The 116,383-nt window shown below is 43.2% G+C and overlaps 2 protein-coding genes across 23 annotated transcripts; one reads left to right on the forward strand and one right to left on the reverse strand.

The window, feature by feature from the left end:
• Nucleotides 1-2,188: 2,188 nt before the first annotated feature.
• Nucleotides 2,189-70,268, reverse strand: ARHGEF37 (Rho guanine nucleotide exchange factor 37). 8 transcript variants are annotated; one of them, XM_058677645.1, is made up of 15 exons: nucleotides 70,187-70,268; nucleotides 51,507-51,703; nucleotides 45,533-45,702; nucleotides 33,428-33,624; nucleotides 30,728-30,848; nucleotides 25,421-25,568; nucleotides 17,570-17,769; nucleotides 16,208-16,338; nucleotides 15,538-15,642; nucleotides 14,037-14,147; nucleotides 12,900-13,229; nucleotides 11,145-11,273; nucleotides 6,135-6,330; nucleotides 3,747-3,904; nucleotides 2,189-2,454 (listed from the first exon to the last, which is right to left on the reverse strand). In XM_058677645.1, exons 4-15 carry the CDS (start codon nucleotides 33,611-33,613, stop codon nucleotides 2,245-2,247), a joined length of 2,025 nt encoding a protein of 674 aa, XP_058533628.1. In that variant the 5' UTR covers nucleotides 33,614-33,624; nucleotides 45,533-45,702; nucleotides 51,507-51,703; nucleotides 70,187-70,268; the 3' UTR covers nucleotides 2,189-2,244. The 8 variants fall into 8 exon arrangements, with proteins under 8 accessions (XP_058533628.1, XP_058533629.1, XP_058533626.1 ...); XM_058677646.1 differs by lacking the exon at nucleotides 70,187-70,268 and adding an exon at nucleotides 68,340-68,728; XM_058677643.1 differs by lacking the exons at nucleotides 51,507-51,703; nucleotides 70,187-70,268 and adding an exon at nucleotides 45,936-46,136.
• On the forward strand, nucleotides 68,870-114,369 carry CSNK1A1 (casein kinase 1 alpha 1). Of its 15 annotated transcripts, none has more exons than XM_058677649.1 (13): nucleotides 68,870-69,587; nucleotides 70,246-70,352; nucleotides 86,247-86,373; nucleotides 91,616-91,714; nucleotides 94,116-94,199; nucleotides 97,670-97,809; nucleotides 98,876-98,954; nucleotides 99,762-99,836; nucleotides 103,076-103,182; nucleotides 103,924-104,072; nucleotides 105,786-105,815; nucleotides 110,695-110,765; nucleotides 111,802-114,369. In XM_058677649.1, the coding sequence occupies exons 1-12, from the start codon at nucleotides 69,465-69,467 to the stop codon at nucleotides 110,709-110,711; spliced, it is 1,137 nt and encodes a 378-aa protein (XP_058533632.1). In that variant the 5' UTR covers nucleotides 68,870-69,464; the 3' UTR covers nucleotides 110,712-110,765; nucleotides 111,802-114,369. The 15 variants fall into 15 exon arrangements, with proteins under 15 accessions (XP_058533632.1, XP_058533639.1, XP_058533640.1 ...); XM_058677656.1 differs by having other exon boundaries at nucleotides 103,924-104,036; nucleotides 105,786-105,898; XM_058677657.1 differs by having other exon boundaries at nucleotides 103,924-104,036; nucleotides 105,786-105,819.
• The last annotated feature ends 2,014 nt before the right edge of the window (nucleotides 114,370-116,383 follow it).

The following is a 116,383-nucleotide window of genomic DNA, read 5'->3' on the forward strand; positions in this document are numbered from 1 at the left end:
GATCTCTTAGCCAGTTTAGTATGTGACAGCTCAGCAGTGAAATAAATAACAGTGCAATGGTTCTAGGCAGCCAGGGCAGAGGGCGGGGGAGGAGGAGCAAGGCACATCACACAGTCCCCGAAGACAACACAGAGCACATCCCAGCTTCCTAATACGCATTTTCTTACCCTTCAGTGAATTTTTATCTTATTCCCGGGTCTACAAGAACCATAACCTACATGCTACTGACGACATCTTTATTTTCCCGCCACAAGATAGACTTGACTCCAAGTGCTATTCCAATTTCCTCCTTAAGCTTATAAGAACATCCGATTCTGCTCAGGTCCCTTTTAATGGCCCTAACAGAACAGGCTGTCCTCTCTCCAACTGCCTCTGGCGCTGCCCTGTTTGGAAGAGCCAGGACGAGGTGCACATGGAACCCAGCCTGCCTGACAGCAACCAGCCACTGCTGACCCAGGGCTGTGTGTCCCCAAGCCTGGCTTACACCTTGGAGGTGCCTGGGGAGATCCCTGCGTTCCCAGGGCCTGGACTGCCCCCCCTGGTCAGTGAGATGAGACCCTGGCGGGGATGCTGGCTGCCCTCGTTGCCTCCAGCTGTCCAGTGAGCAATCACAGTGGGGATCCCTGAGCCCAGCTCACAATGTGCTCCCAGCAAGCCCTGGGGAATCTGCAAGTAGATTTCCCATTTTATTACCTGTTCCTCTATGGTAACTATTTTATCAGAAATGAGAACGACAATGAGTCAAGAGCATCCTGTAAAAGGTATGTGGTGCTGGGGCAGGCTCTGTGACAACTCAGTTTGTCTTGCATTGTACAGCCTCCGAGCTCCGAGGTGTTGAGCTGTGGACTGCCCCAGACATCAAACAAAAGCCCTTCAAAAAGCAGGGCTAGCAGCTAGGCACTCCAGTTATGCTGCAGAGGTGTTCTCAGCAGAGTCTGAATCACCATGCTTCACACACACACTGACCCAGGTTGCTTGAGAAGCTTCCAAGCCGTGCAAGGATCACAATGCACGCTTTTTCCTTTTCCTGTGAATCCTGCCATGTATCCCAGCCCATGGCAATGGCCTAGAGGTGATGTGGCAGCTGTGACCATGGCCATCACAGCCTCCAGGGTCTTGGAAGCAGAACTGTTTATGGGGTAGCTGGGGGATGATTCACATTCCAAGTTCAAGGGATTGGCTACCCTGAATGCAGTATCGAGAAAACCCCAGATAGATTCTGGGACAATAGCAAAGGACACCGTGTTGGTGCCAATGCCTGCTGCCCCAGGGAGGGCGTGGGGCGGGATGATGGGGCACTCCTACTCACTAGCCTGGCCAGCTGGGGCCTCTGACATCGGTGTTACACTTCACAGGTGGCCAAGGCCTCCATGTCCTTAGCTTCACTTTATTCTCACCAGCACCCTGTGAGTCAGGGCTTCCCAGAGGGGAAACACTGGCTGTGGCCGTGCCAAAGCCAGCTGACATCACATCACTGCTGCCTCTGTGCCCTTGGAGGCAACCTGAAACCACGGCGCAGCCCCCTGGCTCCCCTTGTTGCCAGAAACAGGGAAACAAGGCATGACTCGACTTCCCCCACCCACCACAGCTTATTTCAGGCTTTCATGTCCCTTTGTCCCCTGGCGCACCTGACACTCCGTGAAAAGTCCCCTCTTCCTGGGAACCACCTCTGAATTTGCCCACGTACATTCCAGAACTGTGACTTGGTCACACCCACTCATGGCTCAGTGCAGAGTTCTCCTGGGAACTCCTCACTGCACGGATGAACCCACAGTGTCCTGGATCAGAAAGGCTCCCCATGGTTCTCTGTCCAGAACCCCAAGGCTCAAGTCAAGGAGTCAGTGACCACCACCAGCCAGAGTGTGTTTTGATGCCATATACAGGCAGTGAACTGTGAAGCGGGGCAGTTCTGTAAACATATAGCACACAGGTAACATTCACCTGGGTAGCCTACTCCCACTGGCAGGCTTTGATGGAGGTGCCAACGAGACTGGTCAATCAGCTGCAACCTGCTTTCCAGGGTGTGTGGCCCCAGCATGGGGTGAAGCTTCCCTGTGCAGACCAAATGAGGGGTCCTGCCTTAAGCCTCTGTGACCCACCCCCCTGTTCTGTCTGCTTTCCAGTGCCCTTCCCCCACGCCGGCCTGGGCTTCCCTTCCACTCTTGCTCTTTCTTCGCCTCTCTTCCTCCAGGGTCACAGCCTCTATTCTCCTCTTTAGGCAACAAAGGCTCCAAGGAGAACGTGCTAAGAGGGGAGACTCCAGCCCCATGACGCTGGGCTTGGGACCTGGGCCAGGAAGCTGGAGGGCACATATCCCCTCTGTCCGTTCACCTCCACCAGGCTCCACTCCGGATTCCCCTTCTTGTCCTGAGCCTCCAGGACGGTCACAGGCTGGCCGGCCTGCAGGCTCACTTCATGGTGGCTCCTGGCCACAAAGGGGTACACCGCCACCACCTGAAACACACGGGAGGGACACACAAGGGAGGACAGAGACTTGGTTCTGAGAGGCCGTTCATGCTGTTCCACCCAACGCTGATGCTGCTGACTGTGAGAGCAGCCTCTGTGCCCACTGCAGTCCAGGGGCTCACCCTGGCTTTCCCAGGTCACCCCATCTCTACAAGGACCCCCACCCCTGCAAAGACAAATCTGCAATGGCTTCCTACCCACCTTTCTTTTTCTGAGCTATAATTCACAAACCACACTATTCAACCTTTTAAAATATGCAATGCCGTGTTTGCAGCACGTTTGCAAGGTTACATGATGATCACTAATTTCACATTTTCATCATCCCAAAAGACAGATCCATAGTGTTAGTACACACCCTGTGTCACTCCCAGACCCTGCCCACCACTGACGAACTCTGTCTTTATTACTGGCCGACTCGACACATTTCTGCCAGGGGCATCATGCATGGTCTCTTGCCACTGGCTTCTCTCATTTGGCATTCTGTATTCAAGCCACCCACACCATTCCTGTTTATAACTGAATATATTCCATTGCCTAGATTCTCATGTTTTGTCTACTCACTGGTGCTGACAGGCATTTGAATTGTCTGTTTTCCAGTTCCCATGAATCAAGCTGCCATGAACACACACATGCATGTTTCCCACTGACTTTGCGACAAAGACTGATACCTTTACCAGGATGCCAAGGCCCTGCTGGCGTGGCCCCGCCTACATCTCCAGCAGTTTCTCTCTCCACCCTGCCTACATGGGCCTCATTCTCTTCCTCACACACCCTCTGTCCTCCCTTGCCACTGGACTTTCGCAGTGCTGTGCACACTTTCTGCTCCTCCCATCTGTACACCACTATACACCCTTATCTGATCGATTCTACTCATTCCTGGCTGAGAAAGACAGCATCTTCTTGGAGAAACCTTTCCTGAGCCTCTGCACACTCGACACTGCATCACCTTTAGGGTTATTCACACTGTCCCTTTACTCCTCACAGTTCTCCCCTGAGAGCATGGCTCTGGGTGTGGAAAGAACACATAATGCATAAATGCATAAATCCCATTTGCTCTTTGGTAGGGAGAGGATGAGGGTGGGGTCAGCTTTCTAGTGTTTATGTGGCAGGAGTGGGAGGGCCTTTTTTCTGGGTCTCTCCCTGACCTGGACGCTTGATGTGGCCACTGTTCAAGACCCCAACCTCACAGGATGGTAGTCCCCTCAGACAGGCAGAGCCAACTCCAGCCCCAGGCTAGGTGGCTGAGGGGAGGCCAGCACCCAGGCCTTCCCAAGACTTACCTGGGTCACAGCAGGAACAGAGGGGGAAGGGGCTGGGGTGGGCAGCAGTGTCGGCTGCTGGGAGTCCACATGTGGGCCCACCTGCCCTCTGGGCTCCTTATTATTTGGAACAATGTGATATAGCTGCAGTTTCCCAGCTGGCACGTACCCCCGATGGCCTAGTGGACAAGCAGAAGGTCATTATCCATCTATGGGCTGTCTTCCCAGCCCTTGTGGCACACATGTCAACAGATATGAGTGTCCCCAATGTAGCTTCCCAGGACGCCACGCCCCAGTGGACCCCCACAAGGTCATCTAGGAAACATACCCCATAGCAACAGGAGCTCACTCTCCACCCAGCTGTGAATAGCTCAAATGAATCCACAAGTTGTTATTTGGACTGATAGTGAACACTGCTTTTCAGATGCTAACACCACTGTCCCAAGCTCCTCTGGGGGCAGCCCAGAGTTGGACTGCTGCCTCTCACCAGGACTGACTTTCCCGTGGGTAGACACTGCCTTGTACCCTGCAGGCAGCCCCAGCACCTTCTCACACTGTTCTGGTTGTGATGGCTACGATGGTTATCACTCCCCAAGGTGCCAGCTCCAGCACTGGATCACACACCAGCTCCTAAGGTCAGCAGGTGAAATGCTTAACTCTATTTCATGCTGAGCTCCCTGGGCTAAAAGCAGCTTGGCTTGCCCGAGATCAAGCAGTTGGCTCAGAAGCAGAGCTGGGATCCCAACCCAGCCTTCCTGCCCCATGGGCCTTGCTACAATGCCTAGTCCATTATTTCCTGAGTCCCAAGGGTGCCCTTTTGTGCTAGATGCCTGACGCCCACCACTTTTTTAAACTGGCTCTTTTTAAAACTTGATCTAGCACTATATAACCACAATGTACAACAGCAGGCTTAGGGACTTGTCCTATTTTTTCTGATTCAGATTAATGCACTTAAGAGGCAATTATAATAAGCTGTCTAACAGTAGAAAAAGCCATCACAGTAGGGGCAGGTGTTGTGGTCTAGCAGTTTAGCTATGACTCTGCTTCTGAATCAGTTCCCCATTAATGTGACTGGAAAGATAGCTGCTGATGGCCCAAGTACTTCCTGCCACCCATGGGAAGACCCAGATGAAGCCAGGAATCTTGCCCAGCCTGGCTATTGAGGCCAATTGTCTCTCTCTCATCCATTTTATATTCCAAATAAATATATCTTTCTGTTGTTGTTGTTGTTGTTTTGGAAAGTCAGAATTACTGGCAGAAGGAGAGACAGAGAGAAGGATCTTCCATTCGCTGGTTCATTTCCCAAAGGGCCACAACAGCCAGAGCTGAGCTGATCGGAAGCTGTGAGCTAGGAGCCAGGAGCTTCTTCTGGGTCTCCCATGTGAGTGCAAGGTCTGAAGGCTTTGGGCCGTCCTCTACTGCTTTCCCAGGACACAAGCAGGGAGCTAAATGTGAAGTGGAGCAGTTGGGATTAGAACCAACACCCGTATGGGATCCCAGTGCATGCAAGGTGAGGACTTTAGCCACCAGGCTCCCACAACAGGCTAAGTCTTAAAAAATAAAAAACTTCACAGGGATATTGGTGCTATGTTGCATTAAGTAAAGCTGCCAACTACAATGCAGGTATCTCATACGGGAGCCGGTTTGAGTGCCAGCTGTTCTACTTACAACTTCGTTTCCTGCTAATGCACCTGGGAAAGCAGCAGAAATGGCCCCTGCTTGGGCCCCTACAGCCATGTGGGAGACCTGAATAACGCAGCTGGCTCTTGGATTCCGTCTGAACCAGTCCTGGCTGTGGCAGTCATTTGGGGAGTAAAGTAGCAGACAGATCTCTGTCTCTTCCTTTCTCTAACTCTGCCTTTCAAACAAATAAAATAAAAGTCTTAAAAAATAAGTCCATGGGTTTCCTAACAGGAATGTTGTGTAACCCTTAGTTTGTGGGTCTCCCCACGCCCCTCCGGAAAGTTGTACTGGATGAATTACCTTCAGATGATAGTGCCACTCCAGCCTGGCTACACTGGGGCACCCAGAACTGAATAACAACCGAAGGCCAGGACAGCCAGTGAGGAAGGGAAGGGACAGTCATTTCCTCATCCCATACATCAGCCTTCAATCAAGTACCTGGGACCCCCAGCGGTGCTGAAGTTCTCTCCTGTGTCTCTATCTACCCCAAGGCTAGGCCCTTTTCTTAGGACCCCGCACAACCTGATGACACACACTACAATGAAAGACTGAATTCCTCCTCATGTTGTGCACCACTGGGTCACACTAAGCTGTGTCCCTCATCCTGCATGTCACCTGTGCTCATTCCTGTGACAGCCAGACATGGCCACAAGAGTGCCTCTGTCATCCCATGGCTCCTGTTCAAGTCTCGTCCCAGGAAAGAAGCGATGACAAAGATCCACGTACCCCCGGTGTCCACCAGCCAGCGGCCACTGTTGCCTTTGGTGTCCTTGTTCTGAAGCAGGGCCACGATCTGGCCCTGCGGCAGGGTCAGGTCCAGGGTCCCTGGCCCACTGATGTTGCTTGTCACCTGGTACAGCTTCCCAGGGCCATACTTGCTCAGGAGAGCTTGCACCTGGCGTTCAGATCCCGGCAGCAGTGGCTGTGGGGGAGAGGGAGAGAATCAGGCACAGGTACATGAACATTTCCCCGTGTTTTGAAAGCTTTGTCCAGCCCCACCCTCCTCCTCCTGCTGATCAGGGTACCACAGGGTTGGCTCTTAGCATGCAGAAGCAATTTTTTTAAAAGCCCAGTTCCTGGGATCCTATAAAATCATAATTCAAATTCTGAAATTTCTGGCCCTAAATCCAGTCCAAAATGGCCAGCTGAGTTACACCCCAGGAAAATGCTTTGTACAGGTCTTCCAGCTCTGTGAGACTGTACGTTTCATACAGTCCCCAAACCCTAGGCACCTGGCCCTGCAGCCTGCGTGGGGCATACATGGCAACCCTCACACATTCACAACTTTGTGAGTTTTCAGCCCACAAGGACTCACCAAGCACCCAACAAGCAAAGCGCCACTGGTGAGCTTTGTGAATGGCGTAGAGAAACACAGGAGGGTGTCTGCCTGGATGGAAACTCACAGCTTGTCCCTGACTCTCTTGGCATTTCTTTAGTTCTCCCACTCACTGCCTCCAGCCAAGTGTCAACAAGAAAGGACTTAGGCATAAGGGTCTACTGTTGGTAAAACCAGTAGGGAAGTAAACAGGCTAAATGTGTATCGACTGCATTTTGTTTGTGCAGGTATTTAGATAAACTCACACACACACACACACACACACACACACACACATGCACAAATATGTTCACCATGATGTACAAGGTTACTTTTAGGGGGAGAAGTTAAGTGTGGGGAGGTAAGCAGAGGTGCCATTTGGGGACATTCAGGCACAGTCTCTGCCATATCCCAACCCCACTGGAAATACTGGGTCAGGATTAAGAACCAGAGAGCCTAATGTCTCTAAACAGACCTTTACATAGAATGGTGGAGAGTGGTGGATAATGTGAGTATAAAAGCCAGAATGAGGGGCCTGGCCCTTTGGCCTAGTGGCTAAATCCTCGCCTTCAACTGCTAGGATCCCATAGGGCACCGGTTTGTATCCCAGCTGCTCCACTTCCCGTCCAGCTCCTTGCTTGTGGTCTGGGGAAGCAGTGGAGGATGGCCCTGAACCTTAGGACCCTGCACCCATGTGGGAGACCTGGAAGAAGCTCCAGTCTCCTGACTTTGGATCAGCTTAGCTCTGGCCATTGCGGCTATTCGGGGAGTGAACCAGCAGATAGCAGATCTTTCTGTATCTCCTTTTTTGTGTATCTGCCTTTCAAAAAAAAATAAATAAATCATAAAAAAGCCAGCATAAGGTGTGGTCAGGGAGTGAAAACATTAAAGGACCAGCCTTATGGTGCAACAGGCTAATTCATCACTTGCAAGGCCAACATCCTACATTAGAGTGCCAGTTTGGGTTGTGGCTACTTCTCTTCTAATCCAGCTCCTTGTCAGTGTGCCTAGAAAGGTGGCTCAAGAACTTAGGTTCCTGTAACTCATGTGGGAGACCCTGATGGAGTTCCTAACCCCTGGTTTGGGTCTGGCCCAGCTCTGGCTGCTGTAGCCATTTGAGGAATGAACCTATTGAAAATCTCATCTCTCTCACTTGCTTTTTCTGTCACTCCACTTCAAGCTGATGCAAATAAACTTTTAAAAATATTATTATTATTAAGTCAGTGGTATAGTAAACATTTGCCTCCTTAAATTTGATGCCCCAGATCCGTACTGAGAACAGCAGCACCGTTGGCAGTCCCTCAGGGAAGGACATATAAAGCTGTCATCAGGACTGCTCCTGTCCTTAAGTCACAGCATTTCCGCTGGGTTCTGGACCCTTACCCAAGTAAGTCAAGAGGTGAAGGGAGGTTTGATGTCTATGGCAAATGGGGGAGAGGAAACGGGGTGTCTCTGGAATCACAGATGGTTTCACCTGTTTATTCTGCTTTTGTTTCTACATTTTCTCAGTTTCCTAAAATGTTTGCTCTCCCAGTAAGAAAAGTGTCATTCTAACTGGTTTTAAGTACAGAGAGGAGATTCCCACCACAAATTTGAGGGGCTTCAGTTCTTTCTTTTTTAAGAGATTTACTTATTTTTATTATAAAGTCAGATAAACAGATAGGAGGAGAGACAGAGAGGAAGTCCTTCCATTCGATGATTCACTCCCTAAGTGACCGCAACAGCTGGAACTGAGCTAATCCGAAGCCAGGAGCCAGGAACTTCCTCCAGGTCTCCCACACAGGTGCAGGATCCCAAGGCATTGGGCCATCCTTGACTGCTTTCCCAGGCCACAAGCAGGGAGCTGGATGCGAAGCAGGGCTGCCGTAACAAGAACCGGTACCCATATGGGATTTCAGTGTGTTCAAGGAGAGGACTTAAGCCGCTAGGCTATGCCACCAGGCCCAGTTCTTTCTTTTTAAATTTATTTTTAAATATGTATTTACTTGAAAGGCAGAGTTACAGAGAGAGAGAGAGAAAGAGAGAGAGATGGATCTTCTATTTACTGATTCACTCCCAAGATGGCCACAAGACTTTGCACTGGGCCAGGCAGAAGCCAGGAGATTCCCATCTGAGTCTCCCATGTGACTAAGCAGGATTCTAAACACTTGAGCCATCATCTGCTGCTTTCCCAGGCACATAAGTAAGGAACTTGTTAGGAAGTGGAGCTGCCGGGACTTTAATTGGCAGCCATATGGAATGCCAACCTTGCAGGCAGTGGCTTAACTTGCAATACCACAGAGCTGGCACCTGTAAGTCTTTATTTGGTACATTTCCCCTTGCCCTGATGTATAGGGTTCATGGTTTAGCCCTGAGGGGGGGTAGAGTGCAGGGCAGGAAGGGAACAGCTATGGCCCAAGGAGTCTGCTATGACTCCCATGGAACAGACATGAGTCCCTGCTGGTCCTGGACAGTCTTGGCATCGTGGCCAGGGCTGAAGGTCACTCTATCTGTCCAGCTCTGCTAGGCCCCTTCCCTGTCTCTCTGTGTTCCTCGGAACTGTCTGGTGACCTCTTACTCCAAATCTATTGTGCCACCAAACACGCACTTTTGTTTTCTCCAGCCTGGGTTTTACCACATTCTGGGTAAAAGCTCAGAAAAAGCCTCTTGCTAAAGCTGCTGCAATTGCTTGTGAAACGCAGACTGCCAGCTGTGCTCTCCAAGTGACTGGAACAGTTTGCTTCCTTCCATTGTAGAGAAAAAAAAAATGCTTTAAAAAAAGCATTTGTGGGGCCCGGCACGGTGGCCTAGCAGCTAAAGTCCTCGCCTTGAAAGCCCCGGGATCCCATATGGGCGCTGGTCCTAATCCCGGCAGCTCCACTTCCCATCCAGCTCCCTGCTTGTGGCCTGGGAAAGCAGTCGAGGACGGCCCAATGCATTGGGACACTGCACCCGCGGGGGAGACCTGGAAGAGGTTCCTGGTTCCAGGCTTCGGATCGGTGCAGTACCAGCTGTTGCGGTCACTTGGGGAGTGAATCATCGGATGAAAGATCTTCCTCTCTGTCTCTCCTCCTCTTTGTATATCTGACTTTGTAATAAGTAAATCTTAAAAAAAAAAATTGCCCAGCCAAAGCTTTAGAAATCATTATACAGTTTATATAGTTCCCTTTGTTATTAAAAATGCCATAGTATAGGGCTGGTACAGTGGTGTAGCAAATCCTTCTTCTGCTTGTGGTGCCAGCATCCCATACAGGCAGTGGTTCATGGCCTAGCTGCTCCACTTCTGATCCAGCCCCCTGCTTATGGCTGGGAAGGCAGCAAAAGATGGCCCAGGCCCGCAGGCCCCTGCACCCACATGGAAGACCAGGAAGAGGCTCATCCCTGGCCATTATGGCCATCTGGGGAGTGAGTGAACCAGCAGATTGAGGATTGCTCTCTCTCCCTTTCTCTCTGTAATTCTGACTTTCGAATAAAATAAATAAATTTTAGCTTAAATACATATTAAAAACACCACAGCAAAAAATAAAATGTAAATGACTTCTTACACGTACTTTTTGTTCATCTTCAATGCCGGTATGGAAGCTGGTATTAGAAAGTGGTAAGGAGGACCCGGCACGGTAGCTCAGCAGCTAAAGTCCTCGCCTTGCATACGCCTGAGACCCCATATGAGCACCAGTTCTAATCCCAGTGGCCCTGCTTCCCGTCCGGCTCCCTGCTTGTGACCTGGGAAAGCAGTTGAGGATGGCCAATAGTCTTAGGACCCTGTGTTCTTTTTTTAAGGTTTTATTTATTGTCTGAAAGGCAGAGTTATATAGAGAAAGAAATCTTCCAAGTGCTGGTTCATTCCCCAAACGGCTGCAATGGCAAGAGCTAGACCAGGCCAAAGCCAGGAATTCCACCCAGGTCTTCCTCCACATGAGTGGCAGAGACCCAAGTACAGATACTGTTTTCCTGAGCACATTTGCAGGGAGCCAGACCGGAAGCTTAGCAGCCAGGCTTGCACCAGCACCAAAAGGGGATGTCAGTGCTGCGGGCTGTGGCTCAACCTGATATGCTACAAGGCTGGTACCAAGGCTGGATTTTGAGCCTAGACACTCTGATATGGGCCTCTTCATGACTAGACCAAAAGGCCAGCCCCCAAATTCCCATGCTTTTGATGATAATGCCATTTGCCCATGCTTATGACTAACTCCACTTAATCTTCAAGTGTTAGGGTATTCTTACTCTGGACCCAAGAGTTCCATTCGGCTCTTCAGCTTACTGTGTATGTGGGTATGCACTCCACCCAGCCTAACCACCCCCAATCCCACCCAGGGTATGTGCCCATGGATAATACAACAGCAAGAAGAAACAAAGGGAAGGGAGGGGGGCATTGAGCCTCACTGGGGGCACATGGAAACCTGGGCAGACTGTGGGGTGCGGGGAGAGGCAGGGTCACTTACTTGCACGGTGGGAGGTGGCAGCACCTTCTCAAAGTCCTTTTGGAAGGAGTGAAGCCGGACACTGGTTTGGCCTAGGGTGTCCTCCACCAGCTTCCTGAAGGCAGGTTCTGAGAGGTGGCGGTGGGGCAGCTATGGGGAAGGGAGTGGGACAGATGGGGTCTTCATCAGGAGACAAGAGACAAGGAGACTGGCTGCCCACACCCTAGTCAACGGAGGGCCACGAGGGGTCTTCCCTTCCCAGACAGCTGTGGGTGCTGGCTGCCCACTCATCCCCTCTCTTCTAAGGATGCATCTCTCCATGGGGTCCAGGGGTGCTACCCACCAGGATGTTCTGCCTGAGGGTCTGGCAGCCATGGCATCCCTTCCTCTCACCCACAGGGCCAGGTACAAGCTGACAATGGACCCACGCCAGGCAGGGGAGCCCTTCGTGCAGGCTGAGACAAGAGCGTTGCTCTGCCTCAGGGGCGTGTGAGGCACTCCTTGCTGCCAGTTCTCCCAGCATGTACCTGGCTCTGCCTGGGAGTAAAGCCAGTCGAGGGAGGGAAGCAGAGTCAGGGGGCAGAGCAAAGCTCAGGGCCCTACCAACATTACTTTTTCTGCACCGGGCCATGCCTCAGGCCTGATCCTCTCTGGCCCTCCAGGCCCCCACATCAGTACCTTCTCTTCATATTCAATCCAGTCTGGTTCAGATTTGTGGTACTTGCAGCCAAAGGAACTGTTGGTCTGGCTGTGCCCTGATAAAGGCCTGCCCAGGAGAAGAGCCTCCTGCACACTCATGTGACCACTGGGAGTAAGTGGGGAAGACCCTACGGCTCACAGAGACATATCCAGCTCATGGGCCTGTCACCAGACTCACTTCACAAAAACAGAGATAGGGGTTCTGCTCTGCAGGCCTTCCCTGGGCTCCACAGGGATGAAGTCGAGACAGGATGGTGGCAGGTGCTGCCCTAAGATTCTACAGTGCATAACAGGGTGGGAAACAGCCTGGCTTCCTGCCACTATCAACTTGACCTCCAGAAAGTCTCTGAGACAAAACTCTGCAGAATGCTCTAAGGGCTGGGAGGAAGCTAAGTCCTTCCCCATCCCACAGGCAGAGGCACTGAGGAAGGGACTCTGGCCAGTGCTTAGCAGAAGCAGGCTTTTGAGTCCTATGGTCCAGGGCCCAGTCAGCCAGTGTCCAAAGTCTGCTATTTACTGTGTAGCCTCAGACTAACTACAGAACCTCTCTGGGCCTCGGCTCCTTCAATCTTTTTAAAGGAGGAGAAAAATAATAAAATTGACAGTGCAGAAGTGCTGCAAGGGTTTAAAGAGAAAATACATAATGCTCCATGGGAAGTTCTCGAAGTAGGTAGCTTTTACCTACTTGAGGAGGTAGCTAGTGTGTGCAGGAGCGCAAACAATGCCAGCCTGAGATATTTACCCCTGCCTGCACAGAAGGGCCTTCTGTCCCTCTCACCACCTGTGCCAGCACTCCAGGGATGGGTGCCAGTCTCCTATCTGACCAGCAGAGCCTTGTCAACTTCAGAGCCCAAATCTGGAAATGGCCTGAATTCTGGTCCTACCCTTGTTTTCAGTGTCTGACTCCACCAACGGAGGGAGACCTAGAATGTCCCATTGCCCACTTCTAAGAACCTGCTGACTTGTTGGGAAGACCCCATCTCACTTCATTCCAGCCCCTGCCAACAGCCAGCTGAAGGGAGCTGCCAGGCCTGACCTGACTACTCTCCAGAGGTGCCACAGTCCCTGTGGCCTTACCTGGGCCATGCTGCTCTCTGCCCTCTGCAGCACCTGCTTTGCCAGGTCGCTCTGGAGGGCCACGAACGTGCACAGGAGCTGGCCCAGCCACTGTACAGCCAGCTGGTTAAACTGCGGGAGCTCGGCCACCAGCAGGGCATTAAGCGCTTGATACGTGTGCCGGGCTGCCTCCTCCTCATAGGTCACACTGCCTGCCTCCAGAAGCTTCTCTTCCACCCGTTCAAAGTCCAGCAGCTTGTCCAGGCGCTTCTTGATTAGGTTCTGAGGGCCAGCCAGGGCTTTGGCCAGGCTGCACAGCGGCTGCCACACCAGGCCTTCCAGCCGCTGCTTCTGTGGAGAAGAGGTGAGCCTGAGAGTGAGGAGAAGTGGCAGGGGCAGGGGTGCTGGGAGAAGGGGCTTTGGAGCAGGAAAGCCTGGGCACCAGTAGCCTGAGCACCCCCACAGACTAACTGGGACCCATCGCAGGTCATTGAACCCCTCCCGACTTTAGTCTGCCCCTCTATAAACCGGAGTCAATGCATGTAGAGTGCTTAACAGAGTGCATAGCACATTCCACATTTCTTCATATTGTTATTATGAAAAGATCTTGAAAAAGATTTTGAATAGAGTATCAGTCAAGGGCATACCCCATGGCACTCAGATCTCAGCTTGCCTCAGTTTATCTAGATAAACAACAGGGGAGGGCATCCTTCTGAGCCTCAAACTCCCATTTGTAGAATGGGGCTGTTAATAGCGTCCCTTCCAGAAGCCGTATGGTGTGAATGAAAGGAGGAAGAGAACATAGGAGACTCAGCACACTTCTAGTAGAGGGGTTCAACACATACAGCTGGGGTCATTTTGCTCATAAAATGCACTACTAGGGGTCAATGTTGTGGCATAGCAAGTCAAGCTGCTGCCTGTGAAGCCAGTATCTTATATGGTGCTAGTTCAAGTCCCATCCAACTCCCTCCTAATGAGCCTGGGAAAGCAGAGGAGAGCAAATGTGTTTGGGACACTGCATCCATATGGGAGACCCAGAATGTACTACTGGTGCTTCTTAGCAGCCAACATGGACACCAGACTCTTGTAAAGCAACTGCCATATAAATATTCCTGTAACCTCTGCCCCGGCCAGAGAGGAGAAAGCAGCTGCACTCACAAACTCCAGGAAGGCCTCACATTGCAGATCCCTGGCCAGGCTGCGGTAGTGTGCCATGGGTCCCTCGGACACGTCCAGATCGTAGTCATGCGGCCTGAAGCGAAGAAAAGCCTGGGCCAGCGGGAGACACACAGTCATGACCTATGGGGGCTGCCTCACGCCTCACTGCCTTTTTCATATAACCTCCCACAGAGGCCATCCAGACCCTGGACACACCCCCAGAGTCAAGGACACTCCAGCTTACTCTCACTTCACACCACTTAGGCCATCAGAGAGTACCTCCTTGGAACAAACTAACATCTGTTTCCCTGTCTTATCGGGTGTCTTCCGACCATTTCTGTGATTTTTCTTCCCAAGTCCATATTACATGTGCTCTATTAGTATTTTTCTTTAAATCAACCAACTGTTCCTATCAATGCATTGGAGCTGGCATGTGGCATAATGGGTTAAGCCGCCTCCTACAATGCCAGCATCCCATGTGGGGGCTGGTTCTAGTCCTGGCAGCTGAGAGGAGGGGAGCCCTGTCTCCTGGGGGAGATTCCACCTTAACACTGTGTCTAGTGTGTAGGTCCTGTGTCCACAGAAATGCAGCACCAGAAGCTCCAAATCTTCATCTGGCGTGAAGAAGCCAGACTTCCCCTGCTTTGTTCTTCCCAAGGCCAGCAGCTACAGGCTCTTCCCTCCAGCTCAGGGCAGCTCAGAGCAGCTTCCCTTCCAGCACTTGGTGCTGTGCCAGGACACCCTGGAGGCCCAGTGTGGAACACAAACCATTGGAGAATCACACCCTCCCAGGAAGCTCCCTTCATACAAAACACCTTGTGATTATCGCTGCCTGAACTGGTTTGTGCAAATGGACGTGACTGAGAACAAAACCATGTAAAGGGGGCATAATAGATAAACTGAGCCAGCCTGGATGACAAGGCTGGAGGACAGTGCTGTGCAGGATGGGCAGGCAAACTGGCAGCCCTGTGGCTGAAATTAGTTTGAAGAGATCTATTTTCTTAGGCCTGCCCGGCAGTGAGATTTTTATCAAATAAATGGCTCAGGTTGCCACATCAGGAGATGTCGCCTCAAAATCCGAGTTTCTAGAGTTTCTTTGCTCAAAACCAGAAGACCAGGACACCCTCAACCCCCATCCCCAGCCAGCAGCAGCACCCCCAGTACTGAGTGACAGCTGCCTCCTCAGACTCATTCATTCATTCAGCTAGTCAAAAGCCAAATATTATTTTATCATTTAAGTCTGCTGGAAAAATCTATTTAAGCAGTTGGCTTGATATTAGATTCCTATTGCATGCTGGTGTCACTCCACAGTATTACCTGCCTGGCCCCTTTAGAAACCTGAGTTTGTCTCTCTCCTGTTCTAAGTGCTGGCCCAGCCACGTCCCCCTGGAGTTTCCCCTTGCTGTGATCCCGCCCAACAAGAACCCCAGCAAGCTTCAGACTACCCCCAGGCTAACGACCCAGCCCAGACCTACTTGAAATCAACTGTGTGGGGCCTCACCTCCAGATGATCCACGTAAGCAGCCACGTTGCTCTTTAGCTCAGTCACACACACTGACACCCACTGGAACCTCTCTTCTAAGTCCTCAAACTCCTTGTCTTCCGTCTGGTGGTAAATATGCAGTGAGTGCTGTGGAGATCCGCCAGGGAGCAGTGCACACTGTGCCCCAAGACTTTACTGAGCACGCTCTTTCCACAGACCAGTCCCAAAGTGGAGAATGAAACTGCTAAGAGGCAGTGCAGCTTGGTGCTTTTCTATTCAGACCACGTAATCACACATGCACACTCCCTGACTCTGTGATCCCCAGCAAGTGTTTGGCTGTCTCTTGGAGTCTGTGGTCTCACCCATAAAGTGGAGACAGTATGAACACCTAGTGCATTGAGTGGATGCAACAACCCCTGGCTTGGAGCCAGCACTCAATCCACCTGAGTAGCTCCTAGCAGCCCCAGAGACTCTCTCTCCTGTCTGTGGGAAGACGGCCCAGAAAAGGAGCAGCACCAGGCGCAGCAGAGAAAGCCCCACACTGGCTCTTTGGGGGCAGGACGGATGCCTATCTTGTCACCTCTCAGCACCTCTCCCTTAGCTCTAGCTGCCCCAGCTTCCCACCCCTGCTACTATGCACAGCCCGGACGTGACTAGGGGGTGACCTCCCTCCCAGGCCCACACTCACCCTGGGCACCAGCCCTGCCTCCTGCTTCAGCAGCTGGCTCAGTCGGGTGGTCTTCTTGGAGAGGGTGTGTGTGTTGATGCGGGCCAGCCGCTCCCGGAGGGTCAGCTGTTCCACCCTGGTGTACTTGGAAGCTGTGCCAACAGAGAAGATGGGGCATGGCTTGGGTGACCCAGACTGCTCCAGGAAAGCAAGGGTTTTGACTCATCTGGTTGGGTCCCCTCTCCATCAGGATGGCACCTTTCAGAAGCATGAGTGGTGGGCACAGGCCAGCACAAGGTGCAGGGCTGCTCCTGGGGGCTTCACTTTCCTCATCTGGAAGGGGAGGTCAGCCAGCTTGTAGGATTGCCAGATCTGGAAAAACTTCCTGAAGAAGAACCCAGCAGCCAACCACTAGTCCGGGGTCCCTCAGACAGGCTTGGCCAGGTCAGCGGGAAGCCCTATTTCCCACCCTTTGGCAGGCAGGCTCTCATTCTGGAGGAAGAAGTGAGCCAGGGAGCTGGACAAAGCCACTAGATATGGTATGGTATGGTGAGAAAGAGCACATGCCTGAGTTTGTACCTGGCTCTCTCCCTCACACCTCTGGGACCAGGAGCAAGTGGCACGAACTGTAGTTTACCAGGCTATCACAGGGTCAAGGGGCAAGGAAGACAACAAAGGGGAGGATGTGTCCAGTTGGCCCCGGGCAACACTGGCTAAACATCCACTATGACGCTGACTCAGCTGCAAGGCCAAATGTCTCCATTCTCAGACCCTGCTCCATCATCTACACTTTCCTATGGGGAAGCAAGGGGTCCTCCAGGTTCTGGGTCTTTGCAGACAGCTCTTGAGCCATCCAACATTCTCCCCTCCTCCACAGTGTGGCAGTCTGTGGCTAGCTAGGGATCCTCAGAATCCCAAGCCTTGGCAACAGTGTCTGGTTCAAAGAAGAGCACACAGCTCTAGCCCAAGCCAATCCACTCATGATATTCTCCCAACCGTGGTGATGTGTTCAAAGTGAGCATGTGACCAACTGAGTCTTATCCAAGAGTTCTCATTTGTTTATGCTTATGGGGAGGAAAAGTCCTATCTTGAAACTTAGTGGGTGTAGAGTGCAGATATGAGTCTTAGAACAGCACAGCCACTTACCATCATGAGGGAAACTAACCTGAAGATGAAGCTGACTCACAGTAATGAGTGGCAACAAAGAGAGTTACCAGGAAATGGAGTCAGCATCTTGATCAAACTCTACCTGAAGCCCACATTGTTTCTGCATTAGCAGTTACATGAGCAATCACACTCTTTGTTGGTAAAGCCAGTGAGACAAGATTTCAGCCACTGGAAGCAGTCTCATGGATGAGTCTTCTAAACACCCCATATCCTTACCCACTTCCTTGCGCATCTTGTACTCATTGATGTTGGCATTGACGTCCCGGAGGGCAGAGGCGGCCCTCTGGAGGACAGAGTAAGCCCGGGCGTTGGGAAGTGTGTTCTCCAGAATTTTCTGCAGCAGCAATGGATACTTGGTAATCCTCTGTAGAGGGATTACCAGCAAGAAACTGAGGCCTGAACGTCCGGCTTGGGGCCTGAGGGAGAAGGCTTGTGTTAGCCAGGTACATCCCACCCTGTTGGTACTGGGGGCCCTGGGCTGCAGTGCCAACCCTGTCATTTAGTCCACTGAGTGAACTCAGGCAAGTCGCCCTCCCCCCATGGACCTCAGCTCTCCCTGAGTGATCTGTGAGGTCTAGACAAGACAGGCAGTGACAATCTTGGGCCTGCGTCTGAGTCTGTAGCAAATGATAATGCTGGGGGTGGGGGGTGGCACCTGGCACAGCAGCTAACATGCTGCTAGGGATGCCTGTAGCTCACATCACAGTGTGTGTTTCCAGTCCCAGTGCCTCCACTTCCAATCCAGGTCTCTACTAACGCTCGTAACTTTGGAGGCACATTCAATCACCCACTTGGCATCTCCACTCAGATGTATCCCAAGCATCACTCTACACATTGAGAATCTACATATTTTACTTCATGAGATGGATGGCTATGTAAAATAAGTTCTAAATTCACAGAATCTTAATTTTTTAGAAATTCACTTAAAATATTCAGAGGTTAAAAGGACATAATATCTGTAATTTCCTTCAAACATCATAGTTTAAAATAGGGAAATTAAATGGCAAAATGTTAACATTTGCTCATTTTAGGTGATAGAACTGTATTTACTACATTAGCTTATTTTCTATATCTCTGAAATATTTTTTAAAGGAGAGGGGCTAGCATTGTTACAAAGCACATTAAGATGCTGTTTATAGCAATGCCAACATCCCCTATGGATGCTGGATTGTATCCTGGCTACTGTACTTCCAATCCAACTCCCTGATAATGATGGGAAAACAGTGAAGAATGACCCATGTTGGAGCTATGGATGAAGCTCCTGGTTCCTGGTTTTTGGCTGCAGCCATTTGGGGAATAAACCTGTGGAGAGAAGATTGATTTTCATTTATCTGTCCCTTTCTCCCCTTCTGTAATTGTGCTTTTCAAATTATACACACACACACACACACACACACACACACACATTTTAGACATTCCATAGGTGATTATTCCTGGTCCCCTTCTTGCCACTGTCTAGAATTTTATCAAGAATCCTCCAATTTGAGGGAATCTGGAAAAAGACTCCAACATTTCCTTAACTATGGCCATCTGGCCTTAGTCCCGCTTCTGAAGAACCCACAAGGGATTCAAACCGTCCACTCTCCAAGCATGCCTCCTCAAGACTCACAAACTCAGCTCAGGACCAGTCCCAGTCCCTCCGGCTGGTACTCTTGTTTCTCCTTCTTAAGGACAAACCTATAGACCAAATGTCCAGGGAAGATCAGCCGCCAGGCTAAGAATAGGCAGAGCACGTGGGAGCCGCTAAGGAACCACAGTGAGAGGGCAGGCAGGGATGGCATGAGCCCCAAGCCAGCCATCTGCTCTCCCAAGGGCTCCGACTGAGTGTGCAGCCAGGCAAGAAGGAAGCAGTCGCCAGGTATTTGCACAACACCATGCTCTGGGCTCACTTTGTGTGACAAAGAGCAAGCTGCCCGCCAGGAACAAGCGTTGCCTTCCACAGCAGAGGGCAGGATCCTTACAGAGATGGCTACAGCCTTTCACAAGCACCAAGGAGCCAACCACCACAGAATGACAGTGGCCTCTCACATGTGGGACTTCTCTAAAGTAATGCAGAGGAAACTGTTTCTGCAGCTTTTTAGATAGGCAAAGAAAGAAGGAAGGAAGAAGAGGAGGGAAGGAGGGAGGAAGGCAGGAAGGAAGGAGAGAAAAGAAAGAAAGAAAGAAAGAAAGAAAGAAAGAAAGAAAGAAAGAAAGAAAGAAAGAAAGAAAGAAAGAAAGAAAGAGAGAAAGAGAGAGAGAAGGAAGAGAGAGAAGGAAGAACAAGAAAGACAAGAAGAAAGACATACCCAGAGCCAGGTGGGGTGTGAAGAAGGCCTCTCCACATTCTCCTAGTGGGTATGTCAATCACCAAGATCTCCTGGGAGAGAGTTGGCAATGTGAGAAATGTGCAAATCCTTTGCTCTATCAGACCCCCATCCACAAAAGTTATTTGGCAATCGTATTGTGATCACAAAAAGTTGCAAACAGTCATTAGTAGAACTAGGGTTAAATAAAGCACAGTCTGAGCTGTCCCAGAAAGGAATTCCACACAACCCTTAATAAGACAATGGCAGGGCCTGGCATGGTAGCCTAGTGGCTAAAGTCCTTGCCTTGCATGGGCCAGGATCCCATATGGGCGCTGGTTTACATCCCAGCGGCCCGCTTCCCATCCAGCTCCCTGCTTGTGGCCTGGGAAAACAGTCAGCCTAGAGTCTTGGGACCCTGCATCCGTGTGGCAGACCCTGAAGAAGCTCCTGGCTTCAGATAGGCTCAGCTCCGGCCATCGCGGTCACTTAGGGAGTGAACCATCAGATGGTCCTTTCTCTTTGTCTCTCCTTCCCTCTGTATATCTGACTTTCCAATAAAAATAAATACATTTTAAAAATATATAAAAATAAAAAATAATAATGGTAGAACTATTCCCACTGCTGTGAAGATAGCCCTGACCATGATTATGTAGAAAAGTAAGTTCTAGAACAACATGTAGAATAGGATCCCCTTAGACAATTTTATCTGTTGTCTGACAGATCAATCGGCCTGTCCTCCTGTAAATAAACGAAGAGAATACAGACGGGAATGTTAACTTAGGGGCAGGGACAGAGAACAGGAGACCACTGGGGGATGAACTTTCTTTTCTGTACTTGCATAATGTTTGAATCTTGTTTCCGGTAAGAACATTATTATTTAAATATTGCAAACAAACCTGATTAGCAAACAAAGGAAAACAAGGAATGTTATTTGCCTTCTTCAAACCCTGCTGCCTTGGGCATCATTCAGCAACTGCTAGTACTTAGTGCAGGGCCGATTCATCTCTGCCAGGTGGGCTCCGCCACCCTGCACATCATGGCATTCTGGCTTCCTACCTAAGACAGAGCTTGCTGCAGGCGGCAAACGTAAGTTGTGGATCCTCTTGGCTTTTGGGTGGGAAGTTCTGCCTTGCAAGACTGCAAACACTGAACACCCCACCCTCTCACTCATTTAAACAAAGAGTGGAGGACAGCATGCATTTTAGAATCTCTAAGAGTCTACTGCAAGACTGAGAAGGAACCATTTACAGCCGTGAGACAATTCTAGCTGGCCACGCTCTGGGAGGTTGCCTGTCTGTGATCATAGGCACAGGGAAACCAAAAGATTGTTTCTCAAGGGGAGAGATCAGAAGTGATGCAGGCAGGGAAAAGGCCACTCCTGGAGTGGCCCTAGACCAGGCATTCTCACTGAGGGCATCTGGGAAATTTATAAGTTCCCAGGAGGCAGGATTGAGGGGACACTTAGCTACGGTGAGTGAAACTGCCACTTTGGATGCTCATATCCTATACCTGAGTGCTTGGGATTGAGTCCTGCCTCTGCCTTCAATTCAGCTTTCCGCTTAATGTGCCTGGAGGTGGAAAATCATGACTCGGGCCCGGCGGCGTGGCCTAGCGGCTAAAGTCCTCACCTTGAAAGCCCCGGGATCCCATATGGGCACCGGTTCTAATCCCGGCAGCTCCACTTCCCATCCAGCTCCCTGCTTGTGGTCTGGGAAAGCAGTTGAGGACGGCCCAAAGCTTTGGGACACTGCACCCTTATGGGAGACCTGGAAGAGGTTCCTGGTTCCTGGCATCGGATCGGCGCGCATCGGCCCGTTGCGGCTCACTTGGGGAGTGAATCATCGGATGGAAAATCTTCCTCTCTGTCTCTCCTCCTCTCTGTACATCTGGCTGTAATAAAATGAATAAATCTTTAAAAAAAAAAAAAGAAAATCATGACTCAAGTATTTGTGTTCCTGCCATTTATGTAGGAGACCCAGTTGGAGTTCTTAGACCTAGCTTTGGCTTTGGCCCAGTCCTAGTTGTTACTGCTAGTAAACCCATAGATGGAAGACTTCTCTCTCTGAGTCTGTCAAATAAATACATAAATAAATCCTTTAAAAATATCTACCAACTGTCATTTGTGTGCAATGAGTCTCTGCTCCAGAAGGTGTGACTATTACTCCCTCCCTACACATAAGGAAACAAGGTTGTGCAATGGGAAACAGCGGTCCCATGCCAAGGAAGGGGCAGAGTCAGATCTGCCACCACAGAGCCCGGCTCCAGAGTCCACGAGAAAGCCCAGGCTGGCCTGGCCAAGAGAGGCCAGAGGGCAAAGGATTGACACAAGCAGCCCAGGTGCCTACCAGGGCTCCTCTCTGGTGTCCCAACATGTCTGCCAGCTTCTCTTGAAAAACCAGAGGCTCTGGCCAGGGTAAACTCACATTCCTGCATGACAACTCTGAGGCAGGTGGTTTCCAAGACTAAAAGAGAATTGTGGTCACAATTCCTTCTCTCCGTGCTTTCCACGACCCTTTGAATGCCATTCTGAAGCTCCTACAACCAAAAAGCTAAATCTATTTCCCTACCTGTTGAGTCTGGGCTGGGCATATGACTTGAGTGACATTGTGCCAGTCCTCAGCCGAGACCTCCAAAAGCCTTACTATCTTGGGACCCTGTAACCACCGTGGGCAGAAGTCAGCCTGCTGGCAAACAGACCATGTAACCAGAGCCTGCTCAGTGTCTATTCCCAGATGCATAAAGAGGCCAGCCAAGGTCAGCAAGGCTGACTTGCAATAGGTTGCAGTTGCCTGAAGGTGCTCAGCCAGGACCCAAAAAAACATTTCCTAAGCCCTACTCCATAGCTAAAATGAAGAAGAGTGAGCTAAACAAATGTTCAAAGTCACTGTATCTGGGGTGGTCTGTTATTTAGGAAAAGCTTCCTGAAATAGCAGCCAAGGCTGCATGACAGCTACACTCTATGCAAGCATGTTGTCTCTGCATTACCACTTTTACTCACATGTATCACATTACTCCCTTTTATCTCACATTGGCACACTGCTTTTTTCACTTCTAAAACCTGTCTCACTCCTAGAAAAATGTATTTAGTGACACTTGCAAAAGCCTAAGTTTGTAAAACCCACAGAGGGGTGAACTGAAGGGGAAAGCACTGTAGCTCTATTAAAGTTAAGACTTGAGTGGGGACCAGGGTGTGGATCCTTGAAAATGTGGCTTTGGTAGAATGAAGACAGAAGACTGAGGAAGGGGGAGGAGAAGCGGTGGAGGGAAGAAGGCAGCAGACTCCACGGGATGATCTCATCTTCAAAGGTCTAAGTCCACGCTGTCTTTCTCTAGGGTATACAAAGGACATCTGAGTAAGACAAAGTAACACTGGCAATAGCACTCTCAGTTCTTCCTACACTGTTCTGGTCTCCAGAAAACAGCCTGCATCTACCTCCTTCAGTGTGTTCATTGGGAGAAATACAATCTTTTTAAAAATAAGCAGAACAGGGCCTGTCGGCGTAGCCTAGCAGCTAAAGTCCTCGCCTTGAACACCCCGGGATTCCATATGAGCGCTGGTTCTAATCCCGGCAGCTCCACTTCCCATCCAGCTCCCTGCTTGTGGCCTGGGAAAGCAGTCGAGGACGGTCCAAAGCCTTGGGACCCTGCACCCGCATGGGAGACCCGGAAGAGGTTCCTGGTTCCTGGCTTCGGATCGGCGCAGCACCAGCCATTGTGGTCACTTGGGGAGTGAATCATCGGACGGAAGATCTTCCTCTCTGTCTCTTCTCCTCTCTGTATATCTGACTTTGTAATAAGAATAAATAAATCTTTTAAAAAAAATAAGCAGAGGGCTCGGCAGCGTGGCCTGGTGGCTAAGATCCTCGCCTTGATCCCATATGGCCGCTGGTTCTAATCCCGGCGGCTCCACTTCCTCTCTGTCTCTCCTCCTCTCAGTATATCTGACTTTGTAATAAAAATGGAATAAATCTAAGAAAAAAAAAAAAAAAAAAAAATAAGCAGAACACTTCATAGGAAGAAACATTTAAATGATTCTGAAATACATTAAAGGTGATCAACTTAAACCACAGTCAGAGAAGCACAAAACGAAACCAGAGACCACTTTTCAGCCAGCCCAGGAGAACACTGCTACAGAACCAGGGGGGAACAGTCACCTTGCCATGCTGCTAATGACAATATGTATTCACTGAGATTTTATAGAGCGAATGTTCCTGGGTCTGTAGATGCACTAAGGTGGACTTTTGTCAACAATAGACCTTGGAAAGATTTTCTCAACCTTGCTGCAACAAAGCTGATGACGTCTCAGAACTATGAATATCACCAAAGTAACAATATCCTCAGAACATTCTTCCCTACATTGGGGTGTCTGAGGTGTCATCAAAGAACTGTCCTCCATCCCTGGATGCTGATGCAATTTGACAGCAATTAACAGTTAGCAGCCCTCTCCCTCCTCCTTTCATGAGGGTATGGGAGAAAAAAAAGCTGCAACATATGTCCCACCCACCAGCTTACATACCTGACCTTCCCCACCCTAATTGGAGGCCTACATGGGCATGCATTCCTCTCAATTATGTAAACAATACTAAAAAGGAAACAAAAATTTTAAAATAAATAAATAAACTGTGGCCCAGACAGCTGGTGGCAAGATAATAGAATCAGGTCAAGAGTCATGAATGTTTTATGTTGACAAAGAAACACATCTAAGATATATACATGTATGTAAATATATTTGAGTATGTATATATGTATGCATATTTATATAGTCAGCCCTCCATATCTGCAGGTTCTTGAGCCACAAACTCAAGCCCACAACTGATCAAAAATACTTGGGAACAAAATTTCAGAAAACCCCAACGAGCAAAATGTGAGTTATCCCCTTCAAAGTTATTTCCTAAACTATATAATATAACTAATTAGTATTAAGACTTTATTAAGCATTTTAAGCAATCTAGAGATGATATGAAACATAGAGTATGGTTTGGCATCGTGGTAGAACAGGTTAAGCCACTAATAACACTGGCATGCCATTAGAGCACAGATTAAGAGTCTGAGCTATTTCACTTCTGATCTAGAACCCCTAGGAAAGCAGTGGATGATGGTCTAAGTTCTTGGGCCCCTGCCACCTAAGCAGGAGACCCAGATGGAGTTTCAGGCTCCTACCTTGGCCTGGCCCGATCCTTTGGGAAATGAACCAGTAAACGGAAGATCTCTCTCCGTCTCCCACTACTGCCCCACTCTGTAACTCTGCCTTTCAAATGAACAAATCTTTAAAAATAAAAATGTAGAGGAGAAAGTGTATAAGTTATATGCAAATATTACATTTGCTTGCTGCCACTGTTGTTTACAACACATGGTTCCTTGCCTGCAGTGGTCATGAGCACTGTTCACCAAACACCAGAGGGACAAAGCTGGGATTGGTCCTGGCTAATGCAACACAAGAAGCAATGAGTACTATGTCTGGGCTAGAGCATTTATTAGCAGTGCTAAATCCCCAAGAGTTTCTTTGGGTGTTCTTTTTTCTTTACCACAATTCCTGACAATACCCTAGGTGAGGATGATGAAGAGAAGATCTCTAAGCCAACCCCCAGTGGTGCCCAAAGAAGCCACTGGGATTTGGGAGATGTCTGTGTCTGCAGCAGAGCCCTGCCTATTCTGATACAGGCAATGATACTGATACACACCTGACATAGTGTGAGTGGCACCGCACAGGGGCCGAGACTTCCCCCAAGCCCTGGGGTTAAAGGAGCAGAAGCCAGTGCTCCTAGCCCATTGTACTCACACCACTGCCTCAACGATGCTCTGGATTTCCCGTTGCAACTCTGGCTCTTTCTGGTACGTCTCCACCAACAGCAAGGCCTGATCATAGCTGACACAGTAGACCTTGTAGACTTGCTCAAACTCCTCTTGGAAATCCAGGAACAAGTTCCCTGATGACGAACAAGCAACAAGGCATAATCAACGGCATGTCTACACATTCTCTGGCTTGGAATGGGGAGGTAGGAAGTGAACCACTCAGCTCTGACTCCACATGAGACTGCTGAGCTATCCAATGCATCACCACAGCAAAAGCACCATCTTCCCAGGTGTCCGTCTTTTCTTGCTGTGAGGATTAAGGGATAGAATGCTGTAAAGCATAGGCTCGTACGCTATGAGTTTCCAAAATGCTTGGGACCACAAGTGTTTCAGACTTTCTGGGTTGGAGGATATTTGTATATCCACAGTGAGACATTGTGCAGAGGAAACCCAAGCAAACATCTTAAGTTCCTTTATGGCTCATATGCACCTTACACATGTAGCCTTACACATATAATGTTCCTTCATAAAAGAACATTTGTGTGGCTGCATTTCAACTGCCATTGCACACAGGTCAGGTGAGAGACTTTATCCACATGTGGCATCACTGTTGGCACATAAAACGTTTGGGATTTGGGGTTTTGGATTTTTGCATTAGAAATCTCAGCCTGTGCTTAATAGATCATATCCATAGTCACAATGATCCAATCCAGTTTCCCGTTAACACACATCCTAGGAGGCAGTGGATGATGACCCAAGAGTTTGGCTTCCTGATAACCGTGTGGGAGACCCAGATGGAGCTCCTTGTTCCTGGTTTCAGCCTGCCTCAGCCCCAGCTGTTATGATCATTTGGAGAATGAACAAGTAGATGAAGACTCTCTTTCTCCCTGCCTCTTCCCTTTCTCTCTGTCACTCTGTGTTTCAAACAAACAAAAAAGAAAAAAAAAATGGAAAATTGAATAAGTCGAATGCAAATACTACACTATTTTATATATCAGATTTGAGCATCTGTAGATTTTGGTATTCAAGGAGGTCAATCTCCATGGATACTAAGGAACAATCTGGAGTGATACCATGTCAGTTGGTAATAAGTACCCTGAACCAAAACTAAGCTGAAGAACTAGTCTAGGGCTGGTGTGTTGGCTCAAATGCCTAATCATCCTCCTCAAAGCACTGCATCACATATGGATGCTGGTTCACGTCCCAGCTGCTTCACTTCCTATCCAGTTCCCATCTTATTGCATGAGAAAGCAGAAGAGGACAGCCCAAAGCCTTGGAACCCTGTACCCCTATGGGAGACCTGGAAGAAGCTCCTGGCTCTTGACTCCTGATTTTGGACCAGTTCAGCTCCAGCCATTGTAGTCATTTGGGGAATAAACCAGTGGATGGAATATCTTTCTGTCTGTCCTTCTCTCTGTAAATCTGTAAATCAATAAAAAAAAAAAAATAAATCTAAAAAAAAAAAAAAAAAAAAAGAACTAGTGTAAGTACTTCAGCCCCTGCCACTCAGGTTCCTGGCTGCAGCTTGGCCCTTTTCCAGCCACTGTGGCCATTTGGGCAGTAAACCAGTCAATGTAAAATCTCTCTGTAACTCTGCCTTTCAAATAACAAATATTTTTTTTTAAAGAAAGAAACCAAGCCAAGCCACATGCATTCTCTGTGTGTTTTCAGCTAACCGCAAGGTACAAAGGGTGAAGACATGGTGCAACTTAATGCACTCCTCAAAGTTCTTGTGTTGGAAATCTGATTCCCAGTAACAGAGCTGAGAAACAGGTTCTTTAGATGTCATTATCATCATAATTGATTCATTACTGCAAGACTGAGTTTTCTATAAAAGAAAACCAGGGCCCTGCCAATGTGGCACAATGGATTAAGCTACCACTTATAATGTCAGCATCCTATATCAGAGTACTGGCTACTGGCTACTTCGACTTCTGGCTACTCAGCTCCCAGATAGTGTACCTGGGTAGGTAACAGAAAGCAGCCTAAGTACTTCTGTCTTGGCACAAATTGGGAAAACCATCATGGAGTTCCTGGCTCCTGGCATCCTCCTGGCCCACCCCCTGGCAATTGCAGCCATCTGGGAAGTGTACCTGTAGGTGGAAAATCCATATATCTGTCTCTCTTTCTGCACGTCTCCTGTCTCTTTTACTTGATATATAAATGCATTGCTAAAGAATAAAACAAAAATAAATTCAGTCCTCTCTTGCTCCCTTACTGGATGATGCCTTCGGCTGTGTTACAGCCCGGCAAGAGGTCCCTTGCCAGATGCAGGAGGCTTCTTGCCCTTGGGACTCCCATACTCCAGAGCGGTACGAAATGCATCACTATTCTTTATAAATGGCCCAATCTCAGCTACCCAATCCTGGCAGCACAAAATGCACTGAGATAGGAGGGCATTTTCTGAAGACTGTATAAAGACCAAGGCACAGGATCACAAGCTTAGAGGATGGGAAGTGAAATTTGGATTACTGAGAAACACAAACTCATTCTTAGCACAAGTACATCTACTGTAACAGTGGCAACATATTTGTACTTAAAAAACTTGCTGGGGGTTTATTTGGAATGCAGACGTAGGTTACCCTGCTTATAGCAGGAAACCAAACTGCAGTAGCACCTAGGGCAACTAACAGATATGTTAACAGTAGTGCTCACAATGTTGCACTGTGGGTGTGGGAGGAAGGCAGGAATTGACAAAGCAAGGACCTTGACAAAAAAAACAAAAACAAAAAACGCAGCAACAGGAGCCCAATCTTGGGTCTCAAACCCTTCGTCTTCAGCCCTGAAACTATATCAGTTTCACTTAAATAGCTGATAATCATTAACAGAAACAAACCAATCAAAGGTAGGGATAACTACAAGCACTTTAATCTTCTTTAATTTTTAAAAAAGATTTATTTATTTTTATTTGAAAAACAAATCAGATTTATGGAGGGAAGGAGAAACAGAGAGAAAGAGCTTCCATCCACTGGTTTACTCCCCAAATGTCCACAATAGGCAGAGTTTATCTGCTCCCAGGAGCCAGGAGTTTTTCCCAGGTCTCATGAGGATACAGGGTTCCAAGGCTTTGGGACATCCTCTACTGCTTTTCTGATACACAGGAGCTGGAAGAGAAGTACAGCAGCCGGGACACAAACTGGCACCTATATGGGATCCTGGTGTGAAGGTTTTAACCATTGAGCCATTGTACCGGGCCCTTGTTCTTTAATTTTTTAAAAAATATTTATTGATTGATTTGAGAAGCAGAACATCAAAGACAGGCGGAGTGATGACAGAGAGGGGGAGGGAGAGAAAGAGAGATTAATCTTCCATCTGCTGACTCACTCTCCAAATGACCACAAAAGCTAGGGAAAGGTCAGGCCACAGCCAGGAATCTAGAACTCCATCTGGATCTCCCACATGAGTGGCAGAGGCCCAACTACTTGGGCCATCTTCTGCTGCGTTACTAGGTGCGTGAGAAGAGAGCTGATTTGAAATGGAGTAGCCAGACTCGAACCAGCATTCCTATGGGATGCCAGATGCTGTCATTAGAAGCAGCAACGTCACCTACTGAACCACAATGTGGGCCCCTTGTTTTTTTAATTTTGGTTTTTGTTTGTAAGGATTTATTTTTAGTTGAAAGGCCAATTTTACAGAAATAAACGAGAGACAGAGTGAGATCTTCCATCTGCTGGGTCATTCCCCAAGTGGGTGTAATGGCCAGAACTGGGTCAGTCAGAAGGCAGGAGCTTCTTCAGGATTTTTCACACTGGTGCAGGGGTTCAAGGTGTTGAGCCATCTTCTGCAGCAGGGAGCTGGTTCGAAAGAAGCAGCCAGGATATGAACCCGCACCCATATGGGATGCCGGCTCTACAGTCAGAGAATTAGCTTGTACTGCACACCACAGCACCAATATCTATTCTTTAATTTTGTACTCAGCTATCATTCATTGGCAAAAATAACTCACTCTTATTGCTTCTTTAGTAACTGCAGCTTCCACTGCATCTGATACTCCATGGAAGTGCCTCAAATCCCTGGCCGAGGATCCTGGCTCCTGGAGGCCCCATAGCCTGCCCTCAACTCCTGGCTCTGCCACAAGCTGGATGACCTTCCACAGGTGACTTTCTCTCTCTGCGCCTCAGCTCCCTCAACTGACATCGGGATGACAACATCTACCATTGAGGGTTGACTTGTGGGTGAGATTAGATGAGTTACCATACATCAGTATGGCACCAAACAGTCAGTAAACATTCAGAAATTGGTCTTCTAAGTGTGTTGGCATGTTTGTTTTGTAATCCCATTACCAGCATCTTTGTCCAGCAAAGGGTAGAAGATTGGTGATGTGGAAGCCAGGGTGACTTGGCTACCATAGAACTGAGTGCTTTCACCTGCTCCTCCTCCCTGTCACTTGACAAAATCTGGTGCCAACTCACCCTCTTTCCCACCTCCACTAGGAAGCTCCTGACCACGGACATTCTGGCAGTAGAAAGCAAGGAGACGGGTATGAAACTCCTACCCCCTCCTCCTCTCTTTCTTCTCTGGTGACCGTAACAACTCCAGAATTCAGAAACTATCCTCGTCTCTCAACAGGCCCGTTGGGAAGCTCCCAACTTAACCACCTCCTCACTTTACAGAAGAGCTCCAAAAAACCATAAGGCAGACCATGTCTCTTTTCTGCTCAAAACTGTCCCTTAGCTTCTCATTGTATTTGGCCTACACAGCTGGGCAGGATCTGGTACTTTCTGGTTGTCTCTATCTTATCCCCTAGCAATCTCCCCTTACTAATTCCCCTGGAGCCCTTCAACCATTCCAGGCTTATCCCTGCATCAGGGCCTTTGCACAGCGATTCCCTTTCCTATTCCTCCTGATTTTCTAAGGTTAGGCCCCTTCCTAACCTTCAGCTCTCACTTCAAATGTTCTCTCCTTGGGAAGCAATCCCTCACATCCAGGAAGTTTTGCTTTCTTCAAGTTCTCTTTTTTACCAGTTTATCTGGATTATCTCATGGTGTTCATAACCACAGCACACAGGATGGTGATGGCACAAAAAACTGCAGGTAAGGCACCATGGAATGAATGAGCATGAAAGGAATCCATACAGCAGCTGTGCCAGTCAAGGAATCCTGTAGTTCTTCCTCTGTCTCTGGGTCACAGTCCCAGATTGAACTCAACATCATTTAGGGCCCTGCTGACTCCCAACAATTGTGTTTCAGGGACCCCTGGGTAGACCCGTTTAGCTTCATGTCCCATATCACTGGGTATTTTAGCGCTGATCACATGCTGAGCACCTCAGACAGTCCCTTGGTCACTCACTTACCTATTAAATACACTTGTTCTTCCTCAGAAGCCGACTCCTGCAGATGGTGAAGAAATCTGCCATTCACCTTGATGATATCATCCATATTTGAGAACAGCACATCCAGGTCTCCCTGCGGCAGCTGGAAGGGACAAAGAAGCCAGGGGAGGGGCTGGGCATTCCCTGCCATGACTGTATTTGTAAGCTTTGGAACATAGTATGGAACATTCTCTCCACTGGGGTCCCGTCACTCTGAGGATTGATTGTCCCCGGGGAATCTTTGCAAGCAGTTTGAAATGTCATACATTAAGTACTTTCATTACTCTATGAAACAAGGGAAAGAACTGGAGCACTTAGTGAGGGAGGGGGGCTAATTGGGGTTTTACCCAAGGTCTACTGCCAACTGTCATTTTTCTTTTCTCTGCCTCCCCTTTTGTCACATGAGTATGGGAATTTAGGCTCCTTTCAGCTCTGACACACACAGGGCTCACCACTATTAATCATCTCAGGTGCAAAACTCCAGAAATGTAATTGTTAAAAGCATGATGCAGAAAGTTCATATGTGTGTGTGTGCATAAATACACACACATGCTTGAACATGGAGGATGTGCTAAGTACACAATTAAGTGGAAATACTCCCTGGAGAAAAATATCTAGATTTTCTTTCTTTTTTTCTTTTTTAAAGATTTTATTTATTTTACTGGAAAGGCAGATCATATTTACACAGAAGAGGAGGAAAAGACCTTCCATCTGCTGATTCACTCCCTAAGTGGCCACAACTTCCAGAGCTGAACTGATCCAAAGCCAGGAGTCGGGAGTTTCTTCCTGGTCTCCCATGTGGTTTCAGGGTCCAAGGCTTTGGGCCATCTTGTATTGCTCTCTCAGACCACAAGCAAGAAGCTGGATGAGAAGTGGAGCATCCAGGACACGAACAAGTGCCCATATGGGATCCTGGCACTCACAGGGATGGAGGATTAGCCAACTGAGTCATCGAGTCAAGCCCTGTATTATTTACTTTTCAGAAGTTTAGTTATTGGGGCTGGCACACTGGCATGGCAGGCTAATGACCTGCAGCACCAGCATGCCATGTGGGTAACAGTTCAGCCCCAGCTGTTCCACTTGCAATCCAGCTTCCTCCTTATGGCCTGGGATATCTGTGAAGGATGGCCCAAAGACTTGGGCACCTGCACCCATGTGAGAGACCCAGAGGAAGCTCCAAGATTTCTGGTTTTAGATCGGCTCAGCTCCAGCTGTTGCAGTCATCTGGAGGGTGAACCAGCAGATGGAAGACCTCTTTATCTGTATTTCTTTCTCTCTCTGAAAAAAAATAATAAAATTAAAAATTTTAAAAATAAAAATCTGCCTTTCAAACAAAAATAAATAAATCTTTTAAAAAGCTTATATTTTTGAACAGCAAAGAGAGAGAGAGAGAGAATGTGTCATCTGTTGATTTACTCCTCAAATGCCTGCAACATCTGGTGCTGGGATATATCAAGCCAAATTAAGAGCCTATGGATCTCCCATGTGGGTAGCAGGGACCCAAGTACTTGAGCCATCATCTGCTACCTTCCTAGGTACATTAGCAAGAAGCTGGATAGAAAGCAGAAGTGGAACTTGATCCCAGATCCTCTTATACAGGAAAGTAAGAAAAATAAAAAATGTGAAAAATGAACCCCAGGACAGGCATTTCACCTAGCGGTTAAGTTGCTGGTTGAAAGGCCTACAATTCATATAGAAGCACCTGGATTTAATTCTCACCTTAGGTTCCTGCTCCAGTTTCTTGCTAATACAGACCCTTGGAAGCAGTGGTGATGATTCAAGTCATTAGGTTCCTCCCATTCATGTGCAAGACCAGGACTGAGTACTGGCTCACAGCTGGAGCCTGGACCAGCCTAGCTGGCCCCAGCCATTGCAGCCATTTGGGCAGTGAGCCAGTGAAGGGAAGCTCACTTTCTCTTTCTCCTCTCTCTGCTTCTCAAATGATTTTTATACTGGTTTTTTTTTTAGATTTATTTATTTTTACTGCAAATTCAGAAATACAGAAAGAAGGAGAGACAGAGAGGAAGATCTGTCCACTGATTCACTCCCCAAGCAGCCGCAACAACTGGAGCTGAGCCAACCCGAAGCTAGGAAGCCGGAGCCTCTTCCTCCAGGTCTCCCACATGGGTGCAGGGTCCCAAGGCTTTGGGGCATCCTTGACTGTTTTCCCTGCCCACAAGTAGGGAGCTGGATGGGAAGCAGGACTGCCAGGATTAGAACCTGTGCCCATATGAGATCCTGGAGCATTCAAGGCAAGGACTTTAGCTGCTAGGTTACCTGTTTTAATGACTAATATAATAGAAACCCATTGCAGTAATCATTTGTGCATGTCACCACCCCCTGCAAACATCACAACCAGAATGCAGGTCAACGCATTTCATCTATTTTAGACATGGAAAAGGCTTTCTCATTAGCTCACTTAATTCCCTAAATGGGAGAGTTGATCATTTCTTTCCCATTTAGCAGACGAATACACTAAGACACTGAGCCATTGAAGGCTTTGCTCAAGGTGGCACAGCCAATAAAACTGTGTACTGGGACTTCATGTCCAATCTGTGCAATCTCACACTTAACTTTCTTTCTTTTCATCCAGCCTGCCCCAGATAAGCATGTGAGGTCTAGGAACTAAGAGCCACCTTGGCCCCTCTATGAGAACAGCTCTGTGGGGCCCCATGTAAGTACCTGCTGGAGCCGACTCTTGATGTCGGAGGCGCAGAGTCGGAGCATATGTAAGTAGGAGACCTCGGTGTCGATGAGCTCCCTGATGGCCAGCCTCTGCTGCAGCGACGATCTGTCCTCAGACTCTGGACCCTCCCCATCTGGACTCCCTGACCCAGAGGACGGCTCATCTGCCCCGTGATCGGCCATGTCTGCAGGTTCTGGGAAGAGCAAAACCATCCAAGTCATTTCTGCTGGGCAACACTGCCTCCGATTCACCAAGAGGCCTAAAAAAAAAATCAGCAACAGCAACAGATGAACCGTGTGTGAGCACTTGTGGGCAGTGCTTGGACAATAGTAAATGGCAACAGCTCAGATGATTGTTGACATTTAAATCCATTCCCCAGGATTCAGGCATAGTGTGCTTGCTTGGCTTTTCCTCTAGTGTTTCCCCAGCTCGTGACCTAGATTTCTTTATCTGGTTCAGTTTCTCATCCTCTCTTCCCATGGGATGGAATCCCTTCTCTCCTTTCCTGCCACCACCCCTATCAGTCCTACTAGCAATAACCTGTGCTATTTCCATAGCCTCTGGGATCATCCCTTCAAATTCAATCTGCAGCCGGCCATGCCACCCACACGCATTCAGCTGTAACATGTTTCCAAGTGAAAATCAAGCTTGTGATCGTGGTGTTCTCTGCTGGAAGATTTTAAATCTGCTCCCTGCTGAGGTATGATCTGGCTCCAACCTGGCTTTCCCCTCCAGCAAAATACAGTGAAGGCTTTTCTCTCCACTTGCAGAACCATTTCCTGCTTCTGTGCCCCTGCACCTGCTGGGCCCCTCCCACGCTTCTGTCTTCAAACATTCACCTTCACTAAAGCCACTCCTGATCCTCCTGGATCGCCCTGTACTGTTCTTCACTGAAACTCCCACAACTCTTCATCTGCAAATGTAAGGAATGTAAAGGGAAATATCGTGGACTAGGTGGCCTGAAAAAGAGCACTTAGAAATGCTAGATCAGCCAGAGCACATTTCCTTGCAACTCCGTGGGAGAGCATACAAAGGGAGTATACAGGGAGTACAGGAAATCACAGAGCTCCCAGCCAGAGGACACTGAAGCAGAGCGGCAAGCACCTGAGGGGGATGCAGCTGCAGCCCAAAGGAAGAGGGGCGGGGGCATTGTCCATCTCTGGCCCAGAGTCTTGGGAACTAGTGCCAGGAAGGAGTCCCCTTCATCAAATGGGGGCTCCGAAGGATTTCAATGAACTGTGTCACAGAAAATGACAAAAGTACCTTCCCATCTTGGTTTGGGTCACAGGTAAAGGAAAAAAAATCTCTGAAAATTCGTGACAACAGGTACAGGGAACGTGATCCTTTTCCTGCCCATCAAAAGGAGTCACAGCTGAGACTGACATAACAAGTTTATTGGACCACAGTTTTAGGTGACACGGGAGGCTTTAGGTTTGAGTGCCTGCTGCACCATGACCGATCCAACTCCTTGCTAACGTACCTGGGAAAACAATGACAGACAGATCAAGTTCTTGGTCCCCTGTACCCACATGGGAGATCGGAAGAAGCTCCTGGCCTCAGGCTAGCCCTAGATATCATGGCCACTTAAGAAGGAACCAGCAGATGGAAAATCTCCGATTCTCTCCTCCTCTCTCTGTAACACTGCCGTTCAAAAACATTTTTTTACTCTTTATAAAGAATTTTTAAAAATCTAAATGAAGGTACTATATTGATGTTGGGGGGGGGAAGCAGCAAATGTGCAAATAGATAAGGAAAAATTATTCAAACTGCTCAACAGAGAGAGAACAGCATGGAAAATATGTCCAAAAAATTAAGAGACACAGATATCAAAAGAAGGCCAGTGGGGTGAACACCATTGTTTATCAGGTTAATGCTCTTCTTGCATCCTTTATTGGTACCAGTTCAAATCCTTGAATCCCTGCACCCACATAGAGACTCAGAAGAAGCTCCAGGCTGCTGGTTTCAGATCAGCTCAGCTTTGGCTATTGTAGTCATTGGGGAGTTGACCAATGGGTGGAAGATCTCGCTCTTTGTCTCTCCTTCTCTCTGTAATTCTGCCTTTTAAACAAAATAAATAAATATTTAAAAAGAAGAGTCTTAAAGCTGGCAAGATGGCTCAATTGGCTAATCCTCTACCTCCTAACACGGGCATTCCATATGGGTGCCAGTTCATGTTCTGGCTGTTCCACTTCCCTTCCAGCTTCCTGCTGGTGGCCTGGGAAAGCAGTCGAGGACAGCCCAAAGCCTGGGTATCCTGCACACATGTGGGAGACCTGGAACAAATTTCTGACTTCGGATCAGCTCAGCTCTGGCTGTTGTGGTTACTTGGGGAGTGAACCAGTGGATGGAAAATCTTTCTCTCTGTCTCTCCTTCTCTGTCAATATGCCTTTCCAATAAAAATAAATAGATAGATAGATAGATAGATAGATAGATAGATAGATAGATAAACTAATAAAAGAATCTTTGAAAAATGGAGCTAAAAGCTAAGTTTATAAAAAATAAAAAAGACAAAAGGAGCCAATGCAACAAACATGAGATTTAAAAGGCAAGAACAGAATAGGAGAGGCTAAATTTGGACATACAAGATAAAGAATTGTATAGAATGTATAAAAGATGAATACTGCGATACAGGAAAGGCAAATCCCACACATGATAGGTTAAAACAAATTCCACTTCTTAACACAAAAATTGTAGAACTCTGAAGGTACAGAGAATTTACTTCTTATACTTTCATTACCAGGGAACTACCAGAAACAATCCTCCATCAAAACAAAACAAAACAAAAAAATAGACAAAGAGAAAGCTGTAAGAAACTGGTGACTAAACGCTGGAGAGGGACCCAAGGAACTCTTAGGATAGATGAAGATAAATTATAGGGCTGACTCTAGACAGAGGGCAGTCTGGATGGGAGAACTCCAGAAGGTTCTAGAATATCTTGGGAGCACATTTACTTAGTACAGACTCTAGCGTCTAGTTAGGGATAATTACAGAGATAAATCTTAGAACTTATAAAAAAAAAAAAAAAGTAACCAAAAAACCAATAAGTAACTTGTATAACAAAAATCTCTGCAGATGAACTGTTCATATGTTATTACATGGTTCATTATAAACAGAATTCACTCACACAGTAAGGCACATGATCTAATTAGCATTAGGGACAATAGACTAAAAGGCTAGGAAGATGAGAAGAGTGGGCAAATGTGGTGGAGTTACAGAAAAATGTTAAAAACTTGTAGTCCACAGTAGGGAGTCAAAGTCCAACACCTAAGAGAAGCAGCAGCGCATGCAGGTGTTGGGCCCAGAAAAAAAAAATCCCAAACCTAAGGCCTCAGAAGCAGCCGCAGGAGCAAACCTCCCCAACTTCATTCAGCCTTCCTGTCCCACAGCTCACATTCTCCCCAGAGGCAAACCACAGGGACCACACTTCTTTCTCAAAATGGGTCACAGAAAAAGCTCAAAGCCAGTCATAAAATCTCAACAGTAGCCCACTGACTTTCTTGGATAGTTCACTAGAGAAAAAAAATCTCTGACCTACTACTTTGTCTGATTGTAGGTCATTCCAGCAAAAGGATCCTGTATCCTCACACCTGGACAACAGCTGTTGCAGGGTGTCCCGCTCCATTCAGTCCCATTAGCTCACATCCTTTATCCACTCCCGTTTCTACACGGCTGCCCATGCTTCAGCACGCCTATGCATGAGAGTGGCTATTCACCCCAGGTTTTCAGATCAATCTGAAGGCACTTCTGTCACACAGAACTATGGTCCATGTTAGGGTTTTCCTCCTGTTCATCTGCCTCCTGCCAGTTTACATTAACTCAAATATCAGACCTTCAGAGAGAAAGCTTGGACTTCCCTACTCAAAGACACCAAGGGAAATGCTCAAGCAGTTAGGTAAAAAAGACAAAAGAAATGGCCTGGTGCTGGCTGGGACAGGAAGGAAGGGTGGAACAGGCTGTTTCTCATAAAAACTATATTGTAGACTATTTATTTCGACTTTTCATAACACACAAATAGTCATATTTTTGAAATTTTATGCTTTGATAAAAGTTAAAAATCAGGAGCCGGACTTGAGGTACAGCGAGTTAAATCACAACTTGGAACATTGCCATCCCATATTGGAGCACTGATTTGAGTCCTGGTTTCTATGTTTTTGATTCAGCTTCCTATTGTGCACCTGGGAAAACAGCAAATAATGGCACAAAGTACTTGGATTCCTGCCACTCAAGTGGCAGACCCAGAATGAAGTTCCTGGCTCCTGACTTCCACTTAACCCAGCTCCATTTATTGCAGGCAGTGAAAAAAATCTCTTCTCTGTTTCCCTCGACACCCACCCATCTCTCTGCCTTTGAAATGAATAAAACAATCTTTTTTTAAGATTTATTTATTTTTATTACAAAGTCAGATATACAGAGAGGAGGAGAGACAGAGAGGAAGATCTTCCATTCGATGTTTCACTCCCCAAGTGACCACAATGGTCGGTGCTGTGCCGATCCGAAGCCGGGACCAGGAACCTCTTCCAGGTCTCCCACATGGGTGCAGGGTCCCAAAGCTTTGGGCCATCCCTGACTGCTTTCCCAGGCCACAAGCAGGGAGGTGGATGGGAAGTGGAGCTACCGGGATTAGAACTGGCACTCATATGGGATCCCAGGTCGTTCAAGGCAAGGACTTTAGCCACTAGGCCACACCGCCAGGCCCGAATAAAACAATCTTAAAAAAATAATAATAAATGTGAGGATGGGGCACTGGCCCAAATAGCTAATCCTCCATCTTAAAGTACTGACATTCAATATGAGCACCGATTCATGTCCTGCATGTTCCATTTCCCATCCAGTTCCCTGCTTGTGGCCTGGGAAAGCAGTGGAGGATGACCCAGAGCCTTGGGACCCTGCACCCATGTCAGAGACCCAGAAGAAGCTCCTGATTCCTGGCTTCAGATCAGATCAGCTCTGGTATTGTGGTCATTTGAGGAGTGAACCAGTGAATGGAAGATCTTTGTTTCCATCTCTCCTTTCTCTGTAAGCCTGCTTTCCCAATAAAAATAAATAAATATTTAAAAAACAGAACTAAGTGTAAAAAATCTGGGAGTTTAAAGATTAATATTAAAAACATATTTATATATTAAAAAGTACATATTTGAAGATAAAAGCATAAGATGTAATTTAGTGGTAATAATAGTAATATTTATTACTTCCTAAGTATACTGAAAGATACATGTTTATGAAAGAAGTTATAAAACTTCGCTGAAATACATTTAAGAACTAAATATAACCAGACACATAAAATGAACATTTATAGGAAGATCTTATATTATAAAAATGAAAATTTTCCACCAGGATCCCATATAGGCACCGGTTCTAATCCCAACTGCTCCACTTCCCTTTCAGCTCCCTGCTGAAAAAGCAGTGAAGGAAAGCCCAAAGCCTTGCGACCCTACACCTAATGTGAGAGATCAGGAAGAAGTTCCTGGCTCCCAGCTTTGGACTGGCTCAGCTCTGGGTGTTGCGGCCACTTGGGGAGTGAACCAGTGAATGGAAGGTCTTTGTCTCTCCTTCTCTCTGTAAATCTGACTTTCCAATAAAAATAAATAAATCTTTAAAAAGAAAGAGAGAAGCTCCATATACATACCTGTCCCAGTTTTCCCTATGGTAATACTTACAAAATTACAGCACAAAGACACAACCAGGACAACAGCACAATAATTATACTGCCATGGTAGAGAACACTTGTTTGAGCATCCCTCGTGTAGCCTTCCCACCCTCCTGGCTCCAGCCCCCATTCCCATCCTCAGCCCTGGGAAACCACAAACTGTCCTCTATTTTTATAGTCACACTTCTGAAAAGAATGTCCTCTCAGCAGACTCCTACAGGATTATCACCCTTTAGGACTGGCTTTACTCAAGCAACATAATTCCCTGGAGATTCGGGGGGGAGGGCGGACCTCCACAGTCTCTTCCTTTTTATTGCTGAGTCTTTGAAATGTTGTATTTGTTTGAGAAAATCTGGATCAAGAATGGCAAAAAAATATATTGAAAATAAACAAACCAGGAGGTAAGGATGGGTATTGACTGCATCATTCTTTGCTGTTTTCTGGGTGGTTAAACTACCTTATAATATTTAAAGTGGCCTACATCTCATTCAATCCTGTGCTTGGGTTGATTATGATGAAGCTCATCTTTCTGGCTAGACATTTAGCTCTTGGAGGTGAAAGGAATACCAATTTATATGCTCCCCTGTGTCTCATGACATAGACAAAAAATATGTACTTGCCAAATAAAGGGTTCTTTGTGGATATAGTAGTGATAGCTACACTTTCTGTCTTGGACCATAAGCTATGACTCATGGTACTTATACTTAAACTGAGTGATGCTGGCAAGGTTATTTTGAAGGCAAGAGGCTCAGAGAGATGCTGGAACGGATCCATGTGATTCACAGCTCTGTCCCAGCCTCTGAATCCTGCCTTCGTCTGCACATCTGTATCTGCCCAGGGCTGCAACATTCACTCCCTCCTTCACAGCTTCCCTAGGAAGAGGTCACTTAGAATCCAGGAGAGCTACTCAGGTTCCACAATTCAGAACTGTTGCTAAATAAACAAAAAGCATATGCAATACTTTAGAGAGAACTGCAAAATCCTTGCAAAAACATTAATTTGCCCTTAGGTTAATTATAATCTAGACCTCTAGGCAGGCCTGGACAAAACTCTCTATAGCAGCATTTTATAATCCCTCAGTTTATAGTTTGTATAATTTGTACTTTTACAAGAAGTAAACACATTTATTTCTTCAAAAATAAATTATTCAGCAACAAAAAAAGGAATGAAAGCCGATAATGTGCTGCAACATGAAAAAATTTTGAAGACATTATACTGAGAGCAGGGAGTCACAAGAATCATATATTGTATGAGCACATTAACACAAAATGTTCAGAATAGGCAAATGTATAGAGACAAAAAGTAGCAGTTACCTCGGTGAGGGGGTGGGCATTTGGAGCGGAACTTTGAAGGGTATGAGGTTTCCTTTGGAGGCCATGAAAATGTTCAAAATTAACTGTGATGATGGCTACACAAGCCTGTGAATATACTAAAAACCATGAGGCACACTCTAAATGAGCAAATTATATTGTGTGAATTATATCTCAATAAAGTTGTTCCCCAAAAGTATGTCATACCAAAAGCAGAAGAGACTGGATTTCTCATATACTGCTGCTAGGAAAATTTAAAATGTGACAGCCACTCTGGAAACCTGTTTGTCAGTTTCTTTAAAAATTAAATATCCACCCCAGTGGTAGGCAACGGCCTAGAGTGCCTTGTACCTAGGCAATTGTCATACTGCTGACAGAAAAGCAGCCAGCAGCTGGTGGGCATTCTGGACCTGGCTAATGCCAAATTTGTGTTAACTATACCAGTATGCCAGCACAGTTGTTTCTTCTTCTTCTTCTTTTTAAAGGTAAGTGGGGAAGGCAGAAAACACCAGGCCAGGGCACACCTGTGGGGGTAGGCAGTGGGGCAGGGGCTGCAGACTGCCCAGGAAAGGTATTCTTGGGACACACTGGGGACACATTAGAATGGGAGCAACTTATGGAATATTTGTTTGACAGGGTAGGAATAACTTCTAGGGTCTTCCACACACCAGACGCCTATACTTGTAGGAATGTGAGGAAGTTGAGACAGTGATTTAGAGGGGGAAATGGGATAGGCTATAGCAGAGGCTGGCAGTTGCAAAAACCACGGCTGGGGGAGGGGCTTAGTGGGTGTTATTGGGGCATCTCCTGACTAGACCGAAGGACATGCTGATCCGCATGAGAAATGGGTCTGTGGCAGGCTGACTAGGCTAGGCCACTGCATCTGTCAGTTCACGTGAGATACTGGGCTGCAACAGAGCTGACCAGGCAGCTGCATCCCCTGGTATGTGTGTCAGCTGGTGCAGGTGACAGTTCGCATCTGACCCTGCACTGGCTGGCACACACAAGAGTCAAGTTGGGTTTCTGTCACTTCATTAAAACAATTTGTTAGGCCCGGTGTGGTAGCCTAGTGGCTACAGTCCTTGCCTTGCATGCGCCAGGATCCTATATGAGTGCCAATTCTTGTTGTGACAGCTCTACTTCCCATCCAGCTCCCTGCTTGTGGCCTTGGAAAGCAGCCGAAGGTGACCCAAAGCCTTGGGACCCCGCACCCACATGGGAGACATGGAAGAAGCTCCTGGCTTCAGATTGGCTTAGTTCTGGAACACCTATAAGTTGAGGTCACTTGGGGAGTGAATAGTCAGATGGAAGATCTTCCTCTTCCTCTCTCTCTCTCCTCTCTGTATATCTGACTTCCCAATAAAAATAAATAGTCTTTTTAAAAAAGATTTGGCAGGCTTTCAAAAAAGGAAAATGAGATTACTTGGAATCAGCATGGGTTAATGATAATAATAAAAAAATAAAAACAGGTCATGCCAGACTATCCTCATTCTGTTGCTGAAAGTCCTCTGTGTCCGTAGATCAAAGGAAAGCTGTGATCCAGTGGATCTGGACAAGCAAGGCGTTGTCAGCACCCTTGTGACATCTTACAAATACGGAACAGGATGTGGTAGTAGAGACTGGGGCCAAGGCAACAGAACAGATCAGGCACTGAAAAGTGGTAAAACTACCAAACTCAGGGTTCTGAGCAGGGTCAACCTGCGGGCTCTACCCTGTTTTGTTAAGGAAAGCCATAAGTCCTTGGTGAATTTTCACCTATAAGTTACATATATATACATATATCTATATCTATCTAGCTTCCAGTTCCTCTACCTCCAGATCAACACTTGGTGTGATTATTGTTTTTATTTTAGCCTAATGGCCATGAAGTAATACCTTACTACAGATTGAAATTGCATTCCTTTGATGCTTAATGCTTTCAAATATCTTTTCAAGTGCTCACTTGCCATTTATACTTCTTTCTCTTTAGAAAAAAAAAACTTAAATTTTTGTTTTAAATTAGTTAAATTAGCAAAATGCTCTTGCTCACTACTAATCCCACTGAAGTAATCAGAGGTGCAAAAGAATCAATAGGAAGGGTCCAGCGTGGTAGCCTAGTAGCTAAAGTTCTCGCCTTGCATGCGCTGGGATCCTTTATGGGTGCCAGTTCATATACCAGCTGGATTCTCCACTTCCCTTCCAGTTCTCTGCTTGTGGCCTGAGAAAGCAGTCAAAGATGATCCAAACCCTTGGGACTCTGCACCCACACAGGAGACTTGAAGAAACTCTTGGCTCCTGGCTTTGGATCAACTCAGCTCCAGCCATGGCGGACACTTGGGAAATGAATCAGGGTATGGAAGATCTTTCTTTCATCTTTCTTTCTGTAGATCTCACTTTCTAATAAAAAATAAATACATCTTTTTTAAAAATCACCAGGAGAACTTCTTAAGCATGCAAATCCTTGCTTCCACTCTAGAAGTTTTTGATGCACTAGGTCAGGTATGAGACATTTTAACAGCGTCCGAGGTGATTCTGAGGCAAGCAGTCTGTAAATCATTTCTTGAGGATCTCTGCTTTTAACCTTGCCTTACTGAGGCATAGAGGGAGCAGGTCTGCCTTTGGGTAAGGAAGTCCTTACCTGAAATAGTAAGCCTGTTTGCTCTATAGCATCCAATGGAGCACCCACCTATAGTTCAGAATTTCAAGGTTAAATCAGAAAAAGCACTTTTTAAAAAAGATTTACTTCTTTGGAAGTTACAGAAAGGAAGAGATGCAGATGTCTTCCACCTGTTGGTTTTCTCCCTAAAATGGCTGCAGTGGCCAGGACTTAGCCAAGTGGAAACCAGAAACCTGGAATTCCATTTGGATTTCCCGGGTGGGTGGCTGGGACCTGGTACCTGGACCATCCTCCATTGCCCTGGGCACACTAGCAGATAGACAGATCAGAAGTAGACAGCAAGGACTTGAAACAATGCTCATATGGGACGCCAATGTCGCAGACAGTGGCTTAACTCACTGTGCCACAATACCAGTGCGAGGAAAATGTTCAGATTTTTTTTTTTTAGAAACTATTATGAAACAAAATCAGGCCACCTGATTTTGTTGTTGTGTTGTAGCCCAGCAGATTATGCCACTATCACAATGCTGGTATTCTAAACTGGAGCACCAGTTCCAGTTCTGGCTGTTCTCTTGCTACCCAGCTACTTGCTAATGTGCCTGGGAAAACAGCAAAAGATGGCCCAAGTGCTTGGGCACCTGCCACCGACGCTGCGTGCAGATGGAGTTTCTAAACTTCAACCAGCCCCGGCTGTTGCAATCACTTGAGGAGTGAATCAGATGGAATGTCTCTTTCCCCTCCCTTCTTGTCTCTCCTCTCTTCTCCATCAGGTTTTTTTCTCTCTGCCTTTCAAAATAAACTTTAAAAAAATTAGGCCACTGAGCCAGATTGTTTGCAGATACAGGATTTTTCTGGGTTGAGAAAATACTGGTTGAAGAGAAAAAATAATGTGGCCAGAGGACAAGGGCCATCTCAGGTATACCACATTGTCTCTCACAGTCTCTCCTGAAGGAAAAGCTCCCCTCCTTACGTACATGGAGAAAAATGTTACCACCAGACAGGTGGTGTGTGTCTTCACCCAAACTAAATAGCAACAGTTTGCCCTTAGCCATATTTCCCTGACTCTATTTACAAGGCTAAAAATGTAGCTAAAAATGTAGCGAAAGGAGACAACACAGTAATATTTTTTTTAACAGCAGTTGTTTTTTAAACAAGTGGCTCTGCCCGGGCCCTATCCTCACAATTTTGGATCCAGTAAAATTCCTAAGATTGTCAATAAACAAGCACGAGGCTTTGGACAACCAAGCTTGATAAATGCCATTCTACTCTGTTACAGTACCCAAAGACAGGCTCCCCGTTCATCAGTTCAATGAAAAGCCATTTATTTGATCTTGGGCAGAATCAGTCAAGGCACTGTTTACCACAGTCATCTGCTGATTCAAGGAGGATGTGAGCCAGCCGCCGGCAACTCCCGCACACTAGCAGAAACTCTGAACTCCCATTGCTGGGCAAGACTGGGTGTTATCCAGGTCCTGGCATATGCCCTCTTCCTCTAGTTTTGAAACAAACCAGGTGGATGCATGCTGGCTGCATTTGACAGAAGGGAAGAAGTCTCATAAATAATCTTTGGTAGGATATCCATTCGTTTTTACTTTTAGGACCTAACTCTGGGTCAAATACTGGATGTTGTGCTTCACTGCACCCTTGGTTAGGATAAGATCACCAAGGAATGTATGCATTGTGTTCGATAAGCTAAAATAAGGTTCACTTTAAATAATCCTGTTTAGGATTTAACATTATTTTATTTTGGATACAGTCCACTTTTCTCCAGATCATCCCTTGCCCCTAAATAGCACAGCTGTGATTCACTGGGTTATGGGGAGCAGAACCTTCACAAAGCACCTACTACTACTAGGCACCAGGCCCTGGACCTTGGGTCACTTCGACATCTGACAATTGTTATCCTGGAGGACAAAAGGCTGTAGTTTGGCAGCAAGGAGCAGCCCCCTCCTCTTCTCTCCTCATCCCCACTCCCAGATATAGGAGAAAAGGAAACATATTGGAAACACTTGTCCCACCCTCCTTCCTCCATACCTCAATCCTCTCTACCCTATTCAGTGACCCACATGGGAATATATCCTTGTCAACTACATAGACAACATTTAAAAATAATAAATATTTTTTAAAACAGGGCTTTTTATTTCCAGTTTACCAGAAAACTGGAACTTAAAAAGGTTGAAGTGCATGTCCACAGCCACACAGCCAGCAGCTATTCGGGACACTACTCTGTAGCAGCTACTTGTCCAAAGAAACAGCTTTGAAAGAGTCCAGTGCCGGCCTACAGTCATTCTTTCCAGCAGGCTTCCAGTCGATTCTGAGACTGGGGAAAGGCTAATAGTGAACCCCTCCACCGGAGGAATGGACACAGCCTTCTCCCAGGTCCCTGGCCTCGAGAAGGTTCAGACCCAGTGCCTGGGCAGGCTGCCAGCTTCCCCGTTCTCCTCCAAGTTTCTGGACCACAGGAGCCTGATCTGGCTACTCCCAGCGCCAGCTCTACCCTCCTCCCCACTGTACCTTTCTGAGATTCTTTAGACAAGTCACTGTTACCTTCGGGATAGCAGGTTTCTGTTCTCTCTAACCCAGCCTTGATTGTTCAGGTCTCATACGATTTTCCTGGGAAGGATTCTTCACCATTGCTTATATTTTCCCATTTTCTTCACCATTGTTTATATTTATATTTATATACAGCTTCTCATTTTTTAAAAGCCTTCCGAATCCTACATGGAAGCAGATATAAACAGTAATTACTTTGTTGTAGCTCAGCCATGAACCTCAGCTTCTCACCTGTGAAAACGACTTGGTTGGGTTCCATAGATCAGGTGACTTACAGAAACTCCGCAGCAGTCCGGCACCCGGCAGGTAGCCACATTCCGCCTTCTTTCCCACCTGCCCAGCAGCTGTTCCCCCGCACTCGTCCGGGTCGGCTCCCGGCCGGCGACGGTGCACTCACCGCGCACGCGTGCCAGGTGCTTGCGCGCGCCAGCGCTCACGGCTCGGCCCAGCGCAGAGCTGCGTAGCCAGCTCCTGGCACCCGCGCGCCCCGGGCCGCTATGCTCACCCCTCTGCGAGCGTGCATGCGTGCGCGCCGCGAAGGAGCGGCTGGCCTCCAGGCTTTGTTGATGGTGGTTCTGGAGCCGGGTGGTTTTTTCGCTCGCTGCTTCTGCGATGGCCGCAGCCGTGGCTCGGAGGCGTTCCTCTGGCCTTTAGCCAACTTGTGGCTGTGCGGGCGGCGTTAGCGCCGCGCCCCAGGATACCACCCTCCCGCCTCGTTGTGAAGCCGCTCTCCATTCGCACCGCCTCATCACCCCGAAAACAGGGATCGACATTCATGCCACCTTATGGAACGCTGGCCCGAGGATCACTGGGTATCAGTGTTCCTGCAGAACCGCCAGGAGTCAGGGCTGGGCCCTCATTCAGCTCTGGGCCGGCTGCCTGGGACCCTCGGTGTCTTATCCCAGCTCTGCCTCAGAGGTGGGGAAGGTGACTCCCTGAGCGGTCTTAACAAATCTGCCAGTATCCTCTTGTACGGCAGGAAAGTGTTGGGCCATCTTCTGCCAGTGATCCCCACACTGTTGTGGGTACTGAGAACCCAGCAATCAGCACCAAACAGGTGCCGCCCTCATGGGTTCCTGTGAATTTGAAAAGTGCTATGAAACAATGGAAAATGTCTTATGCGGCAGCCAAATCTTTTTGTGGAGTCAGGAATGGACAAGCTGAACTCTCCTAATCCTGCCAACTCTAGTTTTTTAATTCTTATTCTCACTACTCTGGCTTAGTTACAGTTTAATGGACCATTGGTCATAACATTGGTCTTACTAAGAGCCAGGACCTACACTAAACATTTCACTTGTGTGGTCTCATTTATCGCATTCCACAGCCTTAGGAACCAAAGCTAGAGAGATGAAAATACCCTGCCCATGGTCACACAACTACTAAGTGATGTTAGAACTGCCCATGGCCTCTTGGTGCTGCACCACCACTCTACACTCACAAAAATAACCAAGACCAGAACAACCCTGACCTCCAGGGCAACTGGAGGAGAGAGGGGTGGGTTATTTAGAGCCAGTGGAAGAGAGGAGCAAGGAAAGTCGAGAATTTTGGCATTTTTATATTTTTTTTTATTTATTAAGATTTTATTTACTTGAAAGGTATAGTTGGGTCCAGCATGATGGCTCAGTGGCTAAATCCTCACATTGCAAATGCTGGGATCCTATGTGGGCACTGGTTTGTGTCCTGACTGCTCCACTTTCTATCCAGCTCCCTTTGTGGCCTGAGAAAGCGGTGGAGGATGGCCCAAAGCCTTTGAACCTTGTACCTGCGTGGGAGGCCTGGAAGAAGCTCCTGGCTTCAGATTGGCTCAGTTCTGGCTATTGCAGCCTCTTGGGAATTGAACTAGCAGATGGAGGAGCTTTCTCTCTGCCTCTCCTCTCTGTATATATTTTCCAAAGAAAATAAATAAGTAAATCTTTAAAAAAAAAGAAGAAAGAAATCTTTAAAAAATAAATAAATATAGCAAGAGATACTCTAGTCCACTGGCTTACTATCCAACTGTCCTCTCACTAGCCAGAGTCAGGCAGAGGCCAGGAGCCTGGAGCTCAGTCCAGGTGTCACCTGTGGATGTCAGGGACACAATTGCTTGAATTACCACCTCTGCCTCCCAGGAAGCGAGGAGCAGGCATGGATCTGGGTCTCAAACCCAGACACTCCGACGCAGGATGTGCGTGTTCCAAGGGTGGTATTATCCTCTGTGCCAAACACTCATGCCAGAGACAGCATTTCTTTTTTTTTTTTTTTTTAGATTTATTTATTTTTATTACAAAGTCAGATATACAGAGAGGAGGAGAGACAGAGAAGAAGATTTTCCATCCGATGATTCACTCCCCAAGTGAGCCGCAACGGCCAGTACTGCGCCAATCCAAAGCTGGGAACCAGTAATCTCCTCCAGGTCTCCCACATGGGTGCAGTGTCCCAAAGCTTTGGGCCATCCTCAACTGCTTTTCCCAGGCCACAAGCAGGGAGGTGGATGGGAAGTGGAGCTGCTGGGATTAGAACCGGTCCTGGGGTGTTCAAGGTGAGGACTTTAGCTGCTAGGCCACCGTGCTGGGACCAAAGAGACAGCATTTCAAAAGAGTAGTCCTGTGGATTAGATCTCACCTGTATGGCCTCAGGGGCCACCAGGATGGGGAGCACTATGGGGAGACACATTGCCATTCAATATCAAGGAAACACTTTCCTTTAACAATAAGCTTGTGTGAAAAAACGACGGTCAGTTGCCTGGAGTGGGTGGCCTGTCATTGACGTTGAAGCAGAGGGGCTTTTAGAGTTTTTTAAGGCAGAATCACGTAAAACTTAAAGACTAACTTAGGTGATCACCAAGAGTCCATCTGATTCTGATGTTTTATCTGTTCTCACCCACTGAGAGAGACACAGTGGCTAACAGGCTTTGCTGGTCCCAAACCAAATTTGGTTGCTCTATTTTGACTTTCTCATTGTGGAGGGGTGAAGGGCTTGCGCACGCTCAACCCTCTGCTCATGCTCTGTGAACTGTGTCTGTGTGTGTCAGGGTTTCTCTGGTGTGTTCAATAACCTGCTTGGTGTGTTCTGTGTCACCCTGTGACTGTGTGTGCTTCTATCCAGCTTGTGTTGAGTGTTCTTCATTTTCAGATTTAAGCGTCAACTGTCCCTGCCCCTATACTTGGCAGCTACTGTACTTCTGAGCCCTCAGTATTAGTTGAAAACTTAAGGAAGATAGTAAGCTGGAGAATATTTTCCCCGGAAACTGTTCTTTGATTCTATTTTAGAATTCTGAGTTATTTTGAGTAAAATTTCTGATTCACTGGAACTAATCTCAGCACATGCAAGGCAAGGGCTGTTAGCCGCTAGGCTACTGTGCTGGTCCTAAACTTTATTTAAAAAAAAAAAAAAACAATATATTTGGGCCAAGCGTGATAGTCTAAAGGTAAAATCCTCGCCTTACATGCACCGAGATCCCTTATGGGTGCCAGTTCATATCCTGGCTGCTCCACTTCTCATCCAGCTCTCCACTTGTGGCCTGGGAAAGCAGTGGAGGACGGCCCAAAGCCTTGGGACCCTGCACCCACATGGGAGACCTGGAACAAGCTCCTGGCTTCAGATTGGCTCAACTTTGGCCATTGCAGCCACTTGGATCTCCTTCTCTCTGTAAGTCTGTCTTTTCAATAAGAATATATATATATATATACATACATTTGCCTAATTTACAATTTAAAACATATACCATCAGGGTTATGGCTTACTCATTTTGGAATCCTTCTTGGGGCCTGGAAAAATGTCTTGTATATAGTTGCTGAGTAAGTATATGTTGAATGGGTAGAGTGGGTATGAATCAAGACATTGTAGGAATAGGCATGATGACACAGAAGGCTGAGTTGCTGCTTGACATTCCATGCAGGAGTGTCTAGTTCAAATCCTGGCTGTTTCACTTTCAATCCAATTTCCTACTAAAGCATGTTGGAGGCAGCCAAGATAGTTCAAGAACTTGTGAGTCCCTGCAACTGAGGGAAACTCCGATAGAATTTCTGGCTCATGGCTTCAAGTAGGCCCAGCCCTAGCTATTGTGGGCATTTAAGGAATGAAACGTAAATGGACTTAAATTGGACTTTAAAATGAACCTTAAATTGGACTATTTCTGCAGGTTTACTTCTCAAATGGCCATAACTGCCAGAGTTGAGCCAGTCCAATGCCAAGAACCAAGAGAATCTTCCATATAGCCCATGTGGGTACAGGGGTTCAAGAACTGTGGCCATCTTCTGCTGCTTTTCTTGGCACATTTGCAGGGAGCTGGATGGGACGTGGAGCAGCCAAGACTCTCTTTTTTTAAGATTTATTTTTATTAAAAAGTTAGATTTCCAGAGAGAAGGAAATACAGAGAAAAAGTTCTTCTGTCCACTGGTTCACTCCACAAGTGGCCGCAACTACCAGAGCTGAACCAATCTGAAACCAGGAGCCAGGAGCTTCTTCCAGGTCTCCCACGTGAATACAGGGTCCCAAAGCTCTGAGCTGTCCTGAACTGTTTTCCCAGGCCACAATCAGGGAACTAGATGAGAAATGGGGCAGCTGGGACACGAACCAGCACCTATATGGGATCCCAGCGCATGCAAGGCGAAGACTAGCTGCTAGGCCATGGCACTAGACCCTGACTACCTCTTTTAGAGTCTCAGTCACACCTACTTTTTTTCTAAATAAAAATTTATTTATTTGTATTTGATAGGCAGATTTACAGACAAGAAGAAGAGTCAGAGTTTTCATCCACTGGTTCACTCCCTAAATGGCCGCCAAGGCCAGAGCTGAACTGATCCAAAGCCTGGAATCTGGAGCTTCCTCTGGTTCACCCCCTTGGGCCGTCCTCTACTGCTTTCCCTGGCCATAAGTAAAGAGCTGGATGGAAAGTGTAGTAGCCAGGACATGAACCAGCACCCAATATGGGATTAGCCTCTAAACCACCGTGTTGGCCCCATTCATAGCTATTTCTAGTCAGTTTTGTGAAGCATACTGTATTAATTTTAAAAGTAATAATAAAAATAGGTGCTATTTACTTAGGGCCTAATACATGTAACATTTTGTTGATTATTTCTACCATCTTATATGTTAGACACCATTGCATTTCAGATATGACAAAACTGAGGCTCTAAGATTAAATAACCTATGTCAAGATTACATGTCTCATAGGTAACTAAGTGAAGCCAAGTCCACTGGTACACCACACTGTCTCTCAGGTGATTATTTTCTCCAGAAATTCCCATAATCATTTTTAAAAATCCACTAAATCTAGAATGTAGGCTTTAAAAACTATTCTTTTGGGGCCCGGCGCGGTGGCCTAGTAGCTAAAGTCCTCGCATTGAACGCCCCAGGATCCCATATGGGCGCCGGTTCTAATTCCTGGCAGCTCCACTTCCCATCCAGCTCCCTGCTTGTGGCCTGGGAAAGCAGTCGAGGATGGCCCAAGGCCTTGGGACCCTGCACCCGCGTGGGAGACCCGGAGGTTCCTGGTTCCTGGCTTCGGATCGGCGCAGCACCGGCCGTTGCGGCTCACTTGGGAAGTGAATCATCGGACGGATCTTCCTTTCTGTCTCTCCTCCTCTCTGTATATCTGACTTTGTAATAAAAATAAATAAATCTTAAAAAAAAAACTATTATTTTGTCTCCCAAGACATAAAATTACCAGAAATCACTGGCTGCTATGTCTTTAGCCTAATTAAATTTTTATCAGATATGCTTAGTAATTTCAACTGTCTGCTTTACTGAGGCCATATTATATGCCAGTCACTCTGCTAGATGGCCCTAAAATGGTAAGTATCACCATTTTATTTTTATAAATAAAAACCATGAAATTGAGGCATTTTTTAGAAACTTGCCAGAGTCTCACAGCTGGGAAGTGACAGAACTGGGAGTGGTTGTCAGTAGTATAACTTCAAAGCCAGCATTTCTTCCAGCATGTCATGCCCCCTCTGGACCCATTTTACAATTAGTATCTATAAAATACCTCTAGGATCTCTTCCTTGCTCCTGAGGGCTTTCATCCAGCTTCCTGGCCCTTCGCGGGTGTAATAACCCTCTTTACAGATGCAGCTGCTCTCTCTTCCCTGCTAACTCCGCTGGCTCCCTCTTCCTACCAGCAGATTCACAACCTCAGTCCTCTTCTTTTTACAATAACAATCTTTGTTTCTTTCTTTCATCTTACCTGAAAAGCAGAGACAAACGAGTCAGAGAAAGATCCTCCATCTGCTGGTCACTCATGCCAGCAATAGCTGGAGCTAGACAAGGCTGTAATGGCTACCTGCCATCATGAGGGTGCCAATGACCTTAGTACTTGGTACTGCTGTCTCCCAGGGTGCACATTAGCAGGAAGTTGGGTCAGAAGCAGAGTAGCAGACACAAAACCAGGCATTCTGATTTGGGATGTGAGTATCCCAACAGTGACTTAACTGCTCTGCCTATCCTTAGTTTTGTTCTTTTTTTCTTCTTCTGTTTTAGTTTTAATTTTATGATATAATTCCATAGGCTCTGGGATTTCCCTTGCCCTCGCCTCAAATTCCCTTCCCCCAGCTGATTTCCCCTGTATTATTACAAAAATATAGTCCTTTATAAACAGTCATAAGTCCATCATTCTGCTATTTTAAGTGTATCCTTACATTGCGGGTACAGATAATGGCAGACAGTCCAGCATCCTATTGTCAAGATATAGCCAATAGTTTCTGTGGGAGTCCATCTTTGACTTGGAAGTAGAGATGCATACTGCATTGTATCTTTGCATCTGGATATGATGGTTTCTATTACACAGCTACTATACATTCCCTTAAATGAAAAGCCATAAAACAAAATCAACAACAGGAATAAAGATACAAAAATTTACAACACCATGAAGTTAAATAACATGCTACTGAATAATCAATGTGTCATGAAGAAATGAAAAAGAGTGGTAATTAAAGCCTTCCCAACAAAGAAAAGCCCTGGACCAAATGGCTTCCCTGCTGAATCCTACCAAACATTTCAAGAACTTACCCCAGTTCTCCAGAAGCTTTTCCAAACCATAGAAAGGGAAGCAATCCTTTCAAACTCTTTATATGAAGCCAATATCACCTTAATACCAAAGCCAGAAACAGACGCAACAGAAAAAGAGAACTACAGACCAATATCCCTGATGAACATAGATGCAAAAATCCTCAACAAAATACTAGCCAAGATCCAACAATACATCGGGCAGATCATTCACCTGGACCAAGTGGGATTCATCTCTGGCATGTAGGGTTGAATTTTAACTCAATAAATATGATACACCACATCAACAAATTGAAAAGTAAAAACCATATGATCATCTCAATAGACTCAGAGAAGGCATTTGATAAAGTCCAACACCACTCCACACTAATAACCTTAAGCAAGATAGGCATAGAAGGAACACTCTATAACACAAGCAAAGCCAATTTACAAAAAACCCAAAACCAGCATCATACTAAATGGAGAAAGACCAGAAGCTTTTCTATTAAGATCTGGAATTAGACAGGATGTCCACTCTCATCACTGCTATTCAATATAGTATTGGTAGTCCTTGCCAGAGCTGTTAGTCAAGAAAAACAAATTAAACAAATCCTAATTGGAAATGAGGCATTTAAATTACCCCTGTTTGCAGATGACATGATTCTCTACTTAGGAGAACTAAAAGATTCAGTCAAGAGTCAAGAAACATCAAGGTTTCTAAGTACTAGACCTCATAAGAGATTTTTGCTGGGTAGCAGGATACAAAATTAATAAACACAAATTGATGGCCCTAGAATACATAAATAACTCCATGGCTATGAAAGAAATTGTAAGTACAGTTCCATTTAAAATAGTGGAGAAGAATCTTTAATACCTAGGAATTAATCTAACCAAAATATGTGGAAGACTTCTTTGATGAAAACTATAAAACATTTAAAAAAGAAACAGAAGACATTAAAAGACAGAAAAATCTTCCATGTCCGTGGATCGGCAGGCTCAACATAATCAGAATCTCCTTATTATCAAAAGTAATATACAAATTCAACACGATCCCAATCAAAATCCCAACAACATTCTTCTCAGAAATAGAATGTTATAAAAGTTCATGGGGGAAAAAAAAAAAGTTCATGTGGGAACGCAAGAGACCACAGATAACCAAAGCTATCCTGAAGAATAAAAATCAAGCTGGAGGAATCACAGTTCCAGCCCTCAAGACATACTACAGAGCAGTGGTCATCAAAACAGTCTGGTACTAGTACAGAAACAGAGGTGATCAATGGATCAAATAGAAACACCAGAAGGGAGTCCACACATATATAGCTAACTAATCTTTGACAAGAAAACTGAAAACAATCCAGGAAAAAGTCTGGTCTCTTCAATAAATGCTGTTAGGACAATTGGGTAGCAGCCTGCAGGGGTAAGAAGACCCCTCCCCCCACCTGTCATTTTATACAAGACACAGCTCTCTACAAGAACCACAATAGGGAGCAGACCAGGCCAGACCAGGTAATGGTACCCACTGGCATACACTTGGCGCAGGGCAGGGGCAAACCAGGTTGGGCCAATCCATATCAGCTGCTGGTGAATCCAAGCACAAGAATGGAGTGCAGTTCAGGCCAGGTTGGGCCGCAACACAAGCCAGTTCACATGAGGGCAGTGACTGGGAGCCAGCTGGCATTTGCTAGGCTATAGCTCCCACCAGTGTAAGCTGGAATTGGGGGTGTGCTGGGCTAGGCCAGCACCCACTGGCAAATGCCTAGATGAAGCAGGCCATGCCAGACTGGGTTGTAGCACCCAACCAGTACACATGAGACCCAGGGGGTAGGAGGTCAACAGGTAGGGGGTGTGAGTGGGGCTCCCCTGCTGGACCATCACTCCCACTGGTCAACGTGAGAATTGGGATGGGGGCAGACCAGGCCGGGCAGAACTACAATACCTATTGGCCTCATGGAGAGTGCAAAGATCCTGGAGTGGGAGTGGGCCCAGTAGGAAAACAGTGAGCACCTCCCTCTTGGGTTGCCACTCCCACTGGCGAGTATGAGAACCAGGACTGGGGCAGGCATGGCTAGACAGAGAGTGGCACCCGCCAGCATGTGTGTGGGTGGACAGTGGGGCTGGTTGGGTTGAACTAGGCTTAAACACCCATTGACATGTATGAGAGCTGAATGAGATGTGGGACAGACTGGACAAGTCTGCTCTACATACTGGCAAGCACAGGGACCAGGGCAGAGGGTGGCCCTGGTGGGGGTTATTGCAGGTCGCTCCAGCTATCCTGCAGCTCCCACTAGTTTGCGTGAGGGCTGAATGTGTGGTGGGCAGAATTGGGCTGGGCTGCAACACCCATTGGTATGGATAGAAGACAGGGCTGGAGACAACTGACCCAGTAATTGCTACCACCAGCATGTGCATAAGCTGATTAAGGCGACGCACTGTGACCAACCCTTAACTGGCAAGCACACACCAGAATCAGGTCTGGGATCACCTCAGATGAAGTTTATTTGGGGATTCCCCCAACTGAATTGCTGGACTCAGAACCCCAAACATGAGGTGATCCCAGACCTGATTCTGGTGTGTGCATGTGTCAGATCTGGGCCTCCTCAGTGGCTTAGACGGAGCAGTGGATAGCATATCCACATGCACAGTACAATGGAGTCTGCAGAGGACACTGGTACCATAACAGGGGACAGAGGACAGAAGAAATATCAACTACTCCAGCCAAGTGTAGGCAGTGAATATCTGGGCAAAAGGAGACTCTAAGGTGGACTATGTCAACCAGGGGACTCTAGAGAGACTTCAACAGCAAGTGTCTGGGTAAGCTGATGCACTGGGGTGGACAGCCAACGGACCTTGGAAGGATTTTCTCAAACTTCAGGCAACAAAACTAATAGCATCTCAGAACTCTCAAAACCACTCAAGCAATTTCCTCAGTACATTCTTCTCCACATCAGGGTTTCTAAGATGACATCAGGTGGACATTCCTATCCCCAGGTACTGAAGCAGTTTGGCAGCTGGGAGCAGCCTCCTCCAACTCCCTCCCCCCTCTTTCAAACAGGAGAAAAGGAAAGAAAAGGAAAATTGAAAGCATTTGTCCCACCCTAATCAGCTAATCGGTGGTCCTCATGGGCATACATCCTGGTCAACTACAAAAACAACATCAAAAATTAAAGAAAAAAAAAAGCCCGACAACAGCGCTTTCCTCCTATCCCATTGCTTGAAACCACCACTGACTACCTTGCAGGCATGAAGACCCAGCTAGCCTGAACCATATTTTCTTTAACAAAACCCAGTCATGCTGGGGACGAAGAAGAGCAAGAAGACATGCTCTTTGGTAAGGGCAACAGGGCAATTGTACAGGGAAGCTGGGGAACCAGGGATAAAGTAACTCTCACTAAGTTTTCAAAGAGAAAATTTTTCTCAGGCAAATTCCTCTCTCTGTAACTCTGTCTTCCTAACAAAAAAAAAATAATAATAATAATTTTTAAAAATCCAAATAACTATCAGCAGGAAACTGGCTAAATAAGTTCTAGTGTGTTTGCACATCAGAGTACCATGCTGCCAATAAGAACAAAGTTCATCTATAGTTGCTGACACTCAAAGATGTCCATGCTTTAGATAAGATCTATAATAAGTGAAAAAAAAAAAAAAAGCAGGTTGCAGGGGCCGGCAAAGTGGTGTAGCATGTAAACCCCTGCCTGCAGTGCCAGCATCCCCTATCAGTGCTGATTTGAGTCCAGGCTACTCCACTTGGAATCCAGTTCCCAGCTTGTTCACATGGAGGAGCAGCAGAGGAAGGCCTAAGTCCTTGGGACTGTGCACCTTCCTGGGAGACTTAGAGGAAACTCCTGGTTCCTGGCTTTGGCCAATCTATCCATTTGAGTAATGAACCAGCAGATGGAAGATCTCTCTCTGTTCCCCACTCCCACCCCACAGCTGCCTTTCAGATAAATAAAATAAATATTTTTCTTTAAAGTTATGGAAGTATCTGCTTAGTATGTACACATATGAATACACATAAAGCATGTAAACAATTCATTCAGTCACTCAACTGTTATTGCGGAAACAGTAGCTTCTGTTTACATTAGTGAACAAGACTGTCTCACTGAGCTAATATTCTACAGGAGGAAAAGTCAACAACAGTATATGTTTGTTATAATGTATTTATAACTCTAGATGCTAGTAAGTATTATGAAGCAAACAAAACAGGCTAAAGAGTTGAAGATTCACTGGCTTTGGTTAGGGTATGTAGGTAAGGGGTTATTTAAAATAATTTGGTCAGGGAAAGTTTTTCTAGGAGAAAATATTTTAACAATGACCTAAATGAAGTGAGGGAATGTATTAGTCAGAGTTCTCCAGATAAAGTGAACCAACAGGATGTGTATATATGCAAAAAGAGAAAGATTTATTTTAACTTCTTGGCTCACACCATTGTGGAGACTTGGTAAATCTAAAACTTGCAGTGCAAGCCAGCAGCCTGGATACTTGAGAGTGAATTTTGAATCCAAAGGCAGTCAGCTGGCAGAATTTTTTTTAAATGTATTCTTAAAAAGGTTTATCTATAAACCAGTGCTGTGACTGCAGGTTAAGCTGCTGCTTGTGACACCTGCATTCCATATGGGTGGTGATTCCATCCTGGCTGCTTCTACGTGCTGGTTCACGCCCCAAATGGCCACAATGGCCAAAGCTGGTCCAGAAGGAAGCCAGGAGCCTGAAACCTTTCAGATCTCCCAAATGGGTGCCAGGCCCCACTGCTTCCCCAGGTACCCTGGGTCAGAGGTGAAACAGCCAGGACTTGAGCCAGTAACCATATGCAATGGGATCAGAATCAAAAGTGATGGCCCCTGCACCTATGTGCTAGACCTGGAAGAAGCCCCTGGCTCTTGGCTTCGGATTGGTCCAGCTCTGGTTGTTGTACCCGTTTGGGGAGTGAACTAGCAGGTAGAATCTCTGTCTCTCCCTCTCTCTGTAACTCTTCTAAGTAGAAATAAATCAATTCTCTTAAAAAGTTCAAGGAAGACATATTATGAAAAATACACAGAATTTCAAAAATATTTTGTGCCAAAGTAAGCTTAGTTTTTTGTTCCATTTTTTTCAACTAATTTTATGAATTGCCCTTGTATATATATTTTAATGGGTAGCACAGTGACCTGGGAACCTGGAAAACTGGCTCTGCCATGACTTTGGCTTTATCCTGTCATTCATCGAGTCACAAAACATTTTCTGGAGACTTATCACGTAGTGTGTTAATGCCAGGAGTATAATGCAAATACTGATTCTTTGCTCTCTTAGCTCATGCTCTCCTTGGAGAGCAAAACCAGTCCACAGTGACTACAACACAGTGTGAAAGCATGTTATGCGGAGGAAGAACAGAATGTGGACTATATAAAACATCCACTGGCTTTTTTCTTCACATACTTTTGATGGTGTCTGGACTGGCTCTTTTTATTTACCTTGTCTTAAAATACCATAGGTTTGTGCAATCTCCTGACACGTGCCAAGCTTCCAAATGTTATTTTAATCTTCCTGATGGCAATCCTGGTCCTGGCATTTAAACATTCTGCTGGGCCTGGTGCAGTAGCCTAGCAGCTAAAAGTTCTCGCCTCAAACACGCCAGGATTTCATATGGGCACTGGTTCTAATCCCGGCAACCCCGCTTCCCATCCAGTTCCCTGTTCGTGGCCTGGGAAAGCAGTTAAGGATGGCCCAAAGCATTGAGGCCCTGTACCCACGTGGGAGACCTGGAGAAGGCTCCAGGATTCTGGCTTCAGATTGGCGCAGCTCCAGCCATTGAGGCCACTTGGGGAGTGAATCAGCAGATGGAAGGTCTTTCTCTCTGTCTCTCCTACTCTCTGTATATTTGACTTTCCAGTAAAAATAGAATAAATCTTTTAAAAAGTTAAAAAAAAAAAAACAAAAAAAATAGAAATAGAAGAAATCTTTAATAAATAAATAAACATTTGGCTGACAGTGGTTGCAGTAACAATGCTTAATCATATCCACAAGGTGGCAGCATTGTATAACCATTGAAAACCAGCAACTTTTTTTTTTTTTTTAACATACTCTTTCTTCCCTTCCCTTCCTCCCTCCCTTTCTCCCGTCCTTCCTTTTTTTATTTCTTATTTATTTTTATTGGAAAGGCAGATTTACAGAGAAGGAGAGACAAAAAGAAAAATCTGCTGGTTCACTCCTCAAATAGCCTCAACGGCCAAAGCTGAGCCAATCTGAAGGCAAGAACCAAAAGCTTCTTCCAGGTCTCCCACATGGGTGTAGGCTTTGGCCCATCCTTTCTTTGCTGCTTTCCCAGAACATAACCAGGGATCTGGGTGGAAAGCGCAGCATTCAAGACACAAACTGGCACCAATATGGCACGTCAGCACTTAGAGGCTAAAGATTAGCCAGTTGAGTCATTGCACTGGGCCCTATACCCTTCTTTATGTGGCATATTCTGATATCTAGTATTAAACTGATATCTGGGGCCCTGCACGGTAGCCTAGCAGCTAAAGTCCATGCCTTGAATGTGCTGTGATCCCATATGGGTGCCGGTTCTAATCCTGGCTGCCCTACTTCCCATCCAGTTCCTTGTGTGTGGCCTGGAGGAACAGTCGAGGATGGCCCAAAGCTTTGGGACCCTGCACCCACATGGGAGACCTGAAGGAAGCTCCTAGATCCTGGCTTCAGATCAACTCAGCTCTGGCTGTTGCCCCCACTTGGGGAGTGAATCATCGGACGGAAGAAGATCTTCGTCTCTGTCTCTCCTCCTCTCTGTATATTTCGCTTTCCAACAAAAATAAAATAAATCTTTTAAAAAATTGATATGTTTTTGCATCTTCCCTTAATTTTGAAATAAATGAGAATTTCCTTCCCAAGGTGTTTTGCAATCTTGAGATGTATAAATTATGTACTTAGCCAAGTGAGATCCCTGAACCTTACATATTCCAGCTAAAAAACAAAACAAAACAAAAAAAACCTAAAAACTACAAGCAATCAAATTACTTTCTTCATTAAATATTTTCTAGGATAATATAATACTATTACATAAAGTGCTCTATCAATATTGAAACTAATTATACTAGCTTACAAAGATCGGTCAGGGTAGACAGCATTTGAAGACTTACGTATCTAGGTCAGCACCGTGGAGCAGCAGGTGCAAGTCACCGCCTATGAGGCCAGCAGTCCAAAGGGGCATGACTTTGAGTCTCAGATGCTCCATTTTTTTTTTCATTTGTTTTTATTGGAAAGGCACATTTACAAAGAGAAAGAAAGACAGAGATAAAGAAAAAGATTTCCCATCCATTGGTTCACTCCCCAAGTGGCTGCAATGGCCAATACTGAGCTGATCTGAAGCCAGGGGCCAGAAGCCTCTTCTGGGTCTCCTACACAGGTGCAGGGTCCCAAGGCTTTGGGCCATCCTCTACTGCTTTTCCAGGCCACAAACAGGGAGGTGGATGAGAAGTGGGGTAGCTGGGACATAAACCGTGCCATATGGGATCCCACTGCCTGCAAGGTGAGGATTTAGCCACTAAGCCATCACACTAGACCTAGCTGTTCCACTTTTGATCCAGCTCATTTTTAATGTGCCTAAAAATAGTGGAGGATGGCCCTTCAATGCCTTGGGCCCTTATAGGAGACCTGCAAGAGGCTCCTGTTCCTGGCTTTAGCCAGTCCCAGCCCTGGCTATTGATGGGTCTCTGTGTTTCTGTGACTCTGCTTCTCAAGTAGTAAATAAAAAAAAATTAAACATAGTATCTTCATGTTGGTTAGAAGAAAGGTTTGCCTGAGGCCTTTAGAAAAGCCTAGGAATTTTGATTTGTTTCCACATATAAAAGTCTCTAGTGCTGACCCTGTCAAAAGGAATTGTCTACATTTAAGAAAAAGTCAGCTGCAGTAGTATCACAGTTGTTACACTTTATTTTTGGCTGTGGACAATAACTGTGAAGCTCCTATTTCAGTTGACAGTTCCCGCCACCAGAAAGGTTAGAGAAAGTCACCTTTGGCTTGAGTCACTTAATAATAACAGCAGCAGGGTGTATTTCTATAGGTTTGTGGCTGAAACAAAGTGCTTTCTTGTATCTTATTTCAACGAGGGCAGAAGTGACGGCAACCATGACACAGGGTGGGACAATAAAAAAAAAGACTACAAAGGACAATGGACTTTGAAATTCCAAACAAAAAGAAATGTAAAAGTATATGTTTCATATAGGCGAGAGGGAGTTAGAACATGAGTAGGAAAAATCCAAAGTTCATCATCTACCTGGCTGAGAAAACACATTAAGCCGCAGTTTGAGGAGTGAGTTTTGTGGTAAAGGTTAAGCTACCTTCATCCCATATCAGTGTCATTCTCAATTCCCACCCACTCTGCTCCCCCATCCAGTTTCCTGCTACTGCACTTGGGAAGAGGATGACAGCCCAAGTCTTGGGTTCTTGCCACCCACATGGAGACGATCATAGGAATACCAGGCTCCCGGCTCCAGCTTGACCCAGCCCAGGCTGTTGCAAGGTATTTGAAGAGTGAACTAGCAGCTGGAAGATCTCTGCCTTTCTCTTTCAGTTGATTTAACTTTCAAACAAATAAAAATGAATTAACATTTTAAAAAATAATAAAACCATCTTAAAAAAAAAAAGGAGTTCGGGTCAGGTTCAGAGTTCAATCGGAAGGGCCTGGAAAGTCTCATCAGTAGCTAAGATTTAAGTAGGTCAATTGGCTTTAGAATCTTTTAGGGGAAACAAGCGGAAGAAATGAACACTGACATGACCGGAGTAAGCAGCATTGTCTACACAAGCTGGCTGCTGGGAAAGACGGATGGAGGAGAGTGACAGGTCAGCTTGGATCAAGGAACCGGAAGAGAGCCCGGGGTTGAACCTGGAAGAGATGGGAGTTAACCCTCAAAAGTGTGGGAGTTGAGACATAGTCGAAGACAGACCCCAGGCCCTGATTCACTGGAAAAGCGACAGACTTTAGATACTGAGAGATAAACTGAGCTGCAGATGGACTGGCTAAACAAGCTGGAGAGGAGATGACTTCAGATGTAGACCCACTGTGGTAATTAACTGCTAATTTGCCTCCCATCCAGATCTGAAACAGGCAGTGGGGGTGTGGACAGGAAGTACTCCCAATTAAGACAACCAAGTATTCCTTCTAGAACAGATGTGTGGAACACAGGGCATTCTCAGAAGCTGGTGTTCTTGGGTAAGTCTCCACACCTGTCCAGAACCTCGGCTTTCACACACCTAACACAGATAAGACAATAGCTATTTTATCTTGTTCATACACTGGTCAAGAACAGGAGCTGGTGTGTTGCAAAGTACTCTAAGAACTAGGAAAGCGCTAAGCAGACACAACCTGACCTTTTATATTTTGCAGATTAGGGCGCTATAATCCATAATTATTTTTTTTATCCAGTTATGGCCATAGCTCCATCCACTGCAGTGGGTCCAATGGAGCAAGCTAGCTCTTCCTCCTGTAGTTATCAGTGCTTCCTGAGAGTACAGAGTTAACAGGATATGCTTAGTGCCAGCCCCTTTGAAAGACTCAAGTGCCTTCCAAATTTAGTCTCACAAAGAAGAGCAGATTACTCCAGTGAGCAATAATGAGTCACAAGGAGCCCAGTTTCATGCCCTTGCTAAATGAACAATGCAGAGGAAAAGCACAAGGGCTATGCAAAGAAAGGGACCCAGAGATGGCAGAACTGCCAAGGGCTCATAAATCCTCCTGAATAAAAATAGTGGCGATCACAGATATTCCCAGATGCCACACATGAAAGCACATTTCCAGGAATTAGATGGTCTTGTATGATTAATGCAGAAAACTGTAAACACAATTGAATTGTTTAAATATTGCCAGGTCAGACCGACCAAGGGGAGAGAAGGAGAAACAGGCAAAATGCAACATTTCATTTTGCACAATGCCTCTCCAGACCTCATTTCAGAAAGGCTTTAAAGGGAGATGTCACACTGAAGACTGGAACCTGCTTCGTGTCAGGACACATCTTGGGCATTTTAAACTGAAGAATGTTCTTCCTCACCAAAGAATTAATGTCTCAGGTATTATTTTGACTGACTCAGAGGCAAGGGAGAAACTAATGGAAACTGCATTCTAAGAGGACACAAAAAAATTCTGTAGGATTTTCACTGTCGAATCTCATTCAACTCATGCCACAAATACAAGACTACTAAAAGAGTAAAAGTCATTTTTGTGGAACCAGCATTGTGGCGTAGCAAGTTAAGCCACTGCCTGAGAAACCAGCTGAGTCCCAGCTGCTCCATTTCTAATCCATATTCCTGCAAATGTGTCCAAGAAAACAGCAGAGGATGGCCCATGTGAGAGACTCAGATGAGGCTCCTGGCTGCAGGCTCTAATATGAACCCAATTGGCCATTGTGGCTAATTGGGAAATGAACCAGAATATGGACAACTTTTCTCTCTCGTTCTATCATTCTGCCTTTCAAAGAAATATATTATTTTAAAATGTGTTTTTATTGGAAAGGCAGATGTATAGAGAGAAGATGAGAAAAAAATCTTCTATCCACTGGTTCACTCCCCAAGTGACCACAACAGCCAGAGCCAATCCAAAGTCAGGAAACAGGAACCTCTTCCGGGTCTCCCACGCAGGTGCAAGGTCCCAAAACTTTGGGCCGTCCTCGACTGCTTTCTCAGGCCACAAGCAGGGAGCTGGATGGGAAGCAGAGCAGCCGGGATACAAACCAGTGCCCATATGGGATCCCGACACTTGAAGGAGAGAATTAGCTAATTGAGTCATTGCACCAGACACAGGATTTTTTTTTTTAACTAAATGCAACAGTTTAGGACAATTATGGGATATGATGCTTTCTCAAGCTATACTAAAAACTAAAATACAGGCGCTGGTACAGTGATATAGCATGCTAATCTTCAGTTCCCTGCTTATAGCCTGGGAAAGCAGCAGAGGCTAGCCAATGTTGGGACTCATGATACCTGAAAATGAAGGCCTCAGGAATAATTACAGAGGCAAGATGTCTCTCTGATCTTTTCCTGCTCTAAACTCTCGTCCCTCATTCATCCCTAGGCAAGTCATAGAAAGCAGAATTTTCCCCTTAGGCTGTTCATAGAAACCAGACCCTTTTACCCTAAAGCCAGCCCTAAAAGCTAGAATTTTTACTCTCACCTTCCCCTTCCTGTCTAGGAACTATGATGAAATTCTCTCACCTATCCTGGTTGACTGCAGGTCATAAGATCTCTGTTCCAGAATCGGTCCTGCCCCATTTGCAGGAGGAAGAGCTGGTGCAACTAGGGAACCAAGAAGAATCTGGACAGACAGGCCTAGCTGGGTCACCCCACTCAGCCTACTTGCATTAGCTCGTACCCCTTGTGTGCAATCACACTTCTACACTGTGGCCCATGCTTCATAGAATCTAAGCAAAAAAAATAAAATTGATACTCATACTTGGTCAATGAATCTTCATTCTGAAGCCTCCCCTTCACACAAATAAATGATCTGTTAGGCTTTTCTCCTGTTTGTTTGTGTATTATTAGCAAACTTCAACAGACTCAAATATTGACACTTCAGGAAAGTTTGAACATGGCCACAGCATGTATTTATTTATATGTATATAAGCATAGAAAAAAAAAAGACAGGACTTTCATATAACAAAATGTTGATATTTGGTGAATATTTTTAAGAGAGTTTTGTGGGTTTCTTTTTCCTGATCCAAAGTTTTCAATTGAAGATTTGTCCCTTTTAAATGGAACAGTAAATACTTAATATCAATAAATGAACATTGGGTAGTAAATATGTGAAATATCAATATTTAGAATGTGGAAGTTACGTAAGTGAAAAGGACAAATAAGTATGAAGAATGAAGTTAAATTTATGGTTAAAAACATCACGAAAAATAAGAAATGCTTATAGTATGCCTCAAATGTGTGTGACCTTGTTATCACAAATGGAGTAATCCATTCACAAAATTCTATGCACAGTGCATTGGAGAGAACAGGACTGAGAAAAGGGACACAGAAATTTCTGTCATTGGTAAATAATGAAAAACAGGCTAGATAGGTGTCACTCTGACACAACAGCACATTTCTGATGTCCTCATGTTTTCAATCATTCTACCAACCAATTCAGATAAAATCAATTTCTGATATTGATTATACACTGGGCTGTGAGATAGTTAAATACCAGAGAAAGTGTTTGACAATTAAAGGTGTGCTACTTTCTACTTACTTGTAGCAAACAGCTCTAGAGATGTGCGGTTTACCCTTGCATTTTTTTTTAAGATTTATTTTTTTTTTTATTACAAAGTCAGATATACAGAGAGAAGGAGAGACAGATCTTCTGTCAAATGATTTACTCCCCAAGTGAGCTCAACGGCTGGTGCTGTGCCGATCTGGAGCCAGGAGCCAGGAACTTCCTCCAGGTCTCCACACTGGTGCAGCATCCGAAAGTATTGGGCCTTCCCTCAACTACTTTCCCAAGCCACAAGCAGGGAGGTGGATGGGAAGTGGAACTGCCGGGATTAGAACCAGCCCCCATATGGGATCCTGGCATATTCCAGGTGAGGACTTTAGCTGCTAGGCCATGCTGCTGGGCCCCTTGCATTTTTAGCATTCAAATAACATCAAAACCTTTTGTTCTTTTGCTTATCATTTTATTCAAAACACACCCTGATTATCAGTGACCCATCCTTGAGTAAACACTGTGACTTAAAAAAAAAATACACACATTTTTTCAATTCAGCTTGACTTTTCTTTGAACAACTTTTCCTTTTTTTCCTCCTTTATTTTGGTTATGTAGTTGGGATCCAGTCCTAAGATCTGTATAAACTTAGACATCAGTAACTTGTGTGAAAGCACTCTGTAAACTGCACAGCAGCAACAAGATAGTGATTACAGAATTCAGCGATCTCCAAACTTCCCTTTAGGTCTAGAATTTTTAGCCTACATTTTTTATTGTATTTTTTAAGTGAATTCATAGGCTGTAGGAATCATGAATGGGACATTGCTACATTTTAAAAGCTTGCATTATACCACAGCTGTTGCTTTTTCAGAACTATAGATGCTTTGTAACTTTCAAATGGAAGCGCCAAAAACAAATAATTCTTAAATTACTTAGGTGGAAACTTTTGACAAATGATTTCAAGAAGGTTGTATCACAATCAATACCTAAAAATCTAATTTCATATATTTAAAAAAATTTTGTCATTTTTCAATTTAATACATTTAAATCCAAGGATAAATCTAACTGAAACTGTGAGAGGAGTTAGACTGGGTAGTACGCAGTTAGGGTTTTCTGGGTCCCCAAGTCATTTTTTTTCTCAAATATAAAGGGGTATTTTCCCCACCAGGTCTTGGATTCATCAGAGCACGTCTCTCCAAAGACGAGTGCATATCTTAACTTATCAGGAATGCTTCCCAGGAGACAAGGGTGACATTCACATATCTATTCCCCACCTGAAGCCTCCGCCCACTTCTGTCTCCAGTCATTGCCAAGGGGGAGGGCTTCAGACTGGCCTCTTTATCATTAGAAAGGGACCAAGGAAGTTGGCCAGTGACACCTTTCTGGCCTTTTGTCCCAAGGCCAGGTACCATGGAAACCAGGAGTTTTCTTTGTTTATGGAGAAACATCTTTGAGGGGAACCTTTAAAAGATACTTTCCCCACCATTAATACGGGTTTTTCTCTCTAGTTTTTCCTCCTGCCACTATGGCAGGGGACTAGGGTTTTTCTCTCTTAGCTTTTCCTCCTGCCACTATGGCAGGGGACTAGGGTTTTTCTCTCTTGCCTTTCCCCCCGCCACTATGGCAGAGGATCTCGAGGCCCCCTCCCATCACTAGGATGGGAGTCTACTTTCTCAACCATTTCTAATAAATCTTACTTTAAAACTAAACTGCGTCCGCATGAAAATTTTTCTTTCCTGCGAGACAAGAATTGAGGTTGCTGCAGTATTCGGGGTTCAAAAACCCTACAACAAAACCACATTTGAAAAGGCTGTGAGTCCTCATCTAACAGTTTAGTATATCTTGCCAGGCGTTTCAGCACTGGAGCATTAACTACAGCAGACAGGAAGAAAACGAGGACACATTCTACATACGTATAACTGGGATATTGCAAAAAGTTCAGGTTCATGTACAGTATTACAAAAACTATGCTTGGACTTCAGAATCTTTTTGTGCCAAATTAAACTTATTTCGTAATTCCATCTTTCTGTAAACTCTTTAAGATACTTGAACAAAATCAATTCATGAGTTTTAAAGGCTAAAAAAACAAAGAAGGAAGGTCAACTTTTTGACAAATAAGAATATTGAAAAAAAAAAACAACCTCCAGGAGTGTGGCAAAGGCAAAACAGATTAAGCTACCACCTATATAAATATTGCTGGCATTCCATATGGGAGCATTATCCATGACCTGTCTATTGGACCATGCTCTGTCTTACTCTCTGCTATTGTCCCTGACAAAGCAGAGATCCAAATACTTTGGACCCTGCCACCCATGTGAGAGAACTAGATTGAATTCTGGGCTCCTGGCTTTGGTCTGGATCATCCCTGGCTGTTGTGGGCATTTGGAAAGCTAATTTGCAGATGCTTGAAGAACTTTTTCTTTGTCACTCAACCTTCCAAAGTCATCAATTCCCAACATAATGATTTAAAAATTAAAAAACAAAAACAAAACTCATGGCAAGTGCTTGGCAGAGAGGTTAAGAAGCCACTTGGGATGTCTATACCCCACAGTCAAAGGGCCCAGGTTGGAGTCCTGCCCTACCTTCTGACCCCAGCTCCCCACTGATGCACACCTAGGAAGGCAGCTAGGACTTGATCAAGCACTAGCACCTATAAAAGGCATTTTAATGAAAATTATTAGTATCATGTAAACCCACCTTCTCCCAACAAACTGAGCATGTGTATCACTATACCTAAACAAACATCAAACCTTTAAATGTATACTGCCTCTCTATCTCCCTGAAGAACTCCTTAAGTTGAAGAACCCATTGCACAAATGCTGGATGGCTGTGACAGAAAATTGTACAAGGTATTAAACTGGTTACAGCATGCTTCTGAGTCATCAGAAGAGAATATCTAACAGCTGACTTGGAAATCAGGCACTCTGGGTTTTGGTACTGCCTCAAAGCTTCATGTTAAACCGTAGGGAAAAGTCTCTTCCCCTTGGCTTAACCAAAATAACAAAACGAGCCCTAATTACTATGTTACCAGTTTTCAGAGATGTAATTCAAACTTTTTTTTTCCTCACAGTTTCCATTTCTGCACTAGGGAATTTATTTGAAATGGTTCCATTAAAGTTTGTTTGTTTTTAATGGGCTGAATCCAAAATGCTGCTGTGTGGGATCCCCGATGCCGAAAGGAGGGCCTGGGGTCCACTTCTCACTCAGTTCTGATTCACCTCCTAGTTAACGTGCACCCTGCAAGGCAGCTGCTGATGGCTCAAGAACTTTGATACCTACCACTCCCTTGGGAATATCTACTCGGCCAGGCTGGCATGTAGGGTGGGGATCAACACGGTGGGAGATCTCCTGTCCTTTCAAATACATTACCAGTAAATTTAAAAACATGCGTCTTAACCATGGAGTTCTCTTGGGAGCGTCACTAATGCTTAACCTTCCCAATTCAGAGTTGTAAACCCAGAAGTGGTCAAGGCTTGATTGACTTTTTGAGTTAAAACAAACAAAAAAACCCCAAAACTCTGTAAGGCTTTCAACGTTGTCAGTCTGATTCTGTAAAGGTATTTCTACTCCTCGCCTTTTTTTTTTTTTTTTGGCCCATTATTACAACAGAAAGGCTTAGTCTTTTTTTTCTCTCTCTTTTCTGGTGGGGGGCGGCTCTACTAAGTTGTAGTGCGTGCAATGTTTTACTTACACTGTTGTCAACCCTCATTTCTGTTGATTCCAATTATCACTAACATTCTGAAGCAGGTCTTATTCTCGAAGATCCAACAAATGTGTCAGTAGGGGCAACAGGACAAAAACGTTGAGGAAGATTTTTCCTTCTTTCCCCTTCCTGTGAAAACAGGATCTCTAAGACTCAACCAAGCGCAGAATTTCAATTATTAAGAGAATCCGGCAAGGCTCTGCTGAACCAGAAGCCCTGAACGTGTCCCGCAAACCCGACCGCCACTTTCCTGACTGGAATTGGGTTGGAAAAGGTTGGTCCCGGGAGGCAGTATGAGGAAAAAGCTAAGGTTAAAAACCTCCTTGGACGCCCCAAGTCCATATTCAACCCCTAAGGTCGAACACATGAAGAGTCCAACAGTCACGTAAGAACGCCTCACACCGGGCGGTCGGAGGCAATTAAGTGGTAATAAGCGCCGACCTACCGGCGGACGGAAGTGGAAGTGGGGGGGGAGCAGAGGAGGCGAGGCCACGGCGCGCCTGCGCAGTCAGCAGGAGCAGCCGCACTCATGCGCAGCGGGGCGGTAACGGGGTGACGCTCTGAGCGTGGGTTGAAACTCTCACGGATCCGGTTCCGCCCTCTCTCTCGTTGCCGACCCTTTGGGGCTAGTGCCCGAGATCCCTTTCCCAGGGTGCTCTGCGCTGTGAAGAAGCGGCTCCCGGGGACTGGGGGCATTTTGTGTTGGCTGGAGCCGGAGGAACAAGATGGCGGCATCGGCGGAGTGACAGGGGTCCTTTCGGGCCGGAGCCGGCGGCACTGGTGGCAGCAGTCTCGCCACCCTGAACTCACCAAGCCCCTTTTCAAGCCCGCGACGTCGCCGCGAAAGCGAGACAGCGGCAGCCGCCCAGAAACAACCAGTCCAGCCTAGTAACCGCGAGAATTGCCTCACAATCGGCGCCTGGGCTAAAAGAACCCTGACTGAGCTGCGGTGATCGGAATCCGCGTCGGCCGATTCTGGGCCCTGTAACGCCGGGGAAAGGCCTCCGTTGTCTGTTTGCTGCCTCCCTCCTCCGCAGCATTGCCCGGCGGACCATCCTCAGAGGCCTCCGTCGTCCCTTCTGAGGTGTCGGGGCTTTGCCCCAGTCTCTCAGGATGGCGAGCAGCAGCGGCTCCAAGGCCGAATTCATTGTCGGAGGGAAATACAAACTGGTACGGAAGATCGGGTCCGGCTCCTTCGGGGACATTTATCTGGCGATTAACATCACCAATGGCGAGGTAATCACCCGGGGTGGGGTTCTTGGCTGGCCCCCTCCCCACCTCCCTACCCCGAGTGGCCGGCCACTTCCCCCGCTCGCTCGCTCGCTCGCACGCACGCCTCGGCGAGTCCGGACGGAGCCAGTTTTCCTGGCTTAGGAGCCTCCCCCACTCTTTTTCCCCTAAAAGGAAAAGAACCCGATAGAAAGATCGAGTGAACCACTAAGTTTTACAGCTTGTTGAAAAGGTGCCCTGATGGAACGTTCCACACCCCCCCCCCCAACACACACCACACAGCCCTCCGCATCGTCAAAATCCTATTCCTGTGGTCCCCGTGTTTTCCTTTGTATTTTTCGTGTCTTCGCTCCGCAGGGTTCTCGGTCCCCTCAGGGCCGTTTCCTATGGCCTGATGCCTCCGGAATCTGCCTCTTCGAGCGAAGCTTTGCCTATTTTTCTCGCCTGCATCATTTTCTTGCCGATTTCGTCATTACCCCCCGAGGAGGCCTTGGGGGCTAGTTTGTCTCCTTTTGTAATTACCAAGACACCTTCTCGTCCCATCCTTTCACTTGCTCGTAGTAGCGACTGGGAGCTCTGCTATTGCCCCCCCCCCCCGTCCTTACCCGAGTGACATTGAGTCCACGGGGATTGTTGATGCAACCATCCCATCTTTCCCCCGCAGGAAGTAGCAGTGAAACTAGAATCGCAGAAGGCCAGGCATCCCCAGTTGCTGTACGAGAGCAAACTCTATAAGATTCTTCAAGGTGGGGTTGGCATCCCCCACATACGGTAAGAACCCCTAAGCACCGAGGCGACCCCTGAGGGAAGGCGGACCAAGGCCCTGGGCAGAGGCAGGGACACGCACCAGGGAATGCGGGTCCCTATGCCGAGTGGCTTTCCGTGAACCGTGTCACTGCAGTCATTGAGTACATTTGTTTGCCAACTTAGTTTAACATTTCAGCTTGTTACGCCCTGCTGCATTTAGCATCCGTCATTCCTCCTCTTCCCGAGGCTTATTTGCAGCTAAGGCTGCAGGTCGTCTTTGATCCCTCTGCTGAACGGCTGGCTGCTACTCGCGTTTCAGCGGCACCTCTGATGTTCTTAGGTTGGCCAGTGAAATGTATTTGAAGGTGCTGAACTGACCAGACTCTGCCAGTTCTGGTTGCTATTGGAGCTGGCTTGGGAAATGGCTGCTCTTTTGTTGTGTTTTTGTTCCAACATGTCTTCCTCCTCCGCTTAGAAAATGGCGGAACGACATGACTCAACCCCATATTCCTGCCCCTTTCTCAGCTTGAGTTCACAAGTCATGCTTCTTTGATTCCTCGCTAGCAGCCCTGGGTGGATTAACCCTTTGAAAAGCCCAAGAATTAAGCTCCAGGAGGCGGTGGGGTTCAAAGAGGGATATGACATAATGACAGTATATTTGTGCTGTCTGCAGCAGATGCGATTCGAAATTGTTAAATTATACTATGTAAAATCCTTTGTGTTCCTGTTAAAGATGTTAGGTATTGTTTCCTTCCCTGGATCATGTTAATAGGTATATTTCAGTTGGTACTAAATTTTTCTGGGTAATGGCAAAGGCAGTTTCAGTAGCACCAACTATGCTGAGATTTGCTCAAGTCATTTTTATTAAGAAAGCTCGAACACTAATCACTTAGCCAGTTTCATAAATAATTTTGATCTTGTGAGTAATTTTGTCAGTAAAACCCATATCAGGGAAATTAGCAGTTTTGCGGTATGGCATACTGATGAAGACAAATAGAAGCAGTCAGAATAAATGATGACCAGATAAAAACGGCATTGTAGTCTCTGGATTAACTTAATAGACAAATATAGTTTAGAGCCCAATGATTTTCCAGCAGCACCCAAAAATGCTTGCAAAAAGATCCAGGATAATTGAGAATTAAATGGAATGTTTATTCTTCAGTTTTTATTCTAATCTTGAACTCAGAGCAGGTTTATTTAATTCTGATTGGGGAACAACCTAAATAACTGTTGAAAGTTATTTCAATGTAAGTGGACATTCCAGTGGTAAGATAGAATGGTGAAATGTACTACTGCTTATAAACTAATAAGCTATTTGGAAAGAAATACCACATTTATGAGGCAGTGGTTAATATGAAATTTGAGATGACCCATATTTGATATTTTTAAAAATTTATTATCCTTAGGCAAAAAAAAAAACCTGTGGGAAAATTAGACCCCTGGTGCCTATTGATTTACTTTCCCTATCTCTGGTTTTTCCTAGAATTTGATATAAATGAAATTATCCACTATGAGGTCACTTATGTCTGTCACCTTTCACTTAGATAATGCTTTTGAAATTCACCCAATTTAGGAGTGTTTGCAAATTTTACAAATCAGGCTGGAACAGATGTCTTTTAAATAATTTCCAAAACACATTAAACATCTGGCATTTTCATTGCTGAAGTTCAGGACATACCCTTTTATCTGCTAGCTTTTATTTAAGAACAACACTGAAACAGACCAGTAAGGACAATGAGTAATATACTGCTTTGGCACATGAATGAATGATGTTTGCTGTGGGCGTGTTATAAGATGGAGAGTACAGAGTTAATGGTAGTTAGAGTTGTGGGTGAAGTTGAATAGATTGATCTGACTTTCAAATTAAGGTTCCTTGGGAGAGGAGAGGGGTTTCAGAATTTGGCTCTAAGGTGAAAGCTTGGTGAATTGGTTGGGGAATGCTTGAGAGTAGTGTGTGACTTCTGGAAGTAGTCTTAAAGCAGAATGTAGAAATGAGGGGGAGGGGCAACTATTTTAGTAATGGTAGGGCAGGTACATAGAAACAAAGGTGGTTCATTTGTTTTGAGGTGGAGCATGAAGAAAGGCTAAAATGTACCAAAACATTCTGTGCGGGTGGCAGTATTGTCCCATCCTCCTAGTTTATTCCTCACTATTTCTATTTTACCCTTCCTAGTGTTCTTGATAAATATCGAATTAAGTTAGCTAGGTAGTTCTAGCTAGATTAAGTAAGGTGTAGTGTGTTTTATTCACCATTTTGGAAGTGTTGACACTAATTTTAAAAATTTACAGTTGTTGCATCTTATCACCATGTACACATTTCTTTTCCCAACGTCACTCCCCTTCTATTTTTTTTGTTTAGAGGATTTTAAGATACTTTGAAATATCCTAAATAAATTTGAAAATTATGTGACCTATAAAACTGACCTGCCTAATGCAGTCTTTCTTTGTAAATTTTAGGAATTTGTTGTTGAGAAATAGCATCCAGGGTCTTGCTAAGACACTCTATTCTTAAACCTTACAAGATGACATTCGGGCACTCAATTACTGCGTTTCTCTATACCCCTGCTTTTCATTGTGCCATTCTGAATTAGATTAGCGTGTCCCCTGAGTAAATGATTATGGTACACAGAAAGGAGTTATTAACCAGGCAGCTAGATGTTGGAGTTTAAGCTCTAGATTTACCATGGGATATTGGTTGTGTTAAATTCTTAGTCTCTTAACCCCTATGGTCTTACCAAGCTCTCATTTATAAAGTAGAATTTTGCGAAGTTTTTTAATTTTGGAGGGAAAGGGTATATTGCTGGAAAGCTATTCATTTCCATTGGGCTTTGCATACTGAGCTTTTGAGTAGGATTTGTATTCTTTATTTTAATAATAAAGTTGTTGACCTAGTTGACTGCAGACCTTTCATATCTGGACTTGTAATATTATCCAGAGGACAACAGCCAGAAATAATTTAGTAACTGGAGTTTGATTGGAGTTATGTCTGGAGCTTATATTTGAATGTTAATTCTAGCAATGAGAGACCACACAACCTAAAAACATGATCTGCTTGGGTAAACCGTTGATTTACTGTTTAGAAGGAATAAAAGAATGTACTTTTTTCCAGAAATCATTTCGGCGGTGGCGAGGGGTGGGATTTGAAAATTGTTGCTACCTTGTTTTTTAAATGCCTTTTTTGTCCCACTTTTTGAATGTGAAATGTTCTAAAAAGATACTTACATGATATAAACATGCCCCGTGAATAAGGTTGTAGTGCTGTTGTCAGAACAGAAATGAACAACTGTGTTAGTGTTTTCATTGAGACATGTAGATGACTAGATGTATGAGATGTGATTTTAAGATTTATTAATTTTTATTGGAAAGTCAGAGGAGGAGAGACAGCCAGGAAGATCTTCTATCCACTGATTCACTCCCCAAGTGGCTGCAATGGCCAGAGCCAGGAGTTTCTTCCAGGTCTGCTGTGTAGGTGCAGGGTCCAAAGGCTTTGGGCAGTCCTCTACTGCTTTCCCTGGCCACAAGCAGGGAGCTGGATGGGAAGTGGGGCCTCTGGAACACAAATCAGCACCCATGTGGGATCCTGGTGCATGAAAGGCGAGAACTTTAGCCACTAGGCTACTATACCAGGCCCTGCATGGTTTTTAAGGTGGATGAAACCTGAAAGATGCAGGTTTATGTAGCTCAACTCTTCATCCATTTAGACTATTGGGTGGCGAAGGAGTTACCAGTCTTCACTCCAGTTCTCTTGAGAGCCATTATCACCTTTATGTTAGGGACAGATAATGACTAGTGATAATATTCCACACCTTTCTGTTTGAAGCTCAAGAACTATACTTTGCTGCTTCACTTTATGACATCTGGCTTCATATAAAGAAGCTGAAAAACTTTTAAATGTATGTAGCCTATTAATTCACATTTAACTAGATGCTTATAGTTGAGGATGTTCTCCCGTTTGAATCCATAGATTGCAGGATGAGAACTTTGTTGGAGATGATTAATTTGGGTCTTGAAATAGATACTTGTGAACACATGCAAATTGTATGGTTCTCCTTCTTGGCTTTCTTCGTTTTTAGAGCAGGGTCATTTTCTTACAAAGGTTTTTAGGCTGTAACTAAAGTATCATTGGCTGGAATCTGTCCATGTAGGGGATCTTATTGTCAAGAATTCTGTGAACAAAACTAGGATTGGAGACAAATGTTATAAATGAAATCTTTAAAATAAGTTAACAGTTTTTCTGTGGCTTTCTGAAGATTTTCGTAGTTTTCAATGAATTAGTACCTTGTTAAAAAGGCTTTTGTTAATTTTTGTTTCCTGTACAATCTCAGATGGTTGTCAGTTAGTATGGCTAGTAATAACATAACATAGACTGTTGATTTTTCAGGAATTTTTAAAAACAGGTCAAATTCACATGCCGTAAAACACACAGATGTATGCTTGGATCTGTATTGACAAATAAGCCATACTTCCATGTGTTGTGTAATATACTTGAATTTTTAAAGATTTTTATGTTTATTGGATAAGTACAGCCAGATGGGGGAAGGGAGAGAATCTTCTATCTGCTAGTTGGCTCCCCAAACACAATGATCAGGGCTGGGTCAGGCTGAAGCCAGAAGCCAGCCAGGAGCTTATTGTTCTATGTGGTTGGCAGGGGTCCAGATACTTGAACAAACTTCCACTATTCCAGGTACATTAGCAGGGAGGTGGATCAGAAATGGAGCAGTTAGAATTAGAACTAACACCATTATGGGATGTGAGCAAAGGTGGCAACTTAATTTGCCATATCAGAGCTCTAGTATCTTAATTTTTCTGGATACACCCACACAACTAATTACTTCTAAGCTACTTTCTGTGGCAGCCAAAGTTTTCTTTTGGATTAGTGTTGAGTTGCTTACATGCAGAGTAGTAATTTTGTTTCTTACCATTTAATAGACTACAGGATTTATGTGACAAAATAATTAATTGGCTGTGCTGGGGAATATTCTGGTTATTGATATTTCTGCCCTGTTGTTTAAATACTTAGAATATGGCCTTTGGGCTGGCCTGATGGCTCAGTGGATAAATCCTGCCTTGGACATGCCGGATCTCATATGGGTGCTGGTTTGTGTCCCCGCTGCTCCACTTCACATCCAGCTCCCTGTTTGGCCTAGAAAAGCAGTAGAGGACGGCCCAAAGCCTTGGGACTCTGCACCCATGTGGGAGACCTGAGAGAGGCTTCTGGCTCCTGGCTTCAAATCAACTCAGCTCTGGCCTTTGTGGTTACTTGGTTAGTGAACCAGTAGGCAGAAGCTCTATCTGTCCTTTTCTGTAAATTTGCCTTTCCAAGAAAAAAAAATCTTAAAAAAAAAAAAAAAAGAAAGAATGCTCTCTGATCTGGATGGAGAAGGAGTTGTGTTGTGACCACTTTAATGAGGACTTTGGAAGTGTTGTACAAAAATGTTTAGTTGAGGAGAGTACATTTTGATCCTACAAATGAAAGAAAATGAGAAAGGCATTGGTGGGCTGCTGTCATATCATAAAGATTTGATATATAGAATGGATCCTGTAATGTTCCATATTAATTTTCATGTACCATGGGATTTGATAAGATCAACTGGTAACAGTAGTTTTTAGATACATATTATGAACTGATAGGATTATTTGGGTTAAAGATGATTTGTGTTCCATGGTGATTGGTTCTTTCTTTAAGGTATAATTCTTTATTTGCAGGTAACATTGATGAATACTATTGCTATGAGGGATTGGATGGTTAAACTCATTGTGGTTAACACTTTTTTCTTTTGACATATGCAACAGAATCACACATTATCTTGGCATAGCTTATGGGGTCATTTAATCATTGCAACAATCCTGTAAGAGGCTAAATCAAACACAATTAATTTGACTAGATCTTACTGCCTCTCATCTATGCTATGATTCCCAAGATTTGTAGCACAATAGATTTCACAGGAGTGGAGGGTGGGCAAAAAAATGACACTGAGCTCCTCAACTTTCATTTTAATTTAATTGGTTTGGGGTAAGAACCATGTGACTCTGGTATGCTGCAAAGTCCAGGAGCCACATACTGTACCAAATTTGGAGGTGGGGTGATTATGCCTCCCTGTCCACCTCCACCCATCGCCCATCCACCTTTTCCTAGAAGTGTGATCTGATAAAGCTGGGTTTATGATTCTCCCTGTGAATTATATTAATCCAGGAATTCCTGTATCAGGAAGCATGGTAGTGGAGAGTATACTGTAATCCCAAACAAATGGTTTGATTTCTAAGCAATTGACTAAAACCAATGTATGAAACAATTTTCTTCATTTGTTTCATAGTGAGATTTTTCATACAGGATGCATTCTAGAAATTCCTTGAAAGCTCTTATCGTTCTGCTAGATCTTTTGTGTTCAAACTTTCACCAACTTCAAAGCAAAGGTTTAGGATTATGGATGTTCATCAGGTGAAGTACCTTCAAGGCTACTTTTTTATTGGAAAGGCAGATTTACCAGGAGAAGGAGATACAGAAAGATCTTCCATCTGCCAGTTCACTCCCCAAGTGACCACAAAGGCCAGAGCTGAGCTGATTTGAAGCCAGGAGCAAGGAGCTTCTTTCAGGTCTCCCACATAGGTGCAGGGTCCCAAGGCTTTCTGCTGTCCTCTACTGCTTTTCAAAGCCACAAATAGGGAGCTGGATGTGAAGTGGAGCATCCAAGACAAGAACCAACACCCAGTTGAGATCCCAGCATGTCCAAGGCAAGATTTAGCTACTAGAGGGTCTGACCTAAGGCTGCTTCTAAGAGTTCTTGGAAAGTGTTTAGTTCTCTTTTTCTTTGAACTTTCTGAAGAATTCTCATGTTAGCATCTGTTAGTAGTGTTTCTCTTGATTAGTTTTTAGTTATGTGCAGGTGTGATGGTTCCTTAATGTGAATGGGTTGATCTACATTAAAGCTCTGTGTTCGGCCCGGCGGCGTGGCTAGCGGCTAAAGTCCTCGCCTTGAAAGCCCCGGGATCCCATATGGGCACCGGTTCTAATCCTGGCAGCTCCACTTCCCATGCAGCTCCCTGCTTGTGGCCTGGGAAAGCAGTTGAGGATGGCCCAAGGCCTTGGGACACTGCACCTGTGTGGGAGACCCGGAAGAGGTTCCAGGTTCCAGGCTTCGGATGGCCGCGCACCGGCCCGTCATCGGATGGAAGATCTTCCTCTCTGTCTCTCCTCCTCTCTGTATATCCGGCTTTCCAATAATAATAATAATTAAAAAAAGCTCTGTGTTCATGTAGATACTGCTGAGTTGCCATTTCTCAAACTTGTATCATGTAATTATCTTTTAAAAATGTAGATTAACAGGGGCCAGTAATGGGTATCCAGGTTAAGCTGCCACCTACAGCACCAGCATCCTTTAGAAGCACTAGTTGCAGTCCCAGCTGCTCTCCCTTCTATTTTGCTGGTAATATGCCTGGGAAAGCAGTGGAAAGTGGCCCAAAATACTTGGGTCCCTGCCAGCTCACATGGATCACTCAGGTGGAGTTTCTGGCTCCTGGCTTTAGCTTGGCCTGGTCTTGGCTGTTGGGGTCATCTGGGGCTGAACCAGTGGATATACCTTTCTTTGTAGCTTTATCTTTCAAATAAAGTAATTAATCTCACAATCTCCCACCACCGAAAAAAATGTAGGTTAACAAATCACCTTGTGTGATTTCTGCTGAAGGAGTATGTTTTGAGAAATTCTTTACTGAGTTTTTGGCACTCTATTATATGGAGCTGTTGTTGGTTGTGGGAAATTTTAGTGAGTACAGACTTTCTTAGAAAATACTGTTTGTCTTGGAACTAGAATTTCATAATTGTTGGGTGATTGCTTTTTGTAGGAAAAGTATCAATCCTTTCTTTGTGTAATGCTTTATAATTTACCAAGTACTTAGATTGACAGGGTTGTGGTTGGAATCTGAGCAGCAGAAAAAGCATCTTAGAGTCACAGAGCAAAAACATGATAAAGCTAGGACTAGAGTTTGTTTCTGGTTGTTAGTCGGGTATTCATGGTGCTGTGTTGGTGGATATGCTTGTGCCACTCAGCCGGCTTCCCGTTTTGAACTTAGCTGCCTGTGCATTGGGCTACTTTATAATTGTTCCCTGAAAAACGTGCCTGCTCAAATTTGGCATGGCTATGTGTTAGTTCCAGTTTGAACAGAAGTTACATGTAGCTGTTCATGTACTGATTGATCACATTTTTCTTTTGATTTTGTTCCTTTATAGTGGCTTCCTGCGTCTTTTTTCCCCTGTGCTATATTTTGTAATATCTCCAGATCTGGTATCTCCTCTTTTATACTTGCTATTAACTTATCAAAATGTATGTAAAACGAGAATCCTGATAGCTTGTTGTTTTCTTCAGTAATTTGAGGAGATTTTATCCAGAATATTTGCAAATAGCATAATAAAAAATTTAGATTATTTATTAGAAAGGCAGAGGAACAGAGAGAAGAGAGAAAAAAGATGCACCCACTGATTCACTCTCCAGATGGCACATAGTGTTGGGTCAAGCCAGAATTTCCTCTGTGTCTCTCAAATCAGTGAGAGGACCAAGCATCTTCAGCTGTTTCCCAGGTGCATTGGCAGGGAGCTGGATTGAAAGTAAAGCTTAACCTGCTGCCCTACAATGCCAGCAACCCAGTGATAATTTAAAGTGCAACTCTGTGGTGTCTCGGTAGTATATTAAGGGACATTTTGTAAGGAGTTTGTTTGGTTTCCTTACTTTTAATTTTTATTAGTTGTTTGTTTGTTTGTTTTGATTAGAAAGTCAGATATACAGAGAGAAAGAGAGGCAGAAAGATCTGTCTGCTGATTCACTCCCCAAGTAGCTGCAATGGCTAGAACTGTGCTAATCTGAAGCCCGAAGCCTCTTTCGGGTCTCCCACGAGGTTGCAGGGTCTCAAGGCCTTGGGCCATCCTCACTGCTTTCCCAGGCCACAGTCAGGCAACCGGATGGCAAGTGGGGCCTCCAGGACCCAAACCAGCACCCATATGGCATCCCAGGTGTGCAAGGCAAGGACTTTAGCCTCTAGGCTACCGCCCCGGGCCTGGTTTCCTTACTTTTTAAAAAACTTATTTGAAAGCTAGAGACAGATCTTTCATTAGCTGGGTTACTCAGATGGCTGATTTATATGGTTGACTTGTTTATACATTTTGTGTTTTCTAATAATTTTTTGATGATGTTTGCATAGTTGAGGGATGCATATCTGTGTGGACCATCAATTAGGATGGGGAGGGTTGAGGAATAGGGGGAAGTGGATGAGACAACTGTTTCCAATCCCTTTTTTCTTCTGTTGTCTGGGGAAAGTGAGGAAGAAAGGGGAGAGGGCTATTCCCAGCAGCCCAACCACATCAGACCCAGAAGTGGGGGAGAGCCACCCGATGTCATCCCAGGGTTCCTGAGATATGGAGCAGGTTCTGAGGATACTGTTCAAGTGGTTTCAGTAGTTCTGAGATGCCGTTGATTCATTGCTCTAAGATTGAGGAAATCCTTCCAAGGTCTGTTTGCCAATATAGTCCATCTTAAGAGTTTCCATTTGCCCAGATAATTGCTAATGAGCTATCACAATGGGCCCTGAAGTCAGTTTAACTTATTTTTCATGATTAAGGAAAAAGTTTGTAAAATTTGTCTATGATTTCTTCTATAACCCATTGCTAAAAGAAACATTCATTTTTTTTAGCTATAAATTTTTTTTCCACACATTTTTTTCTGTATCTGGGGCAAAGGGGGAGATAAAGGGAGAAGCCCCACCCAGTCTCCTACCAATCCTAGGTCCCTGATGTGGGGCATGCTCTGAGGGTCTTGCTTAAGTGGTTTTGATAGTTCAACAGTTATACAGTGCTGCCAGTCTCGCCGTTTCAAGCACGATGAGGTTGCTGCATAATCCGCTGGTTGACACAATCCACCTTAGAGTCTCCGTTTGAGGCATTCATTTAAAAAATTAAGACATAATAGCTTTATTGATGATTTACCTATATAAAGCCTGACCTGTTTGTATGTATAACTTGGTTTTTAGTAAATGTATCGTCATTGATATAATTTACTGTATGATTTTAGAATATTTTATTGTTCCAAAAGGAAACCTTAAATCCATTAGTAGTCATTTCCATACAACCACTGATCTGTCTCAGTACATATGCCTATTATTAGAAAATATTGGATTTTTTTTTTTTTTTTTTTTTGAAGATTTATTTCTTTATGTTGGAACTGGAATGGACAAGGAGTGTCTGGGACCCAACTAGCACCGGTATGGGATGGTTGTTGCTTGCAGGCAGATCATTTACTGGTTTAACCATTGTGCCACTTTTCACTTTCTAATACTGTATTGTTTTGAATTACTTGCATGTTTGTTATTGCCCTACTTAGGGTTGTAAGATTGTTAAGGCAGAGGTAAGGGTGGAATCATCCAGTTGTGAGATTGAACAACCCTGTGAAAGGGAAGGTCAGTGTTACAGAAGATTGGGTTACTATCTAAATTGACTTGAAGCCTTCCTGTTTTCAGAATTATTAATCGGGTAAATCAACCATACTCATGTCTAAAACTGTGGTGGGGCCCAGCACAATAGCTCAATTGCCTCATCCTCCTCTTTTAGCCACTGCAATCCTAAATGGGTGCCGTATTATGTCCCAGCTGCTCCACTTCCCTTCCAGCTCCCTGCTTGGGGTCTGGGAAAGCAGTAGAGGATGGCCCAAAGACTTGGGACCATGCACCCATGTGGGAGACCTGGACTCTTAGCTCTTGGCTTTGGATTGGCCCAGGTTCAGCTATTGCAGCCATTTGGGAAGTGAACGAGCAGATGGAAGATCTTTTCTGTCTCTGCTCTCTGTAAATCTACCTTTCCAATAAAAATAGAATAACTCTTCACTTGATCTTAGACAAACAGCTAAAAAGCAATGAGTAAATCTTAAAGAAAATCTTTTTTTCTATTCATGTCTGAATCAGTTGTCATTATAAAAAAAATCAGGGGAATCTCTATTTTCGATCTGGCTCAGGCTGTACAATGTCCATTTTCTTTATCTGTTAAACCTGATTACTCTAGTTTCCCACAGCAGCAGATAGCAATACTGTGTTTCTTTAATGAAAATTACTTTTGAAATGGTCTCTGTGTCCGAGACCATTTCAAAAGTAATGTTCTTTTTTATTTTTAAATCATTTTATTTATGTATCAAAGAGAGAGAAAAAAAATCAAGAATTCCTGTCCCTTGGCTGGTTAACTCTCAAAATGCCCAGAGTAGGGAGACTGGAAGCCCAGAACCAGGAATTCAGATTAGGTCTCCAACAAGGGTGGCAGAAACTATAGTTACTCATGATTACTGCTGTTTCCTGTTATCTGCATTTGCAGGAAGCTGGAATCGAACCAGAATCAAACCTGGGAACTCCGTTATGGGATGCTGGCCCTCTGATCTGTATCATATCAACCAGTAGGCCAAATATTCTCCCTATAAGTGCCAATTATTTTTTTTCCTTTCAGATTTATTTATTTGATGGGTAGAGTTAAAGAGTGGTCTTCCGTCTGCTGATTTCTAGGTTAAAGGCTCCTGGAAAATAGAGAATAGCAGTGAGGTTTTAGACTGTCTAAAAACTTAAAATGACCTCAGAATTAGGTTAGTGCTTGTCCGTTATTTGTGTTCCATAAAGACTATTCAAAACGAAATAGTTAACCTTATGCTACCAGAGTACAGACAAGCACCAAAGTAATGTGTAAATTTTATATTGTCAGGTGGTTAGATTGTGGATTCACAGCAACTACTGTGCAGATTCTGTGAAATAGGAGACTGAAATGATAAAGGGTTGGTTTTCACTTTTTTTAATCTAAGTTTTTGGTTGTTGGGATTGGTAGTAGAGAATTCCTCAGAAATGAAAAACGTGGAAATAAAGGAAGAAACTAAGCATGAGTAGGGTTTGGTTGAGCAAATCATTCTGGGTTCCCCATCTTTGCAAAAATGTCTGAGTGAATAAATCCATGTGAAAGACTGAAGTGTTAGCTTTGGAGAAATTAGCTGTGCATTCCTGAGACCAAAAGGAAGTGTTAAAGCTAGAAACACTTGTCTCTTGGGTTTAAGGGGCTAACAGTACCAATCTCTAGATTAGAGAGACCTATCTCAAAGCTGTGTGGTTGCTCTGTAGAGAAAAATACCTCTGAGTATTCTTATCCTGGCTCAGTTTTGGAGGAGGGAATGGGAGAGAAATGGATGACAGCCATGTCTGATGCTGATACACTTTGTCAGAAAAAAATATCTAGTAACTTGTTTTATACATCCATTTGTTTTATTTGAAAGGCAGCGAGGGCGCAGTCGAGACAGAAAGATCTCCATTTGCTGTTTCATTCCTTAAGTGCTGCAATAGCTAGAGTTTTGCCAGGATCTTCTTCCAGTCTCCCCACAGGAATACAGAGGAGCAGGCACTGATGCCATGTTCTGCTTTCCCGAGTGCATCAGAAGGGAACAGGATGGGGAGTGGAGCAGCCTGTACTCGAACCAGCACTCATGGAATACCCACATTGCAGACTATGACTTTACCTGCTGCCACAATGCTGATCTCCCAAATAGTATAACTTCAGTGCGGTTCTATAATGTCTATCCTTAACCTGTTTTTTTGTTCGTTAGGCTTTTTTTTGAAAGTGTGTTTTAAAATTTATCTAATTCCCAGCTTCTAATTAGAGATTTAGGGTATGAATTTATTTTTTTGGAAAGTGCTTTATCAAAGGGCCAGTGTTGTGATATGTCAGCTTTGGACTTTTGCTATCTGGGTGGGAGGACCTGTGCAGAGTTCAGGCTCTTGGCTTCAGCCTGGACCAGCCCTGGCTGTTGAACTGGGGAGTGTCAGCTGCTGGGAGATCCTTCCCTCTTTTCCTGTCCCTCCATTTTTGAAATAAATGAATGAATGAATGAAATCATCATAAATACTTTGATATCCATTGCCTGAAGCTATAAACCGCATTTTTCATTTCAGATTTATATTTAGCCTTGGATAGTTATAGAATTGTTGTAATTTTGTGTCTGAGCCATTGGTGGGAATCTGTAGATATGAGATACGTAGTCTTTTGAGATTTGGTTTATGGTTTTCCCTTTGGCTTGTTTGACTTTTTGTGTCTTCTCATGTAATTCTTTTTGGATTTGGTGTTCTCATTTTCCTCACCTAAATTACATTCACATTAAAAGTTGAGTATATGGGCCCGGCATGATAGCCTAATAGCTAAATTCTCACCTTGCATGCGCCAGGAATCCCATATGAACACCAGTTTGTGTCCCAGCTGCTCTGCTTCCCACCCAGCTCCCTGCTTTGGCCTAGTAAAGCAGTGGCAAACGGCCCAAAGCCTTGGGCTGCTGCCCCTGCAAGCGAACCCCAACTAAGCTCCTGCCTCCTGGCTTTGGATCAGCTCAGCTCTAGCTGTTTCTAGCTGTTGCGGCCACATGGGGAGTGAAGCAGTGGATAGTTCTTAATGCTATCTGTATCTCTTCTATGTAGACTTGTCTTTCCAGTAAAATAAGTAAATCTCAATTTTTAAATTTTTTTTTTTTTTTTTCTTTTTTTTTGCTGTAACACCTAACAGTAGTGAGCATTTCTGTGGGCAAGTTCTTGATGTCTGGCAGATTTGCTTTTGCAGTTAAGTTAAAAAAAAAAAAAGGCAAGATATACAAAGCAATAGAATTCAATTTAATTTGCTCTTTTTTTTCCCCTTAAGATTTATTTATTTGAAAGAGCCAAACAGAGGGATGGTGGAGAGGGAGAGAAAATAGAGATCTTCCATCCACTGTTTTTCTCTCCAAATAAAGAAAACAGCCAAGGTAGGGCTGCACTAAAGCCAGGAGCTTAAAGTCCTCCCCCATGGCTGGGACTCTGGAACCTAGGTCGAATTCTACCTTCTCAGTTGTATAAATATGGTAAACCTTGGTATTGGCCATAGTTGAAACTGAAAAATACTTACACTTTTTTTGTTTTTAATTTACTTATTTTTATTGGAAAGGCAGATTTACAAGAGGAGAGCTGAGCCGATCTGAAGCCAGGAGCCAGGAATGTCTTCCAGGTCTCCCACGTGGGTACCCGGTCCCAAGGCTTTGGGCTATCCTTGACTGCTTTCCCAAGTCACAGGCAGGGAGCTGAATGGCAAGCAGGGACTCCAGGAAATAAACCAGTGCCCACAGGGGTTCCAAGGAATGCAAGGCGAGGGCTTTAGCTGCTAGGCTACCACGCCAGGCCCTCATGATAGTATTTTTAAGAAAGTACCCTTATAAGGGTGCCTTTTAAGAAACTACCTTGATACTTATAAGCATCAAAATATATATCATTTATTGCATTGTTTCCCAATTTCTTAGGGTAATTGAAATTTGTAGTGAGTATTGAGTTACTGGGAACGTGTGTGTATTTGTCCTATTATAACACAGGAAATTTAAAAAATGATTTTATGAAAAGCAAATATTTCCATTGATAACTGAGAGTTTTTGTAATCTGAAATTAAGTGAAAATTTATCTCCTTTTTGAAAGGGACAAATAACAACTGATGTAGTTTGGAAAGTGATGAAAGATGTCTTTACTCTGTAAAATGTTTTAGTGCATCTGAGGTAGTTTGCACTCCTTCAGTTAGTAAATTCAGGACCTGACAGAATGGCTCAATCAGCTAATCCCTTGCAAGCCGTGGGATCCCATACGGGCACTGGTTTGTGTCCTTACTGTTCTACTTCATAAACTCCCTGCTTATGGTCTGGAACAAAGTGGAGGTTGATCCAAGGTCGTGATACCCTGTCACTGCATGGGAAACCTGGAAGAAGTTCTTGGCTTTAAGATCAGCTCCTTCGGGCCCGGCGACATGGCCTAGTGGCTAAAGTCCTCGCCTTGAAAGCCCTGGGATCCCATATGGGCGCCGGTTCTAATCCCGGCAGCTCCACTTCCCATCCAGCTCCTTGCTTGTGGCCTGGGAAAGCAGTCGAGGACGGCCCAAAGCTTTGGGACCCTGCACCCGCATGGGAGACCCGGAAGAGGTTCCAGGTTCCTGGCTTTGGATCGGCGCGCATCGGCCCATTGCGGCTCACTTGGGGAGTGAATCATCGGATGGAAGATCTTCCTCTCTGTTTCTCCTCCTCTCTGTATATCCGGCTTTCCAGTAATAATAAATCTTTAAAAAAAAAAAAAAAGATCAGCTCCTTCTCTGTGGCCATTGTAGCCATTTGGGTAGTGAACCAACAGATGGAAGATCTTTATTCAAATCTGTCTTTCCAATAAAAAATGTAAAACTTTTTTAAAGGAAATTAAGTCCAAGTAAAATTGAGGAACTTTCCCAAGATGACAGGAAATCAGTGGCAGGTGGTGTGGAATTCAGCTGCCTTTGTAATAGTTGTTATAAATGCTATTTGTGTTTCTCCTATCCATACAAGATTGAGGTCACTTGACAAAGTTGAGAATATGCTTAGCTTTGTTTTGTTTTGTTTTGTTTTTTAAAGATTTATGTTTATTACAAAGTCAGATATACAGAGAGAGGAGGAGAGACAGAGAGGAAGATCTTCCATCCGATGATTCACTCCCCAAGTGAGCCGCAACGGGCCAATGCGCGCTGATCCAAAGCCAGGAACCTGGAACCTCTTCTGGGTCTTCCACGCGGGTGCAGTGTCCCAATGCATTGGGCCGTCCTCAACTGCATTCCCAGGCCACAAGCAGGGAGGTGGATGGGAAGTAGAGCTGCTGGGATTAGAACCAGTGCCCATATGGGATCCCGGGGCATTCAAGGTGAGGACGTTAGCCGCTAGGCCATGTCGCCGGGCCCGCTTAGCTTTGTTTCGTGTTGAATGGTTTTAATCAGTGAGTTCAGCATCTGAGAATAAAGGAAAGCATCCAAGAATATAAAGATTTTTGGAGTTTGGTGATATTATATGATCAGCTGTTCACGATGGTTTTCCCATTCATTCTCTCCTTTTGCTGTTTTAGGTGGTATGGACAGGAAAAAGACTATAATGTGCTAGTTATGGATCTTCTTGGACCCAGCCTTGAAGACCTCTTCAATTTCTGTTCAAGAAGGTTCACGATGAAAACTGTACTTATGTTGGCTGACCAGGTAGGTGAGAATAAAATACTGGGAATACTTCTGTTGACTGTTTTATGGTCTTAACTTTCTCTGGGTGTATTCTGTAAGTTTGCCATTCTAATATGACTTAGTCTGTAGGTATGGGACAAAAACAGGAATTGGTTTATTACTCATCTCTGGACTAGTTGCCAAGATATGCCTTTTGATGGAGTTTGTCTTAGATATGGCAGGTTTTCTTGTAAGATCTATTTGAATATAATTATATTAGGTATGGGAACTTTATGAGAACTGTATGCGTATGTATATATTTTGAGATTATTTATTTGAAAGCAGAACTTAGAAATCTTCCATCTGCTGGTTCATTCACTAACTGGCTACAACATGCAAAGCCGGCAAGGTTGAAGCCAAGTGGTAGTTTTTTGTTTTGTTTTGTTTTTTGTTTTTTAAGATTTCTTTTTTATTTTTATTGCGGTCAGATATACAGAGAGGAAGATTGCCCGTCCATTGATTCATTCCATTGATTCATTCCCCAGGTGATCACAACGGCCAGAGCTGCGCCGATCAGGAGCCCCAGAGCAAAGCCTCTTCTAGGTCTGCTACAAGGGTGCAGGGTCCGATGGCTTTGGCTATCCTTGATTGCTTTTCCAGGTCATAGGCTGAGAGCTGGATGGGAAGTGTGGCTGCTGGGACACAAACCAGCGCCCATGTGGGATCCTGCTGCATGCAAGGCAGGGACTTGAGCTGCTAGGTTACCACACTGGGCTCTGAAGCCATGAGTTTTATCTTGCTCTCCCACATGGCTTGTAGGGGCCCAAACACTTGGGTCATCTTTTGTGATTTTCCCAGGATCATAACAGGGAGTTGAATGGAAGTGGAGGCAATTGTCACACAAAGTGGCACCCAGGTGGATTATCAGCATCTTGGGGGAGGGAGCTTTATCTGCCATACCACAGCACCAGCCCCAAAAGCTTTTTTTTTTTTTTTTTTTTTTTGTTAAAGACAAAGTACTGTGCTCAAATAACTTATTTTGGCCAGATTAGTGCTTCTTAGAGTACAGGTTTCTTAGCTGTTGATTGTATTTAACCAAGATCTGTTGGAAGTCTATGTTAAACACACCAGTAACATGAGAAAAAAAAATGTTTTCTCTGAGGCAGTTAATAACCAAGTCTTTGCATATAGATAGCACTTGACTTCTTAGTCTTTAATTTGTGTCATTAATTATTCTTTACTCACCCTTTTCCAGTGATTTAATAGTCAACAGTTTTAATGATGGGTATTACTTAACTAAGACAAGCATACACATTAAGTGACCTAAATATTTTATTTTAGTCCCTTTAAAGTATAAGTTGCTGCTGTACCTAAAGGTGTTATTTTGTACATTATATTCAGTTATTTCTTTCAGGGTGTAGTAGTTTAAGCCAGAGATTATATCAAAACTGACTTCAAAAGATACTTGTCAAGGTTGAGAAGTGTGATTTAAAATCTGTATGTCTAGGGTAATAAAAAGCTGTGGGTAAAAAAAGGACAAATAGAAAATAGAATCCTGACATGTACTACTAAGGAGTATTAACTGATAGTCTTTAGGTGTGAAAAATATATTTTTAGGTGTAAAAATATATTTCAAAGTAAGTATCTTATAGGAAAATTTGATAATTCAAAAATTATAAAATGTACATGCCACAAATGTCCTAAGTATTAACATTTTTTAAAAATTAAATCTGTAAAAACCAAGGGTAGGAGAACTGTTAAAAATTGACAAGAAAAGGACAAGTCTTCTTACCAAAATGTCAAAGTTTAAGAATAGCTAAAGTTGGGCCTGGTGCAGTAGTCTAGTGGCTAAAGTCTTCACCTTGCATGCACTGGGGTCCCGTATGGGCACCAATTTGTATCCTGGCTGCTCTACTTCTCTTCCATCTCCCTGCTTGTGGCCTGGGGAAGCAGTTGAGGACGGCCCAGAGCCTTGGGACCCTGCGCCCACATGGGAGACTCAGCAGAAGCTCCTGCTCCTGGCTGCAGATCAACCCCGCTCCAGCCACTGCAGTCACTTGGGGGCATGAACCAGTAGATGGAAGGTCTTCCTCTCTCCTCTCTGTAAATCTTCTCCAGTCAAAATAAATGAATCTTTAAAAAAAGAAACAGCTAAAGTAGTTTTGCTAGTTGGAAAGACTATACTGTTGGCAAAAATGAGGATTTTATACATGATTTTGAAAGGCAGTCTGACATTAGCAGAATGAAAAAATATACCTGCTGTCAGTAAAACCAACTGAATGCATAATTATAGGTAATTTATAGCCCATGAAATAAAAGCATCAATAAGTAAGAATACATTGGCAGCATTGTGTATTGGTTATAGTGAGCAAGTGGGAACAATAATAATCAGGAGTATTTCAGTTCTTGGAAAATGGAATTAAAAGACAGATTTGAGCCTGAAGAGTTGGCATAGCTAAATGCTATAGTTAAAATGCTGTTGGAGTTGCAATCCATATCAGAGGACCTGGGTTTGAATCCTGTCTGCTCCAGATTCCATCTTTCGGCTAATGCGCACTATGGAAAGTAGTAAATGGTTGTTGAATCCATAGCCACCCACAAGGGAGACTTGGCTTAGTTGAACAAGCAGATTGGAGATTATTGTCTTGCTCTCTGTGTATTTCTGCCTTTCAAGTAAATTTTGTTTTTGCTTTTGTTTTTGAGCTGTGTTTGATTGCTCCTCCCCCTGCTAAGTATACCTTATTGGTAAACTGATGAATGGAACTTATTCCATTTACCAGTTCCTACCCCAAATGACCTCAACAGCTAAGTCTGGTCCATGTTGAGGCAGGAGCTCCTTTTCAGTTTCCACTGGTCATGCTGAGGCAGGAGCTTCTTTTTAATTTCCCCTGGTTGAGACCATTTTGCGTTGCTGTCCCAGACACATTAATAGGAATCTGGATTAGAAGTGGAGTGGTTGGGGCTGGCTCAGTGGCGCTGCAAGCTAATCTTCTGTTAGTGCCAGCATCCCATATTAGCGGAGTTTGGGTCCTGGCTGCTTCACTTTCAGTCCAGCTTTCTCCTATGGCTTGGGAAAGCGGCAGACAGTAGTCCTACTCCTTGGGCCTCTGCAGCCATGTGGGAGAATAGGACAAAGCTCCTGGCTTTGGATTGGCTCAGCTCCAGCCATTGTGACCATATCTTTCCTCTTTCTGTAAAAATTCACCTTTCAAATAAAAATAAATAAATCTTAAAAAAGAAAAGTAAAAACTGGGACTCAAACCACTATGACAAAGTGAGTTAAACCACAGCACTACAATGCTGAGCTTGACTTGCAGAATAACTTTTTAAATCCATGCATATGTTTTTCATAGTTAAAGATTAATTGTATGCATGGATTTCTTTTTTATTATTATTACCAAGATAATCTCATCTTTCAGTTCCATTTTCCATGAACCTTTTGGAAAGGCAAATTTATATAGACAGAAGGAGATACAGAGAGAAAAGTCCTCCATCCACTGGTTCACTCCCCAAGTGACCACAATAGCCAGGAGCTTAGCTGATCTGAAGCCAAGAGCTTCTTCTGGGTCTCCTACGCAGGTGTGAGGTTCCAAGGCCATTAGCCATCCTCTGCTGCTTTCTGAGGCCACAAGCAGAGGGCTAGATGGGAAGTGGAGCATCGGAACATGTTTAATTTAAAACATTAAACATTTTTACACTGGTGCCCATATGGGATCCTGGCATGTACAGGGAGAGGATTTAGTCAACTGGACTATCGTGCCGAGCGCAATCCCTGTTATGTTTCTGAGTCAAAAATATTTTACCAATCAACAGCTCAGAAATTGCATATACCTTTTGCTGCACAATGACAGATCACTAAGTCTCCCCTACTGCTTTTCCAGGTCACAAGCAGGGAGCTGGATGGGAAGTAGAGCAGTCTGGATACAAACTGGCGCCCATTCAGGATCCTGGTGTGCAAGGCGAGGATTTAGTCACTGATCCATCATGCTGGGCCCTCCATGAAAGTGCCACCAAGTGCATAAGGGAATAATAGTAAAACTATAGAAGAATGTGTCTGTTATAAAGAACATTAGAGGGACTGAAATTGTGATATAGTGGATAAGACTGCTGCCAGTAATGGCTAGCATCCAATGTGGGTGCTGGTTTGTGTCTTAGCTACTTTACTTGCAGTCCAGTTTGTGCTAATAATGGCCTGGGAATAGCAGTATTAGAGGGCTAAGTGTTTGGGCTCCTGCCACCTATGTGAGAGACCTGGATGAGGCATGGGGATTTGGCCTGGCCCAGCACTGGCCTTTGCAGACATATGAAGAATGAGCCAGTGAGTTGAAGATCTTGGATGTCTGTCTTTTTTTTTTCTGCCTCTCTAACGTTGCCTTTCAGAAATAAATAATAAACATTAAAAAAAAAAAAGAGCCATATTATTAAACTTGACATAATTCCCAACAAATTAAGAAAAGTTTGTTCAGTGCCTGGCACAGTGGCTCAATGACTAAATCCTCACCTTGCAAAGCACCAGGGTGCCATATGGGTGCTGGTTTTTCTTATGGCTGCTCCGGTTCCCTGTCAGCTCCCTGCTTGTGGCCTGGGAGAGCAGCAGAGGATAGCCCAAAGCCTTGGGACCCTGTACCCACATGGAAGAAGCTCCTGGCTTCAGATTGGCTCAGCTCCAGCTGCTGCAGCCACTTGGGGAGTAAATGAGCAGATGGAAGATCTTTCTTTCCTTCTCTGATCTGCCTTTCCAATAAAAATAAACCTTTAAAGAATATTTAAAAAAAGAGGAAAAACAATTTGTTCAATGGATTGGTTTGTTCATGTTCAGTTATTGAATCTGATTATACAACTATGGAAAAAGAAAGTGCAAAAAGTGACCCAGCATGTAAAAGGAACTTCGGAAGTGTATATATTTGTCTGGGTTTGTATCTGTATTTATATGTAAGGTTAGCATGGTTATAGTTGTGGGACCTACTTCAAGGCATAGGATTGAGGGTAGAAAGTTTTTACTTTATTTCTTTTGTTGTAGGAGTTGATTTGAGCAATGCAAATTTAAAATTTCGACATTCTAAATGCTAAGTCTTCCATTTAATACTGGAAGAGTGAACCAAAAGACACTGCAGGTGTGTGTATACATACATATGTCAGTGAAGAAATAATTGTAGTGCTTACTTGTTCTATTTTTTCTAATGTTTGTGAACTGTAAGTAAATGAGATACTACAATATTAAAATAATGTCTTGCTTTCTTTTATCACTTAAATAAGTTGTCTCTACCCCCCCTTTTTTTTCTAGATGATCAGTAGAATCGAATATGTGCATACAAAGAATTTTATACACAGAGACATTAAGCCAGATAACTTCCTAATGGGTATTGGGCGTCACTGTAATAAGGTTAGTCAAATGGTCTTTGCATGAAAGAAGAAAGTAAAATATCCACAAGAATTGCTTTGGTAAATCTCCAGTGTTTAAAAAATTAGAAATTGGCTGTTGATAATTGCTTTAAAAAATGTGCTAGAAAGTTAATCAGCTAAGCTAACGCTATTAACTTAGTAACTTGAAATGAATTTTCTCCAGCTTATCCAACCAAGGTTAGTTATCTATATGGGTACGTAAATTTCCAGGGTGTTTATAATGAACTATAATGGTCTGTTATTTAACTGGTGAATAGTTGTATCCAATTTTCATTCACTTGAATAGTGAAAGACCCCATATACTTTTCTTCCTAAATGCTGAAAATCAGATTTTAATCTTTGACACTGAAGTGTGTGTTTTTGTAATACAATATATGTGCTTGTGCCAGTGTGGAAACCACTGACTCATCTGTGACCATGGCGTTAACATTTGCTGACTCAGCATGGTTGATACTGAGAATTCTTCAGTCGTTGGATTTGTGCATTTAAAGTGCTAGGTTTTAGGCCTGTTTCGAAAGTAGTTGACAGTTTCTTATTTGGATGCCAAGTTGGGTGAATTTTCCAGCCTTCCCTCCCTCCTTTTAAAGAAAAATACGTAGAAGTGAAATGAACCTTCATACCACAAAATAGTGTTCATTGGGTTTTCTTTCTGAGAATGGTTCAATTTATGGGTGATTGGGTTCTAGCTAGTGATGCATGATTGAAGACAGTAACTAATTGAAATATTTTTCTTCAATGATTAGTTTTGTGAGTGAATTGCCTTTTTTTGTTGTTGATTCAATGTTGAGCTCGGGCAGACAGGCAGCATTGGCAGTGCATTTAAGCATGTTCTGATCTGATGACCTGATAGAAATTCTCAACTTCAGGACAACCTGGGGACTTTTTTTGTTTTTTAGGATTTCTTGTTTTCTTTTGTTTTTGGAAGGAAGATTTTCCCATTTGTTTTCATTAAACTTACTAGGGAATTTTTGGTACTTTAGGTCTAGCTACAAATGTTTACCTGTGTTTGCCTGTATGAATGCCAACTTGGAGTCATTGCCATTAGACTCGGTGTTTTTTGTTAATATGTAAGATATTCATCTTGAGATGATCAAGTTTTAGGAAAATAATTTTTTTCATTGAACTTTAATGAATTATGTTTAAGTAGACATGATTTGTCATTCCCAAATTACATTTTTGCCATTTGAAGCATCCGGGTGAAAACCTGGTAATTTAACCAGGTTTAATTGGGGGAAGGGTAGCAATTTTGTCAGTTTGTCTTCCAGTCTTTGGCCATTTTCCAACCATATTTTTATCCATAAAGACTGTATTCCACCATTTAATCCCTGTTCTGCATGTTGACAGTGCAGTGCATGATTTTTGCTTTGAATTGAAATGATTACCTAGATAATAATACTGTGGGAGTTTGCGTTGTGGGGGGCCACTTTTTTGTGTTTTGATAATTTTTTTTTCCTCAAGAATAGCTTTTAATATGTAGTTGTGTTAGTAAGCTTAAGTTGCTTAGTTGTAAACACCTTTTTTAGAATCTGTGACCTCCTTACAGATAATAAAATAATTTCGTGATTTTTGTGGAGCTGTTTTGCCTGTTTCAGAGTCTGTGGCGTAGAAGTGAAGTGAAGATACTAAATGTTGCTCTTGAATATTTTAGTGTTCTGTTTTTCTGTTTACCTAGTTGGCTTTTAGTGTTTCCTATATTGTAGTTTGAAAAATGTCAGTTAAGTGAAACTGGTTTTGTTTTGTTTTGTTTTTTGTTTTTTGTTTTTTGTTTTTTTTTTGTTTTTTTTTTGTTTTTGGTCAGCTCATTCCAATAGTTTTTATTCATGGGGATGGGGGGAGATGGGGGGGGGGCTTAAAGTTAAATTTCTTAATTGGAAAATTGTTCTGAATTTGATACTTAGGAATGGCCACTCCAATGTTAGTGAATTTGCTCATTTCTTCCAGTAATCAGCCCTGCATGCTTATGAAAATAAATTTTAAGGTGACTAAATGCCTTCTACCTCTTCCTTACTGAAGATTTTTTCCCCCCTGTACAAACTTTTTTCGGGGAAGGGCAGATTGTGGTACCAAAGATTACAGCTCCAAATTCCCCATTTTTGATTAAAAAAGAAAAATAGAGCCAAATGTCACCATTGCTCTCCCTGTTTCAGGCAGTGACACAATATAGTGGCATTAAAAAACTGAGTATTCTCTAGATTTCAAATGTTCTTGAGCATGTGATTCTTATTTGGAAAACTGAGAAGCTACAGTGCTTGGTGGAAGAAGGATGGCATTTGGCTACCCTGTTCTTTCTCTAATGCCTCGGTGTTGCCTGTCTGCGCCGGCCATTGTTGCAATGTAAGCAATACTGTTTGATGCACTGCCACCCTCTATTGTCTGTTTAGTGTTTAGAATCTCCAGTGGGGAAGAGGAAAAGAAGCATGACTGTTAGTACTTCTCAGGACCCATCTTTCTCAGGATTAAACCAGGTCTGAAACTGTCTCCTATTCCAACCTCAATCCCAAATTCATGTGCTTTTCTTTTTTATTGTTCTATTTTGATTATTTTGTTTTGTTTTGATTTCTGGAGATTGTAGATCTTGCTCAAGCACCTCTTACGTTGGCATTATTCAGACATACTTGGCAAACATAACATTACTAAGATGTTTCTTTGTGGCTTTTGCTTAAATTTGTAAACTTTAGAGAAAATCTAAATGAAAATAGGATATTATGTTTAGATCTCTAACATTTCATATGAAGAAATGCTGTGTTGGTTTAGTATTGAAATGCTTTATCTAATAGTAAATTTGAGATAGCTTGTTTAGTTTTTAAAAATGTATTTGGAGTTGCAGAACTTAATACACGGAAATTCAGTTGCATCAGTGCTGTAAAATGAACATATTGTGCCTCACCTCTGTTCCCCTTCCCTAATGAACTTCAGGTAAGATGAGATTTCAGATTTAGTGTTTGTAGAATTTATCTCAGTCTGTCACTTCTTAGTTCCCAGCAATCTGATGGTTAGTTTTTGTCAGGCTACATATACATCATAAGGCAGAATTTTACACCTTGAGATTATTTATTTACACATTTTACTAACAATTTAAAGCAACAGAAACATTTAATGGTGAGTTGACATGTTAAATTGTTTACATTCTGTACATAAAATTCAGTAAGGTTGTGAGATAAAGAGATCCTGCAAATTTGGATCAAGAGAAGTATGACTCCTGGTTAGGAGAAAAATTGTACCTAGTACTAAAATCTAAAATGAGAAATAGTGTTTCTGAAGAGAATTTACCTCTGCTGAATGAATTAGCGTAGTTTATCAAGTATTAACTTACTCCACATGCCTTTGAAAAGTAGGCAGGCGGTATTTTTTCAAACAGGCACACGTTTTACTTAAAAATTAGTAAAAATCCACTGAAAAGTAGCTTGACCCAAGAAAGAATTTGCCTGTTAGTTTAAATATGGAAGCTTATAAAAATTTATTTGATACTTTTCTCATTTGTACCTTTTAGAAACTGTTATACCTGCTTGTATCCTTGTTATCATTCATATTGATATTTGTTTAAGTTGAAAGTATTCGGAAAGCTACTAAAGAAGCTTTAGCAAAAAAACTAATTTTTTAATTGGAAGTAATAATTTTTGCTGGAAATTAAATGCCTTTCTTCAGCAGTGATATTTCTTTAGTTTTGCAAGGAGATGGGGAGATTTAATGTTGATTAGCTTACAGTTTTGGTTTTTTTTAATGTTAAAGATTGAAATGTTCAAGAAAGTAACATTCACATATTTAATTTTTTTTTAATAAATACAGTCTCTTTAGTGTTGGAAAAGGAAAGAATCCTCTATTGAATGCTTAGTTTCTTTAAAGCTATATTTCGATATGAGAAAGTGGTTATTTTAGTTGTAAATGGAGCTATGAAAGTGGAATTTAAACATAAATGAAACCTGTTAGATATATCAGGGCTGTTCCTTTTTCTCTCCTATTTTGATGTGCTAGAGGAAGCAATCTCAGAAAATAACCCTAGAAGACATCTATAGATTATTTTATTTATTATTAAAAAATACTGAATTTCCTTTTGTGTTTATATTTCCCGTACGTTTCTTCTCAGTATGATTATGCTAACACGTATAATTTTTATTTTGCTTGGTAGAAGTGTATTTCAGTCATTTTAAAATCTTGTGTATTGAACTTGTTTTTATTTTGAAAACTTTTGCAGTGTAAATTTTTTATCTCAATGTTTTATGTAAGAATGACTTTCCCTTATTCCTATTAATATCTTGGTTTTTCATGGAGTTTAATCTTACTACTTAAAGAGTCTTCATCTTTCAATTGCATTTTGCAAATCATTTGACTTTATAGTAGACCAAATAAAAATAACAAAGTGTTGACATGGTAACAGCAATTCAGATGTTAATATCTCTACCATCCTAAATAAAACAGAATAGGGCTTGGCAGCGTGGCCTAGTGACTAAGGTCTTCGCCTTGATCCCAAATGGCCATTGGTTCTAATCCCGGCAGCTCCACTTCCTCTCTGTCTCTCCTCCTCTCTCAGTGTATCTGACTTTGTAATAAAATAAATCTTTAAAAAAAAAAAAAAACAGAATAGATTGTAGCCTGGCTAAAATAGATGTCATTCATCCCCCTTAAGAAAGGCACGTGGTCAGATCTTTTCAACTTAAATGACCCATTAACTCTATTAACAGGTTAGGTGAGATTACATTGTGGCAGAAGGGACGTAGTAAATTAGTAAAATATAAAATCTAGGCCTAACTGGAGTAGAACCAAATCATAGAACTATAATGTAAGGGCACCCAGACCTACCTGGCGTAATATCTTTACATATACAACTTTGTTGACGCATCAGTATAAGTGATTTTGGCCAATATTTTTTTTAAAAGAAATGTTTATTTTTTATTGGAAAGGCAGATTTACAGAGAAGAGATGATACAGAAAGATCTGTTCTATCCAGTGGTTCACTTTTCAAGGTTTAAAAAAAAAATTTTGTTTTTTAAAGATTTGTCCAAGATTTTGAATAAAGATTATTTTGCTTTACAAATTAGATACATGAGAATATATTTTGGATTTATCTTTTATTAAGAATAGGGATTTTTTTCTTTAAAAGTTTAATTCTGAAGAATAAATATAAATTACTTAGAAAAATCAGCTACATTGTAGGTCAGTACCTTATTCTCTGGGTACCATTTAGACAAAATAGCACAAAACATTTTAAAATAGTAGCTTTTTTTTTTAATTGGCTCATTTAAATTGGTCATTAAAAACCGCCTTGCTTTGAATGCTAAGTGATTTTTTTTTAGATTTTGAAATATATTTTCCAAAAGTTAACCTGATCACTTGTGTAACGTTAGTGTAAAGTAAAGCAGTAGTATGTAATGTAATGCATGTTTGTTTAGGAAAGGCTTTTGGTTTGTTTTGGTTGTGGGGGGGTGGTTTTGGTAATAAAAAGGCTTGGTTTTGTTGGCAATATTATTTTAGCTATTGAGCATTCTATTAGCATGATGAAGAGTGGCCTTTATAGGGGGAGGGCTTTGAGAAAACTTATGTTTAGATGTTTTCTCCATGCTTGCTTGCCAGTAGTAATAGGATATAATGAGGTTTCATTATATGATAAACAGCACACTTGACAGCTTTGCCATCAGGCATGTACGTGTTTCTTTACTTTATAAAGTCAGGCTCATGACTATATAATGAACTGGGCCTGTGAAGTTGTACAAATGAAAAAGATAAAACTACTGGTTTTTAATGGTATTTTTAAAAATTGATTTATTAATGAACTCTAGTTAAAGCATATTTGAGTGTTAAGTCTGTTCATTGCCTGTTTCACCTAGGATAGTTTGTTTTAAAGTGTTTGAATACATAGCATAGATATAATTTATTAAATAAATAAGCATATTACTCAGCAAGACTGGAAACCTAATGTCTCTGTATTTCTCTTTTAAAGTTATTCCTTATTGATTTTGGCTTGGCCAAAAAGTACAGAGACAACAGGACAAGGCAACATATACCTTATAGAGAAGATAAAAACCTCACTGGCACTGCCCGATATGCCAGCATCAATGCACATCTTGGTATTGAACAAAGGTGAGTTTGATAGTTTGTAATAAGCTGTCAACTTCATAACAAAATCATTGCTGGATTTTTGAAATGTTTACATTTTTATGTTGAAACCTATCTTGGCTGGGAGTTTGAAGGATGCTTATTCTATTTGCTACTTTAGCCAGTACACAAGCCAGTTACAAGAGGTCTGTTGCTTCTTTATTGAAAGTTCTCTTGGGAAGATAATATTACATGATAGGAATTTAGGGATATATCTTAGTGGTGCAAGTTCAGCTTTAGGTGAGATTATAGAGGTCCTCAGGAAGTTCATGGGAAATGAGAATAATGAACAATAAGCTTTATTACATTTCTCCCCAAACTTTTTGAAGTGTCTTCATTGGCTACTTTAAGTTCCTTTACTTTGTTTTTTAAAGATTTATTTATTTGAAAGGCAGAGTTACGGAGGGAGAGGGATAGACAGATGGAGAAAGGTTCAGTACTGCAGCTGGAGCTGGACTGGTCAGAGTCGGGAACCTGGAGCTTCTTCCAGGTCTCCCCGGAGCATACAGGGACCGAAGCACTTGGACCATCCTCCACTGCTTTCCTAAGCATATTGGCAGGGAGATAGATCAGAAGTGGAGCAGCCACAGCACAAATCAGTTTCTGTGTGCGATGCCAGTACTGCAGGTGGCAATTTGTTTTTCTGCTACCCCACAGCGTTGACCCCCAATTCCTTTACTTTATCAATACATTGTTAGGTTTAAAGCAGTGATTGATTTTGGTGTCCCTGAAGTTATTTTAATGAGCTGTGCAAATCTTACATGTGTCCTGCTACTTGGTTTTAAGTTTGCATTCACCCCATTTAGTTACTTAACTACATTTATTTTGTTCTTTGTTTAAACATTAAATTATATGAGTGTGCTTGAAAATGTTTGTGGAAATAGAAAATTAGAAGATTGTTTTGGTGTAAAAAAATGTTTTGAGAATGGAATTTCTCATACTTTTTTTCATTGATTTTTGAGGGCCTCTTACATGCATGAGGTATATATATTCCAAAATAATATTTTTTCATAATAATTCTGGTTCATAATATTTTACATTCTCTTTCCAGTCGCCGAGATGACATGGAGTCATTAGGATATGTTTTGATGTATTTTAATAGAACCAGCCTGCCATGGCAAGGATTAAAGGTAAATAGGACTCATTGCCAGTTGCTTTGTATTTTAAGAAAAATATCTGTTGGAAAAGGTGGCCATTAAAGTCTCTTGCATATCTGAGATTGAACAACCTTTACTTTATTTTGGTTTTTATTTGGGAACTAAAAGCAACCTAATCAGTGAGAACTTAATGGAAGTCCACTGTTAACAGCTGAAGAACAGTTTCTTTTGAGATAGTAAGTTGGAACAAGTCGACAATCATTGTCTTTACGTAGTTGGAAGTTGACACAGGCAAAGAAAAGGAGACTGTCATTTTGATGTGTTGCCACTGTGTTGAAAATGTATTGTAAAACTAGTGCTAGGAAGACTTTGTAGTATCACTCAATAAACTTGTACTTTATTGAGCAACTAAATTAAAACATTCACTTCTTGTAGGAGTAGCTTGATCCAGAATGAATGTTTTCACATTGGAAAACTAGTTTGATTTACACAATTAACTGTAACTCTTGGTTAACTATTGATGTAACTAAATGATAGGCTTATTATGTGTGTTGCCATGTTTATACGTTGGCTGTTAATGTTGAAAGTGGTTGGAATTCCTTTCAAACTTGTTTTTATTTTTAGTTAAATCTCACGTCTTGAATTCACTATTAGCTGTCATTTCAAAAGTAAATTGATGGCTTAGGAAAAAGTATTAGAAGCATTGTATTTTAATTTGTTTTCTATTGTTGGTAGAGGTTTCTTTTTAGTGAATCTCAAGTATATGTTCACCAGTCCAGTGTATTGAGCTACTTTTTTTCTTACTGATACATGTCTGTGTGATTTGATTCTTTTTTATAGGCTGCAACAAAGAAACAGAAATACGAAAAGATTAGTGAAAAGAAGATGTCTACGCCTGTTGAAGTTTTATGTAAGGTAACTATTGAATAAGTGTAAATTATCCAGGAACAAAAGGACATTTTGCTTATCAGCCATAGAACTTAAACATCCTACTTGGTGTAGCTATTACCATTTTAAATTTCATGTTTTGATATTTCAAAATAGCTTTAATTATGACACTGGCTTGAGCATAAATGACCTAGGCACCCTCCTCCAATCCTCAGCGTATACATGCACACACAGTGGGCATAGAGACAGAGAACTCTCATGTTTCTGTAACTGCTGACCGCCAGCTGGGCTGGGCTGAAACTGGAAGCCTGGGACTCAGTCCAGGTCTCCCACGTGATTGGCGAGACTTTGTTTTATGTCTCTGGTTTGTGCTTTCTAATTGGTTACACGGCAAATTTAAGTAAACTTTTTATAGTAGAAATTTTTTGGTATATATTTTTTCTTTGTTTTTGACAATCTTTACATAATTGATAAGAGCACAGAGGTTCAAATATAGTAGAAATTTTAAGGAAACTTTTTATAATAGAACTCCATCAATCTGTGAGGAAAATGAAGAAATACTCATATTCCTATAATAATGCCCAAAAAGAAATCAGCATTTGTTGTGTCAAGGAATAGAGTCAGATACAGATAAATTGGAGCAATGCAAAAAACTGTTGTCCAATATAGAAGCCAATTTGAGTCAAACTCATTTCAGTGAAATCTCATCCTTCATAGAAAGGCAGGTGAATTTAAAGTGGAGAGGGATTGGTGTAATGAATCATGATTTTCACAGAAAGAAGACTTTAGGATATTAAGACAAGAACTGGATACCTAAGATTAATTAGAAAATATTATGATATATTTGAGCAATTGAGCAACAGAACAGAAAAATCAGAGCTGAAACAGATTTGTGGAATGGGAAAATGAAGATGTCTCTGTTTCTCGCCATCTGCAAATTGACTCTCCCTCCTCTTTGAGTCTGCAATAGAGGAAGAGATGTTTGGGAGATTGTGATTCTGTCATTTCTGAACCTTTTGAGTTTATTTCAAATTATGAATTACATTCTAGGTTAATAAAATGCACCAAATCAATCCAAATACTTTTACTTTTTTTAAAGATTTATTAATTTGAGAGACAGAGTGAAAGAGTGGGAAAGACAAAGAGATGTTTCCATCTGCTGTTTCACTCCCCAAATGATTACAATCGAGTTTGGGCCAGGCAGAAGTCAAGAGCCAGGAATTCCATGTGGGTCTCCCTGTGTATGTGGCAGAAGCCCACATAATTGGGCTATTTGCTGCTTTCTCCACGTGCTCCTTTTCTAGGAGCTGGAACAGAAGTGGGGCAGCCAGGACTTGAACTGGTACGGTTATGGGATGCCAGCAGTGTCACAACACTGGCCCCACAAATGTTTAAATCTGTGTTGCGGGAAACAAATAGTACCACACTAATTCCATACAAAACGTTCAATTGACTTCCTGGGCAATTTGGCCATTTTTATAACAAAAACAAAAAATTTAATACCATCTGTTCTTTGAAATTCTTAATTTTGATCAACAAGTTGTGCACTCTGTCAGTGTTTCTAGATTAGTTATGAATAACTAATGCAGGGTGGTATTAGCACAGAAAGATAGGAGTTACTGCTATACCAAGTAATGAGGTTTTCTTCAGTCACATAGTCATGCTGTTTTTCACAGATCATGGATGTATCTAAAATTGTTATATGATTGATTACTTTTGTGTGCTCGTGTTATTATTGTTGTTACTATTATTATTTCCTTGCTATGGTTTTGTAGGCTTAGAGATTCCTCCTTCCGTCCCCTCATTTAATTGATTGCTTTTAGAGAGAGAGAAACCAGGATCTTGAATCTACTGGTTAACTGCTCAAATTGCTAAAACAGCCAGGAAGCAATGTTCCAATTGAGATGCTAGAATTGCAGGCAATGGCTTAGTTAAGCCCAGGGTGCCACCATGCTAACGCCCATTTGTAAAAATTTTGAAGTCCAGTTAAGGTTTTTTGTTTGTTTGTTTGTTTTTAATGAATGTATTATATCTATTACTTAAGTTTCATATGTTCAGCCAACAACTGAAATATTATGAGAATTTTGTAATTTATGTGTCTACGCCTTCTAATGCTGGAAGTGAGAAATTTGTCAAAATGATAAGATTGTGATAAGAGACTAGTTCTACTTCTAACTGTCCTTCACATTGCACTCACTCAAAGGGATGTGGGGGTTGTGTTGTGCTGCAGTGTTCTGCATTTCTAAAATGCTAGAGACAGAATCCTTTTGGTGATAAATGCGGTATTGAAAAAGTTTAATTTCTACAGATGTATTTAACAGACTAGTTAATGGAGGAAAATTATGATCTATTCAACTGATCAATTATGAATACATTTTTATGGAGTATATATACTAATTAGGCAGCCATTCAGAAGTTATGAAGAGATACATGAAGTGTGTTAGTGAAAAACTGCAAAATATCTTATAAATACAGTATAACAATTGCATGAATAGAAAAGGTGATATATTTATGGGAGGAAACATAGGGTTTTTTTTTAATGATTTATTTATTATTATTGGAAAGGCAGATTTGCATAGAGAAGGAAATGCAGGAGGATCTTTCTTTTGTTTACTGGTTCACTTCCCATGTGGCCACAACGGCCGGAGCTGAGCCGATCCAAACCCAGGAGTCGGGAGCTTCTTCTGGATCTCCCGTAGAAATGCAAGGTCCCAAGTCTTTGTACCGACTTACTGCTTTCCAAGGCCACAGGCAGGGAGTGGAACTGGATGGGAAATGGAGCAGCTGGGTACAAACTGGTGCCCATGTGGGATCCCAGTGCATGCAAGGCATAGATTTATCCACTATACTATCATGCCAGGCCCAGAGGAAGCCTACTTATAATATATTACAAATGTTAACAATGGTTGCTTTGTAGGCTACACTCCTGGTGATTTTGCTGTACTGTTTAAACACACATACATATATATAATCTAGCCTTTGTATGAGAGAAAGCACATTATCAGGCATGTTAGAGTGCCCATTTAGTTTATTTCCTCTACCAGTATAACAAGATATTGCACAAAATTAAATGAGTAGGATGATGCAATACTGTTTGAATTTATGAGAAAATGAGAAAACCAGTTTAAAACTATTCTAACTCATATTCCTACAGATATCCTATTCAAGTAAATTGTTTTCTTTTACCTATATATTTTTTTAAGGCTATATTTCTATGCATTTATTTTTTCTATCTTAAAGAAGATTTTTATTTTTTGGATCTATAGGGATTTCCTGCAGAGTTTGCCATGTACTTAAATTATTGTCGTGGGCTGCGCTTTGAAGAAGCCCCGGATTACATGTATCTGAGGCAGCTATTCCGCATCCTTTTCAGGTGGGTCTTACTGCTTTTCCTTTTTAATGTCTGTTTTTTTATTTGAAAAAAATGAGCAGTAGTGTGTGTGGTAGTGAGGCCTGTATGTATTTCGTTCTGGTTTCACTCTAGTTGAGCACAGGGGTCAGTTCTGAACCAGGGACTCCACTGAGGTCTCCCTTGTGGGTGGCAGGGGCTCAAATAGTGAAGTCATCTTCCACTGCTTTCCCAGGCACATTAGCAGGGAGCTTGACTGGAAACACAGCACTCAGGACTGACACTCCACTAGTAGATATGTGTATCAAAAGTGGCAGCTTAATTAACCCACTGGGCCATGGTGTCAGCCCTGGTGTGGATGATTATGGACCTGAAAGTCCAGTGAAGAAAACTAGCCAAGTCCTTTGTTTTGATTGTGAGCTAAAGTAGAGGGACCTACCAAGTTGTAGTGAAAATGTCCTTGAGATTATTTTAGCTTGGGGTTGAGAAACAGTCTAACTTTGGGTAATAATTGGAAGTCAGATTAAATATTTGTGGCTAATCTATGCTTCATGGAACTCTCCATGTTTGGTACAGACAGTAAAAAGTAATATGCATGGGCTCGGCAGCGTGGCCTGGTGGCTAAGGTCCTCACCTTGATCCCACGAGGCCGCTGGTTCTAATCCCGGCGGCTCCACCTCTTCTCAGTATATCTGACTTTGTAATCAAAATAAATCTTTTAAAAAAAAGTAATATGCATAACTTGCTTAAATTTATATTTTTCAGGACCCTAAACCACCAATATGACTACACATTTGATTGGACAATGTTAAAGCAGAAAGCAGCACAGCAGGCAGCATCTTCCAGTGGGCAGGGTCAGCAGGCCCAAACCCCCACAGGCAAGCAAACTGACAAAACCAAGAGTAACATGAAAGGTTAGTAGCCAAGAACCAAGTGACGTTACAGGGAAAAAAAAAATTTGAATACAAAATTGGGTAATTCATTCATATCTAACAGTGTTAGATCAAGGAGGTGGTATTAAAACAAAAATTTGGCTGTATGTTTAAAAAAAAAAGACGTCCTTGGAAAATTTGACTACTAACTTTAAACCCAAATGTCCTTGTTCATATATATATGTATATGTATTTGTATATACATATATGTGTGTATATTTTATCATTTCTCTTGGGATTTTGGGTCATTTTTAACAATTGCATCTTTTTTACTCATTCATTAACCCTTTTCCAAAATAAACATTTGGTGCTGGGAATGTGGTATAATCAATCAATCCAAAATCCTGGACCTAACACTTGTTGATTTTTAATGTATCTGGTTAGCCGTGGTATTTTGACTTTCTTCTGGACTAACGGTGTTAAGATTTTTTTTTTCCGCATGTCAGTGCTTTAGCATTTAAAATGGGAAATTGTGAAATTGATGTAATTTGAAGATGGGAGTGTGGCATTGCCCCCCAAGTGTCTGTCAGCTGCAGAGCATCCTATTTACGCTTTGTTTAAATGCTCATGTGACTACACAGCTCAATGTATCTTTATTAGTCATAAAAATTAACCTCTTACTTGCTATTTAAGTATGGAAATCCTTAATTTCAAAAGAATTCCTTTGCATTTGGCTTTATTTTTTAAATGTCACACATCAAGCTTTTAAGGTTCAATTTGGAATGGAAGTGTGCAGTTGGACCTTGCCAATTCAAGATAATTGGGGCTAATGCCATTGATCCACTGGTCTGATTGCTTTGTCTCTTGCACTCTGTCTCTAAGGAGAGTAACTGGTGGGCGTGGCTCCATTTCTTAATTGCTACTGCCATATAGTTTGACTCCAGTTTTCATGATTTGTTTTAGTTTTGTTTTTCCCCCTTTCTGAGGCCTTTTAATGCCTGCCTGCTTGGAGTGGTTGGCAGATAAGATTGAGTTTTTATATTCTAATTTAATTCTCAATGACTGCTCTAGTCTGAATTTGGCCTTCATAAATTAGTCTTTGATCTATGTTTTCTAATGTTGTGTTTAAGTGATTTTTAATTTGAAAAATAGAATTTTATCTGACAATACCTTTTAAGAAGTAAAACCAACTGATGTCATCCTCATCCCAGTGGCTCATTACTAGGAGTGAAATGGATAGGTTTCCCTTTCTTATTTTTGCATTCGAGAACAACTCAAAGTTGCAGGTTTAATGTAATGGGTGTTGTTAGGTGATAAAACTTAAGTTCAGGTTAGAATTATCAGATTATCTGCCTCTGCATCTCAGTATGGAGTTAACTGCCTCTTTTGAGCATTTTCGTCACCTTGTAGTCATAATGCCAGAAAGTTGATTTGAATTAGGTAGCTAGGGGCACTGAGAAATGGTCTTATCAATAATACAATCTAAACCAAGGATTTTGACACTTGATGTTAATAATGTCACAAAGTGCTTTTTTCTCACAAACCAATTTTTGCCTAAGCTAGCTGGGATAATAGAATCATCACGAGTTATGGTTTCTAGAACTAAAATTAGATTGAAATTCATCTGACCTAGAACATTTCATTCAGGCATTCAGCAGCCTTCCAAAAGAATTCACCTTATTTTAAGCTAGTTTGATTGTTAGTTTGCTGTGTGTTTGTCATTGAATAAACAAGCATAATTTTTGCCTTATCCAGGTCCTAAAGATGAGAAGTTGGATCCACTGAGTTAGTATGTTTCCTCGAAAAAAAAAGTTGCAATTAAACTTAAGTTAAATCCTTATTTTGTATTGTAGCGATTTTTCATAAAAGTAAGTTTAAATTCTAAGAATTGCGTAGCATCATTAGACATGATAGTCATGTATTATGTAAATGTGAAAGTATAATTATGAAAAATTGAATTTTTTCCAAGCTTTCAAAGATGTGTAGTTCAGGATGATTTTTTTCCCATTCTCAGTGGAGTCTTGCTTGCTTTTAAAATATGCATTCCATAGAATATACACAACAGCATTCTGTGTTCTTTGACTTCTTGAAAACATCTGAATTATTTTGGGTACAGAATCCAATGCCCAAAGCAAGTCTGATACAGCTCCTGTTTGAATATAAAGTTGTGAAAAGATAGGTGGTCTTAGGTGGTCTGAGGTGGCGTAAATGAAAGCTATTCTCCTAATCTCCATCCCTACTTCATTATCTGGGTCATCCCTTAAGAAATCCCTTAGGAAGCTGAGGATTGACAACAATTGTTCAGTATTGTTTCTAATTACAATTCCTGAGCAGTCAGTGTGTTTAAAAGCTACCACAGTGTGTTTATCATCTACCACAGCATTTTTTTGTGTTTAAGGAAGACTCGTGTAGCTCAGTGATTCATTGAGTTCAGGAAATCCTTGACATGATGATGGAAATACCATATTACTTTTCTCTAGTTTAAGTCTTAAGAAGGAGTTATTTATTTTAAAGGCAGAACTACAGAGAGAGGAAGAAACAAAGCCTCCCTTTGTTTCACGCCCCAGATGGCCACAGCCATGCCTTAGCCAGGAGCCTGAAACTCCATCTAGGTCTCCTGGTAGGGTGACAGGGGCCCAGATACTTTCACTGCTTTCCCATGAGCCTTAGTAAGGAGCCAGATAGGAAGTGGAGGAGCAGGACTTTATCTGCCACTTAAATGGAATGCTGATGTCAGCTGCTGTGCTACAGTGTCAACCCTAGAAGGTGCTTTTTTTGTACATTATATTTATTATTTGTTTTCCATAACTGCTTTAAGTTGCTTTACATCTCTGAAATGGGTTTATTCTTTTAAAGATTTATTTGCTTTTATTGGAAAGGCACATTTACAGAGAAAAGGAGAGATACATAAGGATTTTTCCATCTGCTAGTTCACTACCCAGATAGCCACAGAGGCCAGTCTGGAGCCAGGAGCTTCCTCTGGGTCTACAAGGTGGACACTGGGTCCCAAGACTTTGGGCCATCCTCCACTGCTTTCCTAAGCTGTAAGCAGGGAACTGGATTGGAAGACTAGCAGTGGGGACCAGTAACCATATGGGCTGCCAGTGCTCACAGGTGGAAGATGAGCTAGTTGAGCCATTGTGCCAACCCTCTGGAATGAGTTTTGTACATGTTTCCTGGAAATACATTCCCAATAATAACATTCACTGATGTATTATATACAGTTATTTTTGAAGAATGTTTCTACCAAGAGGAATAACCCTAAGTTGTTCCAGCAATTCCCTAGAAATGTCAAAAATCCCCTTTTAAGTTTCTTAATTAGTGTATGTAGCATCATAGCTGACACACTTTCAAATCTATTTCATTCTCTTCAGCTATGTTTGGTTATCGAAAAACTACTTTTGAAGACATTTAAAATGCAACAAAGGGAAAGCAAACTTTTTTTTTAAAAGATTTATTTATTTTATTACAAAGTCAGATATACTGAGAGGAGGAGAGACAGAGAGGAAGTGGAGCTGCCGGGATTAGAACCAGCAGCCATATGGGATCAAGGCGAGGACCTTAGCCACTAGGCCACGCTGCCGAGCCCGAAAGCAAACATTTTTAAGACACTTAAATATAGTTTATCTTTTCTTTAGTTAAGAATGGAGGTGGTGGAACATTCAGGAAGTAGTGAAGCGAAATACAGAGCTTTGTGTAATTCTGGTCTACTTTCATTATCTTTACTCCTGTTCACTACCTCTAGCCAGATGTCCAAAGTGTAACTAATAGTAGAAGTACCTGTCTAATTGGTGGCATTTAAAGATTAGGAATATTTTTTTCATCATATTAACCTACCATATCCATGATCTTCCTTGAATTGCCTTCCAATGTCTACTGGACTTCACCTACCATTTATGTCTAGCTTTTTTTTTGGCTTCACCAATTGCTGCTAGGAGCGTGGCTGGTCGCTCAGCAACATAACCCTACAGGGGAAGAACTTGAAAATACCTGGAGAGACTGATTTGCTCTAAGTATACTCAATCCAAAGAAGTACCAGGGAACTGCATCTGCTTGCTGAAATCTTGAATTTTTGTCAGCTTTTTTTTACTGTGGACAGTAGAACTGGCGACAAAAGAACTAAATAACCCAGGAGGAGCTGAAGATGAAAGCACAGGAGTTCATTTGTGGTGATCTAGTGCTCCATCTCCAAGGTTTACTGGGACTGCCAAAGTTTACAACTACCAAGTTGTCTGGATTATTTCACGACTATGAGAAGATCCATACAGCGTTGCAGTGACGCAGTGTGTGTGATACAGACCGCCTTCCAGTTGAAGAAGGAAGGAATCAGTTGCAACAGGTATTAAAACTGAGAAACTTCAGATGTCTTTACAGAACCTATGCTATAACAGGAAAGACAAAGGAATTCAGGTCCTCAGTCTGCTTTTTTAGTGCAAGTGAGGTGTGCTATGCATCTGATATACTCAAATTGACATCTCATTTGTGGACTTCTTAATCTTTCCCAATTTAAGAAGAGGGGTTGTGGTTATTTGGGTGTTTGTTTCTTTAACTTTACCTTGTCACTTAGATTCACATTCGATCTTCTGTCCGTTGATTCACTCACCAAGTGGCCACAATGGCCGGAGCTGAGCTAATCCAAAGCCAGGAGCCAGGAGTCTCTTTTTGGTCTCTCACGTGAGTGCAGGCTCCAAAAGCTTTGGACCGTTCTCAGCTGCTTTCCCAAGCCATGAGCAGGGAGTTGGATGGGAAACCGAGACGCTGGGATTGGAGCCAGCGCCCGTAGATTCAGAATTCTTTGTTTCCTTTTCTGGGACCGAAAGAACCAAATGAGCATGTTATAGGAAAAGTTAATATAAGTAGCACAGCACCGTGAATGTTATATTCAAAATAACTGAAAAGTATATATCTCTTATGGAAGAATCATAGAATTCAAACTCCCATCACACAAACTTAAAAGTCTTGCTGCTACCTAACCATTCTGTTGAACTACTTTGTCAATTCTGTTGCTTAAAAAAAAATCAAGGGCATTTAGAGTTTGTTGAAAAATAGAATATTCATTTTTTTAGGTTTCAAATAGAGGGATATAGATCATCATCATAAAATCCTCCTGTTTGTTTATAAACACAATCCCCTCCTCCTGTTTAAGGAATTTGAAAAGAAAAATTTATAAAAGCTGTTTTTTCTTTTTTTATTATATATATTTTATTGGAAAGATAATACAGAGAGAAAAATCTTCCATCTGTTGATTTATTCACCAAGCGGCTGCAATGGCCAGAGCTGAACTAATCCAAAGCCTGGAACCAGGAGCTGCTTCTGGGTCTCCCGCACAGGTGCAGGGTCTCAAAACTTTGGGCCGTCCTCAACTGTTTTCCCAGGCCACAAATAGGGAGCTGGATGGGAAGCAGGGCCGCCAGGATTAGAACCGGAGCCTATAATGGGATCCCAGTACTTTCAAGGCGAGGACTTCAGCTGCTAGGCTACTACACCTGGCCCGATTTATTTGTTTTTATTGGAAAGTCAGATTTACAGAGGAAAGACAGAGGGAAAATCTTGCTCTACTGGTTCACTCCCCAAGTGACTGCAATGGCTGGAGCTGAGCCAAGCCAAAGCCAAGAGCTTTTCTGGGTCTCCCATGTGGGCACAAGGTCCCAAGGCTTTGGGCCTTCCTCTACTGCCTTCCCAGGCTACAAGCAGGGAGGTGGTTGGAAAGTGGAGCAGCCAGGACATGAACTGTTGCCTGTATGGGATCCTGGCACGTTCATGCAAGGCGAGAGAACTCTAGTCACTAGGCTATCATGTGGGACTGAAAAGCTAGAGATTCTTAAATAATCCTGTCCTAATTTGTACCTCCCCCCCACACCTTTTGTCTGTTTGTTTGTTTTAGGACCAAAGGGATTCATCACTGATTTTAAATAATATTATCTTCAAAATTGTTCCTTGGACTTTTGGAAGCTGGGAGATATGCCACCCAACCTGCAAAGGAAGAGGGAAGAACTAAAGAACACTGGAGCAGAGAATGCATAATGCCCTAAGTGCTGGAAGAGCAAGTATTGAATAGCTGCTGGATATTCCTGCTGAGGTTTCTTCCAAACACACTGTACTAACAATTTAGGACGCTTCTCTGGAAAAAGTGTTGATAACTCTGGAGTATCCTGCCATTGGCCCACCTGAAGAGTAAAGATTTGACTTCTCTGTTCTACAAAGAATGTTATTAGGCCAGCATTTAAGCAGTCCCTAAAGAATTGCAGTGAATAATTGACTCAAAAATTCCTCACATGTTTTATTGAAGGCTAAGCAGTTTATCTAGCACTTCACTATTAAAGATATGTTTTCTAATATTTTGAGTGATAATAAAATTTATCTTTTTAGTTAATAACCTAACTTTCCGTTTGAAAGATACTGAACAATCAGACTATAATCACCTAAACAAGCTATGATAAAGGAAAGCCCAACAAATAGCTTTAAGAGTACACTCATATTTAAGAACAGTGACATGTAATCATTTTGTTGGGTAGGCGGTAATTTCTGTTTAGCTAATCTAGTCTTTTTTTTTTTTTAACCTATAGTTTCTCATACTGGAAAATTAGAATTAGAGAATATTGTCCAATATAAGTTGTTGAGGTTATTGAGGTTTACCTTTCTAATCCTACTGTTCTGTTGTTAGGTACTTTGGAAAAGTAAAGGAATAAAGTACTCATATCTGTCCTCAGGGCTTGGCACAAATACTTGGCACAGGTATTTATTAAATAGTGTGTCCCATGAAGTGTTGAGGAGTAACATGCAAGGAACAGTTTATGGTTACTAAAACATGTTCTGTGCTAAAGATGTGAGGAAGCCGATCACAGTGGACTATAGTGAGTTATACTCTGGTTGTGAATAAAGCTTTTGAAAGAGATCAAAGAAACATTAATGCCTCAAAGAAAATGTGACTGAAAGTGAGAGAAGATAGTGGGATGTTCAGGTTTTTGCTGACAGGCGTATTCCCTGTCTTTGCTACTCGTCATAGATAATATGTACATCTAACTTGAAGACAAGTTTGCTTGTATTCAAACCTGCCTCTATGTAGAAGCCCTAGTGGGAGGAGAAGGGGGAATGGTTAGAGTTGGAAGACTTGAAGTAAGCCCCAAAAAAGCATCATTTTGTGCATTTTCAGTGTAGTGACAAAAATCTTGTCTTTTCAAAGCAACTAATGTATATTAAAAACTATTTAAGGTTTTTTTTGTTTGTTTGTTTGTTTGTTTTTTTTTTTTTTTTTTTTTTTTTTTTTTTTTTTTTTTTTTTTTTTGAGGTTTCTGTACAGACATAAACTTCTCAGGTCTGCATTCGGTGGAATAGTTGATATATATGCCTGATACAGTGAAATCTGTACTAATTGGTCATTAGTACTTTGTGTTAGAAACAATGCACATGCTAAGATCAATCTGTACTTGCTAAAGCAATTTATTTTCCATTCAATAAACATTTGAGCACAAACAATATAGTCTAGGTATTAGAAACAGTGTAGTGCGCAGAATGTACTTGTTAGAATTAGTATGAATTACCTAGCTTGAGAACAGGGGTTGGAGGTGGCTTAAATTCACTGTACACCACTCCTAGAGTCATCCCAAGCAGGAAAGTTTTAATTGTAGATTCAGGGTTTTGTTTTTTGTTTGTACTGAGCCGTTATGGGTGGATTTTAGGCCTAGTTTGATCCAACTTCTGTTTTGGGTTTAGTTTTGGGTAGTTTGGTACATGGAATATTAATATTTTTTTTCTGTTTTCATTTTGACAGGTTTCTAAGCATGAATTGTGGAACAGAAGAAGCAGAGCAGATGATTGGAGCAGCATTTGTTTCTCCCCAAAATCTAGAAATTTTAGTTCATATGTGCACTAGCCGGTGGTTGTGGACAACCATTTACTTGGTGTAAAGAACTTAATTTCGTTATAAACTGGCTCTGGGCAGCATTGGTGATGCTGTATCCTGAGTTGTAGCCGCTGTAATTGTGAATATTAACTGAGGTAGTGAAACATGGTGTCCGGTTTTCTATTGCATTTTTTCAAGTGGAAAAGTTACCTAAATGGTTGACACACACAAATTGGTGGAGACATTGTGCATATGCCAATTTTTTTGTTAAGATCCTTTATTTTGAACTATACTGCTTTGAAATCTCATTTCAGAAGAACGGCATGAACAGTCTTCAGTGACAGTTGTGATGGTTGTAAATTCTCACAACTGTTCGTTCTTAGGGTTGTTCCACCCCTGGGGTTTGCAAGTTGTTCACTTAAAACATTCTTAAAATGGCTGGCTTCTTGTTTGCAAGCCAGCTGATATGGTAGCAACCAAAGATTCCAGTGTTTGAGCATATGAAAGACTCTGCCTGCTTAACTGTGCTAGAAATAACAGCATCTAAAGTGAAGACTTAAGAAAAACTTAGTGACTACTAGATAATCCTTAGGACTCTGCATTAACTCTATAATGTTCTTGGTATTAAAAAAAAAAAGCATATTTGTCACAGAAATTTAGTTAACATCTTACAATTGAACATGTATGTATGTTGCTTAGATAAATGTAATCACTGTAAACATCTATACGATCTGGGATTTTGTTTTTATTTTGAAATGGGAGCTTTTTTTTGTTTACAAGTTCATTAAAAACTAAAAACTGTTTCTGTAAGGAAATGAGATTTTTTAAACAACAAGAAAAATGCCTTGCTGACTCACTCTGAAATAAAAACTCTCCCTGATTTTTTGATAGACTACTTCAAGCCATTTATTACATGATATTCCTTTGATAAGTTGAGTTAGATTTAATGTATGACTTTTCCTCAAAAAAAAAAAAAAAACCTTTTTTTTTTTTTTTTTAAATTTTAAGATGTTTTGGGTTTTTCCCCTCTGAAGGGAAAAGGCAGTCTTTCAGTTTTTTCTTTGTTTCTTTTCTTCTTTTTTTTAATGACTTGCAGGCACAGTACCTGGTTCTGCAACTGCCAGAACTTAGTATTGAATCTGCTGCTGCAGCTGACTAACAGCTGGACTGATTTTGAGTAAGAATGAAAGCGTTAAAGGGTTTGACTACAAGATTTTTTTTTTTTTTAGCTACATGTGAAATGGCTCTAGGCAGTCGACTCTTATCCTTGGAAAGCATCATCGCACTGTGTGAGGCCCAAGTGAGTGCTGACCCTCTAATCCTAGCCCCAACCTGCTTCTCTGTCAGTCATTCTCTGTGCGCTTCCCTCAATCTGACTTGCGCGCTCTTTTCTCTCAACCAAGAGAAAGGAAATGTATTGATGATAATTCCTTGAATAGTGTAATTTATTCGTTTATAGCACATCAGGATAAATTAAAAAAGAATACTTCTCTGAAAATGCTGCCAGGAGCCTATTGTGTAAATGTAGGTATTTTGTAAAATCTTGGACACTGTAAATTGACATGTGTTTGGTCAGATTGTATCGGGTTTAATTTTCTTTTTTAAATTATTTCTCATTCAAAACTGTTTTAGCAATAATTAATTCCATGGGTTAACCACCACATTCTGCCATGAAGGAATACGTTAGTGTGAACCTTAATGCTGAAGAAATCTTAGTAGATCTGAATTTGGGTGTAGGCAGCTTCTTTGTTTCTTTTCTAACCATCCTTGTCAGTTAAGGTGTTTGTTTCTTGACTAATAAACCCTTTGATACTTTTAGCCAGAAATCAGTCTCATAAAGCTATTTTTGAGTATAGTTTGTGTAAAATAAATTTGTTTAGCTTTGGTAAGAACTTTTCCAAGCTGAACTCCCTCTAGCAAGATATTTTTCAGTGCTTTCATTTACTATGCACTTAGACTATGCACTTTTTCTGAGATATTTTTGTAACACTTTTTTGTATTTTTGCCATTTGAAAAGGTTGTGGTGTAGTTGGTCTGTAATTAAGTTGCAGATTTAAAACTGCTGTTAGCTTTGTAAATCAAAATATAGGTGTTTTTTGTCTTGGTATATTGTCACTCCATCTGCAGCTGGAGCTGGAATGCCATTGATCTTCTAGCTACCATTCATTTTCTTCACAGTTCACAAAAGAAGAATGTGAAATGCAGTGAATGCTGTTACTAATCCTGTCGGGAAATGAATCTCATTTCACCAAAATTATGTTTTTCCACTAAAATGATGATACAAGTTTGAAGACACATCAATCTGAAATTGGAAGACCTCACCACTTAAGGCTCCACAGTGGCTTACTGAGCTGAACTTTAGGTCACTACTCTTTACTTTGTTCACCCACTGGGGGGTGCAGTTTTTTTTAAATGTTGGGAGATGGCCATTCTAACTACTGTTGAATGTCTGTTTTGGGAAGGTATAATGAGAAAATAAAAAAGAATATATATGAAGGGAGAGACTGGTTATCTCCCCCATATGGTTGTGCTTATGCTCGTATGGCCTATAAATGGATATATGGAAGTTTGCTTTTGCTATTATTTTCCATCAAAAACATTTTTATTAAGAGATTTTTTTCTATTTCTGCTAATCCTTGCATTACCAGTATTCTTAAATTCTAAGAGTTTCTATCTGGTTCATCCCTCAAATGATCTCAGCAACTGGCATTGGGTTAGGCTGAAGCCAGAACCAGAAGCTACAATCAGATCTCCCACATGGGTAAGGGAACGCAAGTACTTGAACCAGAACTGATAGCTGTGTGACTAAAATGTGAATGTAAATGTTACATACAAGTAAAAAATGTGGGTATTGTGCTGTGCTCGTCATGAGTGAGTGTGGCAGGTGGTGCCAGTATCCTATATTGGAGTATCAGTTCAAGTCCCTGCCTTTCAAGTTTGATCTAGCTCCCTGTTAATATACCTGGGAAAACAGCAGAAGACCAAACAAGTACTTTGGCCACTCCCACCAATGTGGAAGATCAGGAACGGTTCGGGGCTGGCTGCTGACTGTTTAATGAATGAGCCAGCAGATGGATGATTTGTCTCACCCACTCTGTCACTCTGCCATTCAAATAAGTAAATAAGAAGTTGAATGCCATTTTCACAATATCTTGGAAGTGTTGCTCAAGAACTTCCACTTCTGGAGTATTATTGGTGGCAAATTACCTGAAAAGCAAGCTAAAACTGAAACCCTGTTGTTCCTATATGGGGTTTGGATGTGCCGAGCAGCATCTTTTCTGCTGTATCAAGTGCCTGTCCTTTTTGAGTAACACTTTTTGGTTTTTTTTGTTGTTTTGTTGTTTGTTTGGGTTTTTTCTTAGATAAAACATTACCCTAGTGATACATTGATCTCCAGACTGGCTATGCAGTCTGATCTGTGTGTCTTTGGGGTGTACTCAGAAGCAATGAGAGTATTAAGCAATGGCATAGCTGGAAGAGTAACACGTATATGGTTGCTAAGCACAAATAAGCCATGAGTCCTGGAGGAATGACTGGTTTTAGGCCTGTGATGGGAAGACAGGAATATCCTATTATCTCACAGTAGAAGAAAAGAAAAAAACATAAGGTGCATGTCAAACACAGGAGCCTTTTAAAGGCAATTAAACAAGCTGCTTACACGTGTGAGTCTACCCCAGATGAGGTGTCTTGGTAATTTTGCAGTCAGGACCTAAACCTCATTCCTTTTAAACTTTCATATGGTTAAATCCTGATGTTCCTGTTACCTCTTTTTCAAACCCAGAGATTGGTGGAGTACTTTTATATAAAGTTGCCTAATCAGCTTCCTAGCATTATTCCCACTACCACCCTCCCTCCACGCATACTTTATTTAATCTTACTTGAAAAGCAGAGTTAAGAGATGAGATCTTCCATCCATTGGTTCACTTCCCGAATGGCATAACGGCTGGAGCAGGGCCTGTCTGAGGCCAGGTACCAGGATCTTCCAGGTTTCCAACAGGTAAGGGAACCAAGCTCTGAGCCATCTTCTGCGACTTTCCCAGGCCACAAGCAGGGAGCTGGAAGAGAATTGGAATACCTGGAAAGGAACCAGTGCCCATATGGGATGCTAGCACCCTAGGAAGAGGTTTGTCTTAACCATGTGATGGCACAAACCCGATCCTGCCCTTACGCCCACCCCCCAATTTTATATGAGGATACCGAAGAATAAGATCTAGATTATGTTCCCTTGGGGTTTTTTCCCCCTAATACTTTATTTGAAATGCAGAGACTGAGAGATCTGCCATCCACTGGTTTATTCCGTAATAGGCTGAGGCTGGACCAAGCAGAAACCAAGTGCAAATCCAAATCTCCCACATAGGTGCAAGAGCCCAAGTATTTGGGACCTCTGCTTTCCCAGACACATGAGCAGGGAGCTGACTAAGAAGCTCATGTGAGCTGGTGAGCTGGTGCTCACAGGGGATGCCTACATTGCAGATAACATCTTAAACCTGCTGTACCACCAAGTCTCAGT

Source organism: Ochotona princeps, chromosome 19 (assembly GCF_030435755.1).
Source record: "Ochotona princeps isolate mOchPri1 chromosome 19, mOchPri1.hap1, whole genome shotgun sequence".
Classification (NCBI taxonomy): Eukaryota; Metazoa; Chordata; class Mammalia; order Lagomorpha; family Ochotonidae; genus Ochotona; species Ochotona princeps.

Coding starts and splice junctions, on each gene's coding strand:
- CSNK1A1 (XM_058677649.1), top strand. CDS start 69,465: ATGGCGAGCAGCAGCGGCTCCAAGGCCGAATTCATTGTCGGAGGGAAA. Junction 98,955..99,761: donor TGCCATGGCAAGGATTAAAG/GTAAATAGGACT, acceptor TCTTTTTTATAG/GCTGCAACAAAGAAACAGAA. Junction 103,183..103,923: donor CTATTCCGCATCCTTTTCAG/GTGGGTCTTACT, acceptor TATATTTTTCAG/GACCCTAAACCACCAATATG.
- ARHGEF37 (XM_004587547.2), bottom strand. CDS start 45,797: ATGGAACCCAACCAAGTCGTTTTCACAG. Junction 33,625..45,769: donor CAACCAAGTCGTTTTCACAG/GTGAGAAGCTGA, acceptor TGCTCTTCCCAG/AACCTGCAGACATGGCCGAT. Junction 25,569..30,727: donor AGAACAAGTGTATTTAATAG/GTAAGTGAGTGA, acceptor GTTCGTCATCAG/GGAACTTGTTCCTGGATTTC.